Source organism: Stenella coeruleoalba (assembly GCF_951394435.1).
Source record: "Stenella coeruleoalba genome assembly, chromosome: 13".
Taxonomy (NCBI): Eukaryota; Metazoa; Chordata; class Mammalia; order Artiodactyla; family Delphinidae; genus Stenella; species Stenella coeruleoalba.
The window spans coordinates 13,902,079-14,006,964 of record NC_137159.1 but is presented as its reverse complement, the minus strand read 5'-3'; the positions used below and the strand labels follow the sequence as shown (position 1 = coordinate 14,006,964).

Sequence of the window (104,886 nt, the reverse complement as noted above, 5' to 3'; positions counted from 1 at the left end):
GTTGCTTTCAACATTCTCTGTCTCTTTTCAACAGTTGGACGATAATGTGTCTTAGTGTGGATCCCTTTGATTTTATCTTGCTTGGAATTTGTTGAGCTATTTGCATGTATAGGTTAATATCTTTCAGATATGGGAGGTTTTCAGTCATTATTTCTTCAAATATTCCTTTTGCTCCTTTTTCTCTCTCTCTTATCCTTCTGGTCCTCCCATAATGCACATGTTGGTGAGCTTGATGGTCTCCCACAAGTCCCTTGGGCGGTGTTCATTTTTCTTTCTGCTTCTCAGACTGGGTCATTTCAGTTGTTCTGTCTTCAAGTTTACCTATTTTTTCTTCTTCCTCCTCAAATATGCTGTTGAACCCCTTTAGTGTATTTTTTTTTCATTTCAGTTTTTGTACTCTCCAGCTCCAGAATTTCTGTGTGGTTCCTTTTTATTATTTCTCTTTATTGATATTCTCATTTTGTTTGTATATTATTTTCCTGGTTTTCTTTACCTCTTAAGCATATCTGAGACAGCTGGCTTAAAGTCTTTGTCTAGCAAGTGTGGTATCTGGGCTTCCTCAGGGATGGTTTCTGTAAATTTAATTTTTTTCCTTTGAATGGGCTGTACTTTCCATTTTCTTTGTATGCTTTGTGATTTTGTTGTTGTTGTTGAAAACTGGACATTCCAATATTCCAGAATAATTCTGGAAATCAGAATCTCCCCCTTCCCAGGAATTTTTCTGTTCTGAATTATTGAAGGCTTAGCTGTGTTCAGCCAGTATTTTGACAGAGATTTCCTTGAATTTCAGAACCTTAAAAAACAAACAAAAACACCTCTCCCAATCTTCTATGGATTGGCTCTGTGCTGGGACACTCTTAACACTTAGCCAGACCATTTATGATTCTGCCTCAGCCTTCACTTTCTGAATGCACCAAGCCTATAGGTCAAGCAGCAATGAAAACTGGGGTCTTTTCAGGTCTTTTCTGAGCATAATTCCTGTCCTGCTTTTCTAAATTCCCCAGTATACACAATTGCTTTTGAATGCACTAATATCCCAAAGAAATCCTCTCCCTGGCTTTTCCTCCCAGGTTTTGAGCAGTCTCTTGTAATCTTCTGCCCCAGGTGGCTCTGCACATTAAAAAAAAAAAAAAAAAAATCCTTAACATGTTTTCAAGCAAAACTTGCTGCTTTTCCACCCTGAATAAATTCCAAGATAGGCAAACCAGAGATGAGCACCTTTAGTCTTTCAGGATGGCCCTTAGATTGGGGCAAACATGACAATTTAGGAATAAGGTCTTCTCTCTTTCCCTGGGACTAGGGACCAGGGTCTCACATTTGAGAATGTGGGCTGCCGTCTTCAAGACCGCTGCCAAGCCGGGAGAGAGGTTTGTCCAGGGCAAGTAAAAATGCCACAAAGCTTTCTTTCTGTTTTGAAGGGTTTTTTTCTTAATACAGCATCTTCTTGGTTGCTGTAAACCTTTGTTTTCCAGAGTTCTGAAAAAGTTGGTTCTGACAGTTGCTGGTACTTTTTTCAATGTTTCTTTGGAAGGATGGGTGTTTGGACCTGTCTACTCCTCCATTTTGCTGACAACTCTATAAATATATTATAAAACTATAATTAATTATATGTAAATGAGAACTTCCTTAAGAAAACGTATTTCCCTACTGGGGTTTAGACTTGGATTTCTGAAATGGTTCAGTGGCTAGGGAATGTTCATTCTGGTATCTCAAAAGGAAACTGCTTGGTTAAATAAATTGGTAAAAGCATATGGAAAGGCTGTGAAAAGTTAAAAAAAAAAAAACCTGCTTTATGTTTATTTCAACCAAACATTTCGCAAGTTTATTTTCACTTATGAGCCTTTCTTATTGGTAATACAGAATAGCATTTGAAGAGCATCTGTCACTAGGGTAGGACAAGGAAATCTGTCCAGTTTTTCAAAGCTTTGAGTTTTCACAGTTGTTCCCATAAATACAGCTATGGGGTTGGATTTTAGGGAGGTGCAGAGGCAGGCATGACTAGTACTATTCTGGAGCAAATATGAGTCATAACCCCTTCTCTCCAGGAGTTCTGAGACACACCTTTAAGTATATGACACAACAAAGGGCCTAAGGCCAGGTGAGCTGTACAGCCGGCAGGGGCTCAGGAAGGTGTCTTTGATAGACAGCATGGGGAGAGCGGGGAGGGACAGAGAAAGGAAAGCTGTCATCTGCCTGGAACGAACTGCTGGGTGATCACCATAAGCTGACAGTGATTTTTAAAGAGTAAGCTGTGTTTGAAGACAACACAAATGAGTTGGCAGTGTGGAATGCTATTCTGGAATGCAACCCTTTCAACTGGGTTTTTTTGGGCACCAAGCAGATTCATCTGGGGATGGGGTGGGGAGCGTGGGAGCTGGTGCTGTGCTGGACCTAAATCAAGGGCCTGAGGTTTAGAGGAAAACTTTTGTTGCAGGCGTTGATACCATGGTTTCCCTTTCCGGATTGCAGACCTTTCCAGGGCCAGGAGAGTATCTGACTCACCTTGTTTCCACTGATACCCAACAGAGTATTGAGGGAAAATGGAAGATGAGGCCTGATAACGAGCCAGGAATGCTCTTTCCTCAGCCTGAAAACAGGAATGGAAAACTCAGGACCTCTTAGACAATTCAGACAAACCAACCCTACATTGAGATGATTTTATCTGAATGGTGGAAAGAGTGCTTGTCATTATTCTGCCCATCCACGCACCTGGATAAACACTGATTATCCACATAAGGACAAAAATGCTCAGGGGTTATGAGCATTCCTTAATTCCAAAATCATTCTGTGAATAAATTAGCCAGATAAATGCGATCGTAAAACTATATCCTCTCAATATGTCAGTTCCTCTCAACTTGACTTACAGATTCAAAGCAGTCCCAGTCAGAATCCCAGCAAGTTTTGTGGATATTGACAGATGAATTCTGAAGTTTATAGAGAGAGGCAAGAGACCCAGAATAGACAACACTATTGGAGAAGAACAAAGTTGGAGGACTGATGCTACCTGACTTCAAGACTTACTATTAAGCTGCAATAATCAAGACAATTTGGTACTGGCAAAAAAATAAGCAAATACATCAATGGAACAGAATAGAGAGCCCCAAAATAGGCCCACATAAATATAGTCAACTGATCTCTGATGAAGCAGTGAGGGCAGTATTCTGCAGCAAAGATAGTCTTTTCAACAAATGGTGCTGGAATAACTGGACATCCACATGCAAAGAAATAAATCTAGACACAGACGTTACATGCTTTACAAGAATTAATACAGATCACAGACCTAAATGTAAAATGCAAAACTATAAGACTACTAACAAAATAACATAGAAACTCCAGGTGACCTTGGGTATGGCAATGACTTTTAAGATCCAATATCAAAGGCACTATCATGAAATAAATAATTGGTAAGATGGACTTCATTAATATTAAAAACTGCTCTGTGAAAAACAATGTGAAGAGAATAAGAAAACAAGCCACAGATTGGGAGGAAATGTTTGCAAAATGTATTTCTGATAAAGCACTATTATCCACAGTATACAAAGAAGTCTTAAAACTCAGCAATAAGAAACAACCCAATTAAAAATGGGCAAACGTTCTAAACAGATACCTCACCAAAGAATATATACATATGGCAGAAAAACACATAAAGAGATGTCCAACATCACATATCATCAGGGAAATGCAAATTAAAACGAGATACTGTTACACACTTATTAGGATATAGTCAAAATCCAAAACACACCACCAAATGCTCGTGAGGGTGTGGAGCAACCGGAACGCTCATCATTGCTGGCGGGAATGCAAAACGATACAGCCACTTAGGAAAACTGTCAGTTTTTTACAAAACTAGACATACTCTTACCATAAGATCCAGCAACTGTGCTCCTTGGTATTCGCCTAAATAGTTGAAATGCATGTCTACACAAAGACGTGCACACAGACATTGATGGCTTTATTCATAATTGCCAAAGCTTTGAAGCAACCCAGACGTCCTTCCGTAGGTGAGTGGATCGTGTGGTGCATGCGGGCAATGGAACATTATTTAGCACTAAAAAGAAATGGCCTGTCAAGCCGTGAAAAGACATGGAGGAAACTTACATGCATATTACTAAGTGTAAGAAGCCAATGTGAAAGGGCTACGTACTGTATGATTCCAGGAGCAAATGTACTTGCGGGGTGTGAGATGTCAGTACATACAAGTGGGAGATGGTGCCTGTGTCAGGGCCAGAGGTGTACATGGGAACTCTATTTTCTGCTCAGTTGTGCTCTGAACCTAAAACTTCTCTGAAAAATAATGTTTACTTAAATAACAAACTGTATCCTAAAGATGAAATCAAGAGCAATAGGACGGTCCCCTGGATTGAAGACTCCCATTTTGCAGGATGAGACTAGAAGGCCCTCGCTGCAGCACATCAGATACACTTGGGTTTCTCCATACAATCTACAAAACCAACCCGGGAGAGAGTGGTTGGGGCACACGAGACTTGGACCTGGGTTGAACCCCAGTTCTGCCACGTCGTGACTGTGATTTAGGACATGTCACTTCAGCAAGATGAGCTCTTTTCCTAATTTGTAAAGACTGAATGATTACACATGTTAAACAGCTTTGTAAACTGTCAGGCCCACACAAATATAAATTGCTACTGCTGAATTATTTCAAAATATAACTTAGAAATGTGTGAGTTGTTGACAATGCATGACCACACCATGCCTCTTTCACCCGTCAGCTCCTGGCTTTGAGAAAGCACTGATATGTACGCCCATATCCCATATATCCAAGACAGTCAGCTTAACGCAGGGAAAGGCAATCAGAGGGTGAAAGAGGCCTAATCTCACAGCTGTCTGCAACTTGCAATGGGAAGGAAAGGGAGGAAAGCTACAGACACACACACACCCCTCAGGACACACATGATATAGTTCCCCAGCCAACAAGACAAGGGGTCACAATCCCCAAGGATACTTTTGCTTACACAGATGACAAAAAGCAGAAGAGTAGCTCGCACAGCACATCTGTGAAGGCTGGGGAGCACAGGGTCCACAGAGCAGAAGCCCTTTCAGCTGAGCTTCTGAATCCCATGTGCCCTGCTATAGCACCTCCTCTTTCCAAGGCCAACATATAAAATAATTTGGGACAGCAAACACCTTGAAAGTTCATTGCACCCAACAATCTACAATGAGACCAAATGTTAAAGCAGAAATTTATTAAAATCCATTTATATAGTGTTTTACAGACCAAAAAAAAATATACAGAGTCCTCAACATTCAGGCAATCGACTCTATTCTCCGAAGTGCTTCGTGAGAAGACACACTTCTTTGCCCTCATCCCCCAAAAGATACTTCTGTTTATTCCCCTGAAAATGATGCATTTATTACACTGCCTCTCAAAACAATTCCATTGAGATCCCCAAACCTCTGCAGAGAGTGAAGAGAGATTAGCAGAGAACATTCTCCAGAACGCAGTGCCTCACCCAGAGGTGTAGTGCAAGAGATACAGAAAACGGCGGAGGCTTCAAGGAGTGCGCGCCCGGTGACAGGGCCGGAGGAGAGCCTGCGGGCCTGGCTGGGCGGCCCTAGCTGCGGAGTGTGGCCAGACGGGACTGCATGGCCTCCAGGGCCTCTTCCTCCTCCTCATCTTCTGATGCAGCCATCGCTCCTGCAAGTTCAGGCTCTGGGAGGGCGTCGGTCACCTTACTAGGTGCTTTGCCCAAGGCCCCTGTAAAGAGACAGCAGGCAGATCAACAAAACATCAGCTTAAGCAAGTGGTCCCTCATTTTCTCTGTCCTCCATACCTGGTTCAGTTTGACAAGAAACAGAAAAGGGGCAATAAAACAGCTGTTTGGGTGGGGTTTTGCTCACTATGACAAATGTGTGCAAACACCAACTTCTAATGATATGAAAGTCATAATAACTAAGGATTTTGATTGTTAGAACTTTGGTTCTAATCTAAAATAACAAATGTAGAAGGGAGTCATAATCTAAAGAAAAAGCTACTAGTTAATCTTGCGGATGCAAGAAGAACGGCCATAAAAGGAGAGGGGAAAGAGGAAGGATCTTGGGTCATACCTGCGGTGATTTCAAACAGAATTTTGTCAATTTCCATTTCTGCTGCTTCTTCCATTTCTTCTTGATCATCCATGCTTTCAAAAGTGTCCTCTAACATCTCTTCTATGATCCCAGCCTAAACACAGAATAAACCATGTCACTTCCCACAACTGTTTTATTCTTTTTTATAAATTTATTTATTTATTTTTTATTTTTGGCTGCGTTGGGTCTTCATTGCTGCACGCGGGCCTTCTCTAGTTGCAGCAAGCGGGGGCTACTCTTCGTTGTGGTGCGCGGGCTTCTCATGGCAGTGGCTTCTCGTTGCGGAGCACGGGCTCTAGGCACGCAGGCTCAGTAGTTGTGGCACACAGGCTCAGTAGTTGTGGCTCGCGGGCTCTAGAGCACAGGCTCAGTAGTTGTGGCACGTGAGCTTAGTTGCTCCGCGGCATGTGGGATCTTCCCGGACCAGGGCTCGAACCCATGTCCCCTGCATTGGCAGGCGGATTCTTAACCACTGCGCCACCAGGGAAGCCCCCGCAACTGTTAAATCCATTCCCAGCAGGCGCCCCTATGGGCCCAGCATCAACCGAGCTCTGGTGTCTCCAAGTCCTGTCCACGCTTTCAAGAGCTAAGCCACAGACAGCTGGCTGCAGGCAACACCGCATGCTGTCTGCCCTCTCTGGAGGAAGCAAAAAGCCAAAGGGAAATTGCTCTCCAAATTTAGTACCAAGGTTGGAGGGGGGTGCCTCTATCAGCAGAGCTTCACAAAGTAACTCAGACGGTAACGCAGCACGTGGGGAACAACTTGCAGAGATGAGAGGGTGCTGTCCCGGGAAGCATTTGCCCTGACGTTGCAAATCTATGCGTGCAGGAGTTGAAATACAGTATGAAAACTGGCTGGAGTCACAGTAGACACTATGATAACAAATACCAAGAGCGAGGTGGGGCTCCACGGAACCCCGAAAAGGCCTGTACTTCAGCACATCCAAGTTATAGCTGCTGGCCCAGGGCCTGCAGGGTCCTGGCAAGGATCAACCAATTCACCGAAGCCTGAGAGAACTGATAAGACAGTGTTTCGGGGCCCAACAAGGCAGTGCCTTCCACATTCCCTACTGGAAGCCCTGTGCCTGGTAGCCTGAAGCCAGCCAGTCAGCCTCCTTCGTTCTCAAGAGCACAGCGCCACTGCGGGCACGAGAAAACTGCTCTCCAACACCAGCCAACACAAGCAGACCCTGCGGTCTTCCTGAATGAGCAGTGTCATGCGAGCGCAAGGTCACGTCTGGCAGCTCCAGCCCTGGCTCTCCTGCACTCAGCCAGGGCATGACTCTCACTGACCATGCTGATGGTATCAGATTTAAAGCAAGCCCTCTCTCCTGCCTGTCCTGCTGTCAGACCACTCAAGTGACTCTTAATGGCATGAATCTAGCTAGTTCCATATTCTGCCCGTGCTCAGACCTTTCGCTCCCAACCAAAAGGAACAAATTCACATTCAAGGATACAAGTGGAGCCCTGTGGCCTGGGTGAATGGATCTTAGTGCTGGAGGCTAGTGGAAAAGAGGCTCAATACGTACTCACCATCCCAGTTAAAAGAGCCTAGGGCAGACTGACTAACAGCCCTCCACATCCTGGAGGGACAAGTGGCCATTCACTTACACATTCATCCAACCAGCAAACATTTGTCAAATGTATGCCCTGTGCCACACGCCAGGCCAGGGTCTGGGGACAAATGGAATGACTGAGATCATGTCGTTGCCCTCGACACGCTGGGACCCCGCCAGAGGCTTCAGTTTGCACCTGGAGATGCACCCTTGATGAATTCAGGAAATATTTACTATCTACTACATGCAGGCCCTCCTCCAAATCTATACTATGCTCAGTATTCAGAAACTTTTGTGGAAAAGATCCCAGATTCTAAAAAAAGACTCCGCCCCTCAGATCCTGGTGGCTACGTAAGTCAGAGTGAGCAGGCCTGAAGTCATTTCAGAATTACCTTGTTGCCCAGTGCTAGATGGACAGGCATCACAACCTGGGCGATGAGACATCCACACGCCACTTGTAAAGGACAGACCCCGCTGACCTGGTGCCCTCCTGATGACTGCCCAAGGATTTCTCATTCCAAAGACCTGGGCTCTGGCCTTTTTATGTTGCCTTTCTTTTCTATCAATTTTCTTCTCCAGTTCCCCTCTCCCATGCCCTAGAGCCCTGTTTAGAACTCAAGTTCATACATAAAATTCCCTAGGAGGAAGGGAGGCAGCTTCTCTGCACAAGCTGCAAACAAGAATTTGAGGTGTACCGTCTGGGCTCTCAGGCCACGGGTTCAAAGTGTGAAACAGCACCTGATGAGGCACCTCTTATCACCATGTCCTCTGAGGCAGCTCAGGCATCTGTGCTCCAACCCCAGATCTGTCACCTCCTACCAAAGTCACTCAGATAAGTTACCTGGCAACTTGAAGACTCAGTTTCCTACTCCTGTATAAAATGGGGAAAAAAATCCCTACCTCCCAAGGTGGCTGGGAGGACTTTCTAGGAGAGCATGTGTGCTGCACCACTGGCAGGTGGGGGCTCAGTAACTACACCCTGTCCCCCATCTGAAGGCCACCAGGACAGGTCCCTGCCCGGCCCTGATCCCGGGGCACTAGGTGTTTACTGCTTTCTGTTTGGTTCTCAGTTTCCTTTTCTAGTCTAAGACGGGGTCAGCCAACGACAGCCTGCAGACCAAACCCAAGCCACTGCCTACTTTCATAAATAAAGTTTTATAGGAACCCAGTCATGACCGTTTGTTTACACGTGATCTACGGCTGCTTTCATGCTACAGGTAGAGCTGAGTAGTTACAACAGAGACGTATGGCCCACAAGGTAGAAACTACATTTACTACCCAGCCCTTTACAAAAAAAGTTTGCCCGTCCCTGGTCTTGAAACCTCCCTTGCCAGCTTTGCCAACACTCCCCTGGGACAAACAGAGGAACCTGGGTTTCTTTCTGTTTCCTTGTTCATGTCAGAACCCATAAATCCTAGGTCGCCGAATCCCACGCAGTTGCTTCCTGGGTCTCCCACCTCCCCTAGAGCTCTGGGTATACTCTCGCTTCTTCTAAGGAACACCCTGGCAATCTGACCCAGCCTCTGCCACGCTCAGCTCAGACAGTTTCAACCAATGTTAACAGCTGCTCCTCTGTCCTCAAAATCATTTCTGTCTGGCAACAGTGGCCTGTCTACTCCTGCCCAGCCCCGGCCCTACAGCCCCTGCCGCTTGCTGACTCTTAGCGCTTTGGAACAGGACACAGGGTGGCCCCAGGGCACCTTCATCATCTCTTTGGACAGCTCCCGCATGGTGGCCTGGATTTCTGGGATCTTCACCAGACTCTGCATGGCCTTCATCACTTCTGTGCTCCTCTGCAGGGAACCAGCCACTCGCAAAACCGCTGAAAGGGAAAGATGACAGTCAGGATTGCTCAACAGAATGTGACGCAGGATGGAATAAAGAAAGACAGTCAAGGGCTCCTCTGGTGGTGCAGTGGTTGGGAGTCTGCATGCCGATGCAGGGGACATGGGTTTGTGCCCCGGTCCGGGAAGATCCCACGTGCCGCAGAGCGGCTGGGCCCGTGAGCCATGGCCGCTGAGCCTGCGCGTCCGGAGCCTGTGCTCCGCAACGGGAGAGGCCACAGCAGTGAGAGGCCCGCGTACCACAAAAAAAAAAAAAAAAAAAAAAAGAAAAGAAAGACAGTCAAATCAAAAGCTATTCTAATAAAAGTCAGCAATAGTGGGCGGCCTCCCAAAGCTCTTTATGTGCCCGTAGACTACATTGCTGTCCTTGGACCAAGACTGGCTTTCCTAAATTGTGTGCTACTTTGGTTACAATAGGCACAAACTCTCCGAGCACCCACACCAACCGGCTGATCTGGAGAATGGCCTGAAAGCCTGCATCTGACCTTTAGGGAAGGAAGCCAGCTAGGCGTGATGTCACCCCCAGGACAAGTCACACACGGGAGGAATGGCTCTAGGCGGGCCTTGCTGGGGCCACACTGGAAAAGAGGCTTTAAGCAACCCAAGCAGTGCTCCCCACACACCAGCCTACGGAGGGTGGCTGCCCGGGAGGGGCCTGCTGCTGGTCCACAGGAAAATGAGAGTGAGTATGTGTCAGTGTGAGACAGCTACAGCTCCTCGTTACAAAAAATGTTCCGTTGTCTGAGATCATACACATACTATATATTCTTTAAAAGAAATCGTGGTAGTAACAAATGATCATTTCTCCCCCCTGAAGTCTTTAACATGTCAAAATAAAAGCTGGCAACCCTTCAAATCTGTTTTGAAATTTCATGAGACTTAAAAGTTCTGAGAAATGCCTCACTTCCAGCTGTTCACCAAAACCGGTGCACAGGGCTCCCCAGCTACCCCAGGAATCACCACCAATCCACCTCTGTATAAATCCAGACTCCAGGAAGCTAAGGAAAACAAGGGGCAAGGAAACAAGAGGAACCAGAGAAATGCCTGTCTGACATACATAGCATTTTGTGATTTTTCTAAAGGAGTAAGGAAGTTTGCTAGTTGCAGAGAATACTTCTTTTCCCTTGACACTGAAAAGGGAAAGTAAAATATTTATCTATTTATTAAGATCAGTCTAATTATAGAGAAGAAGTATTAAGAATCTGTATGGCTGAAATAAGCAATAAATTATATATGCCATTATAATGATATAAGAAAGATAGAAATTCTACAATGTTAAAGTTACTATTATTATTGTAAAGAGGTAAGTGATGGGAGGAAGAGAAGAAGGGTAAAAATAAAGCAAATTCCGGGCTTCACTGGTGGCGCAGTGGTTGAGAGTCCGCCTGCCGATGCAGGGGACACGGGTTCGTGCCCCGGTCCGGGAAGATCCCACATGGGGCGGAGCGGCTGGGCCCGTGAGCCATGGCCGCTGAGCCTGCGCGTCTGGAGCCTGTGCTCTGCAACAGGAGAGGCCACGACAGTGAGGCCCGTGTACCGCAAAAAAAATAAAAATTAAAAAATTAAAAAAAAATAAAGCAAACTTCATATAATTTTGCTTGAATGATACAAGTTTGATGTCTACACAGGCATATGTTTTATCCTAATTTGCATCCTGAGTCTGTATCCCAGAGAGAGGGGCTGAATATGACATGTGTTCAATAAACTTTTTTGAATTAGTAAAAATAAAGAGACAAAAACTCAAAACCAAGAAGATACATATTGATACATGAGAAAAGTAAAATACTGGACCAAAATGTATTTTCTATATTCCACAAGGAAAAAGCACACGTGGCAGAAAAAATAATTTTATAAATAAAAATAGTGACCCCCCACAAGAGAATGAGAAGACAAGCCAAAAGCTGGAAGAAAATATTTTCATTAGACATTTCTGATAAAGGACTGTTATCTAACATATACAAAGAACTCTTAAAGCTCATCAATAAGAAAATGAACAACTCAATCAAAAATGGGCAGAAGACCTAAACAGACAACTCACCAAAGAAGATATACAGATGGCAAAAAAGCACATAAAAAGATGTTCAACATCCTATGTCATTAGGGAAATGCAAATTAAAACAACAATAAGATACCAGCATACACCTATTAGAATGGTCAAAATCCAAAACACTGACAACACCAAATGCTGGTGAGGATGTGGAGCAATAGGAACGCTCAGTCATTGCTGATGGGAATGAAAAATGGTACAGCCACTTTGGAAGAGAGTTTGTCAGTTCCTTACAAAACTAAACATACTCTATTTTTTTTTAACATCTTTATTGGAGTATAATTGCTTTACAATGGTGTGTTAGTTTCTGCTGTATAACAAAGTGAATCAGCTATATGTATACATATATCCCCACATCTCCTCCCTCTTGCGTCTCCCTCCCACCCTCCCTAGCCCACCCCTCTAGGTGGACACAAAGCACCAAGTTGATCTCCCTGTGCTATGCAGCTGCTTCCCACTAGCTATCTGTTTTACATTTGGTAGTGTATATATGTCCATGCCACTCTCTCACTTCGTCCCAGCTCACCCTTCCCCCTCCCCGTGTCCTCAAGTCCATTCTCTATGTCTGCGTCTTTATTCCTGTCCTGCCCCTAGGTTCTTCAGAACTTTTTTCTTTTTTTAGATTCCATAAATATGTGTTAGCATATGGTATTTGTTTTTCTCTGAGTTCACTCTGTATGACAGTCTCTAGGTCCATCCACCTCACTACAAATAACTCAATTTCGTTTCTTTTTATGGCTGAGTAATATTCCACTGTATATATGTGCCACATCTTCTTCATCCATTCATCTGTCAATGGATGCTTAGGTTGCTTCCATGTCCTGGCTGCATACTTTTACCATATGATCCAGCAATAGCCCTCCTTGGTATTTATTCAAAGGAGTTAAAAACTTATGTCCACACAAAAACTTGCACGTGGACATTTATGGCAGCTTTATTCGTAATTGCCAAAACTCGGAAGCAACTAAGATATTGCTTGTAAGTGAACAATAATAATGGATAAATGAAGTGTGGTACATCCACACAATGAATATTATTCAGCACTAAGAAGAAATGAGCTATCAAGTCATGAAAAGACCTGGAGAAACCTTACATGCATATTACTAAGTGAAAGAAATCAATCTAAAAGGCAACATACTGCATGATTCCAATGATACGACATTCTGGAAAAGAGAAAATTATGGAGACAGTAAAAAGGTTGCCAGGGGTTAAGGGTGGGAGGGATGAATAGGCAGATCACAGAAAAATTTTAGCTGTATATATTTCACAATAAAATAAGAATCTCCAAAATAAAAAGGTTAAAATTCTACAGAAAACATTAATAAGTTAGCATTATAAAAACTAGCTGACATTTAAACTTAGAAAGACCAAGGTCACACAGAGGGGGTCGTGAAACACAATGAGTAGCGCTTCATGGTTACAGCTCTTTGTGCTCAGCTCCTCCCCAGCAGCCCCGCCCAGGCCTCCTGCAGGCCCTCCAGTGTCCCAGGCTCCCTCCACCTTCAGGGCCTCCCTCTGCACAGTGCCAGGGCCCCCTGACATCTTTAGAGAGTGGGGACTTGGTGGGCGGATTTCCTTTTTGTTTGTTCTTCAAATACAGTACCCTTCATGAATTTGCACGTCATCCTTGTTCAGAGGCCATGTTGACCTTCTCAGTAAGGTTCCCATTTGGGTACCTGTGCTGCCCAAGACAACACTAGGTTTGTTTTTTATTTGGAGGTGGACTCACGATTTTATTCCCAGCGCCTAGCACTGTGCCCTCACACAGCTGACACTCAAATATTTGTTGAATAAACCAATGAATGGTTGAAAACAACAGAGAACTATGATATTCAAACTGGGTAAAGAAATTAAACATATTAGTGTCTTAATAGTAAACAGCACTGAGGTGGTTTTATAAAGACTCAAGTGGTCCTACATAAAACGACATATTTAGTATTAGGTCAGAAATAGGTTTTTCCTTTTTTGTACTGACCACAAAAATTCCAGAACATTTCTTTACAGAAAAAAGTAAAACAGTAACCAATTTCAGATGGCAAAAGGAGGGTGAGAGATCTCAACAGAAACTAGCTCTCCTCAAGTTTTCAATTACAGACACAGTATGACTGCATACTTGTGACCAAAACAGATCAGTAGATGTAGTAAAAGAAACTAAAACCAAAAACAACATAAACGGATTTAAAGAGATTAATGTTTTAGCATTTCATTGTGAAGAATTTCAAACATACACAAAGTAGGCAAGTGTCATTTCACCAAAAGAGACACGATGGCAAATAAGCATATGAAAAAATGTTCCTAATCATCAACCATTAGGGAAATACAAATTAAAACAACAATCAGATAGCTCTACACACCCATCAGAATGGCTAAAAGAAAAAATACTGACACCACCCAATTTTTTTCTTTGTTTTGTTTTCAAATTTTTATTGCCAGAGATTTAGTCTATTAGGCATGGTGCCCTTGACTTTTATTTTTTTTTTAAACATCTTTATTGGAGTATAATTGCTTTACAATGGTGTGTTAGTTTCTGCTGTATAACAAAGTGAATCAGCTATATGTATACATATATCCGCCTATCCCCTCCATCTTGCATCTCCCTCTCACCCTCCCTAGCCCACCCCTCTAGGTGGACACAAAGCACCAAGCTGGTCTCCCTGTGCTATGCAGCTGCTTCCCACCAGCTATCTATTTTACATTTGGTAGTGTATACGTGTCCATGCCACTCTCCACTTCGTCCCAGCTTACCCTTCCCCCTCCCCGTGTCCTCAAGTCCATTCTCTATGTCTGCGTCTTTATTCCTGTCCTGCCCCAAGGTTCATCAGAACCATTTGTTTTTTTTAGATTCCATATATATGTGTTAGCATACGGTATTTGTTTTTCTCTTTCTGACTTACTTCACACTGTATGAAGACTCTAGGTCCATCCACCTCACTACAAATAACTCAATTTCATTTCTTTTTATGGCTGAGTAGTATTCCACTGCATACATGTGCCACATCTTCTTTATCCATTCATCAGTCGATGGACACTTAGGTTGCTTCCATGCCCTGTCTATTGTAAATGGTGCTGTAATGAACATTGTGGTACATGACTCTTTTTGAATTACGGTTTTCTCAGGGTATATGTCCAGGAGTAGGATTGCTGGGTCGTATGGTAGTTCTATTTTTAGTTTTTTAAGGAATCTCCATACTGTTCTCCATAGTCGCTGTATCAATTTTCATTCCCATCAACAGTGCAAAAGGGTTTCCTTTTCTCCACACCCCCTACAGCATTTATTGTTTGTATATTTTTTGATGATGGCCATTCTGACCAGTGTGAGGTGATACCTCATGGTACTTTTGATTTGCATTTCTCTAATGATCACTGACGTTGACCATCCTTTCATGTGTCTGTTGGCAATCTGTAAGTCTTCTTTGGAGAAATGTCTATTTAGGTCTTTTGCTCATTTCTGGTTGTACTGTTTGTTTTTTTGATATTGAGCTGCTTGTATATTTTGGAGATTAATCCTTTGTCAGTTGCTTCATTTGCAAATATTTTCTCCCATTCTGAGGGTCCTCATTTCATCTTGTTTATGGTTTCCTTTGCTGTGCAAAAGCTTCTAAGTTTCATTAGGTCCCATTTGTTTATTTTTGTTTTTATTTCCATTTTTCTAGGAGGTGGGTCAAAAAGGATCTTGCTGTGATTTATATCATAAAGTGTTCTGCCTGTTTTCCTCTAAGAGTTTGATGGTGTCTGGCCTTACACTTAGGCCATTTTGAGTTTATTTTTGCGTATGGTGTTAGGGAGTGTTCTAATTTCATTCTTTTACATGTAGCTGTCCCGTTTTCCCAGCACCACTTATTGAAGAGGCTGTCTTTTCTCCATTGTATATTCTTGCCTCCTTTATCAAATATAAGGTGACCATATGTGCGGGGGTTTATCTCTGGGCTTTCTATCCTGTTCCATTGATCTATACTTCTGTTTTTGTGCCAGTACCATACTGTCTTGATTACTGTAGCTTTGTAGTACAGTCTTAAGTCAGCAAGCCTGATTTCTCCAGCTCCATTTTTCTTTCTCAAGATTGCTTTGGCTATTCGGGGTCTTTTGTGTTTCCATACAAATTGTGCAATTTTTTGTTCTAGTTCTGTGAAAAATACCATTGGTAGTTTGATAGGGATTGCATTGAATCTGTAGATTGCTTTGGGTGGTATAGTCATTTTCCCAATGTTGGTTCTTCCAATCCAGGAACACAGTATATCTCTCGATCTGTTTGTGTCATCTTTGATTTCTTTCATCAGTGTCTTATAGTTTTCTGAGTACAGGTCTTTTGTCTCCTTAGGTAGGTTTATTCCTAGATATTTTATCCTTTTTGTTGCAGTGGTAAATGTGAGTGTTTCCTTAATTTCTCTTTCAGATTTTTCATCTTTAGTGTATAGGAATGAAAGAGATACCTGTGCATTAATTTTGTATCCTGCTACTTTACCAAATTCATTGATTAGCTCTAGTAGTTTTCTGGTAGCATCTTTAGGATTCTCTATGTACACTATCATGTCATCTCCAAACAGTGACAGTTTTACTTCTTCTTTTCCGATGTGGATTCCTTTTATTTCTTTTTCTTCTCTGATTGCTATGGTGAAAACTTCCAAAACTATGTTGAATAATAGGTGAGAGTGGGCAACCTTGTCTTGTTCCTGGTCTTAGTGGAAATGGTTTCAGCTTTTCACCATTGAGAACGATGTCGGCTGTGGGTTTGTCATATATGGTCTTTATTATGTTGAGGTAAGTTCCCTTTATGCTTACTTTCTGGAGGGTTTTTATCATAAATGGGTGTTGAATTTTGTTGAAAGCTTTTTTTGCATCTATTGAGATCGTCATATCATTTTTATCCTTCAATTTGTTAATATGGTATATTACATGGATTGATTTGCGTATATTGAAGAATCTTTGCATTCTTGGGATAAAACCCACTTCATCACGGTGTATGATCCTTTTAATGTGCTCTTGGATTCTGTTTGCTAGTATTTTGTTGAGGATTTTTGCATCTATGTTTATCAGAGATATTGGTCTTTAATTTTCTTTTTTTATAGTATCTTTGTCTGGTTTTGGTATCAGCGTGATGGTGGCCTCGTAGAATGAGTTTGGGAGTGTTCCTCCCTCTGCTATACTTTGGACGAGTTTGAGAAGGATAGGTGTTAGCGCTTCTCTAAATGTTTAATAGAAATAGCCATCTGGTCCTGGGCATTTGTTTGTTGGAAGATTTTTAATCACAGTTTCAATTTCAGTGCTTGTGATTGGTCTGTTTATATTTTCCATTTCTTCCTGGTTCAGTCTCAGAAGGTTGTGCTTTTCTAAGAATTTGTCCATTTCTTCCACGTTGTCCATTTTATTGGCATACAGTTGCTTGTAGTAATCTCTCATGATCCTTTGTATTTCTGCAGTGTCAGTTGTTACTTCTTTTTCATTTCTAATTTTACTGATTTCAGTCTTCTCCTTCTTTTTCTTGATGAGTCTAGCTAATGGTTTATCAATTTTGTTTATCTCTCGAAGAAACAGGTTTTAGTTTTATTAATCTTTGCTATTGTTTCCTTCATTTCTTTTTCATATAGTTCTGATCTGATATTTATGATTTCTTTCCTTCTGCTAACTTTGGGGTTTTTTTCGTTCTTCTTTCTCTAATTGCTGTAGGTTTTTAGGTTGTTTATTTGAGATTTTACTTGTTTCTTGAGGTAGGATTGTACTGCTATAAACTTCCCTCTTAGAACTGCTTTTGCTACATCCATAGGTTTTGGGTCATACTGTTTTCATTGTCATTTGTTTCTAGGTATTTTTTCATTTCTTTAGTGATCTCTTGGTTATTTAGTAGCATATTGTTTAGCCTCCATGTGTTTGTATTTTTTACAGTTTTTTTCATCTAACTGATATCTAGTCTCAGAGCGCTGTGATTGGAAAATATACTTGATACGATTTCAATTTTCTTAAATTTACCAAGGCTTGATTTGTAACCCAAGATATGATCATCCTGGAGAATGTTCCATGAGCACTTGAGAAGAAAGTGTATTCTGTTGTTTTTGGATAGAATGTCCTATAAATATCAATTAAGTCCATCTTGTTTAATGTGTAATTTAAAGCTTGTGTTTCCTTATTTATTTTCATTTTGGATGATCTGTCCATTGGTGAAAGTGGGGTGTTAAAATCTCCTACTATTACTGTGTTACTGTCGATTTCCCCTTTTATGGCTGTTAGCATTTCCCTTATGTATTGAGGTGCTCCTATGTTGGGTGCATAAATATTCACAGTTGTTATATCTTCTTCTTGGATTGATCCCTTGATCATTATGTAGTGTCCTTTTTTTCTTGTAAAAGTCTTTATTTTAAAGTCTATTTTGTCTGATATGAGAATTGCTACTCCAGCTTTCTTCTGATTTCCATTTGCATGAAATACCTTTTTCCATCTCCTCATTTTCAGTCTGTATGTGTGTCTAGGTCTGAAGTGAGTCTCTGTAGACAGCATATATACGGGTCTTGTTTTTGTATCCATTCAGCCAGTCCGTCTTTTGGCGGAGCATTTAATCCATTTACATTTAAGGCAATTATCGTTATGTATGTTCCTATTACCATTTTCTTAATTGCTTTGAGTTTGTTTTTGTAGGTCTTTTCTTTCTCTTGTGTTTCCTGCCTAGAGAAGTTCCTTTAGCATTTGCTGTAAAGCTGGTTTGGTGGTGCTGAATTCTCTTAGCTTTTGCTTGTCTGTAAAGGTTTTAATTTCTCTGTCAAATCTGAATGAGATCCTTGCTGTGTAGAGTAATCTTGGTTGTAGGCTTTTCCTGTTCATCACTTTAAATATGTCCTGCCACTCCCTTCTGGCTTGCAGAGTTTCTGCTGAAAGATCAGCTGTTAACCTATGGGGATTCCCTTGTATGTTATTTGTTGCTTTTCCCTTACTACTTTTAATATTTTTTCTCTGTATTTAGTTTTTGATAGTTTGGTTAATATGTGTCTTGGTGTGTTTCTCCTTGGATTTATCCTGTATGGGACTCTCTGCACTTCCTGGACTTGACTGACTATTTCCTATTCCATGTTAGGGAACTTTTTGACTATTATCTATTCAAATATTTTCTCAGTCCCTTTCTTTTTCACTTCTTCTTCTGGGACCCCTATAATTCGAATGCTGATGCAGTTAATGCTGTTGCAGAGGTCTCTGAGACTGTCCTCAATTCTTTTCATTCTTTTTTCTTTATTCTGCTCTGTGGTAGTTATTTCCACTATTTTATCTTCCAGGTCACTTATCCGCTCTTCAGCCTCAGCTATTCTTCTATTGATTCCTTCTAGAGATTTTTTAATTTCATCTATTGTGTTGTTCGTTTGTTTGCTCTTTAATTCTTCTAGGTCCTTGTTAAACGTTTCTTGTATTTTCTCCATTCTATTTCCAAGATTTTGGATCATGTTCACTATCATTACTCTGAGTTCTTTTTCAGGTAGAATGCCTATTTCCTCTTCATTTGTTTGGTCTGGTGGGTTTTTACTCTTCTCCTTCATCTGCTGCCTATTTCTCTGTCTTATCATTTTGCTTATCTTACTGTGTTTGGGGTCTCCTTTTCACAGGCTGCAGGTTTGCAGTTCCTGTTGTGTTTGGTGTCTGCCCCAGTGGCTAAGGTTGGCTCAGTGGGTTCTGTAGGCTTCCTGGTGGAGGAGACTGGTGCCTGTGTTCTGGTGGATGAGGCTGGATCTTGTCTTTCTGTTGGGCAGGACTGAGTCTGGTGGTATGTTTTGGGGTGTCTGTGAAGTTATGATTTTAGGCAGCGTCCCTGCTAATAGGTGGAGCTGTGTTTCTGTCTTGCTAGTTGTTTGGCATGGGGTGTCCAGCACTGGAGCTTGCTGGTCGTTGAATGGAGCTGGGTCTTAGTGTTGAGTGGGAGATCTCTGGGAGAGCTCTCATTGATTGCTATTACATGGTTTCAGGAGGTCTCTGTTGGTCCAATGTCCTGAACTCGGTCTCCCACCTCAGAGGCTCAGGCCTGACACCCACCGGAGCACCAAGACCCTGTGTGCCACATGGCTCCAATCTGCTGAAACTGGAACCTGGTGCACAGGTGATGGGAATGCAAAATGGTACAGCTGCTGTAGAAAACAGTCTGGCAGTTCCCACCACTCCCTGGGAGACGGGAGACCAGCCTGGGGTCCAAGTCGTGGGCGCAGCAGGCTCACTTCTCTCCTCACCCGGCTCCAGCCCTCCTCAGCCCACCCAATTTTGAGGATGCAGAAAAACTGGATCACTCATACACTGGCAGGTGGGAATTTTAAATGGTACCACCACTCTGGACAACAGCTTGACAGTTTCTGATATGCAACCGTAAAACCCAGCAATTGTTCTACTGGCCAGTTATCCCAGAGAAGTGAAGACTTACGTTCAAGCAAAAATCTACACACATTTATAGCAGCTTTATTCATAGCAGCTGATAACTGGAAACAACCCAAATATCCTTCAGGTGAATGGTTAATCAAACTGTGGTGCATCCGTACCATGGAATACTACTTAGCAAGATAAAAAAGCAATGAACTACTGATACATGCAAAAACCTGGGTTAACTGCCAGAGAATTACACTGAGTGAAAAAAAGTCAGTCTAAGAGGGTGTTGGGCAAAATAGGTGAAGGTGATTAAGAGGTACAAACTTCCAGTTATAAAATAAATAAGTCATGGGGATGTCATGTACAGCACAGGGAATTATAGTCAAAAATATTGCAATAACTTTGTAGGGTGACAGACAGTTACTAGATTACTAGATTTATTGAGGTGATCAAGTTGTAAAGTATATAAATGTCAAATCACTATGCTATACATCTGAAACTAGTGTAATATTATATGCCGATTATACTTCAATTAAAAAAAAAGAAGAAAGAGGAAAAAAAGCCAATCCCAAGAGATTACATCCAGTCTATTCCTACATAACATTCTTGAAATGATAAAATTATAAAATGAAGAACAAATTAGTGATTGCCAGATATAAGGAGGGGGTGGGGATGGGAGGGAAGTGGGTTTGGTTACAGAAGTGCAGCATGAGGGATCCCTGTAGTGATGGAAACTGGAAGCATTCTAAAGCTTGACTGTATCAGTGCTGACTGCCTGGTTGTGATACCTACTTTAACTCTGCAAGATGTTACTACTGGAGAAAATGGGTAAAGGGTATACACAGAATCTTTCTATTATTTCTTACAACTGCATGTATGTGAATCTATTAACTCTCTAAAAACTTAATTTAAAAAAACCCTGAGAAGAGTATATAAAAACAAACAACATTATGTTTCCATGCCTGCTAGAGACACAAATGAAAAAAAAATACACATAAAAATACAAGTTCTAAAACAAACAGCCCAAACAAAAAATGGGTGGAAGATCTAAATAGACATTTCTCCAAAGAAGACATTCAGACAGCCAAAAAGCACATGAAAAGATGCTCAACATCACTAATTATTAGAGAAATGCAAATCAAAACTACATGAGGTATCACCCCTCACACCAGTCAGAATGGCCATCATCAAAAAATCTACAAACAATAAATGCTGGAGAGGGTGTGGAGAAAGGGGAACCCTCCTACACCATTGGTGGGAATGTAAATTGGTACAGCCACTATGGAGAACAGTATGGAGGTTCCGTAAGAAAACTAAAAACAGAGCTACCATGTAATCCAGCAATCCCACTCCTGGGTGTATGTCTGGAGAAAATCATAATTTGAAAAGATACATGCACCCCTATGTTCCTAGCAGCACTATTCACAATAGCCAAGACATGGTAACAACCTACATGTCCATCAACAGATGAATGGATAAAGATGTGGCACATATATACAATGGAATATTACTCAGCCATAAAAAGGAACGAAATTGTTATTTGTAATGAGGTAGATGGACCTAGAGTCTGTCATACAAAGTGAAGTAAGTCAGAAAGGGAAAAATAAATACCGTATGCTAATGCACGTACATGGAATCTAAAAACACAGTACTGGAGCCTAGTGGCAGGGCAAGAATAAAGATGCAGATGTAGAGAATGGACTTGAGGACACAGTGGGGGAAGGGTAAGCTGGGACGAAGTGAGAGAGCAACACTGACATATATACACTACCAAATGTAAAATGGATGGCTAGTGGGAAGCAGCCGCATAGCACAGGGAGATCAGCTCGGTGCTTTGTGATGACCTAGAGGGGTGGGATAGGAAGGATGGGAGGGAGGCTCAAGAGGGAGCGGATATGGGGATATATGTACACATATAGCTGATTCACTTTGTTGTACAACAGAAACTAACACAACATTGTAAACCAATTATACTCCAATAAAGATATTTAAAAAAAAAAAAGAACCAAAAACAAATTGCAAAAAAAAAGAAAAGAAACACGCACCCCATTGTTCATTGCAGCGCTATGGACAATAGCGAGGACATAGAAGCAACCTAAATGTCCATCGACAGAGGAATGGACAAAGAAGATGTGGTACATATATACAGTGGAATATTACTCAGCCATAAAAAGAACAAAATAATGCGATTTGCAGCAACATGGATGGACCTAGAGATTGTCATACTGAGTGAAGTAAGTCACACAAAGACATATATCACTTATATGTGGAATCTAAAAAAATGATACAAATGAACTTATTTATTACAAACAGAAATAAATCACAGACGTAGAAAACAAACTTGTGGTTACCAGGGGGGAAAGGGGTGGGGGAGGGATAAATTGGGAGAATGGGATTGACATATACATGAAACAGATAAGTAATAAGGACCTACTCTATAGCACAGGGAACTCTACTCAATACTCTGTAATGGCCTACATGGGAAAAGAATCTAAAAAAGAGTGAATAATGAAATTTTTTTTTTTTCGCAGTACGCGGACCTCTCACTGCCATGGCCTCTCCCCCTGCAGAGCACAGGCTCCGGACGCACAGGCCCAGCAGCCATGGCCCACGTGCCCAGCCATTCCACGGCATGTGGGATCCTCCCGGACCGGGGCACGACCCCATGTCCCCTGCATCGGCAGGCGGACCCTCAACCGCTGCGCCACCAGGGAAGCCCGAAAAAGTCATTTTTATAGGTAGAGAATGGCAGTTTCATATGGTTCAGACTCATATGATTAAGTGTATCTATAGTCTTATCTTTGTATTATATTACAATTATTTGGTAAATCATAATTATGTTAGAGTTCTGAAGAAGAATGTTATTTTTATTGTTTGCCATGTATGTTTCTGTTATTTTGAAGTATTTTAATATGATTTTGTAGCTAATTAGAAAAAGAAAAAAAGAGTGAATATACGTATAACTGATTCACTTTGCTGTACACCTGAAACTAACACAACATTGTAAATCATCTATACTCCAATAAAAAATTTTAAAAAGAGGAGATCTCTGAGTAAAAAATACAAGTTCTGCTTTGAATATTATAATAACAATAACCAAATATGGAAACAAAGTATCTAAATACAGACTTCACTTCATAATCAGTAGATTCAAAGACCAACAGACATAGTCTGAAAAGAAACTGACGCCAGGGCTTCCCTGGTGGCGCAGTGGTTAAGAATCCGCCCGCCAATACAGGGGACACAGGTTCAAGCCCTGGTCCAGGAAGATCCCACATGCCACAGAGCCACTAAGCCCATGCACCAAAACTACTGAGCCTGTGCTCTAGAGCCCGCAAGCCACAACTACTGAGCCCGTGTGCCACAACTACTGAAGCCTGTGTGCCTAGAGCCCATGCTCCACAACGAGAGAAGTCACGACAATGAGAAGTCTGCATTTCGCAACCAAGAGTAGCCCCCACTCGCCGCAACTAGAGAAAGCCTGCGCGCAGCAACGAAGACCCAACGCAGCCAAAAAGTAAACTAAATAAATTTATTAAAAAATTAAAAAATAAGACCTTAAAAAAAAAAAACCTGACGCCAATAATTAAAGCAACAAAACCACAAAGCTCTTTCTACTTATCACGGGTTCCTGTGGCAATTACAGTTAAATTAAAAAATCAGAAAAAGAAATTAAATATTAAAAATGGCATCAACAGCAAAATGCAGCTCCCTGATAGCAAGGGCCCAGGAGAGCAAACACTCACAAACTAGACTGACTGGTTTTTAAAAGCCATCTTAAATATGGCAATTATAAGCAGAATGAATACAATTATAAGAAAATATGGAATTTTAACAATCACATTTCACAGAAGAGACAAGTGAAAGCTCAGAGAAGTGATATTAAAAACATTCAAGCCTCGGGATTTCCCTGGTGGTCCAGCAGTTAAGACTCCGTGCTCCCAATGCAGGGGGCCTGGGTTGGATCCCTGGTCAGGGAACTAAGATCCCACATGCATGCGGCAACTAAAGATCCCTCCCACACGTGGCAATGAAGATCCTGAGTGCTGCAACTAAGACCCAGGGCAGCCAAATAAATAAATAAATGTTTTTTAAAAAACCAAACATTCAAACCTCGAAAGTATCTTTGAATAAGACACTTCTTCCTTATAACAAAGTTAAGAAAAACAGTTATATTAAGAAATAAAGAAGGGAAAGATAAAAATTAAAAGGAAAAGAAAACAGTACAAACATTCCATAATATGGGGAACCCAAACCAAAGGCCATTAAAGGGAATTACAGTCATAAAAAAATTACTGGAGGGCTTCCCTGGTGGCGCAGTGGTTGAGAGTCCGCCTGCCGATGCAGGGGACACGGGTTCGTGCCCCGGTCCGGGAAGATCCCACATGCCGCGGAGCGGCTGGGCCCGTGAGCCATGGCTGCTGAGCCTGCGCGTCCGGAGCCTGTGCTCCACGGCGGGAGAGGCCACAACAGTGAGAGGCCCGCGTACCGCAAAAAAAAAAAAAAAAAAAAAAAAAAAAAAAAAAAAAAATTACTGGAGCCATGCACATTTGGGAAACTTTCAAAAAAATTCTTTTAAATAAATTTATTTCTGGCTGTGATGGGTTTTCATTGCTGCGAGTGGGCTTTCTCTAGTTGCAGCAAGCAGGGGATACTCTTCCTTGTGGTATGCGGGCTTCTCACTGCAGTGGCTTCTCTTGTTGCCGAGCATGGGCTCTAGGCGCGTGGGCTTCAGTAGTTGTGGCACACGGACTCTAGAGCGCAGGCTCAGTAGTTGTGGCGCACGGGCTTAGTTGCTCCGTTCCATGTGGGATCTTCCCGGACTGGGGCTCGAACCCATGTCCCCTGCATTGGCAGGCGGATTCTTAACCACTGAGCCACCAGGGACGTTCCAAACTCTCAAAATGTAAAGTGAAGTTTACTTATAATTTATAGGCTACCATTTGAAAAACTAATTTGAAGCAGTTTATTAAAAAGTCATGTATAGCAGGTATGATAAAATAAATAAAAAGACTCGAAAGAGTGAGTTGACTCCATAAACGTAGGTCAGCAATGGTGTGAATAATGGTGGGGCTGGACAATTCTTTGTTGTAGGAGGCTGTTTTATGCTTTCTAGGACATTAGCAGCATCCCTGGCTCCTACTGACTAGATGCCGGTAGCAACACCCTACCTTGCCTAGTTGTGACAACCAAAATGCTACACCGCCAAATGTCCTCTGAAGGGCAAAATTGCTCCCTGTTGGGAATCACTGACCTGGGCTAGTAAAGCTCCTGCAACTGAGAATAAACTTAGCTTTGAGCATTTCAACAGCTAAGGCACGAAGGTTAGTAGGGGGGTTAGGACACTCACCTGTGGAAGCATACTATCTTACTAGGAAAGATCATTTTTTCCAGCACTAGGCTCCAAGATAAATTTTGTACCACGATCTTTACTGACTGTACCAGTAACTATCAAATTTATAGAAATATTCGTCCTATGGCTGTTTCTTATCCATTAAAAAAAAAAAAAAAGCAAAAGAATACTATGAAAGCACAGCTTGGCAAAGGTATTTCTATAGGAAGCAAAACAGAGGGCTGGAATTGTGGCTTTCTGATGATCCCGCTTGCTGCAGGGATAAAAAGGGCTTTAAATTCTACAGAGACGGCTGTCTCCAGTCACTCTCACCCAATGCCAATCACGGGCTCTTACACTACATTTACAGCTGAGTAAAGTAAGTATTTATATGAATAATGACTAAAATCAAATATAAAACAATGGAAACAATCAATCTGTTAGGGAGATAGGTTTTTTTCACCCTTTAAAAAATTTCTCTTAATATTGTATTTTGTGCAAAGGAAAAATATTTCATTTGAAAAAGACAATTTGCTCTATAGAATTTGAATTTGTAAAAAATTTTGAGGGAAAACATTTAAAACCATTGTTAAACATCAGTATGGACAACAGTAACACAGATATGTATTTATTTTAGAAGACTACGATTGTTCAGGAGGCCTTAAAGAAACTGAATTTAATCTTACATATGTTATATCACTGTTAACCATTAAATGCCAAGTGAAGGGGAAAATATGTTCCTATTTGTTTATTTAAGGGCTTGGACTTGCAGACCTGGGTAATAAATAAATGTGTGTGTGTGTATGAAATGACATACTGTTAGACTAAATATATATATTTAGGTGGTACTCTAATAGAAGTTACTGTTGGACAAGAGGGCTGAGGGCACGACAAGGGAAATGGTGAACATTTACTTTTTATTTTATATATTTCTGTAGTATTTTTTAAACAGTAAGCCTGCATAACTTAAATTACAAATACTAAAGAATTAAGAAAAACGTGTTTTGATTCAACATCGGTTTAAATTTCAAAGCATCACGTTTTACCTGAAAGATCCATACTTTGCAAACTCGCTTTGAAGTGCGCTAATCAGAGCTAGGAAACAAAGCAAAGAAACACAACAAAGAAGGAAATAGCAGCAGGTACAGAGGTAAGAGGAGCCGCCCTGGCCTGGCTCTCCATTTTCACTACCTCCCTCGCCCCTCTAGTCACTCTGCCCCCAGCACCCAAGAGCTTAGAGCTCCCCTTCAGTCTCTGCTGCCAGGACCCCATCATGGCCCCAACACCTGGGCCTGCCTCACTTTTTAAAAAAAATTTGGGGGTGGCAAAATAAACATAACATAAAATTTACTGTTTTAACCATTTTTAAGTGTACAGTTCAGTGGCATTAAGTACATTTGTATTGTTGTGCAACCATCACCGTCATCCATTTCCAAAACTTTTTCATCTTCCCAAATTGAAATTCTGTCCTCATTAAACTCTTAACTCCCCATCTTCCCTCCCTCCAACTCCTGGCAACCACCATACTACTTTCTGGCTCTATGACTTTGACTATTCTATGTACCTCATAGAAGCAGAATCACTTTTGTGACAGGCATATTTCACTTAGCATAATGTCTTCAATGTTCATCCATGTTGTAACATGTCAGAACTTCCTTTTTAAAAAAAAAAAATTATTTATTTGACTGCATCGGGTCTTAGTTGTGGCACGCAGGATCTTTCATTCTGGCATATGGGCTTCTTCTAGAGCACATGGGCTTAGTTGCCCCACAGCATGTGGGATCTTAGTTCCCCGACCAGGGATCGAACCCATGTCCCCTGCACTGGAAGGAGGATTCTTAACCACTGGACCACCAGTGAAGTCCCTTCCTTCCTTTTTAAGGCTGAGTAATATTCCGTTGTGTGTATTATATACCATGTTTTGTTTATCCATTCATCCTTCAATACACTTGGGCTGCCTTTACCTTCTGCCTATTATAAATAACACTGTTATGAACAGGGATGTACAAATATCTGAGTCCCTGCTTCCAATTCTTACTTACCCAGAAGTGGAATTTCTGGATCATTTGATAATTCTATTTCCTGCCCCACCTTTTTACCTGTCTCTTAACTTTCTCCCCCAACCAAAACATACTCATCATCTGTCTTGTTCTGCAAGAAACTGCTGTCAGAATGCTATCACTTGGAAAACATCTAATCATGACAAACGTATTAAGAGCTGACAAGGCTTAACATATGACCCCTCCCAGGGACATCTGCATTTGAATAGAGGAATAGCTTTAAAAATTAAATATTTAGTTATTTATTTTTGGCTGTGTCGGGTCTTAGTTGCAGCGTGTGGGCTCCTTGTTGTGGCTGACGGGCTTCTCACTAGTTGTGGACCACGTGCTCAGCAGTTGCAGCGCACAGGCTTAGTTCCCAGACCAGGGCTCGAACCCGTGTCCCCTGCATTGGAAGGCGGATTCTTAACCACTGGACCATCAAGCAAGTCCCAAATAGAGGAACATCTTAAGGAGAAGGAATGACTTCATCAAATGGTGGCTTTTCAAACAACAACAGGCTTGGGGTGGGACGGGGGACACTGGAGGTCAAAACAGACAAACCTCTCAGGAACTCGTGTCACAGTATTTCTAGTGTTCTCTTTTCTCACTCCCAAAATGTAGACTCCTCCCTTCCGCTCCGTTCTGGGTTCTATCATCAGTTACCTTCTCTGTTGTATTTAACTTGCCAACAGACAACATCCAACTATAAACCCTCTCAACAACCGCCTCCCTGGGGATCCTCCTGCCAGGCACCATGCTCAGGAGCTGGGGAAGCAGGGTGACTCTCATGGAGCCTGTCTGGACAGCCCCAGATGGAGTCTCCTGTCTCTCTTAGGCCTGTTCCTCCCTCTGGGCTGCCAGTGTCTTTTAATGCCCTTCAGTCTTTCCAGGGTCAAGGGTTTGGAGCACCTCAGGCTTATTTCTGCCTTCACCATGTCCACTTAACTCTGCACCCACAACAGTTCTCCAGTGTGCTCTCTCCCACTCATCCCACCAGACTAACCCATCCAGGCCCTGCCCATCCCCTCTCGGGTCCTCCCACCTCCCGCCTGGCTGCATCTGCAGCCTGTGCTTACAGTGCGTGAGGCTCCCCACCGCCTAGGAAATGAAGTCACCATTCCTCAGCCGAACTCCCCAAACTCTGACTCCAAATTACCTTTCTAGCCTCACCTCCCACTGCCCCCGTCATGCACTCTTGTCGGACTGGATCGAGGGCTGTTTGCTGAACACAGCGTGAACTACCTTACCTGTGCCTCTGTGCCCCCAATCCCTCTACCCAGACACCTCTCTGGTTCTCCCACATGGCCCTCCCTCTGAACTCCCACTGCAGTTTATCTGCAGCACCTCCAGAGCACGTCTCAATCTGAACTTGTCTATGAAAAGCACTGCTCTCCTAACAGCTGTCACAACTGTCTTCTTCAGCTGCCTGCTCATCCTCTCCGGTCATCCCTCCCCCTTGCTCCCAGGTACCCCAACCTCCCAGAACCTCCTTCAGTGTCTGAAGACACAGTTCTTTGTGGCCCCAGGGCCTTCACACATGCCGGCTAACACTCTGGTTGGAACCAGGTTACCCCCTGACCCAATGCTTAATTACTCATCCTCCTTCAGATATCATCACGGCATGAAAGGAGCCACCCTTGAGTGCATTTCCCTTTTACACTCTCCTAGTGCCCATCACAGTTTGCATTTATAAATATCCATTTATTTGACTATTTAATTTATTGTTTTATTAGGTATGTTTATTTTTATTAAAAGTATCTGTTTTTTGCTTTTCACTCCATAGCTGAGGCCAATGACTGCCTATAATGTTCACTATTTTATCCCTGCTCCCCAGCAATATATCTGGCACATAATAGGGGCTAAAAGAAATGGATTTATTACATGAATTATCATTTTTCTCTTTGTAGCTTAGGCTACCTGCCTGAGAAGACTGGGGCAGTTCCTCATGAAACCTACACTTAATCCAGCCTCCCCACTCTCTTACCTCCCTTTCACTCTTTCTTAAAAAAGAGGAGATGGGGAGAAGAAGCTCTGAGAAACAATGCAAGGAACATAAGAAAAAACATTTTTAAAGATTATCAAGGGTACAGGCACTAGTCCCCTCCACCAGGAAGCCTACACAACCCAATGAACCAACCTTAGCCACTGGGGACAGACACCAAAAACAACGGGAACTATGAACCTGTGGCCTGCGAAAAGGAGACCCAAAACACAGTACGTTAAGCAAAATGAGAAGGTGGAGAAACACACAGCAGATGAAGGAGCAAGGCAAAAACCCACCAGACCTAACAAATGAAGAGGAAATAGGCAGTCTACCTGAAAAAGAATTCAGAATAATGATAGTAAAGATGATCCAAAATACTGGAAATAGAATGGAGAAAATACAAGAAACGTTTAACAAGGATCTAGAAGAACTAAAGAGCAAACAAAGAGTGATGAACAACACAATAAATGAAATTAAAAATTCTCTACAAGGGATCAATAGCAGAATAACTGAGGCAGAAGAACGGATAAGTGACCTGGAATATAAAATAGTGGAAATAACTACTGCAGAGCAGAATAAAGAAAAAAGAATCAAAAGAATTGAGGACAGTCTCAGAGACCTCTGGGACAACATTAAACGCACCAACATTCGAATTATAGGGGTCCCAGAAGAAGAAGAGAAAAAGAAAGGGACTGAGAATATATTTGAAGAGATTATAATTGAAAACTTCCCTAATATGGCAAAGGAAATAGTTAATCAAGCCCAGGAAGCACAGAGAGTCCCATACAGGATAAATCCAAGGAGAAACACGCCAAGACACATATTAATGAAACAATCAAAAATTAAACACAAAGAACAAAGGGAAAAACAACAAATAACACATAAGGAAATCCCCATAAGGTTAGCAGCTGATCTTTCAGCAGAAACTCTGCAAGCCAGAAGGGAGTGGCAGGACATATTAAAAGTGATGAAGGAGAAAAACCTACAACCAAGATTACTCTACCCAGCAAGGATCTCATTCAGATTTGACGGAGAAATTAAAACCTTTACAGACAAGCAAAAGCTAAGAGAATTCAGCACCACCAAACCAGCTTTACAACAAATGCTAAAGGAACTTCTCTAGGCAGGAAACACAAGAAAAGGAAAAGACCTACAATAATAAACCCAAAACAATTAAGAAAATGGTAATAGGAACATACATATCGATAATTACCTTAAATGTAAATGGATTAAATGCTCCAACCAAAAGACATTGATTGGCTGAATGGATACAGAAAAAAGACCCGTATATATGCTGTCTACAAGAGACCCACTTCAGACCTAGGGACACATACAGACTAAAAGTGAGGGGATGGAAAAACATATTCCATGCAAATGGAAATCAAAAGAAAGCTGGAGTAGCAATTCTCATATCAGACAAAACAGACATTAAAACAAAGACTATTACAAGAGACAAAGGAGGACACTACATAATGATCAAGGGATCAATACAAGAAGATATAACAATTGTAAATATTTATGTACCCAACATAGGAGCACCTCAATACATAAGACAAATGCTAACAGCCATAAAAGGGGAAATCGACAGTAGCACAGTAATAGTAGGGGACTTTAGCACCCCACTTTCACCAATGGACAGATCATCCAAAATGAAAATAAATAAGGAAACACAAGCTTTAAATTACACATTAAACAAGATGGACTTAATTGATACTTATAGGACATTCCATCCAAAAACAACAGAATACACATTATCCTCAAGTGCTCATGGAACATTCTGCAGGATAGATCATATCTTGGGTCACAAATCAAGCCTTGGTAAATTTAAGAAAATTGAAATCACATCAAGTATCTTTTCTAACCACAATGCTATGAGACTAGATTTCAATTACAGGAAAATATCTGTAAGAAATACAAACACGTGGAGGCTAAACAACACACTACTTAATAACCAAAGTATCACTGAAGAAATCAAAGAGGAAATCAAAAAATACCTAGAAACAAATGACAATGAAAACACAACCCAAAACCTATGGGATGCAGTAAAAGCAGTTCTCAGAGGGAAGTTTATAGCAATACAATCCTACCTTAAGAAACAACTCAAATAAACAACCTAACTTTACACCTAAAGCAATTAGAGAAGAAGAACAAAAAAACCCCAAAGTTAGCAGAAGGAAAGAAATCATAAAGATGAGATCAGAAATAAATGAAAGAGAAATGAAGGAAATGATAGCAAAGATCAATAAAACTAAAAGCTGGTTCTTTGAGAAGATTAACAAAACTGATAAACCATTAGCCAGACTTATCAAGAAAAAAAGGGAGAAGACTAAAATCAATAGAATTAGAAATGAAAAAGGAGAAGTAACTGACACTGCAGAAATACAAAGGATCAGGAGAGATTACTACAAGCAACTGTATGCCAATAAAATGGAGAATGTGGAAGAAATGGACAAATTCTTAGAAATGCACAACCTTCCGAGACTGAACCAGGAAGAAACAGAAAATATGAACAGAGCAATCACAAGCACTGAAATTGAAACTGTGATTAAAAATCTTGCAACAAACAATAGCCCAGGACCAGACGGCTTCACAGGCAAATTCTATCAAACATTTAGAGAAGAGCTAACACCTATCCTTCTCAAACTCTTCCAAAATATAGCAGAGGGAGGAATGCTCCCAAACTCATTCTACGAAGCCACCATCACTCTGATAGTAAAACCAGACAAAGATGTCACAAAGAAAGAAAACTACAGGCCAATATCACTGATGCACATAGATGCTAAAATCCTCAACAAAATACTAGCAAACAGAATCCAACAGCACATTAAAAGGATCATACACTATGATCAAGTGGGGTTTATCCCAGGAATGCAAGGATTCATCAATATATGCAAATCAATGAACGTGATATACCATATTAACAAACTGAAGGAGAAAAACGATATGATCATCTCAATAGATGCAGAGAAAGCTTTTGACAAAATTCAACACCCATTTATGATAAAAACCCTCCAGTAAGTAGGCATAGAGGGAACTTTCCTCAACATAATAAAGGCCATATATGACAAATCCACAGCCAACATCGTTCTCAATGGTGAAAAACTGAAACCATTTCCACTAAGATCAGGAACAAGACAAGGCTGCCCACTCTCACCACTATTATTCAACATAGTTGTGGAAGTTTTAGCCACAGCAATCAGAGAAGAAAAAGGAATCCAAATTGGAAAAGAAGAAGTAAAGTTGTCACTGTATGCAGATGACATGACACTATACATAGAGAATCCTAAAGATGCTACCAGAAAACTACTAGAGCTAATCAACGAATTTGGTAAAGTAGCAGGATACAAAATTAATGCACAGAAATCTCTTGCATTCCTATACACTAATGATGAAAAATCTGAAAGTGAAATTAAGAAAACACTCCCATTTACCATTGCAACAAAAAGAATAAAATATCTAGGAATAAACCTACCTAAGGAGACAAAAGACCTGTATGCAGAAAATTATAAGACACTGATGAAAGAAATTAAAGATGATACAAATAGATGTAGAGATATACCATGTTCTTGGATTGGAAGAATCAACATTGTGAAAATGACTCTACTACACAAATTAATCCACAGATTTAATGTAATCCCTATCAAACTACCACTGGCATTTTTCACAGAACTAGAACAAAAAATTTCACAATTTGTATGGAAACACAAAAGACCCCGAATAGCCAAAGCAATCTTGAGAAAGGAAAATGGAGCTGGAGGAATCAGGCTCCCTGACTTCAGACTATACTACAAAGCTACAGTAATCAAGACAGTATGGTACTGGAACAGAAACAGAAATATAGATCAATGGAAAAGGATAGAAAGCCCAGAGATAAACCCACGCACATATGGTCACCTTATCTTTGGTGAAGGAGGCAAGAATATACAGTGGAGAAAAGACAGCCTCTTCAATAAGTGGTGCTGGGAAAACTGGACAGCTACATGTAAAAGAATGAAATTAGAACACTCCCTAACACCATACAAAAAAATAAACTCAAAATGGATTAATGACCTAAGTGTAAGGCCAGACACTATCAAACTCTTAGAGGAAAACATAGGCAGAACACTCTATGACATAAATCACAGCAAGATCCTTTTTGACCCACCTCCTAGAGAAATGGAAATTAAAAAAATAAACAAATGGGACCTAATGAAACTTCAAAGCTTTTGCACAGCAAAGGAAACCATAAACAAGACGAAAAGACAACCCTCAGTATGGGAGAAAATGTTTGCAAATGAAGCAACTGACAAAGGATTAATCTCCAAAATTTACAAGCAGCTCATGCAGCTCAACATTAGAAAAACCAACAACCCAATGCAAAAATGGGCAGAAGACCTAAATAGATATTTCTCCAAAGAAGATATACAGATTGCCAACAGACACACGAAAGAATGCTCAACATCATTAATCATTAGAGAAATGCAAATCAAAACTACAATGAGATATCATCTCACACCAGTCAGAATGGCCATCATCAAAAAATCTACAAACAATAAATGCTGGAGAGGGTGTGGAGAAAAGGGAATCCTCTTGCACAGGGAACTATATTCAACATCCTGAGAGAAACCATAATGGAAATGAATATAAAAAAGAATATATAGTAAAAAAAAAAGACTATCAATAATAAAGAACAAATTATATTCACGAAGTAAGAACAAGATGATTTTTAAAAAATAAGATCAGAGAACTCTTTCCTGAAAATTAAAATTAAGACAGCTAAAATAAAGAATTTGAGAAGAAACAGAAAATAAAGTTGAGCAAATTTCTCAGAAAGTAGAACACAAAGACAAATTGATGATGATAATGACAATAACATTTAGAACCTAAATATACAGCAGTTACCATGTGCCAGGCACTGAATTAAGTCTCACAACTATCCTATGAGGAAGGTACTATGATTATTTCCAAAGTGAAAACAGGAAAGATAAAAAAATTAAAGGATCAGTCTGGGAAATCAACTGACTAAACAACTGACTAAAATCTTTCCTAACAACTGACTGAAATCTTTTCCTTTCAGAAAGAAACAGAAAATATAGTGGAAATGAAATGAACACATCGACATACCCAAGAACTGAAGGACCAAGAAACAGAAGGGATAGAACGCTTGCTTTTTAGAAACCCATGTCGAAATATCTGCAGATGAAATTATATGATGTCTTGGATTCCCAGGGGAAAATACAGGGAGAGGCGGGGATACAGATGAAGTAAGACCAGCCAAGATTCTTGGATGGGCATATTAATTTTGATGTATCCATTAAGATATGAGTGGAGATGTCAATTATACAATGATAAAGTCAGGTCTGAAGATAAAGATTTGGAAATCAATGGCATTTAAAGGCATGCGATTAGATGAGATCACCTACGGGGAGAGAGGCAAGATGGAAAAGAGCAGAGGATCTAGAACAGAGCCCTAGAGTATTTTAACATACAAGTATCAAACAGCAAATATTTTACTTTTCAGATGTGATAAAGCCACATTATAATACATATTTGAAACAACATAATATATTATTATGGATGTATACTTAAGGGATAACAGGCTCTTGATATACGTTATGTTTACAGTTACGTTCATTACTGAAAGTACATGCTACAGGAGAAGAGATATTTTTCATGTAGATTAATGAATATTTGTGAGCTATAACTCCTTGAAAAGATATTTTGGAATCAGTACACAGGAAGAAAAGGTGAACAGAAGAGACTGGTCAAGCCCACTAGTTCCCAGGGAAATGTTATAACATTTCTCAAAAATTAAAAAGTCTGACAAAGGTTGGTGGAAAGGTATGGAAAAAAGAACCCTTATCCGCTGCTGGTGGGAATACAAATTTGTCTCTTTGGAGAACAATTTTGCAGTTCTAGCAAAATTTAAACCCAGCTATTTTTAACCCAGCAATTCTACTTCTGAGTATATAACTGTCCTAAAGAAACACATGTGTAAAAGTGAAAAGACATTCACACCAGCACTGTTTAGTAATAGCAAAAACTGAAAACAGCCTAAATGTCCATCAACAGGGAAGAGAAGAATAAAATGTGATACATTCACAGGATGGAATACCACCCAGTAGTTAAAAACATACTTATTTGTCATATCAAACTACATTTATCATTATATCAATATATTTATCAAAATATATTTATCATATCAAAATATACTTATCATTACATTTATGGGTATATTTCAATAGGACAATGATAAATGGGAAAAAAAGATGCAGAATGGTACACACAGTATAACACCATTTATACAAATTTTAATATTCATGATAGTGGTTACCTCTGAGGAGGCTGAAAGAGAAGGGAATGGAACTGCAAAGGTATATTAAAGAAGCTTCAACATTAGTAATACTGCTTTCTTTTACAATATAAAAACTAAGGCGGGGAGAAGCGGGGGTGGGATGAATTGGGAGATTGGGACTGACATATATACACTACTATGTATAAAATAGGTAACTAATGTGAACCTACTGTATAGCACAGGGGACTCTACTCAATGCTGTGGTGTGGTGACCTAAATGGGAAGGAAATCTAAAAAACAGTGGATATATGTATAGGTATGACTGATTCACTTTGCTGTACAGCAAGAAACTAACACAACATTTTAAAGCAACTATATTCTAATAAAAATTAATTTAAAAAACTGAGGCAAATATAGCAAAATGTCAAATTGTATTGGTTCTGGGTGTTAGGTACATAAGCATGCACTATATTATCCTGTGTACTACTATCTTTGCACCTGGGGAGAAAAAGAGTCTGTGAATACAGTGCTTTATTCATAGGGGGAAAAAGGGTAAAATAAGCTATATGTTTTTTGATGTTGATTCAGTAAAGGAAATGCTGAAAATTTTAAAAATAAGCTTATCATGGTCAACTGAACATGTATCTTTTCAGCATGTTGCAGAAAAAATAGGGAGTAAATATGAAGCTTTCAATGATGGCTGTAAAAGTCAAGTATATTTAGTTAAGCTTTCAAAATAACAGATAAGATTAGGCTGTTTCTCCACAGTACTGAATACTTGGCTTGTGCAAAAGGCATATATCTAGGTTATATATCCAATATTTAAAGAGCCTAAATACATCACTTTAGGGCTGAAATAACACAGTTGTTAAAAGTTAAGAAGATATGGTACAAACAGTTGTCTTATTTTTTTTACTCTTTCTTAATCCATGGATTGTTTTCTTCAGTATCTGGAGAAAGAAACTGATATATTCACTATTAGGCACATTAAAAAAACCACATTCAAATGTTAAAACTGAACATAAAGAAATACCTTCAGAGCCAAGTACGACCAAATAACGGATTAAGTACTCATTTGGCACCAGCGTTTAAATTGAAACATTCAAGTCTTCTAACTTTTGAGTGTGATGTACTCATCAATGTAGTAACTGACAGAGTTGAAGATATTCTTTCTTTGGCTGCACTGTGCGGCTTGCGGGATCTTAGTTCCCCGACCAGGGCTTGAACCTGGGCCACGGCAGTGAAAGCGCAGAGTCCTAACCACTGGACCACGAGGGCATTCCCTGAAGATATTCTTTAGTGAAAAATTACCCTGTAATTTCTGAATCTGTACTCAGTCTAATTATCTGACAGCTATTTGCTGCTATTCTCAAAGAACTCTAATTCTGAGTTAGGATTTCTTCATTTAACCGAAAATAAGTAAGAAAAGAAACCAACTGGATGTAAAATTTAACCTATGCCTCAAGCTGTCAGTGATCTGGAGACAGATGCCTGCGGAAGATCACAACGGTATTATACTGGACACTGAAAGGTAACTAAATTATGTTTATTTTTAAATATTATAATGAGTTTTTGAAAATTAAATTGGGCGGTGCCCACTGGGTTGGCTGTGGCATGTCCCCCTGTGACCTCCCCTCTGGAAGCATGGACACTGCCACTGGGGCTTGGTGGTCGCAGGTCAGGATCTCAAGCCTGGGACAATGGTGTGCATTCCCTGCATCGTCATTCTAGTTGTGCTCTGGGTCTACAAAAAGTTCCTGGAACCATATATATACCCTCTGATTTCCCCCTTTGTTAGTTGTATGTGGCCTAGGAAAGCTATACAAGAATCCAATGATAAAAACAAAGGCAAAATAGACTGTAAGGGTGCAGACACAAATGGATTACCAACAAGAGGACCAACAGAAATCTCTGATAAAAAGAAAGACTTAAGTGACTGTCACAAAGGATCTCATTGTTTTAAAAATGGATCTGATAGGGCTTCCCTGGTGGCGCAATGGTTGAGAGTCTGCCTGCCGATGCAGGGGACATGGGTTCGTGCCCCGGTCCGGGAAGATCCCACATGCCGCAGAGAGGCTGGGCCCGTGAGCCATGGCTGCTGAGCCTGCGCATCCGGAGCCTGTGCTCCGCAACGGGAGAGGCCACAACAGTGAGAGGCCCGCGTACCGCAAAAAAACAAAACAAAACATAAAATGGATCTGATAGTATGAAGCACCTTCTTTGTACTTGTCTCTGATCTTTTTTCCTGAGACCAGAATTTGGGCTAGATAGTTTACATATTTACCTGACACTAATCAGGAAATACCTGGTATTTGTATTTAAAATGTAGCTAGTTATATTTAATGACCTCATTCCTGAGTTCCTTTTTTATTAAAGTAGCTTTCATTTCTTTTATTGCAGTTTTAAAAATATGAATAAATAAAAGGTTCATGCCAGTAGACACTGTTCCTAAATCAGTCCCTAAAACTCCTTGGGCCTCTAGTTTTTATTCAGGCTCTTCAAATTTGAGGAGTATAATTTTACTGTGAAACAGTGCAGTGAGACTGTGCGGTGAAATGAAAGGTAGTTTTTGGAGATGATAATGACTGGAAACATAAAGATGTAATTACTGTCTAACTTAATGGAGCAGCTTATCTATGAGAGTAGTAATTACTGTTTATTGCTCTGAGGAAGACAGAAAAGACAGGGAAATGGGGTAACCTCTCTGAAAAATAGAACATCTTTAACATAAATGGCTAATGTATATTATAAAATTCTAATCCTTGTCATATTCCTTCTATTCCTACGAATGTATTAAATATTCAGTTTAGCTTGTTGTTCTTTTTTCTTTTAAAATATAAATATTTAAAAGTAAGATTTTTTAACCACATCAGAAATCAGGATTGTAATAGTGTGATGGCATCAGTATAGTTATGGAGGAGCAATATATTTTTTCTTCTTCTTTTTTAAAGTTTAGATTGTATCAGTTATTTTGTTCCATAATAAGACACTAAAATTCGTGGTTTTCAGCAACAGTGACGTGACTGCACAGTTATTTGCTGGTCTGGGCCTCTCCACATGATCTTTCATCCCGGGCCTCTTCATTTTAGTGTAAGGATCTATAAATATTCAAAGACGATGAGACGTATCTTTATAGAATATTTATTTTCTCTGAAGCAAGGAGAAGTTAGAAAGGACTCCCTGCCTTGGGTCCCCAGTGAAGTCCTGGGTCCTAACTGAGGCTCTGTGAAGCTGTGTCTGGTCAAGTCATTGATCCACCTTGGACTTCCTTTGATATAAATGTGTTTCAACTTTTCTGCCCCAGCCTACCTGAGGGATAAGATAAATTCTCATTAGCAACTAAATCCAGTTGATTAATTTAGTTTGTTTTTTAAGGTATTAAAAACTATATTATGAAAATAGCAGATGTTCATAGTAGAACGATGCAAGGGCAGGTTAAATGAAAAGTTAATGTTCTTTCTCTACTCTCATTTCTTTGTTCTAGCTCCACAGATGTAACCACTATTAGCTTTTTGTATAGCCTTCTAGCAACTTTTTTTTTTTTTTTTTTTTTTTTGCGGTACGCGGGCCTCTCACTGTTGTGGCCTCTCCCGTTGCGGAGCACAGGCTTCAGATGCGCAGGCTCAGCGGCCATGGCTCATGGGCCCAGCCGCTCCGCGGCATGTGGGATCTTCCCAGACTGGGGCACGAACCCGCATCCCCTGCATTGGCAGGCAGACTCTCAACCACTGCACCACCAGGGAAGCCCTAGCAACTTTCTTAAAATATATCATTAAAAAAAAAAATTAAATTGATAGTACACATGTATGCTGAATACCCAATACAGGGCCTGCAGGTTCCTAAGATGTAAGCAAGCATTAGGTTGAGAGTCAGAGATGAGGCAGAAAAGGAGGTGAGTGAAAGCCAAAGACAAACTTAGACTATTTAAAATCCTGCCTGGGGCAACTCTGGGCCTAGGGCCGAAGAAACTCTTTCCTTCATCCTCCCTCTAAGGTGTGGGCGCACTGCTTATGCCTATGACTCAACCCTCAGGTCACTTTACAATACTGTTCACATGAGGAAATACAGTCTGAATTCTAAACAAAGTACATTTAGATGGAGATTTTCCCATTATTTCGACAACACTGGCAAAAGAAAATAACAATAAAATAAAAATGAGAGTAATAAGTATATTTTGCTTTTGTATAACACTCCAATTAAGACAATGTAAGTAATAAAAACCAGAGCTAAGACTGTCCTTCCTCATATATACACTAACAAACGTAAGGTAGATAGCTAATGGGAAGCAGCTGCATAGCACAGCTCGGTGCTTTGTGACCACCTGGAGGGGTGGGATAGGGAGGGTGAGAGGGAGGGAGACGCAAGCGGGAAGAGATATGGGAACATATGTATATATATAAGTGATTCATCTTGTTGTGAAGCAGAAACTAACACACCATTGTAAAGCAATTATACTCCAATAAAGATGTTAAAAAAAAAAAAAAGACCTTCCTATTCAAGGAAACAGTGTTATAATAACGGCAAGAGCATCAGCTAATGATGTGGCTGTAAGGTACCGCTGTCTTACCCAGCTGATTCTTCATCCCCATGAGCACGGAGTTCATGTGTGCTTTGGATGCATAGAGCTTGCTCACGGCCTTCCTTGACCTGATCATCTCCTTGGCCAGAACCACACAGACATCCTTCTGACCCTTCTTGGCAGCATCTTTCACAGATCGTTTCACTTTTTCTTCTTCTCTTTGGATATCTAAATTTAGAACATAAGACAGAACATCAAAAAATTAAGGGTAAACCAGGAGAGTTATTGGCACTGAAATCTGTTCTTACTGTGATCTAAATGTACCTATTAAACAGGAAAACAGATAGGAGGATATAAACTAAATAAAAATAATTAATGTGGTTGGTATTCATTATTTCCGGAAACATTAAAGTAATATAAGAGTAAACAGAGGGCTTCCCTGGTGGTGCAGTGGTTGAGAATCTGCCTGCTAATGCAGGGGACACGGGTTTGAGCCCTGGTCTGGGAAGATCCCACATGCCACGGAGCAACTAGGCCCGTGAGCCACAACTACCGAGCCTGCGTGTCTGGAGCCTGTGCTCCACAACAAGAGAGGCCGTGATAGTGAGAGGCCCGCGCACCACGATGAAGAGTGGGTGGCCCCCGCTTGCCACAACTAGAGAAAGCCCTTGCACAGAAACGAAGACCCAACACAGCCATAAATAAATAAATAAATAAATAAAAAGCCAAGCATTTGAAGCCCTTAAAAAAAAAAAAAAGAGTAAACAGAAAAGTAAATCCTAATACACTAGAGAAAATTTCAAAACTGACTTTGCAAGCCCATTCTAACATCTGTTGGTACTGGTACTAAGGAACTTTAAAAATACTGTAAATGCAGGGAATTCCCTGGTGGTCCAGTGGTTGGACTCAGCCCTTCACTGCCATGATCCTGGGTTCAATCCCTGGTTGGGGAACTCAGATCCTGCAAGCCGCATGGCGTGGCCAAAAAGAAAAAGAATACTGTAAATGAATTCCAGAGCTTGCTCTCATAATCAATAAGTAGTATTCCCACAATTACAGGAGTACAACCTCAGTACATTTATTAATGATTTATAAAAACCTACAACTAAAGGAAAGCCTGAACATACAAAAAGTATCACATCAGTATCAACTAGAGGTAAGATATGTCTATGTTATGTGCTTTATGATTAGGAGAGATTTTTTCCAATTGTGGTAAAATATACATAACATCAAATTTACCATCCTAACCATTTTTAAGGACACAGTTCAGTGGTATTAAGTACATTCATATTGTTGTGAACCATCACCATCATCCGTCTCCAGAACTCTTTACAGTTTTCAACACTGAAACTCAAAGGCTTTAAATAATAACTCCCTATTCCCTCCTCCCACCAGCCCCTGGCAAATACCATTCCGCTTCCTGTCTTTATGAATTTGACTACTCTAGGTACCTTATGTAAGAGGAATCCTACAGTATTTTGTGTGTGTGTGTGTGACTGGCTTATTTAACTTAGCATAAAGTCTTCAAGGTTCAGCCATGTTGGAGCATGTATCAGACACCCTGCTTTTTAAAGGCCAAATATTACATTGCACATATATATCAAATTTTGTTTATCCATTCGGCTATTGACAGACACTTGGGTTGCTTTCACAACCTTTAGCTATTGTGAATAATGCTGCTATGAACATGAATGTACAAGTATCTTTTTGAGACCCTGCTTTCAAATCATTTGTGTATATACTTATATTACCATAGACTTCATGGCTTAAAAATCATGAATTTATTTCTCATAGTTCTGGAAGCTGGGAAGTCCAAGATCAGGGTTCCTAGTGAGAACCTACTTCCTGGTTTGTAGGTGAATGCCCTCTTGCTGTATCTTCACAGGGCAGAGAGTTCACCTCTTGTCCCTCCTCTTATAAGGGCACTAATACCATTCATAAGGGCTACACCCTCATGACCTAATTACCTCCCAAAGGCCCCACCTCCAAATACCATCACATTGGGATTAGGGCTTCGATGTATGAAATTTAGGGGCACACAAACCTTCAGTCTATAGCATTCTGCCTCTGCGTACCCCCCCCAATTTATGTCCTTCTCATATGCAAAATGCATTCATTCCAACCCAACAGCCTCAAAAGTCTTAACTCATTCCAGCATCAACTTTAATGTTTAAGTCCAAAGTCTCATCTAAATATTCTCTAAATCAGATATGGGTGGGACCTGAAGTATGATTCAACCTGAGGCAAAATTCTTCTCCAGCTACGAATTTGTGACAGGCATAGAATAATCATTCTTACTCCAAAAGAAAAAAACAGGAAAGAAGGAAGGGGTGACAGGTCCCAAGCAAGTCCAAAACCTAGCAAGGCAAACTCCATGAGCTCTTAAGACTCAAGAATAATCCTCTGTGAGTAGAGCCACAGAGGTAGAAAACAAACTTATTTTGTTTGGGGGTGGGGTGGGGGAGGGAGAATAAATTGGGAGATTGGGATGGACATATACACACTACTATATATAAAATAGATAACTAATAAGAACCTGGGGTATAGCACAGGTAACTCTACTCAATACTCTGTAATGGACTATATGGGAAAAGAATCTATTAAAAAAAGAGTGTACATATGTATATGTATAACTGATTCACTTTGCTGTACAGCAGAAACTAACACAACACTGTAAATCAACTATACTCCAATAAAAAACAAGCAAACAAACAAGAAAAATAAGAATAAACCTCTTTGGTTTGATATTCTGACTTTCAGACCCACAAGGGTGGCAATGTCACCACGATGGCTGGTGGGGTACCATCAGGCAGCAGCTTTCTGTGGGGGCCCCACCCAAGCTGAGGTTCTGCCAGGCAAGGGGTCTTTGGTTGGAGGCAGCCTAGCATATACAGGAACTGAGGTAGTGGCCCTGATGATGTCTGAATCAGATCTGGGGACATTCTTTCCTTTCCCTGAAGAAAAGTGCAAGTTAAAAGCCTAAGTTTTACTGTCTTGTCCTGTAAAATCTAAGAAGTCAGACAGCCTTCCTTTATTCTGACCTGGATCCGTCCCCATCAGTTCAGACTGGCAGTGATCTCTCTGGAGTAGCTGATAAAATCCATGGGTCACACCCATACTAATCTCCTTATCAAATGGTCAGTCACATAGGTCAGCCATACACTTGGTGTCTTCTGAACCAGCTTTCTCAGTTTTGCAATATGGACAAACAGAGATTATTCCAAATCTCTAAGTTCTGGTTCCACTTTGCTTAACAATTCCCTCTTCATTTCTCTCTCCTCGCATCTTACTATAAGTAGTCAGGAAGAACCATGCCACTCCTCCTATATTTTGCTTAGAAATCTCCTCAGCTAAACACACAATTTCATTGCTTGCAAGTTCTAATTTCCACAAAACAGTAGACCCTGAACACACTTCAGCCAAGTTCTTTGCCACTTTATCAAGAATTGTCTTTTCGCCACTGTCCAATTACATGTTTCTCATTTCCGTTTGAGATCTCATCAGAACGGCCTTTACCATCCATACTTCTACTAACATTATGTACATGGTTATCTATGTGTTCTCTAAGAAGATGGAGGCTTTCTCTCCAGCTCTGTTTTTTTCCCTTAAGCCCCCACCAGAATCATCTTTAAAGGTCCACTCCTGGCAAACTAGGGTTTTGTTAGCATGCAACTCGAAATTCTTCTAGCCTCTACCCATTAACCTAGTTCCAAAGCTGCTTCCACATTTTATGTGTTTGTTACAGCTTCTTGGTACCAATATCTGTATTAGTCAGATTAGTCAGGCTGCTATAATAAAAATACCATAGATTAGGTGGCTTAAACAACAGAAATTTATTTCAAACAGTTCTGGAAGCTGGGAAGTCCAAGATCAAGGTGCTGGCAAATTCAGTTCCTGATGGAAGCCCCCTTTTCCTGGTTTGCAGATGGATGTCTTCTTGCTGTGTCCTCTCACATGGAGCACAGATATTATTTGTCTTGTGTTTCTTCTGATAACAGCACTAATCTCGTTCATGAGGGCTCCACCTTCATGGACTAATTACTTGCTAAAAGCACCCCCCCACCCCGCCCTCCACCAAATGCTATCACATTGGAGATTAGGGCTTCAATACATGAATTTGGGAAGGACACAAACCTTCAGCCCACAGCAATACTCGAAACTGGAATTTCTGGATCACATGGTAATTCTATTTTTAACCTTTTGGGGAACAGCTCTGTTTTCCACAGCTGCTGCACCATTTTACATTCCTCCCAATGGTGATCAATGGTTCTAACTTCTCCACATCCTTTGCCAACATTTGTTACTTTATGTTTTGTTTTGACTGATAGCAGCCATCCTAATGGGTATAAGGTGGTAGCACATCCTGATTCTGATTTATATTTCCCTAATGATTAGTGATGTTGAGCATCTTTTCATGTGCTTACTGACCACTGGTATGTTTTCTTCAAAAAATATTCTATAGACTTGAAAGTCTATTCAAGTCCTTTGTCCATTTTTGAATATTTATTTGGATGCGCCAGGTCTTAGTTGTGGCACACAGGATCTTCGTTGTGGTGTGCAGGATCTTTAGTTGCAGCATGTGGGGTCTTTAGTTGCAGCGTGTGGCATCTTTTAGTTGTGACATGCAGGATCTTTTAGTTGCGGCATGTGAGATCTAGTTCCCTGACCAGGGATTGAACCCGGGCCCCCATTATTGGGAGTGTGCAATCTTAACCACTGGACCACCAGGAAAGTGCCTGAAAAGGGCTTTTTAAAGTTGAGTTTTACGAGGTCAGTTCTACGTATATTCTGCAAATATTTTCTCCCAATCTATGGGTTGCCCTTTTAGTGTTTCCCCTTTTTACTGTCTTTTGATTCACAAACTTTTTCATTTTCATGACGTCTATGTGGTCTGTTATATTTTTTTGTTGCCTGTGGCTTTCGGGTCATATCCAAGAAATCACTGCCAAACCCAATGTTGTGAAGCTATGGCCCTGTTTTCTTCTAGAAGTTTTCTAGTTTTAGCTTTTACATTTAGGTCTCTGATCCATTTTTAATTAATTTCCATATATGGTTTTAGGTAAGGGTCCAAACTCATCCTTTTGCATGTGGAAATCCAGTTTACATAGCACCATTAGTTGAGAAGGCTGTCTTTTCCTCACTGAATGGTCCTCACATATATTTGACCATATACGTGAGGGTTGATTTCTGGGCTCTCTATTCTATCTCACTGGTCTTTATGACTGTCTTCATGCCAGTAGCAAACTGGTTTTAATTAGACAGTTTTGTAGGAAGTTTTTTTCCTTACAGTTTTATTGATATATAACTGACATACAGCACTGTATAAGTTTAAGGTACACAGCATGATGACTCACTGACAGAGATCATGAAATGATGATCACAGTAAGTTAACATCTATCATCATATAGATAGAAAATAAAACACAGAAAAAATATTTCTTCCTATGATTAGAACTCAAGATTTACTCTCTTAACAGCTTTCATATATAACCTACAGCAGTGTTCATTATATTCATCCTGTCATACATTACATCCCTAGTACTTATTTATCTTATACTGCAAGTTTGTACCTTTTGACCACCTTCATCCAGTTCTCACTGCCCCCAAACCCCAACTCTGGTGACCACAAATCTGATCTCTTTTTCTATGAGTTTGTTTGTTTGTGGTTTTTTGAACTATAATTGACCTACAACACTACGATAGTTCCTGGTGTACAGCATAGTGATTTGGTATTTCTGTACATTACAAAATGATCACCACAATAAGTCTAGTTACCATCTGTCATCATACAATGATACTACATTATTATTGACTATATTCCCCACTCTGTACATTTCACCCCTGTGACTCATTTATTTTGTAACTGGAAGTCTGTACCTCTTAATCCCCCTCACCCATTTCACTCGTTTACCTGCGCCCCTCCCCTCTGGCAACCATCCGTTTGTTCTCTGTATCAATAATGGTTTCTGTTTTGCTATGTTTGTTCATTTGTTTTGTTTTTAAGATTCCAAGTACAAGTGAAATCATACGGTATTTTCTTTCTGTCTTAATTTCACTTAGCATATTACCCTCTAGGTCCATCCAGGTTGTCACAAACAACAAGATTTCAGTCCTTTTTATGGTTGAGTAGTATTCTAGCTTCTATATGTCTATACACACACCACATCTTTATCCATTCATCTATCAGGGGCACTTAGGTTGCTTCCATATCTTGGCTACTGTGAGTAAGGCTGCAATAATCATAGGAGTGAATATATCTTTTCAAATTAGTGTTTTTGTTTTCTTTGGAAAAATACCTAGAAGTAAAATTGCTGGATCATATGGTAGTTCTAATTTTTTGAAGAACCTCCATGCTGTTTTCTGTAGTTGTTGCCACAATTTACATTCCCATCAATACTGCACAAGGGCTCCCTATTTCTCCACATCCTAATCCACACTTGTTTGTTGTCTTTTTAATAATAGCCATTCTCACAGGTGTGAGATGGTATCTCACTCTGGTTTTGATTTGCATTTCCCTGATGATTAGTGATGCTGAGCATCTTTTCTTGTGTCTGTTGGCCATCTGTATGTCTTCTTTGGAAAAATGCCTATTCGGGTTCTCTGTCCATTTCTAAATCAGTTTTATTGCCTATTTGAGGTCTTTTGTGCTTCCATATAAATTTTAGAATTATTTGTTCAGTGAAAAATGCCACTGGAATTCTGATACGTACTGAAATGAATCTATACATGGCTTTGAGTAGTATGGCTATTTTAATAACATTAATTCTTCAAATCCACGAGCATGGTATATCTTTCCATTTGTTTCTGTCATCTTCAGTTTATTTCATCAGTGTCTTATAGTTTTCTGAGTACAAGTTTTATACCTCCTTGGTTACATTTACTCCTAGTTATTTTATTCTTTCTGATGCAATTGTAAATGGAATTGTTTTCTTAATTTCTCTTTCTGACAGTTTGTTGTTAGTGTAAGAAACACAACAGATTTCTCTGTATTAATTTTGTATCCTACAACTTTACTGAATTCATTTATTATTTCTAATAGTTATTTGGTGGCATCTTCAGGATTTTCTACACATAGTATCATGTCATCTTCAAATAGTAACAGTTTTACTTCTTCGTTTCTAATTTGGATTCCTTTTATTTCTTTTTCTGGTCTGACTGCATGGCTAGGACTTCCAATGCTATGTTAAATAAACAGGGCAAGAGTGGGCATCTTTGTCTTGTTCCTGATCTTAGACGAAATGCTTTCAGCTTTTCAACCTTGAGTATGATGTTGGCTATGGGTTTGTCATAGATGGCCTTTATCATGTTGAGTGATGCTCCCTCTTTTCTCACTTTGTTGAGACGTTTTATCATAAACAGATTTTGAATTTTGTCAGAAGCTTTTTCTGTATCTATTGAGATGACTGTATGATTTTTATTCTTCAGTTTATTAATGTGGTATATAACAATGTCTAATTTGCATAAACTGAACCATCCTTCCATCCTTGGATAAATGCCACTTGATCATGGAGTATGATACTTTTAAATGTACTGTTCAATTTGTTTGCTAATATTTTGTTGAGAATTTTTGCATCTATGTTCATCAGTGATATTGGCCTGTACTTTTCTATTTTGTGTGTGATATCTTTGTCTGGTTTTGGTATCAGGGTGCTGATGGCCTCACAGAATGAGTATGGAAGCATTCCTTCCTATTCAAATTTTTGGAACAGTTTTTTTTTTTATTTTGTTGATGTGGTGTATTACATTGACTGATTTTCATAGGTGAACCATCCTTGCATTCCAGGAATAAATCCCAGTTGGTCATGGTGTATAATCCTTTTGAATCCTGCTTGCTTGTATTTTGTTGAGGACTTTTGCATCAGTGTTCATAAGGAGTATTGGTCTGTAGTTTTCTCTTCCTGTAGTGTCTTTGTCTGGCTTTGCTATGGGAAATGCTGTCCTTAGAGAACAAGTTAGATAGTGTTCCCTTTTCTTCAATTTTCTGAAGAAGTATGAGAAAGATTGGTGTTAGTTCTTTAGATGTTTAGTAGATATCACCAGTGAATACATCAGGTCTAGGACTTTTCTTTGTTGGAAGAGATTTTTGATTACTGATTTAATCTCAAGAGTTATAAGTCTATTCAGATTTTCTATTGGTGTTTCAGTATTGGTAGATTTTATAATTCTATGAATTTGTCCATTTCATCTAAATTATCCAATTTTTTTAGTGTACAATTGTTCATAGTACTCTCCTACATTTTTTATTTCTGTAGAATCATAGTAGTGCTCCAACTGTCATTTCTGATCTTAGGAATTTGATTCCCTCTCCCTCTCCCTCCTCCTCCCTTCTTCCCTCCCCACCACCATCAATGTAGCTAAAGGTTTATCAGTTTTGTTGCTTTTTTGAAGAACTCACTTTAAGTTTCTTTGATTTTTCTCTCCTGCTCTTCTAGTCTTTATTTCTTTTTCTCTGATCTAATCTTTCTTATTTCCTTCTTTTTGTTAGCTTTAGGTTGAGTTTTTTCTTCTTTTTCTGTAAGTTGTAAAGTTAGGTTGTTGATTGATATCTTTCTTCTTTTTTAATGTAAAGCATCTTTATAGCTATAGTTTCCCTCTGAGCTTTTGCTGCATCCCAAAAGTTTTGATATATAGTGCTGTGGTTTTCACTCATCTCTAGGTATTTTCTAATTTTCCTTCTTATTTTTTTTAAACTGATTGAGACTTGGTTTTTGGCCCAACACATGGTCTATCCTGGAGAATGTACCATGTGCACTTAAGAATGTGTATTCTGTTGTTGTTGCATTGAGTATTCTGCACATGTCTATTCTGTATATGTCTATTAGTATTCTGTTTGTGTCTGTTAGTTCATTATAGTGTTGTTCGAGTCCTCTTTTATCTTTATTTATCTTCTGTCTGGTTATATCCAATTTTGGGAATGGGTTATTAAAATCTTCAACTATTGTTGTAGATCTACTTCCCTTCATATATTTTGATCATCTATTATTAGGTGCATAGATTACATCTTACTGTATTAAAACTTTTATTAACATATAATGTCCTTCTTTGACTCTTGTAATCTTTTCTAATTTAAAGTTTATTTTGTGTTATATCAGCACAGCAATCTCCACTCTTTTGGTTACTATTTCCATGGAATATCTTTTTCCTTCCTTTCACTTTCAACCTATTTGTATCTTAGTATACACTAGGGTCATTTTGCCCCCATTCTGCCAAACTCTGCCTTTTAATTGGAGAGTTTAATTCATTTACATTTAAAGTAATTACTGATGAGGAGGGGCTTAATTCTGCCATGTTGCAATTTTTTCTGTAGGTCTTACAGCTTTTTTGTCCTTCATTTCCTGCATTAATGTCTTCTTCTGTGTTTATCTGTTTCTTTTCTTATGGTGAAACTTCAAGTCCCTTTTCATTTGCTTTAGTGTATAATTTATATCTACCTTCTTTGTGATTACCCTGGTGAATGCACTTAATATCCTAAAGTTATAACACTAATTTGAATTTATATTAGCTTAACTTTAATAATATGCAAAAACTTTACTTCTATACAGCTCCGTCCCCATCCCCATACAGCTACTGATGTCACAAAAGCACATTTTTCTGCACTGTGTTCAAAAATATAGCCTAATTTTTTTAAAATGCACATGGCTCCTAAATCATGTGAAAGCAAAAAATGAAGTTACAAGAATACTACCTTTTATAATTGCCCATGTATTTACCTTTTTTTTTTTTTGGGTACGCGGGCCTCTCACTGTTGTTGCCTCTCCCATTGCACAGCACAGGCTCCGGACGCGCAGGCTCAGCGGCCATGGCTCACAGGCCCAGCCACTCCGCGGCATGTGGGATCTTCCCAGACCAGGGCACGAACCCGTGTCCCCTGCATCGGCAGGTGGACTCTCAACCACTGTGCCACCAGGGAAGCCCACCATGTATTTACCTTTAATGGAGGTATTTATTTTTTCATATGGTTTCCAGTTACTGTCTACAGTCCTTTAATTTCAACCTGAAGTACAGACACCCTTTAGCATTTCTTCCCAGGCCGGTCTAGTGGTAACAAACTCCCATAGCTTTTGTTTAAGTGGGAATGTCAAAATTTCTCCTTTGTTTTGCTGGGTATAGGATTCTTGGTGTATAGGTATCTTCTTTCAGCATTTGAATATATCAACCCACTGTCTTCTGGCCCTCAACATTTCTGATGAGAAATCTGCTGAAAATCTTATTCAGGATTGATTGTGTGTGACAGGTCATTTCTTGCTGCTTTAAACATCCTCTCTTTGTCTTTCTATAGTTCAATTATAATGTGCCTTGTCATGGGTCTCTGAGTTTATTCTACCTTAGAGTGTGTGGACTTTCTTGGATGATTATATTCATGTTTTTCAGGAAATTTGTTAAGTTTCTGTCTTTATTTCTTCAAATAATCTCTCTTCCCCCTTCTCTCTTTCCTTTCCTTCTGGGACTCCCACAACGTGTATGTTGACCCAATTGATGCTGTCCAACAGGTCCCTTAGGCTCTGTTTGCTTCAAATTCTTTTCCTTCTGTTCCTCAGACTTGAACATTTCAACTGTATTATTTTCAAGTTCACTAATTCTTCTCCCTGCTCAAATCGGCTTCTGAATAACTCTAGCAATTTTTAAATTTTCAGTTATACTTGTCAGCTGCAGAATTTATTTTTGGCTTCTTTTCATGTTTTCTATCTCTTTACTGATACTTCCATTTTGTTTATATATCATTTTCTTGACTTTGTCCACATCTTTCTTTAGTTCTTTGCATATTTTTTTAAGAAGATGTTGGGGGTAGGAGTTTATTAATTAATTAATTTATTTTTCCTGTGTTGGGTCTTCATTTCTGTGCGAGGGCTTTCTCTAGTTGTGGCAAGCAGGGCCCACTCTTCATCATGGTGCGCGGGCCTCTCACTATCGGGCCTCTCTTCTTGAGGAGCACAGGCTCCAGACGCACAGGCTCAGTAGCTGTGGCTCACGGGCCTAGTTGCTCCGCGGCCTGTGGGATCCTCCCAGACCAGGGCTCAAACCCGTGTCCCCTGCATTAGCAGGCAGATTCTCAACCACTGTGCCACCAGGGAAGCCCTGCATATTTTTAAGATCACTGTTTTAAGGTCTTTATTTAGTAATCTGTCACCTGGTCTTTTTCAGGGACATTTTCTATTCATTTCTTTTCCTTTCAATGGGCCATACTTTCCTGTTTCTTTGTATGCCTTGTGATCTTGTTGTTGTTGCTGTTTAAAACTGGACATTTAAATTTTTTAAGATGATAACTTTGGAAACCAGATTCTCCCACTTCCTCAGGGTTTGATATGGTTGTTTTGTTTTATTACTGTATGGTGTCTCTGTACTGGAGATCATCCTGAGGTGTAAAGTTAGCCTTTTCAGAGCCTGTGTATTTCCCTGGGCATGCACAGTGACCACCTATACTCCCCTGTAAGTGTGGTTGCTTTTGAATGTCTTAGCCCTTGATGTTAGGAATGTAGAACGGTGCAGTGCTGTGGCAAACACTATGGTGGCTCCTCAAAATTTAAATAAAGAATCATCACTTGACCTAGCAATTCCATTTTTGGGTATATACACAGAAGGACTAAAAGGAGGGGCTTGAACAGATATTTGTATACTCATGTTCATAACAGCATTATTCACAATAGCAAAAGGTAGAAATAACCCAAATTTCTAGTGATAGATGAATAGATAAACAAAAGGAGATATCAACATACAATGGAATGTTATTCAGTCTTATAAAAAGAAGGAAATTCTGATACATGCTATAACATGAGTCATGAAAACATTACGGTAAGTAAAATAAGACAGACACAATGAGACAAATACTCTGTGATTACACTTATATGAGGTACCTGGAACAGTCTAATTATACATAGAGACAGAAAGCAGAATGGTGGTTACCAGGGGACGTGGAGAAGGAAAAATGGAGAGTTACTGTTTAATGGCTACAGAGTTTCGATATGAGATGAAGGAAAAATTCAGGAGATGGATAGTGGTGATGGCTGCACAGCAATGTAAATGTACTTAATGTCAATGAACTGTGTTTTTTAAAATGGTTTAAATGATCAATTTATGAACATGTGATATCACTTATATGTAGAATGTGAAATATGACACAAATGAACATATCTACGAAACAGACTCACAGACATAGAGAACACACCTGTGGTTGCCAGGAGGGTGGGGGGAGGGAAGGATTGGGAGTTTGGGATTAGCAGATGCAAACCATTATATATAGAATGGATAAACAACAAGGTTCTACTGTATAGCACAGAAAACTATATTCAATATCCTGTGATAAACCATAATGAAAAGGAATATGAAAAAGAATATCTACATAACTGAATCACTTTGCTGTACAGCAGAAATTAACACATTGTAGATCAACTATACTTCAATAAAATTTTTTTAAATGGTCAACTTCTGTTATGTATATTTTAATATAATAAATAAAACGGCAGCAAGAATACTATGATTCATTTATAAACGAGTATTTATATGTAAGTACAAATACAGACAGAAATGTATCTGAAACGATGATCACCAAAATGCTTGTGGCTGTTATCTCTGGGTGGTAGGATTTCAGAGTGATTTTAACTTTCTTATTTATACTTTTCTGCATCAGTGTGTGTATTATTACCTTTATAGTCATGGGGGTAAAAACGCAAGCTAACTATGTTCATTTGAGGGGACGGGCAAAATGAATGTTCTAAATTCACTCCAGTATTGCCTATTATGAGTGCTCTACATGTGTTACATTTGGCTCAAAGCTAAAAATGTGGACTACCTTGAGTCCTCCATAAGAAGATAAGAACTACTTGTAGTTATACTTTGCTTTAAGTTACTACTATTTTTCTTTAAATGTTTTACTGAAGTATATCATACGTACATACATATATCACACACATAACCATAAAGCCACATAAACTGTCACAAATTAAACACACCCATGTAACTAGGAATCAGATGAAGAAACAAAATATTACCAACATAACATGAAGTCCTTTTATGTCCCTACTAATCCACCATGCCCCCAACAAGGGAAACCAATATCCTGACTTCTAAGAGCATAGAACAGTCTTGCAGGTACTCTTTTTTTCACTAATATATTCTTTAAATCCATTCGCCTTGACTGCTAACATAAAACCAAATGAGGATTGGTTCAAGATGGTGGAGTAGAGGGACATGCGCTCACTCCCTCTTGCAAGAGCACTAGAATCACAACTAACTGCTGAACAATCATTGACAGGAAGACACTGGAACTCACCAAAAAAAGATACCCCACATCCAAAGACAAAGGAGAAGCCGCAATGAGACGGTAGGCGGGGCACAATCACAATAAAATCAAATCCCATAAGTGCTGGGTGGGTGACTCACAAACTGGAGAACACTTATACCACGGAAGTCCACCCACTGGAGTGAAGGTTCTGAGCCCCACATCAGGCTTCCCAACCTGGGGGTCAGCAACGGGAGGAGGAATTTCCAGAGAATCAGACTTTGAAGGCTAGAGGGATTGATTACAGGACTTCAACAGGACTGGGGGAAACAGAGACTCCACTCTTGGAGGGCACACACAAAGTAGTGTGCACACCAGGACCCAAGGGGAAGGAGCAGTGACCCCATAGGAGACTGAACCAGACCTATCTGCTAGTGTCAGAGGGTCTCTTGCAGAGGCGAGGGTGGCTGTGGCTCACTGCGGGGACAAGGACACTGGCAGCAGAAGTTCTGGGAAGTACTCATTGGCATAAGCCCTCCCAGAGTCTTCCATTAGCCTTACCAAAGACCTATAGGCTCCAGTGCTGGGTTGCCTCAGGCCAAACAACCAACAGGGAAGGAACTCAGCCCCACCCAACAGCAGACAAGCAGATTAAAGTTTTACTGAGCTCTGCTCACCAGAGCAATACCCAGCTCTACCCACCACTAGTCCCTCCCATCAGGAAGCTTGCATAAGCCTCTTAGATAGCCTCATCCACCAGAGGGCAGACAGCAGAAGCAAGAAGAACTACAATTCTGAAGCCTGTGGAATGAAAACCACATTCACAGAAAGATAGACAATATGCAAAGGCAGAGGACTATGTACCAGGTGAAGGAACAAGATAAAACCCCAGAAAAACTAAATGAGTGGAGATAGGCAACCTCCCAGAAAAAGAATTCAGAATAATGATAGTGAAGATGATCCAGGACCTCAGAAAGAGAATGGAGGTGAAGATCGAGAAGATGCAAGAAATGTTTAACAAAGACCTAGAAGAATTAAAGAACAAACAAACAGAGGTGAACAATACAATAACTGAAATGAAAAATACACTAGAAGGAATCAATAGCAGAATAACTGAGGCAGAAGAATGGATAAATGAACTGGAAGACAGAATGGTGGAAATCACTGCCACAGAAAAGAATAAAGAAAAAAGAATGAAAAGAAGTGAAGACAGCCTAAGAGACCTCTGGTACAACATCAAATGCATGAACATTCGCATTATAGGGGTCCCAGAAGGAGAAGAGAGAGAGAAAGCACCCGAGAAAATATTTGAAGAGATTATAGTCGAAAACTTCCCTAACATGGGAAAGGAAATAGCCATCCAACTCCAGGAAGTGCAGAGAATCCCAGGCAGGATAAATCCAAGGAGAAACACACCAAGACACATAGTACTCAAACTGACAAAAATTATAGACAAAGAAAAATTATTAAAAGCAACAAGGGAAAAATGACAAATAACATATAAGGGAACTCCCATAAGGTTAACAGCTGATTTCTCAGCAGAAACTCTACAAGCCAGAAGGGAGTGGCATGATATACTTAAAGTAATGAAAGGGAAGAAACTACAACCAAGATTACTCTACCTGGCAAGGATCCCATTCAGATTTGATGGAGAAATCAAAAGCTTGAGCACCACCAAACCAGCTCTACAACAAATGCCAAAGAAACTTCTCTAAGTACGAAACATGAGAGAAGAAAAGGACCTACAGAAACAAACCCAAAACAATTAAGAATATGGTAACAGGAATATACATATCGATAATTACCTTGAACGTGAATGGATTAAATGCTCCATCCAAAAGACACAGGCTCGCTGAATGAATACAAAAACAAGATCCATATATATGCTGTCTACAAGAGATCCACTTCAGAACTAGGGGAACATACAGACTGAAAGTGATGGAAAAAGACATTCCATGCAAATGGGATGGAAAAAGATATTCCATGCAAATGGAAATCAAAAGAAAGCTGGAATAGCAATACTCATATCAGATAAAACAGAATTTAAAATAAAGAATGTTATAAGAGACAAGGAAGGACACTACATAATGATCAAAGGATCAATCCAAGAAGAAGATATGACAATCATAAATATATATGCAACCAACACAGGAGCACCTCAATACACAAGGCAAATGCTAACAGCTATAAGAGGGAATCGACAGTAACACAATAGTAGTGGGGGACTTTAACACCTCACTTACACCAATGGACAGATCATCCAGACAGAAAAATAAGGAAACAAAAGCTTTAAATGACACAACAGACCAAAGAGATTTAATTCATATTTATAGGACATTCCATCCGAAAACAGCAGATTACACTTTTGTTTCAACTGAACATGGAACACTGTCCAGGATAGATCACATCTTGGCTCACAGATCAAGCCTTGGTAAATGTAAGAAAACTGAAATCCTACCAAGCATTTTTCCGACCACAACGCTATGAGATCAGAAATAAATTTCAGGGAAAAAAATGTAAAAAACACAAACACATGGAGACTAAGCAATACATTACTAAGTAACCAAGAGATCACTGAAGAAATCAAAGAGGAAATCAAAAAATACCTAGAGACAAATGACAACGAAAACATGATGATCCAAACGATGCAGCAAAAGCAGTTCCAAGAGTGAAGTTCATAGCTATACAAGCCTACCTCAAGATACAAGAAACATCTCAAATAAACAATTTAACCTTACACCTAAAGGAACTAGAAAAGAAGAACAAAAACTCCCCAAAGTTAGTAGAAGGAAAGAAATCGAGATCAGAGCAGAAATAAATGGAATACAAACAAAGAAAACAATAGCAGAGATCAATAAAACTAAAAGCTGGTTCTTTGAGAAGATAAACAAACTTGATAAACCTTTAGCCACATTCATCAAGAAAAAGAGGGAGAGGACTCAAATCAATAAAATTAGAAATGAAAAAGGAGAAGTTGCAAAGGACACTGAAGAAATACAAAGCATAAGAGACTACTACAAGCACCTCTTGCCAATAAAGTGGACAACCTGGAAGAAATGGACAAATTCTTAGAAATGTATAACCTTCCAAGACTGAATCAGGAAGAAATAGAAAATATAAACTGACTAATCACAAGTAATGAAATTGAAACTGTGATATAAAATCTTGCAACAAAGAAAATTCCAGGACCAGATTTCTTCCCAGGTAAATACTATCAAACATTTAGAGAAGAGCTAACACCCATCCTTCTCAAGCTCTTCTAAAAAAACTGCAGATGAAGAAACACTCCCAAACTCATTCTACGAGGCCACCATCACCCTAATACCAAAACCAGACAAAGACACGACAAAAAGAGGAAATTACAGACCAATATCACTGATGAATATAGATGCAAAAATCCTCAACAAAATACTAGCAAACAGAATCCAACAACACATTAAAAGGATCATACACCATGATCAAGTGGGATTTATCCCAGGGATTCAAGGATTCTTCAATATATGCAAATCAATCAATGTGATACACCATATTAACAAATTGAAGAAGAAAAACCATACGGTCATCTCAATAGATGCAGAAAAAGCTTTTGACAAAATTCAAACCCCATTTATGAAAAAAACTCTCCAGAGAGTGGGCATAGAGGGAACCTACCTCAACATAATAAAGTCCATGTACGACAAACCCACAGCAACATCATTCTCAATGGTGAAAAACTAAAAGTATTTCCTCTAAGATCAGGAACAAGACAAGGATGTCCACTCTCATCACTATTATTCAACATAGCTTTGGAAGTCCTAGCCACGGCAATCAGAGAAGAAAAAGAAATAAAAGGAATACAAATTGGAAAAGAAGAAGTAAAACTGTCACTCTTTGCAGATGACATGACACTACACATAGAGCATCCTAAAGATGCCACCAGAAAACTACTAGCGCTAATCAATGAATTTGGTAAAGTTGCAGGATAGAAAATTAATGCACAGAAATCTCTTGCCTTCCTATACACTAACAACGAAAGATCAGAAAGAGAAATTAAGGAAACACTCCTATTTACCACTGCAACAAAAGGAATAAAATACCTAGGAATAAACCTACCTAGGGAGACAAAACACCTGTATGTAGAAAACTATAAGACACTGATGAAAGAAATTAAAGATGATACAAACAGATGGAGAGATATACCATGTTCTTGGATTGGAAGAATCAATATTGTGAAAATGACTATACTACCCAAAGCAATCTACAGATTCAATGCAATCCCTATCAAATTAGCAATGGCATTTTTTACAGAATTTGAACCAAAAATCTTAAAATTTGTATGGAGACACAAAAGACCCCCAATAGCCAAAGCAATCTTGAGGGAAAAAAACAGACTTGGAGGACTCAGACTCCCTGACTTCACACTATTCCACAAAGCTACTGTAATCAAAATAGTATGGTACTGTCACAAAACCAGACACACAGATCAATGGAAAAGAATGGGGAGCCCAGAAATGAACCACACGCTTATGGTCAATTCGTCTATGACAAAGGAGGCAAGGATATACAATGGAGAAAAGACAGTCTCTTCAATAAGTGGGGCTGTGAAAATTGGACAGCTACATGTAAAAGAATGAAATTAGAACACTCCCTAACACCACACAGAAAAATAAACTCAAAATGGATTAAAGACCTAAATGTAAAACAAGACAGTATAAAACGCTTAGTGGAAAACAAAGGAAGAACACTCTTTGACATAAATCACAGCAAGATCTTTTTGGACCCACCTCCCAGAGTAATGGAAATAAAAACAAAAATAAACAAGTGGGACCTAATGAAACTTAAAATCTTTTGCACAGCAAAGGAAACCATAAAAAAGACGCAAAGACAACCCTCAGAATGGGAGAAAATATTTGCAAATGAATCAACAGACAAAGGATCAATCTCCGAAATATATCAACAGCTCATGCAGCTCAATATGAGAAAAACAAACAACCCAATTCTAAAATATGTAGAAGACCTAAACAGACATTTCTCCAAAGAAGACACACAGATGGCCAAGAAGCACATGAAAAGCTGCTCAACGTCACTAATTACTAGAGAAATGCAAATCAAAACTACAATGAGGTATCACCTCCCATCAGTTAGAATGGGCATCATCAGAAAATCTACAAACAACAAATGCTGGAGAGGGTGTGGAGAAAAGGGCACCCTCTTGCACTGTTGGTGGGAATGTAAATTGATACAGCCACTATGGAGAACAGTATGGAGGTTCCTTAAAAAACTAAAAATAGAATTACCATATGATTCAACAATCCCACTACTGGGCATATACACACAGAAAACTGTAATTCAAAAAGACACATGCACCCCAATGTTCACTGCAGCACTATTTACAATAGCCAGGTCATGGAAGCAACCTAAATGTCCACTGACAGACGAATGGATAAAGAAGATGTGGTACATGTATACAATGGAGTATTACTCAGCCATAACAAGGAATGAAACGGGGTCATTTGTAGAGATGTGGATGGACCTAGAGACTGTCATAGAGTGAAGCAAGTAAGAGAGAGAAAAACAAATATCGTATATTAACACATATATGTGGAATCTAGAAAAATGGTACAGATGAACTGGTTTGCAGGGCAGAAATGGAGACACAGATGTAGAGAACAAATGTATGGACACCAAGGGGGGAAAGCAGGGGGTGGGGTGGTGGTGGGATGAATTGGGAGATTGGGATTGACATATATACTAACATTATAAAATAGATAACTAATAAGAACCTGCTGTATAAAAATAAAGAAATAAAATTCAAATCAAAGACTAAATAAAGCTATGTAATCTAAAAAGAAAAAAAACAAAAACACACAAAAAAACAAATCAAAGACTTTGAAAGTGTTTCAGTGGTAAACCTTCATATGCAAGTAACATTTAAAGCAATCACATTATTTCAAAGTTATACTTTGTCTAAAGTAACCCCCACCCTCCTTTTTTGGTATCACTATAAATGTAGTAAATTGTCTACTATATGCCAAGTACTGTCCTAAACATTTTACATACATTCACAGATTTAATTGTCAGTACAGTTCTGTGAGATTCAAAGAATTTTAATAGGAACAGGTGGCTAATTGATAGCAGTGATGGTTTAAATCTGGTAGTGTAAGGACTCCAAAACCCACTATTATTTTTCTGATATCATGTTAGTTAACTAATAAATTGCTATGAATGAGAAATAACAGGAACCATGAGAAGAAAGACAGAGCTTGAAGATCATTTAACCAGATAAATGAGTTATGGATGTGAGAAGGTATACAATAAGTAAAGCACAAAACAGGAATAAACAAGGTTTGTGAGACACTAACTGAATTTATGTGGTTTCTAAAGATGACATGAATCAATTGTTTGTGCTATTATTGTCATACATTGTCATAGTTCTACATATGTTTTATGCTCCATATTATTACTTTTACTTTAAACAGTCAATAATTATTAAAAAGAAACTCTTAAAAGAGAAAAACATTATATTTACTTACATACTTATAATTTCCAGCATGCTTCATTCCTCTGGGTAAATCCAAATTTCTATCTGGTATGATTTTCCTTCAGCTTACAACTTCCTTTAACGTTTCTTGTACTGTAGACCTACTAGCAACAAATTCTCTTGGCTTTTGTATACAAGTATCTTTACTTCTCCTTTGAATGCTGTTTTCATTGGACTCAGAATTCTAGGATAATGTGGGTATTTTTCTTTTATTGTATCAAAGATGTTTTGGTTCGTATTGTTTCTGATAATAAAATTTTAATCATTACCCTTTCCTCAGACTGTTTTATCTCTTTATTGTTACCTTTCAGTAATTTGCTTATGACACATCCTGGCAAGGTTTTCTTTGTGTTTATCCCGTTTGAAATTGGAGTTCCTTGGATCTGTGGGTTTACAGTTTTCATCAGCTATTATATCATGTGATCCTTTCTGGACTCTTTTCCTTCTGAGACTCAAATTACATGTTGGATCATTTGATTTTTTTTTTTTTTTTTTACTTTTTTCTCTCAGTACTGCAGTTTGGATAGTTTGTATTACTATCTTTGATTTCACTGATCTTGTTTTCTGTAGTGTATAATCTGCTTGTTCAACCCATTCAGTGAAGCTTTCATTTTACTTCACTTTATTCTAGATCTTTCATCTGAGTTCTACTTTGTTCTTTTCAATATCTTCTATTTACCTCTTCATTATGTTCATGTTTTCCTTTGAAACATATGTTCATTATGTTTTCCTCTAAATCCCTCAACATATTATAATAGCTGTTTAAAATCCCTGTCTGCTTATTCATTTGATCATCTGTTTTTTTTCTGGGTCTATTTATATTTCCTGATTTTTCTCTTGATTTTGGGTCACACTTTCCTAGTAACTTTTCATTGGATGTTGAACACTCTAAATGTTTCATTTTGGGGTATCTGCAATTTTGGTAGTTCAGCCTTAAAGAGCTTTAAAGAATGTTCAGCTTTATTTTGGTAGTTCAGCTTTCAAGACTTCTTTTAATTTTTATTTATTTATTTTTTAAATTAATTTTTATTGGAGTATAGTTGCTTTACAATGTTGTGTTAGTTTCTACTGTACAACAAAGTGAATCAGCGCGCCCTCTCTCCCTCTCTCTCTCTCTCTCTCTGTCTCTCTCTCTCTCTCTCTCTCTCTCTCTATATATATATATATCTCCTCTTTTTTGGATTTCCTTTCCATTTAGGTCACCACAGAGCACTGAGTAGAGTTCCTGTGCTATACAGTAACAGATCTGCTTTTAAGCTTTGTTGCTGTGGGCATATGGTAGCCTTTAAGCTAGGGCTACTTTCACCTTAATATTAAGGCATGACCCTTCTGCAGTCTCTACTGAATGCCCCAGATATTCAACAAAGTCTCTTTACTGTGTCTGGTCAGAACTCTACCATCTCTCAATCCTCTGTTAACTCTGGGAACTGTTTAGCTTATAGCCCCCTCCTGGTAGTTGTTCTGTCCCCAGTAACTGTTCTTTGCCGAGCCTCCTAAAATCTCATTCTAAGTATGCACAGCTTAGTAGTCAGCTAAAGACTCATTGGGACCCTGTGAAGATATTTACAGCTTTTTCTTTGGATATTGCTCTTGTTCTGATACTCTGCCCCACAAGTTCCAGCCACTGCAGCCTCCCTGAACCCTAGTCTCTTCCTCCTTAATTCAGTGAGAATACCACACTCTGCTTGGAATCTCCTTCCACATGCTATGACCCAGAAAGTCTCCCTAGGCAGAAAATGAGGACCATATTAGGGCTCTCTCCTTTTGTTTCCCTTTTCTCACTGATCAAAATCCTGCACTGACAGTTATCCAATGTTTGAAAACAGATGTTTCACAGCTTTTGTCCAGTTTTTTCTTTATTTACAATGGAGTGCAAGTTCAAATCCATAACCATTACTCCATCATGGCTATGAATGTAATTCCCCTCTGTAATTATTTTTTATTTATTTACTTTTGGAATATCCTATTTACAAGTATTTTTTTCCATTTTTATTTTTTTAATTGAAGTATAGTTGCTGTACAATATTATATAAGTTACAGATGTACAAGTTACTATTTGTACAGATGTACAGATAGTGATTCACAATTTGTAAAGGCTTTACTCCATTTACAGTTATAAAATATTGGCTATATTCCCCATGTTGTATAATATATCCTTGTAGCTTATTTTATACCTAATAGTTTGTACGTTTTACTTCCCTACCCCTATACTGCTATTCTAATTCTTTTTTAAAAGGAGTGATATGGTGATACCTCTGTTATTAATTTTTCTCCAATCATGAAAGTGTTAAAAATCATAAAAGTTTTAAATGTTACTCTTTGCAAGTCACCTTAGTTTTAAGTAGTACTCAACAATAATCAACTTTATTTAGAAACATATTTTGCTCAATTTACAGCCATGCTAAGATAAACTGTAGTGAAAATGGAACTGCATTCCTTACATACGATTTATTTAATTTGAATTCCATAAAGCCATTTCTTTGTAAGTAAGATGAGGTTGCTTTACTTTTTTTTTTCAAATGGCTTAAAACAACAAAAATTTATTCTTTAATTGTGGTGATCAGAAGTCTAAAATCGGGACTTCCCTGATGGTCCAGCAGTTGGGACTCCATGCTCCCAAAGCAGGGGGCCCGGATTCGATCTCTGGTCAGGGAACTAGATCCCACATGCCGCAAACTAAGAGCCTGCACGCTGCAACTAAAAGATCCCGCATGCGGCAATGAAGATCCTGTGTGCCGCAACTAAGACCCAGCACAGCCCAATAAATATTCAAAAACAAAAACAAAAACGAAGTCTAAAATCCAGGTGTTGGAAGGGCTGTGTTTCTTCTGGAAGCTTCAGGGAAGAATCCATTTCCTTGTCTTTTCTAGTTTCTAGAGGTCAACTGCATTCCTTAGCTTGTGTCTTCTTCCTCCATCTTCAAAGCATAGCACTCTAACATCTGGTTCTGTGGTTACATCTCCTTTTCTCTCACTTTTTCTCAACATGCTGCCTCCCTCTCATAAGGACTCTTATAAGCCCACCCAGATAGCCCAGGATTAATCTCCCCACCTCAAGATCCTTAATTTAATCAAATCTGCAAGTTTCCTTCTGCTATGTAAGGTAACATATTCACAGGTTCTGGGGATTAGGACGTGGACATCTTTGGAAGGCCATTATTCTGTCTACCACAGAATGTGAGCGCCTGCTTTGTTTCCAAAAGTAACCTGGACTCTAGGAAATCACAGATGAATGAACATGGCCTCTCCCCCTTGAATAGCTCAATGCCAGGCTGGAGGAAAGATTTTAGTTCTTATCAAATGTAAAGATCTTTGAGTTGATTTTATCTTGTTTTTCTTACTATAATTAGAAAGCAAATAATTAGGGCAGCCATAAATAATTAATATAAACTATGTTTCATAGATGTAGATACAGTTTACTTTTATGAACTAATGCAAAATACACCAAGATAAAGAATAGGAGATGTAAAATAATAATTTACCTCTTATTTGCCTGTCAACAACTCTCATTTCCTTTCTTATCTTCAATGACCATTCATTCACCTGGGAAAAATTTTACAAAAGGAATTATAAGAGAAGTCAATATCCCCAATTCACCACATTTTAAAGAATTTTATATTAATTCTACATTTATTCCTGACACAAGCTAGAAATAATATAAACCTATTTTGAAAGAAACAGCCTTAGGGCCAAATTCCTTTTTTTTCTTCTCTGGCCAAATTCTGTTTTTTTTCCCATCGTTTTATTCACAGTACATAGAAGTCTCAAACTATTCAAAGATTCCGATTTGAAGGCAGTATGAAGCACTTTATACAAGCTCCCCAAGAAAGTTCAGTACCCTGCAGGTATATAAAAATTGTTCATGAGGTGCCATGGGCATAGAAAGGTTTCATGGGCATCAGAAGATTTTCAATTTCTATACATAATTATTAAAAAAAACCTTCTCTGCCTATGTGATAAGAATTCATCTTTTCCTTCTCCCCTTTGACAATTACATTTTTTCATTTTACAAAAGAAGTATATTCCTCTAACCTATGTGTCTCTTCTTATCATGATAGGTTTCCCTGAGAGGCAAAAACCTCTGAAGCACTAAACATAGGGCCAACTAGAAATACTGCTATAGGTGTTGAAAAAGTAGTGAATGACTCTAATTATTACCAAATTCTTATGCATTTCTTTCTAATTCTTCAATTTCAAAAATGAAGGAAAATCTGAGTTATCAGCTGATAAATCATTAAAACTAAATTTTACATTTAATCAATTATTGCTTTTTGGCATATGACACAGAAGTTCAAAAAACTAAGTGACACTGACACAGAAAAATCCTTTCCACTACCTACCATCTACTTATTTATATTAACAATGTTTCTCATCATTTGAGTCTAATAAAACATAAAATAGGGCTTTCTTCTAGTTGAGGTGCCTCACAATGAGGCTGTCTTCTCTACATCACAGCCATGCCATCCAAGGACCCTCTGCAGTTGGTGCAGCCCTTCAGACGCAAGAAGATGACCACAGCCATGGCACACTGGCTCCTTAGGTGAATGGGTTACCCCCAGAGATGATCCAACCACGCACAGCTACAGTACAGCTACAATACAAGTTACTGGTACCGGTTCTGCTTCTGGACAAGGAGCAATTTGCTGGCATGGACCTCGGTGTCTGTGTGAAGGGTGGTGGTCATGCAGCCCAGCTTTTGCAATCCACCAGTCCACCTCCAAAGCCCTGGTGATCTTACTATCAGAAATATGTGGATAGGCTTCCAAAAAGATCAAAGACATCCTCATCCTGTATGACTGGACATCGCTAGTAGCTGCAAATTCAAACATTTGGAGACCCTGGTGTCTGCAATTACTACCAGAAATCCTACCAATAAGCCCATCATGAGGATCAGGGTTCACCTTTATAATAAAAAATGGTTGTGGGATTTAAGGTAAAAAATAATAAAACAGGAATGGAATTGATGCTAACCCTTTAGCATTCATCCATGAATACATGAACTAAATGGCATTAAAAAATTAATATCCTCGGCTTCCCTGGTGGCGCAGTGATTGAGAGTCCGCCTGCCGATGCAGGGGACACGGGTTCGTGCCCCAGTCCGGGAAGATCCCACATGCCGCGGAGTGGCTAGGCCCATGAGCCATGGCCACTGAGCCTGCGCCTCCGGAGCCTGTGCTCCGCAATGGGAGAGGCCACAACAGTGAGACGCCCGTGTACAGCAAAAAAAAAAAAAAAAATTCATATCCTTAAGATGTATTTCCAATAAATTTCACTTTTTAATGACTTTAAAATTATTTAACAAAATCTGTAAAATATTTATTATTCATCAACTCTAATAACTCCACCCAGATGAAATATTAAAGCACTTAAAACTGTATGGTTATACAATTTTAAAAGTTAATGTTAGCTTTAAATATATATATATTTTTAAGTGAAATTCATGTAACTAAGCCATTTTTTAAATAAATTTTATTTATTTTTAAAATTTTGGCTGCTTTGGGTCTTCGTTGCTGTGCACAGTCTTTCTTTAGTTGTGGCGAGCGGGGGCTACTCTTTGTTGCAGTGTGCGGGCTTCTCATTGTGGTGGCTTCTCTTGTTGCACTGCATGGGCTCTAGGCACATGGGCTTCAGTAGCTGTGGCATGCAGGCTCAGTAGTTGTGGCACATGGGCTCTAGAGCGCAGGCTCAGTAGTTGTGGCACGTGGGCTTAGTTGCTCCGCAGCATGTGGGGTCTTCCTGGACCAGGGCTTGAATCCGTGTCCCCTGCATTGGCAAGCAGATTCTTAACCACTGCGCCACCAGGGAAGCCCTACTTAGCCATTTTTAAATGTATAATTCAGTGGCATTTAGTGCCTTTACAATGCTGTGCAATCAACAGCTCCCTATAGTCTCAGAAATTTTTCAATATATCAGAAGAACACACTATAACCTATAAATAATCTTCCCCTATGACCATCCTCCCTCCCATTCCCTGGCAAAAACTAATTTGCTTTTATGTCTTTTGATATGCTTATTTTGATATTTAATACAAAAGAAATCATATAATATGTGGTCTTTTGTGTCTGGCTTTTTTCATTAGGTATAGTGGTTTTGAGGTTCATCTATGTTGTACCATGTATCAACATTTCTAGTTTTTTTTTTTTTTGATGTGGACCATTTTTAAAGCCTTTATTGAATTTGTTAAAATACTGCTTCTGTTTTATGTTTTAGTTTTTTGGCTGCAAGGCATGTGGGATCTTAGCTCCCTGACCAGGGATCAAACCTCACCCCCTGCACTGGAAAGTGAAGTCTTAACCACCGGACTGCCAGGGAAGTCCCTATCAACATTTTTTATGGCTGAATATTACATTGAGTGTACATACAACACAAATTGTTTATCCATTCACCCAGTGATGGACATTTGGGTTGTTTCCATGTTTTGGTTACTGTGAATATGAACATCTGTATACAAGTATTTGTTTGAGTACCTATTTTCAATTCTTTTGGGTATAAACCTAGGAGTGAAATTGCTGGGTCATATGATAGTTCTATTTTATATTTTTGAGGAACTCCACAACTTTTTTTCAAAGGGGCTTCACCATTTTACATTCCCACAAGCAATGTACAAGGGTTCCTATTTCTCCACATCCTTATCAACACTTGTTATCTTCCAATTTTTTGATTATAGCCAATCTGTTGGACCTGTTGAAAGAGCATCTCACTATGATTTTGATTTGCGTTTCCTTAATGACCAATAAAGTTGAATATCTTTTCATGTGTTTGTTGGCCATTTGTATATCTCCTTTGGAGAAATGTCTATTGATGTCTTCTATCCATTCAGCTGTCTTTTTATTGTTAAGTTATATGAGTACTTTATACATTCTGATAGTAAACCCTTATCAGATATATAATTTGCAAATATTTTCTCCCATTCCATAGTTTATCTTTTTACTTGTTTGATACTGTCCTTTGATACACAAAAGCTTTTAATGAATTCCAATTTGTCTATTTTTTTCTTCTGTTGCTTGTGCTTTTGGTGTTATAGCAAAAGAATCCATTTCCAGATATGAGGTCATGAAGACTTACCTTTATGTATTTTCTGAGTTTTATAGTTTTAGGTCAAAGACTTTAATTTCGGTCTTTGATCCAAGTTAATTTCTGTATATGGAGTGAGGCAGGGGCCCAGCTTCGTTTCTTAACATGTGGATATCCACTTGTCACAGACCTTGTTGAAGAGACTATCTTTCTCTCACTGAATGATCTTGGCACCCTTACAGAAAATCAACTGGCCACAGATGTATGGGTTTACTTCTGGGATCTTAATCCTATTCCATTGACTGATCTATACATCTATCCTTATGCTAATACCACAGTTTTAGTTACTATAGCTTTACGGTAAGTTTTGGAATCTTGAACTGTGGGTCCTCCAAATTTGTTTTTCTTTCTCAGTATGGTTTTGGCTATTTGGAACCTGTTGTATTCCATGTGAATCTGTGGCTCAACTTTTCCATTTCTGCAAGAAAGGCATTTGGAGTTTTGACAGGCACTGCACTGAATCTGCAGATCACTTTGGTGGTACGGCCATCTTAACAACATTAAGTCTTGCAATCCATAAACTTGGAATTTCTTCCTGTAATTTTTTGTAGTTTTCAGTGTACAAATGTACTGTTTCTTTGGTTAAATTTATCCCTCAGTATTTTATCATTTTGGATGCTACTGTAAATGAAATTTTAAAATTTCCCTTTGAGATTTTTCATTGCTAGTATAAAAAACACAACTGATTTTTAAAATATTTACCTTGAAACCTGCAACTCTGTTGAATTCACTTATAACTAATTTTCTGGTGCACGAGGAATCTTTAGCATATTCTATCTGTGGAATCATGTTATCTGCAAATTAATAGGTTTACTTCTTATCAGTGTGGGTGCTTTTTATTCCTTTCTCTTGCTCAACTGCTCTGACTAGGACTTCTAATGCAATGTTGATTAGTAGCAAAACATCTGGTGTCTTTGTCTTGTTCCTGATCTTAGAGAAAAAGCTTTCAGTCTTTCACAATTTATAATGTATAATGAAGTATAAGGTTGGGTGTCGATTTTCATAAATGCCCTTTATCATGTTAGGGAAGCTCCCTTCTATTCCTAGTTCGCTGAGTGTTTTTATCATAAAAAGTATTTACATATTTTTGTTCCAAGTATAATTATTTCAAGCATAAAAGTATTACGTTAGGAGAAATCTATAGGAGAAAGTGGAATAGAAAAAATAGAGATTCTCGTTCAAAGAGAAAAAATTAATGAAAACTGTCTGACTATAAATAAGAACTTGTGCATGTATGTTTTAAATGAACATTGATAGGTATCGAATCACTGTGATACTTTCAGAAGTGTTCTAACAATTCTATTCAAACACAACAACATTTACTATATACAAAAAACCATACCATTTGCAACTGTTAAAACTCATGATAAAAATATAAAATACTGATTTACAAATGTCCAAGGGGAACACAGGTACTCAAAATTACTGTAGGTGATACATCCAGAAATATGAAGACACTGTTATAATCTAACCAGAACTTTCAGAAAGAGCAGGAAAGAAAATTCAACGTTCAAACAGTCAAATGTTTACTGAGCACCCACTACAACCTGTTCAATGTGCTAGGCACCACTCAATGTGCTAGCGATACAGCAGGAGACGATATAAAGACTTATGAACCTACATTCTAATGAGGACAGACAATAAGCAAATAAACATGTAAATGTATACTAGGTCAGAAAATTAGTGCTAGGGAGAAAAATAAAGCAAGGAAGTAGGACAAGGGGAGTTGGGAAAGGATTACTTTATACGTGAAGATGAAAGAAAGTTCAATGGCTGAGATGACTTTTGAGCAGAGACCTGAAGACACCTGCAAGGGAACCATGTGACTATCCACTATCCAGATAGGGGGAGGGGCTATGGCATTTTACTCTGTGTAAGAACAAAAGCCACTAAGAGACCTAGGCAAAAGAGTGTCCTTCAATACAGACTAAGGAATGGGGGTACAAGACCAGGTTTGATTAAATAATTTTTTAATTAATTTATTTATTTATCTTTGGCTGCACTCAGTCTTCGCTGCTGCGCACAGGCTTTCTCTAGTTGAGGTGAGCAGAGGCTACTCTTCGTTGCAGTGCGCAGGTTTCGCATTGTGGTAGCTTCTCTTGTTACGGAGCATGGGCTCTAGGTGTGCGGGCTTCAGTAGTTGTGGCATGTGGGCTCTAGAGCACAGGCTCAGTAGTTGTGGTACACGGGCTTAGTTGCTCCGCGGCATGTGGAATCTTCCAGGACCAAGGCTCAAACCCATGTCCCCTGCATTGGCAGGTGGATTCTTAACCCCTGAGCTACCAGGGAAGTCCCTGATTAAATAATTTTTGTTTGAACTAGCACCTTTAATAAAACTATTTCATTTCAGGTTTATAGAAAAAATATTTATCATCTATTACACATAAATAATCATATAAGGCAGTGAACTACTTCTAATCCTGTATATGATACACTAAATCTGTTTAATTTTTTTTTCCAGCAGTTACTGGAATTCCAGGAAAAATGCCTAGTATAAATTTCACAATGCAAATTTAAACCGGAAAATTCGGCAGAATGAACAACTGCAGTGGTTTTTAAGCTTGTTTTTAGTAGCAGAATCCTTCAAATAAATGTAACATGGAACTCCACAGATACAAAAAAGATTATGATAATGTACATTTATCACGTAGGTTCAGGTTCAAAACTTTTACTAATATAAAGCAAATAAATGAGAATACTCTGTCCCGATGAAAGATAAAACTCTAAATTAGTTGTTACGATGTTATACCAACTTCAGCATCCAGTGTCTTCCGTATTGTTTTACATGTCTAGTATTGAAAAATTCTAATTCAAAGAGATTAAGAAACTATTTTATTACATCTGTTTACCATTACAGTTACTTAACAATTTGCCTTTTAATTTAAGGCTGTCCATTGTTTAAACGAATCTAGAAGACTGAAAGCAAAGTCATTTAAAAATGGTTGTTTCAAAATTTATCGTTACATTATATAACTGCTCATGTTCATTGAGGGGTGAACATTCAATTTAAGACAATAAATGGCAACAGTGAAATGACTTTTGTAAAAACACACTGCTGCATTGTTTGCAGTAGTGAAAGTCTAGAAATTACCTAAATGTATATCAACAGGAGACTAGTTAAACACAAACAGAATTTCCATAAGTGAACAGTATATTCTAATTAAAGAGAGAAAGGCAATTCACTGAGGACTACCCATGGAATTAATTCTCAAAATATAAATGAAAATAGCAAAGTAAAGAATGTGTACAGTATAACATTACATATGTTAAAGGGAGAGAAAGAGGAAAGAGAGGGAGAGGCTAAAGGAGAGAAGGAAGGAGCAGGAAAGGGGAGGAAGAGAGGGAGGTGAAAAAAAGGGAGAGAGATATATAAATATGTCTATACATTCATATATTATGGAATATCGACAGAAAAATCCACAGGAAATTAGGCTGTCTTGAAAGATAGAAACTGAATTAATTTGTGAACAGGAGTGAAAGGGAGATTTACTTTTTCCTGTAATTTAGGATACACTTTGCTGCCTTTTGAATTTTATAATATGTGCAAATATAACCTATTTCAAGAAATACTTCTTAAAAAAATAACATAAAAAAGAATTATGAAAAAAGTCCAGGTTCAGAAGCTGCTTTAAATCATCCCTGTTTGGAATAAATACTTTAAAATTCTACCTTGTAATATTAGAATATTCATTAAGGCTATTTTTAAAAAATTGCTTTAGATGCCACACAGTCTTCTCTGTTAGACAACTACCCAAAACTTTAAAATAGTTCAATGTGAACCCTAATTTTGCTTCACTTTCGTAAGTGACAACCAGCAGTTTCTAAAATTAAAAAGTTTTAAAAAGTAAAATGTATGACAAATGATGATAATTGAAGACTAAAGTCAACCTGTCTTCATTATAGGGGAAAATAGTAATTAATTTACCTACTTTTATTTCTAAACCAGAATAACAAGTTTTCTGATTTAGTGCAAAATGTATTTTCATCTCTGTAAAAAGACTTCAATGTTACAGGTAATACACTTCATTGTGAAGGATCACTGTATATCATATATGGGGTAGCAGCTCAGGAAAATGAGAGCAAGAAAGAGAAATGTGCAAACGATACAACACAGAGAAGAATATAATACGCACTTAGTGAGAAAATAAAGATTCAAACAAAGACATTAAAGAAAGGTTTAATCTAAGGGGGGATAATTTCAAAAAGATTTGGAGAGTTCCATCTCTGCCTAGATATAGAAAGCTGAGAAGACCCTCAAGACGGTAAGACAAAGCTGAATGAACTACAAAATAACTTTTCCTGAACCTGTTGAAAAGCTCAGGTCACAAGGCAACAGTGCAGCATGAAATCTAAAGAAAGGCACTTCTAAGAAAAGAGGGAACACCAGCACTGAATCATCTGTGGCATAGCCTGGATGGCAGGCACCTTAAAAGCAAGTGAAGAAAATTCAGTTAATTTTCTAAATAAATTGATAAAGTCCAATTGTGGGTTAGTGGACAGCAAAGAACCTGAGGAGCCACAAGTACAATGGGAGTTCACATCAACTTTCAGGTTCTTCAAATGGAAATGGCATAAAAATGCTGAAACGTACACAAAGAACGCCTTCATCGGCTCACAAAACTTGACACAGCTGAAGAAAGAATCAACAAACTTGAAGAAAAGTCAATAGAAGTTACCCAAACTAAAAAAAAGAATAAAATAAAGCAAAGTATCCAAGAGCTATGAGATAATAACAAATGGTCTAACACATGTGTAATTGGTATCCCAGCAGGAAATGAGAGAAGAGAGCGTAAGTATTTGAAGAAACAATGGCTGAAAATTTTCCAAAAGTAATGAAAAATATCAAACCACAGATGCAGGAAGCTGAGAATCCCAAATAAGGTAAATATCAAAAAACAAAACAAAACAAACAAAAAATACAATGTAACACCACACAACACACCTAAACACATTATATTCAAGATGCTGAAAATCAGAGATAAAATCTTAAACCCAGCTAGAGAGGAAAAAAGTATGCATTAATGACAAAGGAACGAAGATAAGAAGTACATCAGACTTCTCAAAAGAAACTATGATCAGGAGATAACGGAGAGACATCTTTAAAGTGCTGAGAGAATTTTAAAAATCCTCTCAATCCAAAATTCTATATTGGTGAAAATATCATTCAAAGTGAAGACAGCTTCCAGATTCAGCTCTGATATATAGAGATTGTAAGTCATCACTCCCATCTATAAAACACGGGAAAAAAACAACAACTTTTCTTTGATTCAACAGAAAACCAAGGTTATAGGGCAAACTGCCATCCTGCCATGTGGAGAGAGAGGTGAATACAGAGAGTGACAGTTGAGATAATGCTTACCTGGACCACTGGAAGGAACATTTAAATGGTAATTTCGACTAATTGCTGGTAGATGAGTGTGGACTACCATGAGAATGAAACTCCTAGGGCCCCCAAAACTTTCATGGGCTTTACCTCCAAGAACCACAGAAGTTTCTCATGGTGAAAAAGCAAGAAAGATACCCCTGTTTCTCTGGCAGGAAGAAAAGAAAAGTAACCATTCTGAAATATTCACACAGTGTTGTTCTTCCTAAAAAAGGCCTATTCTCCAGTAAAACAAACCTTACTAGAGCCTTATCTCACCCTGGAGACGGGCGTTTATCTGACATTATCTGCTTTCTCCTAGTCTTCCTATGTCACTGGGAGTGGGCAGGAAGGTAAGAAACACTTGTGAACACCATGTCCGGGGACACAGGTCACTAAAACACTGAGTTTTAATAAGATGATAGAACGCTTCCAGTCCCCCACACCTTACTACCACACCAATAGGGTTCCAGTATAACAATGCATTAGAGATAAAAGAGATGCAAGATGCATGCCCTATCTAAAGAGGAGTTTTTGTGGATGCCCAAGATAACAAGAGAAATAAAAACAAGGACAGTAGAGGAACTTTAAGCCTCTGGCACCTACAGCCACAGCAAACATTAACATAGCCAAACCCCTGGCCTTATGACCATAAAACCTCATATTGAAGACCTATTTACCTCTTTTCCTATTACCCCACACATCATGTCCAGTTTTCAACAAAAAATTACAAAGCATTCTAAAAGACAAGAAAAAGCACAGTCTGAAGAGACAAAGTAAGCATCAGAACCAGACTTACATATGACATAGATATTGACATTTTCTGGCTCTTGCGGGAAAAGTAAACATTACCCAAGAAGAGACAGGTAATGTAAGCACAAAGATGGAACCATTAAGGATCAAAAAGAAATGCTAGAAATATAAAACACGTTAATATTATAACAGAAATGAAGACTGCATTTGACGAGTTCATCAGTACATAAGACATAGCTAAGGAATAGATCAGTGAATCTGAACCAGTGAATAGAAACTTGCAAAACTGAAATGCAATCGGAAAAAGAATGAAAACAAACAGAAGAGGACATCTAAGAACAGTGGACAATTTCAAAAGATGTAACATACACATAATTGAATACCAGAAGGAGAAAAAAAGAGAAAACAGTACAGAAAAAATAGGAAATAATAATGGCTGAGAACTTTCCAAAATTAATGACAGACCCCAAACCATGGATAAAGGAAGCAAAGAGAAGACAAAGTAGGATAAGAATCCAAAAAATGACAACTAGTTATCTCATTTCAAAATGGGGAACACGAGAGCAAAGAGAAAATTTTGAAAGACAGAGAAAAAACATACCTCACCTACAGGGGAACAAAGATAAGAATTACAAAAGACTCCTTGTTAGAAACTATGGAAGCAAGAAGAGAGTGGAGTGAGATAAAGTGCTGGAGAAAAAATCACCAACCTAGAATTCTACATCCAGCAAAATTATCTTTCAAAAGAGAAGTAAAGACTTTATCAGACAAACAAAAATTGAAGGAATTCATCACAGCAGATCTAGATTACCAGAAATGTTTTTTAAAAGTTCTTCAGGGAGAAGCAAAATTATACAGGTCAGAAACTGGGACATATATAAAGTAAGAATATTAGAGAAAGAATAAATGAAGATAAAATCTTTTTTCTTATTCTTAACTTTTTTTTTTTTGGCTGTGTGGCATGGCTTGTGGGCTATTAGTTCCCCAACCAGGGATTGAACCCATGCCCCAGAAGTGAAAGCGCTGAGTCCTAACCACTGGACCACGAGGGAATTTCCTATTCTTAAAGTAATAATAGTGACAGTATATTGGGTGAAGATAGAATATGGATAACTGAAATGAACGAGAGCAATATCATAATGGACAGAATACATTGTTTAAAGGTATCTGCATTACATGTGAAACAGTATAATGGCATTTGAAGTTAACTTAATTACAAATGTATATTTCAAAATCTGGGCCAATCACTAAAAACTTTTTACAAACACATAATTGATACACTAATAGATGAGATTAAATGAATCATATGAAAGGTTCAGTGAAAATCAGACAGGGTAAAGCAAGAAAGCGAGAGAGAGAGAGAGAAAGTAAGAAAGAGTCAACTATACATCGCCTACAAGACTAAGGTTAAAAGTAAATATAAAGACTAACATTAAAAGTAAAAGGAAGGAGAAATATACCATGCAAACACTAATCAAAACCAAGCTCTCTCCTATCTCACACAGCATATAGAAATTAACTCTACGTTAGTCAAAGACCTAGATATAGGAGCTAAAACTATAAAACTCAGAAGAAAATACTGAGTTTTATATGGGATAAATCATCATAACTTTGGATTTGTATTAGAAACATCCCAAAAGCATGAGCAAAAAAAAAAAAAAGAAAGAAAATACATATATTGAACTTCATCAAAATTAAAAACTGTACATCAAAGAATATTATCAGAAAAATAATAAGATCACCTATATAATGAGAGAAAATATTTGCAAATTATATACCTGATAAGGGTCTTCTAAAAAATATATAAAGAATACGTACAACTCAATAACAAAAAGACAACCCAATTAAAAAACAGGCAAAGGGCATAAACAGACATTTCTCTGAAGGAGATATACAAATGGCCAAAAGGCACATGAAAAGATATTCAACCTCATTTGTCATTAAGGGAATGTAAATAAAACCCACAAGATACCACTTCACATAAAGCATATTGACTATAATAACAGAATTGGCTATAATCAAAAATATAAGTGTTAGCAAGGAGAGAAATAGGAACACTTGTACATTGCTGGTGGGAAGGTAAAATGGTGAAACCACTGTGAAAAACAGTTATAGAGTTCCTCAAAAAGGTAAATAAATTCTACTCCTAGGTATATACCCAAAAGAATTGAAAATAGGTACTCAAAAAATATTCATATGAGAATGTTCAAAACAGCACTATTCACAACAGTCAAAAGGTTGAAACCACTCAAATGTCTATCACTGGATGAATGCATGAGTTGTGAGATATGCATGCAATGAAATATCATTCAGCCATAAAAAGGAAGTAAGTACTAGCTACATCATGGATGAACCTTGAAAACACTGTAGTAAATGAAAGAAGCCAGACATAAAAGGCCCATATATTGTATGAGTCCACTTATAAGAAATTAGAATAGAAAACAGATTGGTAGTCACCAGATGCTGGAGGGAGATTAGAATAGGCGGCAACTGCTTAGAGAGTACAGGGTTTTACTTTAGAGTGATGAAAATGTTTTGGAACTAGATAGAGGTGGTGGTTGCATGTTATGAATGTACCAAATGCCACTGAATTGTTCAGGGTAAAATGGTTCATTTTATGTTATGTAAATTTCACATCAATGAAAATAAAGAAGTAAAGAAAGAAAAAAGAAAGAGAGGGAGTGTGGGAGAAAGAAAGGAAGGAAAAAAAGGAGGGTAGCTGTATTAAGACAAAGCAGACTTCAGAACAAAAAAACTTATCAGGGCAACAGAGGCATTAAGTAAGGATTCAATAAGAAAACAAAACAATCCTTAGTGTGCATGCACCTAAAAACAGGGCATCAAAATATATGAGGCAAAAATTGATAGATCTGAAAGGGGAAATGGACAAATCCATGTTATAGCTGAAGAATTCAAAACCTCCCTTGAGATAATCAACAAATGGAACAGAGAGGAAATCAGTAAGGATATAGCTGACCTGAACGGAACTATCAGTCAACTTGATCTAATTAATATTTATAGAATACTCTGTCCAACAACAGAACACATAGACTTCTCAAGCTCACATGGAAATACTCCTCAAGACAGACCACTTTCTGGGCCATAACACACACACTCTAACAAATTTTTAAAAAAATAGAAATCATACAAAGTGTGTTCTGAGACCACAGTGGAATGAAGCTAGAAATCAGTAACAGAAAAATAGCTGGAAAATTCCTAAATTTTGGAGATTAAACAACACACATCTAAGTAACACATGGGTCAAAGAAAAAGTCTCAAGATAAATTTAAAATTATTTTGAATTAAATTAAAGTGGGAATAAATACAACTTACGAAAATGTGTAGGGTGCAGCAAAAGCATTGGGAAGTTAATTTATAGCATTAAATGCATATATCAAGAGAGAGCTAGACATCAATAATCTAAGATTCCACCTTAGGAAACTAAAGAAAGAAGAGCAATTTAAGCATCAAGCAAGCAGAAGAAAAAAAACAATAAAAATTACACAATCAATGAAATTGAAAAGAGGAAAGTACAATAATAGAAAATCAATGAAACCAAAATCTGGCTCTTTAAACAGATCAATAAAATAGATAAGCCTTTAGCCAGGCGAACAGAGAAAAAAAGAGAGAAGACAAGTTTACCAATATCAGAAATGCAAACGGGGTCATCACTACTGATTCCATGGAGAATAAAAAGACAATAAAGGAATATTATGAACAATTCTATGCTCACAAACTTGGTAAACTAGATGAAAGGGACCGATTACTTGAAAGCCTACTAAAACTCACACAAGGAGAAGTAGATTATCTGAATAGGCCTATTATTATTAAAGCAATTGAATCGGTAGTTAATAACTTCCCAACAGAGAAAGTATCAGGCCCAGATGGTTTCACTGGTGAATTCTACAGAAGATTTAAGGAAGTAATGATAACAATTCTCTACAAAATCTTCAAGGAAATATAAGAGTGAATATTTCTTAACTCATTCTATGAGGCCAGCCTTATCCTAATGTCAAAACCAGATAAAGACATTACAAGAAAGGAAAACTACAGACCGGTATCTCTCATGAATGCAAAAATCCTCAACAAAACGTTAGCAAATTGAGTGTAAAATTACATAAAAAGAATTATAAACCACAACCAAGTGTGACTTATTCCAGGTATGCAAAGCTGGTTCAACATTCAAAAATCAGTCACTGTAATCCACCACACATCAATAGGTTAAATAAGAAAAATCGTAGGAATTGACACAGGAAAACCATTCTCCTATACTCACAATAAAAACTTTCCACAAACCGGAATAAAAGGAAAATTCCTCAATTTAATTAAAAAAAAAACTGCAACCCCACCCTCACCCCAAACTATAGCTAACATCATAATTAATGGCAAGAAATTAGAAGCTTTCCCCCTAAGATAAGGAACAAGGCAAGGATATCATCTCTCTCTACTCCTATTCAACAGTGTAATGAAGTCCTAGCTAATACAATAAGAAAAGAAAAGGTACACAAATTTGGGACAAAACAATTAAACTGATGTGTGTGTGTGTATATATATATATATATATATTTATTTATTTATTTACTTATATTTATATTTATATATATTTGTTGTTGATTCTTTGGAATGGATATAAAAAATCTCCAAGAACTCCAAGAATTAACAAGCAAATATAGCAAGGTCATAGGACAGAAGATTAATACACAAAAGTTAACTGCTTTCCAGTATATCAGTAATAAACAATTGGAATCCGAAATTTTAAAAACATTTACCATAGCACCAAACAAAACAATAAAACACTTGGGTAAAAATCTAACAATACGTAAAGGATGTACATGTAGAAAACTACAAAACGTTAATGAAAGAAATCACAGACATATAAATAAATGGAGAGATATTCCATGTTCATGGATTGGAAGACTAAACACTAATATATCAGTTCTTCCCAACTTCATCTGTAGATTCAATGCAATCCCAATCAAAATCACCAGAATCTATTCTGTAGATATCAACAAACTGATTTTAAAGTTTATATGGAAAGGCAAAAATGCCCTGGAGTAACCAAGACAACCGTGAAGAAAAACAATGCTGGAGGATTCCCCATTACCCAACTTGAAGACTTAATATAAAGCTACAGTATTCAAGACAGAGTAGTTGGCCAAAGAATAGACACATAGATCAACAGACCAGAATAATTAGACCCACACAAATATGCCCAACGGATGATATAACAAATAGATATTTTTTCTCACAATTGAACGAAACTAGTTTTTAAATGCCCTAAATTCAAATCTTCCCAATAATGCTGATTAAGCTCAATCTCCATTCTATTAATGTCCAAAATGCTAAATTCTACTTTGTTTATACTTGGTGAACTATATCTATGATTAGAACCCGGAGGCATGAATTGGAGCAATTTAATAACTACATAAAAGGTGGCAACTAGCCGATAGAACAGTTTCACATGACCACCAGAAAATCTTGCTTTCCCCAAATGTTATTAATAGTCAGAAGAATAAAGAACATATTTTCTGAACTTGGTCTTCATGTCTCAGCTTAAATGTTACTTTGGGAGGCCTTCTGTGACCCCTGGGATAAGTTAAACCCACTTGCAGTATAATTAGGCAGAACCCTATACCTCCTCTCTTTTGTAAACATTACATTAATTATACTAAACTAACATAATTATATATAACTAATATACTGATATTAATGTGTTTACACATTATAGACTGTATGGCTCCAGCAGGTCAAAGACCTTTTCTTATTCACTAACCCCTTCTGCCCCTGGCACAAAGCAAATGCTCAATAATTATCTGTTGAATTTAACTGCATAAAATATGTGTTGTGAAGAAGAGGCATAAAATTTCAGTCCTCAGAAACACCAAAAATCTATGTTTTTAAATGTCAAAGAGAAAAAGGTTCATAAAACTGGTCAAAATTTTTTCTTTAACTTACAAAATCGAAAGGGATTTTGTGAAAGAAAAAATTCCTAAAAGAAATGGGAATAACCAAAATTATCCAGCCATGACCCAGATCAGTAGTTCTCAACCTCACTCCACACAGAAGTTACCTGGGACATTTAAACAATACCAATTTAATTGGGCTATAATAGAGCCCAAATGATAGGTAGTACTTAAAATTTCTTCAGGTGAATCTAATGTTCTGTTAGGGTAAAATACAGTCCAGTACAAAGAGCTCAAGAAACTGTCTCAAACAAGTCTCACAACTGGAAAGATCACTACAATAAACAAGAAAATGAAAACTGATAAAATGGAAAATTAACAAACCTTTATTTAGTACCAATAGAGTTTTAGTAATAAACAAAAAGCATTTATAATTGATAAGTTAAGCAGAACATAAGCAAGGAGTACAGTATAAAGAAAAATCAAATTGTAAATCAGACAGTATGCTGTGAAAACCATAAGAACTCTACAGAGAATTTCACACTATCAAGATATATACTTTATTCAAATTCATTCATAGAGTCTACTACATGTCAAGCCAACTAGGCACAGGAAACTAAAACAAATAAAAGTGTGTTTTCTATAAACAGTGTGGAAACAAATGGTAAGCCAAATGGAAAACAAGATGATTGAATTCCTGTTCTCATCCTTCACTGAAATTAATTAAGTGGATTGAAGACTTAAATACAGAATGCAAAACTATGTTACTTTAAGAAGACAGTATAGGAGAATACCTTTATGATTTCAGATTAGGAAAGGATTTCTTCTTTTTTTTTTTTAGGAAAGGATTTCTTTTAAAAGACACAAAAATCAATAAGCATAAAGGAACAGAGTGATATTCTTATCTATACTGAAATTAAGAATTTTTACTCATCATAAGATACCATTTAAAGGAAGGAAAAAGTTCAGAAAATTGGAGAAGCTATTTGTAACCACATAAATGGGAACAAAAGCATTTATAAAGCCTTGGTATCCAGAATATATAAAGACCTGTATCCAGGATACATAAAGATTTCCTATGAATCAATGTCTTTTTTTTTTGAATTCTGAACTTTGTATGTGAAAACCCACAGGATGAACGTGTCTCTGCATGATGTTATCTTCTCCCAGAGAAGACCTAATTTGCTTCAGGCAAACATCTAGCCTAAGAACACTGACAACTGGTTATTAATTAAGCTTAATAAATCCAATCAGGGATAGGGACGATTTGACACTGGACATCAGTCTTTGTAAAGGCCGGTTTATTTCCAGTTCACAGTTACCACTAAGGTGTATCCTTTCAGAGTTCTAACCAAAATCCTTGGGGACTTAAATGAGTCCCTCATCCTTTGTGTGCCCTGAACTCCAATATTTGAACCCCCTAACCACAGGATGTCAAAATCTCTCCTCAAATTCTCAGTTTCTCAATACTGCATGAGGAATTAGAGGATCTCTTTAGGGGGAAAAACTGGTCCCAAATGACTGGGCTCATGTAATTGAGCTTCCCACTTCTCTCAGATCTTGATTTTGCAATTCTTCACTACCTTGGTAGTTTTCAGTAATTTCAAATGGTTATACTTTTAATCTAGCTCTTCTAGTTATTTTCAGCAGGAGGGTTGGCTCAAAAAACCTAGTCTCTAATCACCTTCATAACTTTTTAAAGAATATACTTCTTTCTTCTAATTAAAAGGCCTAGAAGCAAGAACACTCCAGTAGTAATAAGCACCACAAGCACCTAAATTTTGGTTTCTAAATACCATTCCCACTAAAAGAAATTTGTACTCCTTGGAGAAATTGTTGATTCCACGTATCAGGGTGGGATATACAAGTCATACTGCTGTAGACAGAATGTTTGTATCCTCCCAGTTGCAATGTTGAAACAGTCCTCAATGTGATGGTATCTGGAGGTGGGGCCTTTGGGAAATGATTAGGTCATGATGGCAGAGCCCTCATGAAATGAGTTTAGTGCCTTATAATAGAGACTCCAGAAAGCTTGATCCCCCTTTCTGCCCATGTGAGGGCACAGTGAAAAAATGGTCACCTATGAACTAGGAATCAGGTCGTCATCAGACACTGAATCTGAGGGTTCCTTGATCTTGGACTTCTCAGCCTCCAGTACTGTGAGAAATAAATTTCTACTGTGTATAAGCTACCCAGTCTGTGGCATTTTGTTATAACAGCCCAAATGGACTAAAACAGATATCTAGTTAAAAGTAAATTCCTCTTCCACTTTTGACCCTCAGCTACCTAGCTCCTCTCCCTGAAGGTGATGTCTGTATAAAGGACTTTGTGTATCCTTCAAGATTTAAAACATATATAAAACTAGAAATTAGCCAAAAACAACAAATATAAGTGAACTTAGGTCAAAAATTGCCTACTCTGATCACTGTCAGATGGATATAGAGAAGATGGTCAATTAGGGTATCTTCAAATGTGTAAGCATTTTCTCTCACCATCTCTACTTCATGAAACAAATATTTGATAGACACCTTACTCTTATTAAGGGAGTTCAACACTATGCTGAAAAGTAGATGATAAGAAAAACACGATCCTTGCTCTTAAGAAGCTTACAATTTTGCTGAGGACAGGAAGTAAAAAAGAAAGTATTCTTCCTGGATAACACTTTACTAATGTCTTCCCGGATCCCCTGAATCCTGTCTAAAACCACGCTCTGCGGTTCCTTCCTCTCCATCACCATCCTGTCAAAAATCTGCTCTTTTCCAGAATTCTCTCAATTTCAGTTCATGATACCAACACTGAGTGGGATGATGGATTTGATGGCAGTGAGGTTAAACAGAAACCTAAGAATCATCTTTGCACTTTCATCCCACATCCAGCAGATAAGCAAATTCTGACTATATATCCTAAATATTTCTAAAACTCCTCCTATCCTTTCTATCCCCGTTTTTGCTCTCAGTTAAGACCAGCATCATTTCTCATCTGGGCCACTTAATTGCTCCATACCGAAGTCTCTTCCCTCCAATTCTTGCTCCAAACCACTATTCTGAATGCTCCCCATCCTTAGTAGGCATGATACATAGGCCTTCATTAATCTGCCCTCTACCTACCTCTCCAATTTAACATCTTACCATTGCATCCCACTCAGATATAACCTTATTTCATCCTTCAACCATTCTAAACTTTTTTCAGGTTCCTCCAACCTACATTCCACACTTCTATACCTTGCATCTGCAGTTTATTTTGTTTGGAATGCCTCTTCTTTCCCAGTTCTATACCAATCCATCCACCTGGCTAATGCCTCTTGTGACAAGACCCAGATAACCTCCCTGACCAGGTCCTCTTCCCTACTCTGAACAGTAAGTTACTCCCCCCACACACTGTGACATCATAGATCTTGTACATACTTATATTATTGCTCTTATTTACCCTAAAATATAAGCATTTGTTCACATGTCAGCCTCCCCCAAAACTTGGTATCCTTTGAAGTTGTTCTCCAGTGTCTTATTTTTGCAAACCTAATGTCAACCCAATATACACTAAAATATCTCAATAAACGTTTGTGGTATTAACTAAGTGAATGAAGCCTTCTCTTTTCCTCCATCTCCCTTTCTCATTTTCTTCCCCCTTCGGATAGCAACCCACAACCATGTGTCATGACTCAGTCTATGGATATAAGTTAGTTACATGATTTCAGAATTCTGATGCCATAAAAGGTGACATGTTCTACCCAAAGGCTAAATTAGCAAAGTCCCTAAGTGAGGACAGCACAATTTTCCAGCGGAACCTCGGGTCCAAGAAAAGAATCTCTTTCAAGCATAATCTCAAGTCCTCTTGATTCCCATCCTAAGACAGTCTCAGTTTCTAAATGGATTACAAGGCTCATCCTCAGCAGGCCCAATCCAGTCTTAAATTGGACACTTTAAGATAGAACAAGTTTCGCCACTAAGATGTCTCCATCAAAGTATCTGAGATAGCTGGGGGCAAAGACTTTAGTCTGTAAAGCCCCTTATACAGCTAATGTTTCCCTGGAATATCCCTTGAAACACTGCTCATCTTAAAACTACTTGACTTGAAAACTTCCTTAATCTTATTCTGATACTCATTCATCACTCAATATTTATTTAGCACCTACTCTGTGCTGGATACTTTACCAAAGCTCTGGGGTCATCACCCATAACATAAATATGTATATGTGACGTGACCTGACTTGCCTGACCTGACTTGTCTCCATGGCCTAAATGACAATGATGATGGTGTGGCGTGGCATGGCTGCACCTGGCCCCTGCTTATTCTGTGCTGGGACCTCATCTTCCAGTCCCCAGTGTAAGGCATACTATAAATCAATCCTAATTCAAGAGTTGCCCAGCTGACTCTACAGCATTTAGTTGGTTCTCTTTTTCCTCTAACTCTTCTCTCTCTGCCAACATTATCTTGGATTTTGGTTTGTTTTTTAAGTTTCCATTATTTAGCTTCTTTTATAAAGTTGAATTTTTAAGTTTTCTCCTTCTCCCTCTCAAAAAAATGCCAAACTAAAACTAAAATGTCAGACATTATTTGTCTTCTTATTCATATACTGGTTCTCAATACTTTACCTGTGCTTCCACAGCTCTATGGAGAAAAAAGTACTTCTCCTTCCCGCTTTATTGGCACTTTCTGGAATTACAAATTCAATGCTAAATAATTGTGGCAGGTGACAAAACAATTTCCTCATAAATCACAAGGTATAAAGAGCTTGGTAGAAGCTGAATGTAAAGCAAACAGATACACTCTTCTGACAAATTAGAACAAGGTATAATTAGAACTCAAAGGATAGCTTGGAGTACCGTGAAGAGGAAATTGAAGAAAATCTTGGGCAGGGTACCTCCAGTACCAGTTAAAGTAAATAATCTAGCACTAAAATTCCTACTAAAGAGTCAAGAACCTGGACTTCCCAGGTGGTCCAGTGGCTAAGACCCCATGCTCCCAATGCAGGGGGCCTGGGTTTGATCCTTGGTCAGGGAACTAGTTCCCACATGCATGCTGCAACTAAGATCCCATGTGCTGCAACTAAAAAAGATCCCACATGCTGCTACTAAAGATCCTGCATGCCACAACAAAGATCCCTCGTGCTGCAGCCAGGACCCGGCGCAACCAAATAAATATTTTTTTAAAAAAGGAGAGTCAAGAAACAATTCACAGGCAGGAGGTGTGTGGAAAATATGATAGTGGAGGGCTAAATCATTTCTTTTTTTAAAAAAATGTACAGCTTCACTCTAACATTTTTTTAAATTATTTATTTATTTATTTATTTATTTATGGTTGTGTTGGGTCTTCGTTGCTGTGCACAGGTTTTCTCTAGTTGCATCAAGCAGGGGCTACTCTTCACTGCAGTGCACGGGCTTCTCATTGTGGTGGCTTCTTTTGTTGCGGAACATGGATTCTAGGCGCGCGGGATTCAGTAGTGTGGCACGTGGGCTCAGCAGTTGTAGCTCGCAGGCTCCAGAGTGCAGGCTCAGTAGTTGTGGCGCATGGGCTTAGTTGCTCTGTGGCATGTGGGATCTTCCTGGACCAGGATTGAACCCGTGTCCCCTGCATTGGCAGGCGGATTCTTTTTATTTTTTTATTTTATTTTTTTTTTGCGGTACACAGGCCTCTCACTGTTGTGGCCTCTCCTGTTGCGGAGCACAGGCTCCGGACGCACAGGCTCAGCGGCCATGGCTCACAGGCCCAGCCACTCCGTGGCATGTGGGATCTTCCCGGACCGGGGCACGAACCCGTGTCCCCTTCATCGGCAGGCGGACTCTCAACCACTGCGCCACCAGGGAAGTCCCTTTTTATTTTTTATTCTTTTTAATTTATTTATTTTATTTATTTTTGGCTGTGCTGGGTCTTCGTTGCTGCGCGTGGGCTGTCTCTAGTTGCGGCGAGTGGGGGCTACTCTTTGTTGTGGTGCACAGGCTTCTCATTGCGGTGGCTTCTCTTGTTGCAGAACATAGGCTCTAGGCACGTGGGTTTCAGTAGTTGTGGCACGTGGGTTCAGTAGTTGTGGCTCACAGTTCTAAAGCACAGGCTCAGTAGTTGTGGTGCACAGGCTTAGTTGCTCCACAGCACGTGGGATCTTCCAGGACCAGGGCTCGAACCTGTGTCCCCTGCATTGGCAAGCAGATTCTTAACCACTGTGCCACCAGGGAAGTCCCCCAAATCATTTCTAATCACACAAGTCTGGGAGTGATCACTCCAACCTCTGAACTCCTGTAACTATATATGTGATACCCAATCCAGACTTGTTCTTGAAATGCTTATCTTACTTGCTAGACGATACATTCTTTGGCTGTTTATTTCATCTTTATAATATCCCTCTGGCAGGCATATTTTAAAAAACAACCTCGTGCATCAACCCTGTGATTTTCAGGTTTTAACTTACTTTCACAGGTAGGCTACCCTACTGGAAGACTATACAATCTTCGAGCTCTTAGCAATTACATTTATCATTTAAAAGCAGTCTCAGTGCTATTCAAGTAATACATATACTAGAGATCAGATTAAATAGTAATGAGACTGTTTTCCCATAATCTTCTCCCTTTATGAATGGCAAACCTAAGACCAAACACTGAAGGTAATAATCCTTCCTAACGTCAAAAATACACTTCTATAATAACAAGCACCTCAGAATATATACATGCCACAAAATGTGCATCTATATAATGTTATACAGTTTGAAAACTAATGTCACATACTCTTACCTCATTTAAGCTCCACAATTTTTATTTTACCAGGGAGTAAAACTGCGTAAGTTGCCTGAGGAAACTAATAATTATTGAGTGCCTACTGTTCTAGCACCCATCATTAACAAATACGATCAACACATACTTTACGTGCCGACAACCTCATGACGCATGACATTGGTTTTTAAAACAGGCCTGCTAGAGCTGAACATGTAAGACTATTTATTAAATGAAAGATTTTAGGTTTGTTTCCCATTATGTGTAAGTCTGTACTGGGTGCTGTAATTCTTCTCAAACTTTAATGTGCATACTTATCACTGGAGATCTTGTCAGAATTCAAATTATGATTCAATAGGTCTCAGGTAGGGCTCAAGATTTCTAACAAGGTGCCAGGTGATGCTGATATTGTTGGTCTGCATTTTGAAAGCAAGGTTGGACTTCTCTGGTGGCACAGTGGTTAAGAATCTGCCTGCCAATGAGAGCAAGGTTGTAGAATATATAATTTACCCTGGGAGTTCCCTGATAGCCTAGCGGTTAGGATTCCGGACTTGCACTGCCAAGGCCAGAGTTTGATCCCTGGTCGGGAACTGAGATCCCATGAGCAGCCTGGAGCGGCCCAAAACAAAAACACAAATTTACCCTAACTAGCACTACTAGCTAAAACTTAACGTCCTTTCATCTTCAATAACTCTTAAGTGATACTATTATCATTCCTACTTGACACCCAAGACTAAGGCTCAGAGAAATTAACTTTGCCTACATGACAAAGCTGATGTGTGCGGAACCAGATTACAAACTTAGGCACACGGACTCCACAGGGCACTCAACCGCTCCACAGTATCCCGACGTGATCGCAGTTGACAGGCAGATTCTGAAGTCTAAGCCAGATGCAGAGTTGTTATCTCCTGTACCACTCTTCCGAGTGGGGTCCCTGCTGTAATTGTGCGTCTGGTGCCAACAGAACGTTGGAGGGCAGGGGAATGAGATCCAGAGCCTCCCTCTCAATACGGCGCAGTGGGTGGGGAACGCCCGGACAGTCCTGCGGCGGGGACGGTGTCCTCGGGGTACCACGGAACCATGGGTGGTACGCCAGTTGTCCTCGGGAGGGAGAGAGGGGGCGGGGCCTGCGCCAGGGAAAGGTTCCGGCGGGACGTACCAACGCGCGCCGGGGAAGGGGTTCCAGAGGCGAGGCCGGCGCTGCTGCCTCCGCGCCCGGAGCCGAGGCCGCGGAAGTCTTAACCCGACCCTCGGCTCCCTTGTGGAGTGGAATACCAGGGTTCTCTTTCGCTGCAGCCGTTTCCTAAGAGACTTCCTCCGGCCCCTCAGTCGAGTGGGAGGCCCCGGAAATGGGGGCCGAGCGGCACCTGGCCAGCCGCTGGGGGGAGACTGTCCAGTCGTTTACGAACTCTATCACGCCCCACGCAAACCCACCCACTCCGGTGCCGCCGCCGTAGCCCTTACCAGCTCTTTGGGCGGCTTCTCTGGGGTTTTTCCAAACAGCCCCATGGCGAACTGAACTCGTCTCACCCCTCCCGGCTTTCCGTTCCCTGCACCCAGGCAGGTCACGGGCAGCCGCCTGGGCGGGGCCGCTGAGAGGCGAGGAGTCGGAGCGCCAGGAGCAGGGAGCGGCCGCGGGGAGCCTTGGTGCGCAAGCGCCGAACTCATGCGCAGACTTGGGTCGGCGGAGTTTTGTCAGAAAGATTGAGGCGATTGCGCACTTTCTGGGAGGGGACTTGTGGGCCTAGGAGTATTCTTCTGAGGCGTAGAGGCGGTTCCTCTGAAAGATGCGAGTTTATTCACTACACCTGGTGATTACAGCTGTGCCTGCTCACCTAAACCTGTATGTTGTGGCACCGGAAGTCTATATCACTACCCAAACGAGGTACAATACTTTTACAACCACTTTCCTAACATCTTTATCCTTCTGTCCCGTAGGCACCTCACATGCAGCGAGCCAGAAATGACCTCTTCCTCCCGGCAGACCTACTCCTCTCCTCTGTTGTCACTACCGTGACCTAGTCACTAAAACCTGGACATTATCTTTCCTGCCCCTCTTACCAAGTCCCAGCAATTGTAACTTTCCTTTTTTTTTTTAAACTCCAGCCCTCCTCTTTCATCCCAAGTGTGACAGCTTCTGTTCGGGCCTTCGCCATTTCCAGCGTGAATAATTCCTACCTGCCGTGTGTGTGTGTGTGTGTGTGTGTGTGTGTGTGTGTGTGTGTGTGTGTGTGTGTGTGTGTGTCTGTGCGTGTGTGTGTGTGTCTGTCTGTGTGTGTGTGTCTGTGTGTGTGTGTGTGTGTGTTCCTGCAGTCCACATACACCATAACCTTCATCAAATTCTCAGAGGACTCTGTGACTAAAAAGGACTAGTCGCATTTTAGCTGGGCAATCTCTGATTGAACCTACAACGGTGATCTGATGGCTGCTGTCATTACCTCCTCTCATGATGGGAAGAGCCATTTAGTGCCTCAACCCCATACTCCCATCTCTGGTGGGAATGTAAAATGGTACTACACTCTGAAAATACTTTGGCAAGTTCTTTAAATGATAAACGTACATCTATCTCATGCCATTCCACTGCTAGCTATTTATCCAAGAGGAGGAGAAGAGTATGTTCTTACAAAGACTTGTACAGGCCTCCTTATTTGTAATTGCCAAGAACTGGCAATAATCCAAATGTCTATCAACAGGTGAATGGATAAACCAATTGTGGTAGATAATAAAAAAGAACAGACTTGATACGTGCAACAACATGGATGAATCTCAATTATGCTGAGTGAAAGAAGCCAGAAAAAAACAAAAGAGTACATTTTGTATGATTTCATTTCTATAACATTCTAGAAGATGCAAACTATAGTGACAGAAAGTAGATCAGTGGTTGCTAGGGCACAGGGCTTGGTTTTGAAAGAGGCAGGAAGGAGGGATTGCCAAGGGACATAAGGAATATTTGGGGGGGTGATGGATATTATCTTGTTTCTGGTGATGGTTTCACGGATACCTACAGTGTTAAAAATTGGACACTTTAACATGGAAGCAACCTAAATGTCCATCAGCAGATGAGTGGATAAAGAAGATGTAGTGTACACACATACACACAATGGAATATTACTCAGCCATAAAAAAGAATGAAATAATGCCATTTGTAGCAACATGGATGGACCTAGAGATTATCATACTAAGTGAAGTAAGTCAGACAAAGACAAATTACATATGATATCATTTATATGTTGACTCTAAAAAATGATCAAATGAAATTGTTTACAAAACAAAAACACGCACAGACATAGAAAACAAACTCTTGGTTCCCAAAGGGGAAAGGAGGAGGAGGGATAAATTAGGAGATTGGGATTAACAGAAACAAACTACTAAATATAAAATACATAAGCAAGGACCTACTGTATAGCACAGGGAACTGTATTCAATATATTGTAATAACCAGTAATGGAAAAGAATCTGAAAAAGATTTTATATATATATATATATATATATATATATATATATATACAAAATTGAATCACTTTGCTGTACACCTGAAACTAACACATTCTAAATCAACTATACTTCAATAAAAATGGACACTTTAAATATGTACACTTTATGTCAACATACTTCAATAAAGTTCTTTTTAAAAACAAATAGCAGTATAGGGGCTTCCCTGATGGCACAGTGGTTGAGAGTCCGCCTGCCGATGCAGGGGACACGGGTTCATGCCCCGGCCTGGGAAGATTCCACATGCCGCAGAGCGGCTGGGCCCGTAAGCCATGGCCACTGAGCCTGTGCGTCCGGAGCCTGTGCTCCACAACGGGAGAGGCCACAACAGTGAGAAGCCCACGTACCGCAAAAAAAAAAAAAAAATAGCAGTATATGTTCACTGTAAAAAGTAAAACCTCCAACTCACTTCCTCAAGGAAAAAGGCCTCAAACTACTTATAATATTAAATAGTTGGTGTGAATGTGATCTTTCCTTTGGAGAATTTTTTAATATATATTTTTACTTATTTGGGAGCATATTGTACATATTGTTTTGCTATCTTCTTTTAAAAATTTTTTTACATAGATTTTCATTGATATTAATATCTAGAGCTAAGGGATTCCAAAGCAGGAATGTACTAACATTTATTTAACCATTTCCTTATTGTATGACATTAAGTGGTTTCCAGTTTTCCCCTTTACCAATAAATATAGACAGCTTAAATTTTTAAGGTACTACCAATATCGTCCATACAGTTTGCACAGTTTGAACTACCAACAGCGTGTGAGAGCACCCTATTCCCTAAATCCTTGCTAACAATGAATTTAATCAATATTTTACATTTTTGCCAACTCGAGGGTATAAAATATTGTTTTAAATTTTCATTTCTCTGATTACTAGTCTAGATGAGCATCTTTTGGTATATTTGTTGGCTATTTGAATTTCTTCTGTGAATTGCCTCTTCGTATCCTTTGCCCATTTTCCATTGAATTGTCTCCCTTTCTTCCTTCCTCCCTTCCTTTTATTTTTTTTTTTTAGTGTGATGGAGCTCTCTGAAGATGAGAAACCTGTAGAAATGTTTTTAAGTCTCCTTCACCATATCCCTCTTCTTTTTTTGATAATGAACTATAAGGCAGAAATTTTTCAGGTGGGAGGTCACTGGACTTCCAATTAGTCAACAATATTTATTAAATGCTTACTATGTGTCAGACATTCTATAGGCTGTAAGACAACCACGATGAACAAAAAGGAACCTCATACAATCTGATGAGAAGGACAGATACTAAACAATGGTGATAAATAAAACTGAATTACCACAAATGTGTAAAATTCTGACTATAGGAAGAACATGGTGTTCAGTGACTCTTCCCTGAGCATGTTTTGCTTTATTGTGCTTCACAGATACTGCATTTTTTTTTTTGCAAATTGTAGGTTTGTGGCAACCTTGCATCAAGCAAGTCTGTCGGCACCATTTTTCCAATGACATTTGCTCGCTTTATGTTTCTGCGTCACATTTTGGTTATTCTAGCAATATTTCAAACTTCATTATTAGTATATTTGTTATGGTGATCAGTGATCAGTGATCTTTGATGTTACTATTGCAAAAATAATACAACTTGCTGAAACCTCAGATGATGGTTAGCATTTTTTAGCAATGAAGTATTTTTGTATGCACATTTGTTTAGACATAATGCTACTGCACGCTTAATAAACTACAGTATAGTGTAAACATAACTTTTATATGCACTGGAAAACCAAAAAACTCGTGTGACAAGCTTTCTTGCATTATTTGCTTTATTGTGGCAGTCTGGAACCGAACCCACAATAACTCTGAGGTATGCCTGTATAAGCTGAGGCCTGAAGGGTGAGCTAGCAGAGGGATGAAGAGTTTCCAGTGCAAAAGAAACCCCATGTGCCTAAGAGCCTTCCCAGTTCTAGGGGGTGGAGGTTTGGGGCCACAGGCATTTCATTTGTTCTAAAGTTGGTCATTGAGGACAAAGAGGCCAAACAGAGTGCAGAGGACAGTTTGATTTGGTATGTGGCATTTCACAGAAATACAGAGCCCAAAGCTATCGACAGAGCCTTAAAAACACATCAATGCATTTGCTCCTCAGCGACTGGAAGGGCACTATGCATCTTCCACGCATTTTCCAGGCTCCACACTTAGAGCAACATATACTTTCTATTCGTGTCCTGATACTGCCTTGGCATTGGACAGAGCTGTGGCTGCGGCTGAAATTCGTCCTTCCTACATAGACCTCAGGAAGCATGCACCAGATCCTCCCACCTGCTGAGACTCACATCTGAGGGGGTGGGAAGAACTAAGTGAGCAGGCATTCTAGCTCTTTGCTCCTGCCAAACACAGCAAGTATTTAACAGGATCACACTCCCTTGCCATATGTTCACATAGACATTTATGCACACACATTTTAAAAGGTTTTATATGCATTCTCCTCCAGATCCCTGAAAAATATGACATATAGATGCATATCCTTGACGTGAAAGTTGCCTCAGTGCCTGATGCTTTAAGTATTTCCCTAAATTTGAAATGAGAAGTAGAAAGGACTGTTTTCCCTTCATTCCCCAGATTGTCCTTGCTCATTTCAGTAAGATTTCCTACCTTAGTGAGCTTCCTGGCTCACAACTGCTCCCCATTCACCAGGTAGACTGTTAAATGAAATGCTTTGGGCAAGAAAGTGACAACCCAATTCCTGGCAGGAATTTTGACCTAATAAAAACAAGATACACCTTGTTTTATACAACAGATGGACTCTGAAAATGTTAGATATAAACTGACCTTTGGGAAATTGAATCCCCTCCCTTGCCTTATATAATAATTTTGGAGTGGATTTCTTAATTTCTGACCAACCTTCAGGTGGGAGGGACTCCTAACCACAGTTTATGACTTGAGATAAGGCAAAGAAAGACCTTGGGTCATCTCCTCCCCACTTGCAACCTTCTTCCACCAACCTTACAATGACTCTTGTATTAGATTCCTAGTGCTGCTATAACAAAGTATGACAAATTAGGTGGTTTAAAACAATTTACTGTCTCGCAGCTCTGGAGACTAGAAATCCAAAATCAAGGTGTCAGCAGGGCAATGCTCCTTCTGAGACTCTGGGTAGAATTGCTCCTTGCCCTTTCCTAGGTTCTGGTGATGGCTGTCAATCACTGGCTTCCCTTGACTTCCCACTGCATCACTCCAATCTCTGCCCCTATTGTTATGTGGTATTTGTATTAGTCAGCTTGGGGTGCCAAAACAAAATACCATAGACTGGGTGGCTTAAACAACAGAAATTAATTTTCTTGCAGTTCTGGCGGCTGAAAGTCCAAGATAAGTGCCAGCCTGGTGACAGCTCTCTTCCTGTCTTGGCCTTCTTGCTGTGTCCTCACATGGTAGAGAGAGAGAACTCTAGTATTGCTTCCTCTTATGAGTACTAATCCCGTCATGAGGTCCCCACCTCATGACCTCATCTAAACCTAATCATCTCCCAAAGGACCCATCTCCAAGTACCATCACATTGGGGGTTAGGGCTCCAACATATAATGAATTTGGGGAGGACAGAATTCAGCCATAGCAATGTTCTCCCCTCGGTGTCTCTTCTTATAAGCACACCAGTCATATGGTATTGAGGGCTCATCCTAAGCCAGCATGACCTCATCTTAACCAATTACATCTGCAATGACCCTATTTCCAAATAAGATCACGTTCTGAGGTACCTGGGGTTAGAACTTCAACATATCTTTTGAAGGGGTACATTTCAACCTATAACAATCCTCATTTATACACATGGGTCCCCCACTTTAAAGAAGAAGGTGATAGAGGGTGGAGGCAGACTGGTTAGCTGAATCCTTTAAAAAACAACAACAACCAACTTCTGTCCTCCATGAGTGGCCCCAAAGTGGGACAGTTTCCATTTGGGAGGGGTAAGTAGATATCTGAGGACTGACTCTAGCTTGGAGGATGTACCTTTCCCGGGAAATCACAGTAATCACTGCAACCATCCCACACTGCCATCTAGAGCACCATTTCCACCACCAAAGCTCCTCTCATGGGAGGTTACATGCCTTTTCTTATTTCTCCACAGCACAGCAGAGACAAAGCCTGAACTTAAAAAAAAAAAAAACGAGCTGAATTTTTAAGGAATACGTTATTAAAATCTCCAAAAATCAGTATCACAGTATCAGAAATGGAAGAGTAGCATCCAGCTCACACAGTCAACATTACGGTGGACTGGATATTCTGAAAAACTCACTGCAAACACATAGAGAGTCTTGATAACATGCAGCCAGCACTATTTTATGTGCATGGCTGATCTCTCAAAAAAGTAAGAGAAATTAGTAATATCTGCCAATAACAGAAGCCAAGAACCCTGTTTGTGTACTGTAAAAAGAATATGATATAGCTTGTAGACAGTAAAGTGCACAAGTAAGTGTATGACCCGATGCATTTCTACATATGTATAAACCTATAAAACCACTATGCAGATCAATATTTAAAACATTTCCAAAACGTTAGAAGGCTCCATCATGCCTGTTTCTAGTCAATACCCCCAAAAGATAACCATCATTCTGATTTCTATCTCTATAGATTCGTTTTGCCTTTCTTGAACTTCACGTAAATGGAATCAAATAGTCTGCTTGGTTTTAATGGTTGGTTAGAGGAACAGGAGGCAAGTCTTTTGTCAGGGTAAAATGGTGAAGCAAAATTGAGACCCCCTGAAGACAGGAGCCATTAAGACCTCATCCTTGGTGAAAGAACAGGCTAGAAAAAAAAGTCTTATCTGCTAGCAAAGGGGACCAAGAAGAAGATGTTTGTTTTAGGCCACAGCTCTGATGAAAAAAGTAGAAGACTTCTTTAAGAAATCATAATTAGGGAATTCCCTGGCAGTCCAGTGGTTAGTACTTAGTGCTTCCACTGCAGGGGCAAGGGTTTGATCCCTGCTCAGGGAACTAAGATCCCATATGCCATGTGGTGCAGCTAAATAAATAATTTTTAATAAGAAAAAAAGCCAGTAAAAAGAAATCATAATTATAAATCTGCCTTCATGTGGGTTTAAATTTATACTACTCACATACTGTTGGAAATCCCAAGCCTAGATATTAATTTAAACTGTTCCTTGGTTGATAACATCACGGGTACCTGGCAGAAGCATAGTAAGCTCATTTTGAAGGAACATACCCCAAATCCAGGCACTGTAGTATTCCTACAGATTAAGATAAACAAGAATTACCAAATGCACAAGGAAACAAACATCTAAGGCCAAGAGTAAATTTAAAAGGAATCATAATTATAGTCCAAAGCACATCAGATATTAGAATTCTCAAATGCAGAATAAAAATGTTACACTTAAAATGTTCACAGAAATAAAAGAGGGACTTAAAAGGAACAGGAGACCATAAAAATGAAAAAGAACCAAAGAATTACTAGATGTAAAAAAAAATAACAGAAATAAAAACCTTAGTCACTGAATAAACCTCAGTGAATGAATTAAGCAACAGATCACACATTACTAAAGAAAGAATAAGTGAGTAGGAAGATAGATCTGAATTATCCAAAATGCTTTGGAAATAAACTAAGACGTGAGTAGACAGGAAAGAAGATGAAACATGGATGTTAGAATGTGGATATCCGTTATATGTTTAATTGAAGTTTCAGAAAGATTGAAATAAAATTATTGGAGAGAAAAGATTTTGAAAGGATAATAGCTGAGAATTTCCCCAACTTATCAAAGATATTAGTCTTAAGACTCAAGAAGTACATAAACTGCAGGCAAGGTAAATTTTTAAAACTATGCATTAAAGTGGCAGTACAAAATATCAAAGACACGGAGAATACTGTAAACATAACCAGAGAGAAAAAGTAGGTTACATACAAGAAGACAACAGTCAGACTGACAGTACCCTTCTTAATAGCCACGATGGAAGATGAAAGAAAGTGAAAGAACATCTGCAGAGTGGTTAGAAAAGAAAACAAGCAAAAAACTATTAACTTGTAACTGTATACCTTGCTAAATTATCATCCCCAAATGAGGCAAAATAAAGACATCTTCAGGGGAAAACTAACTAACAACCGACAAAGAAATCCCCAAACAAATTAACACTGAACAATTTTTAAGAATGTGTTTTAGAAATAATAACAATGATCTTTGAAGGAAGGCCTTAGATACAAGAAGAAATCATGACAAATAATTTAGTGAACATATGGTTAATGTAAAAGCTTATTGAATAAACAATAATACTGAATTTGGAGAGTTAAAAAGATAAAACTAAAACTTTCTACATTCGTAATATGAAAAATGAATGGGAAGTCACTGGAGTTAAAATGATCAAAGGGTATTCACATGCCTTCCCTTATTTCCCATTAGCAATGAGATACTGAAAACAAGACATATTTGATCTAACATTCTTTGGGAAGGAGTAAAGATATTGAATAATTTTATGTTTTGTTTTGTTTTTATTTTTGTTTTTTGGCCACATCATGCAGCATGCGAGATCTTAGTTCCCCGACCAGAGATGGAACAAATGCCCCCTACAGTGGAAGCACAGAGTCTTAACCACCGGACCGCCAGGGAAGTCCCAATAATGTTAGATTTTTAAATAAATTTGTTAGACCTGTAAGTATAAGCTGTGAAATAAAAGCAAGCTTCCAAAATAGTAAAGGAAAAAATGGAATTAAAAATACTAATCTAAATAAGATAGGAAAGAAGACACAGAAAAGTCAGGAAAAGTAGAAGTCACAAAAGACAATGGTATAAATGTCATAGCTATAATATTATCAGACAAAATAGATTTTATGGCAAAATAACTTTTTTGGGATAAAGAAGTTACATAATGATAAAAATTTCAATTTACCAGGAGGCGAATCATAGTAAGAAGAAGGAGGAGGAGGGAGAGGGGGAGGAAGAGGAGAGGAGGAGAATTTGTCACCAGAAAACTACCCTGAAAGAAAGGGATGTCTCTAAACAAAAAGTTAACAATAAAAGAAGGAATCTAGGAACATTAGGAAGAAAGAAGAATCCGAGTAGGCAAAAATATGGAAAAATACAGTAGGCTTTTGTTCCCCTTTTGTCTTCCAAAATGTGTTTGATCGTTGAAGCAAAGATTACAACCCTGTCTAATGTGGTTCTAAATAGAGGTAATACTTAAAATAATTATATTACAAATAGGTGAGGGAAAAAGGACCTAAAGGGAGGTAAGATTTCTATACTTGAATTGGTAAAATGATGACATCAGTTGACTGTGATGAATTATATATATATAGTAATACCTAGAGCAACCACTAAAAACTGTACAAATATATTTAATTAAGAGCACAAATTATTATCTATAAAATAAGCTACAAGGATATATTGTACAACACAGGGAATATAGCCAATATTTAATAATAACTATAAATGGAATATAACCTTTAAAAATTGTAAATCACTATATTGTACATCTGTAACTTGTATAATATTGTACATCAACTATACTTCCGTTAAAAAAAAATAATTAGTTGTTGTTTTAAGCCACACAAACATACAAGAAAGAACCCCATAGATTAGCCATCAGGGAAATGAAAATCAAAAACACAATGAGGAGTCAGCCAAGATGGCAGAGTAGAAAGACACTGAGCTCACCTCCTCTAGAACAATCATCCATGAAAAAGATCGGAACCTACCAGAAAAGATGCTCTACAACTAAAGACATACAGAAGAAACCACAACAAGATGGGTAGGGGGGCAGACTCGCGATATAATCAAGCCCCATACCCCTGGGTGGGTGACCCACAAACTGGAGAATAATCATAGTGCAGAGGTTCTCCCACAGGAGTGAGAGTTCTGAGCCCCACATCAGGCTCCCCAGCCCGGGGGTCCTGCACTGGGAACATAAGCCCCCAGAAAATTTGGCTTTGAAGGCCATTGGGGTTTAATTTCAGGAGTTCTGGGAAATAGAGACTTCACCCTTAAAGAGTACACACAAAATCTCACATGTACTGGGACCCAGGGCAAAAGCAGTAATTTGATAGGTGCCTGAGCCAGACCTACCTGCTGATCTTGGAGAGTCTCTTGGAGAAGCAGGGGGCAGGTGAATCACCCTGGGGACACAAACACTGGCGGCAGCCACATACGGGAGCTTTCTACCATGTGGACACTGCTGTTGGAGGCCATTATTGTGGGATCCTCCCTCTAGCTCATTAGAGCCAAGACCTGGCCTCAACCAACAGCCTGTAGGTGCCAGTGCTGAGACGCCTCAGGCCAAGCAACTAACTGCGCAGGGACATAGCCCCAGCCATTAGCAGACAGGCTGCCTAAAGACATCCTGGGCCCACAGCTGCCTCTAGACCTGCTCCTAACCACAGCCCTGCCAACCAGAGGGCCAGGTCCCGGCTCCACCCATCAGTGGGCAGGCACCGGCCCAGCCCTCCAGGAAGTCTACTTTAGCCTCTGGACCAGCCTTACCCACCAGGGGGCAGACACCAGACGCAAGAAAACCACAGTCCTGCAGCCTGTGGATCCAGTCTGCCCACAGCAAGCCAGACCCTGCTCTGGGACCAGCAGGGCCTCAGCCCTGCCCACGATTAGGTCAACACAAGCTTCAGGACACCCTGGATCCTGTACCCAATAGCATCAGGAACCAGCCTCCTCCTCACCCCCCCACCGCCCCAGTGATCTGACACCAGTTCTGGGGTCCCTGGGCCCTGCAGCCAGACTCCAGGACCTGATTCTGCCTGCCAGTCGTCTGCCACTAACCCCGGGACCTGGCTTCACCCACCAGTGTCTTCACCCACCCAGAGTCTTCTGGGCCATGACTCTGCCCACCAGTGAGTCAGCACTAGCCCTGGGGCCCCCTGGGGTTCTACAGTCAGTCATTTCGTGACTAAACCTCCCCAGCCAGCAGTCAGAAGCCTCCACACAAGGCAGGGTCTGGCAACCAATCAGACTAGGGGCCAAGCAAGCCCACCGGACTGCCCACATAGTCAGCCCCCCACAACAGAAGGACCCATGCAGGCCTCACAGGGGGAACCCCTAGAGCATATAGCTAGGGTGATGAGAGGGGAGTGTGCTGCTGAGACACATAGGACGTCTCCTACAGAAGGGCACCTCTCCAAGGTTGGGAAATGTAACTAACCTACCAGATACATAAAAATACAAATAACAACATAGGCAAAATGAGGCAGCAGAGGAATATGTTCCAGACAAAGGAACAAGATAAAACCCCAGAAGAAGAACTAAGTGAAGTGGAGATAGTCAATCCAGCCGAGAAAGAGCTCAGGGTAATGATCCTAAGTGTGATCAAAGAACTCAGGAGAAGAATGGATGCACAAAGTAAGAAGTTAGAAGTTTTTCACAAAGAGTTAGAAAACATAAAGAACAACCAGAGATGAAAAATACAATAACTGAAGTGACAAATATACTAGAAGGAATCAACAGTAGACTAAATGATACAAAGGAATGGATCAGCTGAAAGCATTTCCTCTAAGATCACGAATAAGACAAGGATGCCCACTCTCACCACTTTTATTCAACATAGTATTGGAGGTCCTAGCCACAGCAATCGGACAAGAGAAGGAAATAAAAGGAATCCAGTTTGGAAAGGAAGAAGTAAAACTGTCACTGTTTGCAGATGATATAATACTATACATAGAAAATCCTAAAGACACCATCAGAAAACTACCAGAGCTCATCAATGAATTCAGTAAAGTTGCAGGAAACAAAATTAATCTACAGAAATCTGTTGCATTTCTATACACAACCAATGAAATATTGGAAAGAGAAATTAAGGAAACAATTCCATACACCATCTCATCAAACAGAAAAAAATACCTAGGAATAAACCTACCTAAGGAGGTAAAAAACCTGTACTCAGAAAACTATAAGATACTGATGAAAGAAATTGAAGATGATACAGATGGAAAGATATACTGTGTCCTTGGGTTGGAAGAATTAATATTGTTAAAATGTCCATACTACCCAAGGCAATCTAAAGATCCAATGCAATCCCTATCAAAATACCAATGGCATTTTTCACAGAACAAGAGCAAATAATTTTTAAAAGACCTTCAATAGCCAAAACAATCTTGAGAAAGAACAGAGCTGGAGGAATCATGTTCCCTGACTTTATACTATTCCACAAAGCTACTGTAATCAAAACAGTATGGTACTGTCACAAAACCAGATACACAGATCAATGGAAAAGAATAAGGAGCCCAGAAATGAACCACACACTTACAGTCAATTAGTCTATGACAAAGGAGGCAAGAATATACAATGGAGAAAAGGCAGCTTCTTTAATAAGCGGTGCTGAGAAAACTGGACGGCTACAAGTAAAAGAATGAAATTACAACATTCCCTAACACCATATACAAAAATAAACTCAAAATGGATTAAAGACCTAAATGTAAGAGCAGATACCATAAAACTCCTAGAGGAAAACATAGGCAGAACACTCTTTGACATAAATGGTAATAATATTTTTGGGGGGATTCATCTCCTAAAGCAAAGGAAATGAAAGCAAAAATAAACAAATGGGACCGGATTAAACTTAAAAGCTTTTGCACAGCAAAGGAAACCATTGGCATAATGAAAAGACAACCTACTGAAGGGGGAAAATATTTGCAAATGGTATGTCCTATAAGGGGTTAATATCCAAAATATATAAACATTTCATACAACTCAAGATCAAAAATCAACTCAATTAAAAAATTGGCAGAAGACCTGAACAGACATTTTTCCAAAGAGGAAATGAACATGGCCACAGGCACATGAAAAGATGCTCAATATAGCTAATCATCAGGGAATGCAAATAAGAACCATAACGAGATATCACCTTACACCTATCAGAATGGCTATCATCAAAAAGAAAACAAATAACAAATGTTGGTAAAGATGTGGAGAAAAGGGAACCCCTTACACTGTTGGTGGGAATGTAAATTGGTGCAGCCACTGTGGAAAAGAGTATGGAGGTTCTCAAAAAACTAAAAGTAGAACTACCATAGAATTCAGCAATTCCACTCCTGGGTATATATCCAAAAAAAACCAAAAACACTAATTCAAAAAGATATAGGCACCCCGATGTTTATAATAGCATTATTTACAATTGCCCAGATATGGAAGCAACCTAAGAGTCCATCAAAAGATGAATGGATAGAGGATTTGGTTTATATTTACAACGGAATACTACTCAACCATAAAAAAGAATGAAATTTTGCCATTTGCAACAACATGGATGGACTTGGAGGGTATTATGCTAAGTGAAATAAGTCAGACAGAGAAAGACAAACACTGTATGATATCACTTACATGTGGAATCCAAAAAATAAAACAAACTAGTGAATATAGCAAAAAAGAAGCAGACTCAGAGATATAGAGAACTAGTGGTTACCAGTGTGGAGAGGGAAGCAGGGAGGGGCATTATAAGAGCAGAGGATTAAGAAGTACAAACTATTATGTATAAAATAATGTACAAGGATATATTATATAACACAAGGAATATAGCCAGTATTTTATAATAACTATTAATAGAGTATAAAATTGTGAATCATTATATTGTACACCTGTAACTTATATAATATTGTACATCAAATATACTTCAATTTTTTTAAATTTGAAAAGAAAAATTAAATCACTATGTTGTACACCATGAATTCTCATAGTGTTATAGGACAATTATACTTCAAAAACAAGCAAAGAAACTCATAGAAAAAGAGATCCAAAGGCAGGATGTGAGGGGAAGAGGAACTGGATGTAGGTACTCAAAAGGAACAAACTTCCAGTTAAAAATAAATACTAGGGATGTAATGTACAACATGATAAATACAATTGACACTGTTCTATGTTATATATGAAAGTAGTTAAGAGAGTAAATGTTAAGAGTTCTTATCACAAGGAAAAACATTTTTCTCTATTTCTTTAATTTTGTGTCTCTATGTGATGATGGATGTTCACTAAATTGATTGTGGTAATCATTCCATGACGTATAAATGTCAAATCATTATGCTGTACACCTTAGACTTCTATAGCGCTGTATGTCAATTATATCTCAATTGAAGTGGAAGGAAAAAGAATGGTTAATATTAAAAACACTGACAATATCAAGTGTTGGAAAATAATATGGAGCAATGAGAATTCTTATACACTGCTGATTAGAGTGTACAACTAGTTTGGAAAATTCTTTACCAGGATCTACTAAAGCTAAACGTATATAAACCTTACGTTATAGCAATTCCTTCCCTTGTTACATACTCAACGTAAGTGTTCATGTCCATCAAAAGACATGTATAATAATATTCAAAGCAGATTTATTCATAACAGCAAAAACTGGAAACAAATGTCCATCAGCAAATGAATACATAAATTATGGTATGTTTATACAATAGCATACTAATTAGCAATACAAAAAATGAACTATATATACATGCAACATCATGGTTAAATCTCACTGTGCCTTGCTGGGATCAAGCTCTCTGCATTGCAGTCAGGAAATTGCTCTATGCAGTGAGCTGGGTAATTGTGGGGCTTACCCTGTTACTTGTCCTTCTCTCAGGGATCTCGGTCTTGTGCTGCCTACTGTCCACTGCCTGAAAGCAACTGCTCATATATTTTTGTCTGGTTTTACAGTTAAGGCAAGAAGACCAGTCTAGTACCAGTTACTCCAACATGGCCAGAAGTAGAAGTCCTGAGTCATTATTAAGCAATAGTATCAGGACTTCCCTGGTGGTCCAGTAGATAAAACTCCGTACTCCCAATGCAGGGGGCCCGGGTTCAATCCGTGGTCAGGGAACTAGATCCCACATGCATGCCACAACTAAGAGTCCACACGCCACAACTAAGAGTCCCGTATGCTGCAACTAAAGATCCCACATGCCACAACAAAGATCCAGCATGCCACAACTAAGACCCAGCACAGCCTAAATAAATAAATAAAAATTAGACTATTTAAAAAAAAAAGAAATAGTATGAACTGCACTCAGGAAAATTGGATGTAGGGATGGAGGAAAAATGACTAGGTAACCGTAGGAGCCTTTACTCATACTGGAACCACAGACACAGGATATTTAGGTGAAAGGATGATTAGTAAATTTTTGATATGGTATGACTGAGATGCTGTAATAGTTAAAGGCTAATCTGCTATAACAGAGAGACCCCAAAATGCAATGATTTAAATATTAAGTGTGTTTGTTTGTGGAATGGTCTAGTACTCTCCAGTCAGGTAGCTCTGCTCTGTGAGGTCATACAGGGACCCAGGCTGGTGAGGCAGCTCTGTGCACTGGTCACACCTAACTTTCAAGGCTGCATTAGTCATCACCATACCTGGCAAGCTGCATGCAAAAGAGAAAGTGATAATACACATACCCAGTGTTTTAAGTCAAGATCCAGAAGTGGCATGCATCCCTTTGTTTACGTTGTATTGACAAGAATTAGTCACACTGGTCACACCTAACCACAATGTGAGCTGAGAAATATAGTTGATAGCTGGATATCTGTTCAGCTAAAATTCTAGTATAATGGAAGAATGGGAGGCTAGGTTAGTGACAGGGTGTGAGGCGGCCAACAATCAGCAAGTGTGCCATGGATGTCGTGGACCCTCCAAGTGAAATGCTCAGAAGATAGCTCTATATAGAGGTCTGGTATTGGACAGAGTTCTCAACTGGAAATGGACTCAGAAGCCATCAGCATATAAGTGGGAGTCAAGGACATGAATATTGATGAAATCACCCAAATGACTTGAGAACTAGAACAGAACTCTGGGAGAACAATAACTCTGAAGGAGGAAGGGAGGAAGGAGATCCCAGGAAGGAAATTACGAAGGAAGGATCGGAGAAGTAGGAGGAAAACTATGTAGTTTCAGAGAAGCCTAAGGGAAAGGAATTTCAAGAAGGAAGTGGTCAATAGAGTCACCATATGCAGAGAACACAGATAATATAAGTACAAAAATACATTCATCGGATTTTATTGTCAATTCAACTGGAATTAATCTAATCAATATATGAAGAATAAACAAATGAATGTTGAATGAGGTAATAAAGCCCCAGAGGATTAATAATGGAAACAAAAGGACAGATTAGGGCAGTAGAAAAGGGTGATTTTCAGTAGGGATAGAGTTGAAACATGATTGGTTGTGAGGTGACAATTGTTGAAGTTGGGTATATGGGAATTTATTATATTAACCTCTTTACTTTTGTGTATGGTTAAAATTTTCCAAGGGAAAAAAAATGGTTTTAAAAAATCCCTCCTTTCCCCTAAAGGGAAAGCTACAGACAGGGAGAAAATATCTGCAATATATACATATTTGACAAAGGACTTATATACTATGTAAAGAATATGTAAAGAACTCCTATAATTCAACAAGAAAAGACAGAATATGTAAAGAATTCCTATAATTCAACAAGAAAAGACAGCAACCCAATAGAAAAATAGGCAAAAGGTTTGAAAAAGGACTTCACAAAAGAGGTAATACAAATGGCCAATAAACATATGTCAAGGGTCTCAGTCTCGTTTGTCATTGGAGAAATGCAAACTAAAACCACAGAGATATCTCTATATGCCCAGCAGAATTACAAGAATGAAAAAAAAATTATACCATCGAATTTTAGCAAGAATGTGGAACAGCTGTGAGTCTCATATAGTGCTGAGCAGGGTGTAAATTGGTATAACCACTTTAGAAAATGGTTAGTGTTTACCAAAGCCGAACATAGGCATACTCAATAACCCAGATATTTCACCCTCAACAGAAATGTGACCCAAAGTCATATACAAGAATGTTCATAGCAGCACTATTTGTAATTGCCAAAGACTGGAAATAAGCTAAATGTCCACCATAATAGAATGGATAAATTGTGGTATGTTCATACAATACTATGCAGTAATGAATATGAACGGATGACTGCTCCATACAAGAGAGATGAACCTCATGAACATAATTTTAAATGAGAGAAACTATACACAAAATACTACATACTATATGGTTCCACTTATATAACATTCAAAAAGCAGCAAAACTAATCTATGATTTTAGAAGTTATCATAGAGATTACATTTGGGGAGGATGGTGGAAGTAGTGACTAAGAAGGAACCAGGGGAGGTTTCTGGGATGTGGCAATTGCTCTGTTTCTTGATCTGGGTGACGGGTTACAAGCATGTGTTGAGTTTGTGATAAATTAATAATCTTCACATTTAATATTTATATACTTTTATGGAGATATATTGCCCTTCAGTAAAAACTTTAATTAAAGGGGAAAAAGAATGTATTTTCCCTAGATGGCTGAAAATGGTTAAAGAAGGAACAGATGGGGAAGGTACTGTCCATTTGTTCCATCCTTTTCTTGTCCTACTCCTCTCCTTTTTAGCTGATTAATACATGTCACGAGGCATCAAAAGCCTTTCCCAATTCCCACCTATGGTTCACCCTATAGGAATATTATTTCAGAAAACACTAGTACTGCACTCAGGCTATGGAATAATTCTCAGATAAATAAGCAACTTGTAGTTAACACCACATATTCCTAGACTAAAAACTCTAAGCTGCTTGAAGAAACTCGAGGTCTCTGATTACCAGATTCTAAATAAAACACATATATTGTCCCAGAATGGGTTAATTAGATACATTCCTCCTTAGAGTTAAAGGAATGTAACTGAATGAATTATTGTAGTCTTTTTGTTAGCCCTTAGAAAACTTTTGAAATTGTAAAGGAGCCTTTCTCCAATCTCTGTATAACCCAGTCTGGTGCATACTATACCATAAACTGTCTTTTGCTTTGGTTATGTTACCTCTCATCCTCTCCACGGCCATGAAAATATAGCCGAGTCTGTAAGTCTGCCCTCAGTCAGTAACAGCAGAGAGTATGCTTGGCTGAAAGCTGCTCTCATGTCTCCTGATCCCTGTTTTGGAGATAT

The 104,886-nt window shown here is 38.9% G+C and overlaps 2 protein-coding genes across 2 annotated transcripts; one reads left to right on the top strand and one right to left on the bottom strand.

Annotated features, from left to right (window-relative positions):
* Positions 1-5,181: 5,181 nt before the first annotated feature.
* On the bottom strand, positions 5,182-87,164 carry CHMP3 (charged multivesicular body protein 3). Its single transcript, XM_079940488.1, has 6 exons — positions 86,999-87,164; positions 63,224-63,284; positions 40,056-40,235; positions 9,341-9,462; positions 6,064-6,178; positions 5,182-5,713 (listed from the first exon to the last, which is right to left on the bottom strand). The coding sequence occupies exons 1-6, from the start codon at positions 87,041-87,043 to the stop codon at positions 5,571-5,573; spliced, it is 666 nt and encodes a 221-aa protein (XP_079796614.1). The 5' UTR covers positions 87,044-87,164; the 3' UTR covers positions 5,182-5,570.
* LOC307196543 (UPF0729 protein C18orf32 homolog) lies at positions 36,710-38,986 on the top strand (the record flags this gene model as incomplete). The annotated part of the gene is made up of 2 exons (XM_079941593.1): positions 36,710-37,420; positions 38,973-38,986. Exons 1-2 carry the CDS (start codon positions 37,189-37,191, stop codon positions 38,984-38,986), a joined length of 246 nt encoding a protein of 81 aa, XP_079797719.1. The 5' UTR covers positions 36,710-37,188.
* Positions 87,165-104,886: the final 17,722 nt, after the last annotated feature.

Bases quoted from the DNA above. Each gene is read 5' to 3' on its own strand.
- CHMP3 (XM_079940488.1), bottom strand. From the start codon at position 87,043: ATGGGGCTGTTTGGAAAAACCCCAGAGAAGCCGCCCAAAGAGCTG. The intron at 40,236-63,223 runs GTAAATTATTAT...TTCTAAATTTAG, and splicing joins TGTTGACAGGCAAATAAGAG to ATATCCAAAGAGAAGAAGAA. The intron at 9,463-40,055 runs GTAAGACAGCGG...TTTCCCTTTCAG, and splicing joins GGGGATGAAGAATCAGCTGG to CGGTTTTGCGAGTGGCTGGT.